The following is a 144,179-nucleotide window of genomic DNA, read 5'->3' as shown; positions in this document are numbered from 1 at the left end:
GGGGCTAAAATAAAGATGACCCTCGGGTTGGCCGACCCTAGGGAAGGGTATAGGTGGTGGTGAGGCAAATGCTAAAACCAAGGTTGGGCCTTGCCGGAGGAGTTTTATTCAAAGCGAACTGTCAAGGGGGTCCCATAAATCACCCAACCACGTTAGGGATGCAAAATCCGGGGACATAACACCGGTATGATGGAAACTAGGGCGGCAAGAGTGGAACAAACACCAGGCATAAGGCCGAGCCTTCCACCCTTTACCAAGTATATAGATGCATTAATTAAATAAGAGATATTGTGATATCCCAACATAATCCTGTCCACCATGGAGCAATCTTCAACTTCACCTACAAGTAACAATGCTATAAGAGGGGCTGAGCAAAGCGGTAACATAGCCAAGCAACGGTTTGCTAGGAAGGGTGAAAAGGTTAGAGGCTGACATGGCAATTTGGGAGGCTTGAAGAGCAAAAGATAGGTAGCGCAGCATAGCGATAGAACGAAGCAACTAGCATGGGAATGATAGTAATGAGATCCAAGGTGAAGGTCATCTTGCCTGAAATCCCGCTAGGAAGAAGACCGAGTCCATGAAGAAGACGAATGGGAGTAGTCGAACGAATCCTCACAATCGCAACATTACCGGGACTAAGAAGCAACACCAGAAAGAAAACAAACAACATGGTAAATGCACAAGCATAAACATGGCATGATGCACAAACGAGTATGATGCATGTCCAGTTTAATGAGGCATGGCATGGCAAAGTGCAACAAACAATACTACAAATTAAGTGGAGCTCAATATGCAACGAGTTGCATATTGACAAAACACCACATCCAAGTATTTAGTTCGCTCTTGTTTATGCTACTCATCAATATTAAATGTTGTTAAACATGGCAAGAGGTGAAGCATAAGAAAACTAACTATCTAGGCAAGTTTAAGGGAGGCCGGAAGCAACAAACAACAATTCCGGAAAACCCTCATGAGCAATATTCGAATTTGGTACTGTTCTGCCCTAAAACATATTTTAATGTTGTTAAACGGCAAAATGAAGTGCACCATGTTAAACTAGGCATTTTTCCACCCCATTTACATATAAAGTTTATTAAAATTGGAGTTACGGTTATTTAGTTATGAAATAAATCATTTTAACATGGCATTCGATGCAAATTTAAACAAACAACATTTTAAACATTTTAAACATGGATAAAAGTGGCATATTATTAATCTACACAAAATTCTAAGCATTTTACATGTATAAATTATTTACATATGATGCATGGTTAATTCGTTATTAGATGCATGAACAAAAGGGGTATTCTGTAAATATGCAGTTTCTGGAATCATTATACAAATTCGCAGGTCAGGAAAAAAAGCTATCGGGCCAAAACTGCAGGCTGGCCCAACTAGAGAAAAAAACAAAGGAGGGGCGCTGGGGGTGGCCTCACCATGGGCCTTGGCCCGATTGGAGGGGAGGCTGCCGGAGGGGCGCGCTGGGCCTGGAGGCCGCAGGAGGGGCGCGCTGCGGTCAACGAGCGGGCGAGCGGGTGCGCAGGCGAGCACCTGCTTGATGCAGAGGATGCAGAGGCCGCGGCGGCTTCAGGCGATGCAGGGAACGGAGGAGGTCGGGGATGGACGGGTTTATGGCGGAGGCGGCGAGATCCAGCGGCCCCCGGGCGAATCTGGCGCGGAACGACGGCGAGGGCCTGCGTCGGAGCTCCATGGAGGGAAGTGGCAACTCCTGTTACCTGAAGAAAAGGAGAGAGAGAGATAAGAACAGGAAGATGGAAGGGGAGGCAGGGAAGAGAGGGGAAGGACGACAGAGAGGGCGCGACGGGTGCCTGCCTGCTGGCTTGCTCCGGTGAGGCAGGAAGGAGGCCGGGGTCCATCGGGAGGCTTCCATGGCGCTGGTGTGGGAATTTGGAGAAGGTGGAGGCTTGGCTGCACTGGGATCCCGAGGAAGATCTTGGAGCGGCGGCGGCGGCTCGATGGGACAAACTCCCTAGAAGTTAGGGTGAGGCAGGTAGGTAGGTGGTCTATTTATAGATAGAGGAGAATGTTTGGATCATCCGATCAAAATCGGACGGTCGAGAAAAACAGACAAGGGAAGATCAAATAAGAAAATGGTGATGTTTTATAGATATTAGGGGATGATCCGGACCCACCGATAACAACAATCCAGGTCGGGTTCGGGGAAGTTTTCGGACGCGCGCAAAAGGGGGTCGGTGGTTGCGCAGAGAGGGGGTCTGAAAGAGGTCGACAAGGCAAATAGGTCTGACAAAGGTCAACGGAGACGAGGAAGAAGCGGCAACTGCGAACGACTACAGGTTTTATGAAAACATGCGGATGCAATGCACATGATTCCATGAGATGAAATGCACGACACGAACAAAATGCAAAACAAACGACAAAAACCCAACCACGAAGGAAATATCATATCGCATCTCCGGAAAAGGCGAGTTGGAGTTACGAATATGAAAAGTTGTATCCGGGGCGTCATAGCCCTACCATGCCAGCCACGTGTCAGGGCGGGGCTGTACACGCCCCGGGGGCTCCTCCCGGAGGGGAGCCCCCTCCCACGCATCAGTGGAAGCACCATGCTCCGCGCTGGCTGACAACACTGCCGAGGAGCTGCTATGCCCGTACACATACGGAAGCGCTATGCTCCGCGCTGGTGATAAACAACTGAGGGTGGCCCCCGGGCCGCATCAACCTCAGGGAGCCCAGAGCTTAGTGTCTAGCCTCATCGCAATGCCTCCCCTCGGGAGTGCCGCGCGAGGGGGCTGGGCACGGGGGCTGCGCCGGGGTCACGCCCAGACGCACGCCACCCAGCCATGCCCCCCGGGCCTGGTTCGTCGCACGTCCCTCCCCGAGTGGAGCCAAGGTACGAAGGCCGTTTGAGCGTCAAGGGGGACTCCTGAGCATCACGACTCAGGAGCCTAACTAGTCACGTAGCCCCTCACTCCTTAGTTCCGAAAGGCTAACAGCGGTTGAGGTATGCACGGGGCCGGGCTCTGCAGACGTAGAACGGTAGATCCCCCACATCTCACCTCCCTACTTGCTGTTCGAGCGCCAAGGGGGACTCCTGAGCATCGCGACTCAGGAGCCTAACTTGTCACGTAGCCCCTCACTGCTTGGTCCCATCCTGGTTTCCGGTCGGGGCTAACGGCGGCTGAGGTATGCGCGGGGCCGGGCTCTGCCGGCGTATAACATAAGCAAGTAGGAAGGAACAGCGCAAATTTCAAGGAATTCAAAAGCAAATATTACAGTCCATACTGTTATCACAATACGAAACGCAAGTTTTAACACCTCCCCGAGGCATGGTACCTGTGCAGGAATTAAAAGCAGAACGGGAGCTGCGACGGAGTCACTTGCAGGCGGTGGAGCTGCGCGGAGCGGGTTTGCCTTGTGGAGCTGCAGGGCCGGCAGTGCCCCGCTTCGGCTTGGTGCTGAAGGCCCGGAACTTCCCCAGCAGAGCCTCCGCACGACCCTTCACGGCCTCAGCAGCGGCAGCGGCAAGCTCACTGCTCGTTGGCTCCAGCAGGCTGTCGAGGTCGACGTTGGGGTCATGAAGATAGATGTGGGTAAGGACCCGCGTCAGCGCTGCAGAAGACAAGACACGCGCCTCGGCCTTAGCCGTAGGGCCAAGGCCAAGGGTGACATCTTCAAGAGCACGAACCAGGAAGGGAAGCAGCTTGGCGGGGCCGTCCTCGTCGCCGGCCAGCGGGCTCTCCAGGCCGCTCTCATAGAGCGTCTTCAGCGAATTTCGAGCCTTCTCCTCCATCTCCGTGAAGACCACGCGATCCTCGGCAAGAACCCGTGCCTTGGCATCCAGTTCGACCTTCCTCGCCTCCAACTCTTGCTCCAGCGCGCCCAGGCGGTCACGGCGCTTCTTGAGCTTGGCGTCCCGGTCCTTGACGGCCGCCTCGCGAGCCTTCATGCTTTCCTCCTGCTCTTGGCGAAGGAGGGTCTCCTCGGCGAGCCGGTCCTGCAGGCCCTGCAGCTTGCTCTCCAACGCCTTGCAGTGACCTTGGACATTAGCCACCTCCCCCAAGGCGGCGTCGCGAGCAGCCTTTGCCCCAAGGACGGCCTATTTCTCCTCGTCGCAAGCCGTCAAGGCCTGGAGCAGCGCCGCCCGAATCGAAGCATCAGAGCGAATCCAGCCAGAAGCCAGCTCCTGACGCCCGGCCACTAAACGAGGGCCGGCGCCCAGAAGATCCTGCCGCAGACGGTCCAGTTCGGCAGCAGCATGATCCAGAGCAATAGGAGGAGTCGGGGAAGCAGCAGCCGGTGGAGTAGGAGGAGAAGACGGCAGCGTGACCACAGTATCCTGAGGTGGAGCCTGTTGTGCCCCAACGGCTGTGGTGGCAGCGTCAGGCAAGGGCACCTCGGGAGTCGCTTGGCCATGGGGGCTGAGCTCCCCCGGGCCGGCTCAGCCAGGCCTCACGAGGACGCCCGGGCAGGAGAGGCTCGTGCCTCACGGTCATCTTCTTTCGCTGGCAAAGGCGCTGCCCCGAAGGAAACCTCAGGAGCTCCCTTCGACTTCTTCGCCGCAGGCGCCAGCCTAGCCGGGAGATACGAACGTCAGGCCTCAGCAACAGAACAAGAAATGAGACAGGAATCATGCACTTATAGGTCGTCGCCCGCGAGCTCGAGCAGCCTCCGGCCGTACTTGAAGCCCGAGAGCCGGCTGCAAGGATCAGCCTCAAGGAGCTCAGGAGCAGGAGGCGCGTCTGTGGATCGCCTCGGGGCCGGGCAGACCCGCGGGGGATCAGCCCTGTCCTATCCTTCTTCGGGATCGGGGGCAGGCTCCTGCCGCCCTACTCGTCATCATCCTCGTCGTCATCACTCAGAGAGAGGCGAAGAGCGCGGGACCTGCACCGAAGGGGGGGACCCCTCGACTCTCCGTCAGTCGCCTCAGAGTCAGGCCCTTTTTCCCGCTCCCCTTCTTCCTTCTCTTCACTGGAGTCGCTGGAGGATACGTCTACCGGGTCCTCGGGGGCCTCCACGGGCACAGGCCCGTCCCCGTTGAAGACAGACATGGACTCCACCACCCGCTCCCAGTCCTCGCGGAGGAACAGAGGCATAGGAGCGCCTCCAACCTTGCCACGTCGCCCCCGACCAAAGACTAGAGGACCGCAGCCAGGTCCTCGTCGGCCAAGACCGCGGGGCTCGGATGGGGCCTCCACATCGGAAGTGGGTACTGATGCGGAGCCAGCTGGTGCTCCAGGAACTCCCTCAGCAGCGATGCGCCAGTCAGTTTCGGCGCGGCCATGCTGGCCGGCCTCAGATCCGCATCCATCTTCTCCAACACCAGCCTCATGCGGGGATCCACAAGCTCCACTCGAGACCAGTCGTCGGAGCTCAAGGGGTGCCCTGTGGGCAAGAACAGCCGAGGGTGGATACGCCCGGCATCTACCAAGACCCACTTGCTCCTGAAGCCCTCAATCCTCTTCCTAGGGTTCGAAATGGCGATGGAGCTACCGTACGCGATGAAGCTCGCGCACGCAAAGACGGGACCTCGAGAGGTTTGGAGGGAGAAGTAGTGGCGCAGCAAGGCCACTGAGGGCTTCACCCCTACGTGAGCCTCGCAATAGTAGGCGAAGATTGCCAGAAGAAGGACAAAGTTGGGGTGGAGATGCAGAGCTTGAAGCTTATAATGGCAGATGACAGAGAAGAAGAACTTAGAAAAGGGAGGCACCAAACCAGCAACAATGGCGCTCACAAAGAGCGAATAGAAGGTGCTCCCTTGGGCCTCAGGGAGGGCAGAGCCGGCCTTGAACACATTCGCCCCGTCGAAGCCCTGCGCCGCGGCCATCTGGCACACCCGGGCAAGGCTTGCCTCCGACACGTGGGGCGAGTCTATGGTGGACGAATACCAAGCTCCGGCCAGGGCCTGGCGAGGCGCCATGTCTAGCTAGGGCGTGCGGAAGGAGTAGATCTGAAGATTTCGGAGGCGGGAAGGAGAGGCGCAAGAAAGGGGATCTGAGCAGCAACCAGAGAAAGGAAAGGAGGCAAAGCCTAGACAGATGCCGCTCCCTTATCAACTCACGCGGTTGCTAAGGCGCCCACGTCCAATCAACCACCAAGCGACGCCCAAGGCCACAGGCTGTTAGGGCCCGCGGCGCTTCGCACTTGCCCTTTCGCCTCTCCGATCGGCCAAGTCCAGGCGCGCCTTGGGCCCGGGGGCTACTGTCGGCATTCTGGGAAGGGGGGTCCCCAGACTTGCCTGCCTGCGGCCCGCGGCATGGCTCAAGGGGGCCTAGCACGGCCCATCTTCATCAACACAAGCTCAAGACCCTCGCGAGGGGCCGAGCCTCACGAGGCGGACGACAAGGAGCTTCCTCAGGCGCGACCTCATCAGGCTGGCTCACGAGGAGGAGGAGAGTTCAAGGCGGGGTACCTCGCGAGGTGCCCATGACGCAAGCCATGACGACCAAGGGTGCCAGTCGGGCGCCATCCCACGCAGTGTCCTCCTTTCCTCTTTGGTGCAAAGGGAGAAAGCGCAGGCGAGAGCATCAAGCAAAGGCATCCATTTCGGTGCAACAAGACCAAGACCAGCCCAATGGAAGGAAGGAAGTCATTGTGGAGCCCAAGCAGGCATCACGACGAGAGCCTTTGACAGGCGAGGACCAACTTTAGTCAGGATAAGTGTACCAGATGTTTCCCTTCAAAATGGCCAATTGTTGGCGCTCTTCCCGCTCAATATTTGGGAAGAGGCCCAGGGCCTTTGCCCATAAATAGGACTAGCCACCCCCAGGGTAGAGGCATCTGGATCCTCACTAAGAAACCAATAGAGAGAGCGGCTGAACTCCTCCTAGCAGTTCATCGCACCAGCCAAGAACAGGCCCTCGCAAGGCTGTTCTTCCTTGTATTGTTCATCATCAGCCCAAGAGGCAATCCACCACACCACACACTGGAGTAGGGTATTACACCACAATGGTGGCCTGAACCAGTATAAACTCCGTGTCTCTTGTGTTGTTCCTTCCATAGTTTAGATCCTAGCGAGTCGGCGAGGAGCAGGTAGGTAGAAGGCAAAATCTCCGCGCGCACCCCAGAGTTTGAACCTCAAGGGTCTGCCGGAACCCTAAATCTGACAACACAAGCCTCCCCGGCAAGGATGCTGCCGGGGGAGGTTCGGCCTGTCCTCTTCTCTTTGTTCACTATGGTGATTGCCTGTCTTGGTAGTCTTATGTTTTGTCTTCTGTTGCCCCGCCAGGCCCTGCTGCAAGCGTGTCTACTACTGCATGTGCACAAGTAAGGGGTACAAAAAGAGCCCATACTTTTGTACACCTACAAGAGCCCCCGGGCCTGGGCCACAAATAAGCACAAGGCGTAGTTGGGCCAGGCCCAAAGCAGTACGTGGGCATGCGTGGCAGAGGCTTATCTTCCACGATCTTCTCGCCAGTTGCACTTCCCCACGATCCGCGTTGTGGGCATGACATGAGGGTCGTGCGTGGGAAGGCTGTCGGTGTCAAAACAGGCAGATCTCGGGTAGGGGGTCCCGAAACGTGCGTCTAAGGATCGAAGGTAACAAGGAGGCAGGGGACACGATGTTTACCCAGGTTCGGGCCCTCTTAATGGAGGTAATACCCTACTTCCTGCTTGATTGACTATGATAAGTATAGGGGTTTACAAGAGTTGATCTACCTCGAGATCGTAATGGCTAAACCAAAGATGTCTAGCTTGTATGATTATGATCGACCCTATGGACAAAACCCTCCGGTTTATATAGACAACGGAGGGATCTAGGGTTGTACAGAGTCGGTTACAGAGAAAGGAAATCATATCCTCCGTATGCCAAGCTTGCTGTTGGGGATATAACTATTAGGTATGACGCGCCCAGGAGGGACCGGGTTATACCTATGGCGATTCATCATATGAAGCCCACGAGGATATTGAAGATGGTGGTTCAAGATAAGGGCCCAAGGCCCAAGGGCGACTTAAGGCCGTAGAGATAAACTTCCTTATGTGTAAGACTTGTATTGTAAGGCATGAATAGATAGTCACCGAGCCGGACACGTTGTTTATGAGCCGGCCGGGACTCCGAGAGCCGCTGGGCGTCAAACTGTGTATATGAAGGGATGACCCGGTGGCGGTTCAGGGCAAGAAACAACAGATCGAAAGCTAGGTCAAGCGGATTCACTCCCTGGTAATCGAGACATAAGCAATACCACCTCAAACTGGATTAGGCCTTTACCTTCACCGCAAGGGGCCGAACAAGTATAAAATCATATGTCCTTTGTCCCGTTTAACCCCTTTAAGCTAACCTAGTTGCGATGGCTCTATGAGTAAGTCCTTTTGCCAGGACATCTGCCGTGACTATTCCACAACAGTAGGCGCCCACCGTGGGGCCAGCGCACAGTGGTTTTGAGTTCTTAAAGGGAGGCTTCAAAGGGCTTAAGGGATACGCTGTGGGCCGGATGACTAAGAGTCATTGCGGTAAGCTCTACATCGACGATGCAGGCTGGGGCCCCGAGGCCGGCTCAATTGAGTACGCGTACGTACGTGTACCGGGTCCCCTTCGGTGGAATCCATGTCTTCATCGGCAAGATCGGCGAGCTGGGCCCTGAGCCGGACATCTGCACTGACATCATCGAGATGGCTCAGCGTGCGAGACCCGCCCGAGCTCAGCCCGCCGTGAAACGTGCCTTAATGGGATGCATCCATGGATCAGAACTTGATGAAGAATCTATGTCTGGCGGCGAGACGGACATCTACTTTGATGGTGAGTCGTCTGCGGGAGAGACTACTTCATTGTATCAGCTGCAAGATGGCAGGCTAGGGGGCTATTCCAATTGTGACAGTATTCCAGACCCCTATGAGCCGCCGAACAGGGTTGGGATCTTCATGGCCGGTACACAGCCTGGTCAGAAACTTCAAGTGCAGCGGCAATGACCTCCAGGTCAGCAGCAGCGACAACAGCCGGAGCAGGAGGCCCCGTACGCCCGCCGGCTCAAGTTTTGATGGCTTTAATGGATAAACTGACAGATCTGTTGACAACCGAGTTCAACCCGGCGAATCAAGCTCAGCATGATGTGGAGGTTGCAAAGTTACGTGATGAGGTAGCACTAGCCAAGGAAGACCTGGCCGTAGAGGACGTCAGGATGACCGCGTAATGGGCTGCTCTGGATGCTCAGGCCCAACGAATTCAGTCAGATACTTTCCGGCTTACGATGGATCAAAATGCTTCAAATGAAATCATGAGGAGGAGGCACCCGTCTCGTCTACCTCCGGTTTATGAGGCGAGAAACCTCTTTCACACGCCTGGAGCGGGGACCAGTAACCCACCGGAGATAAACCAGGCTGCAACACCTGGAGTTGGAACGCCGGTTCAGCCATGCATGACGGAACCCCCTTGTCTGAACAGCGCTCCGCCTCAACATGTCCCAACACCACCAGGTCATTATTCCAATCCTTTGGAAAACATGATTGCTGCGGCAGCACGATTGGTGGCTCTCCCGGTGGATGGCGACTCTCCAGCAGCGGTTCAAACACGAAAGACTAGAGAGCTTCTTTAGACAGCATTGGTGCAGCAGGAGTCATATTCTTATAGTCGAGATAGGATTCACTCGACCCCTCACCCGAGCCGAAGTTATAGCAGGCACATGGACTCACCAGCCGTTTCAAGCAACGCTCGGCGCCGTGACCAGCCACGTGGGCATGACCCAGTGCATGATGGAACTCATAATTTGGTCGATCAAGACATAGTGCGTCAAGAGGTTGAGCAGGCAGCTCAGCAGGCGGCTCACCATCCCCTTCTGGTTTATCCAACGGCTTCGGTTGAGGCAGGCGTGACCTCTAGATCTACAGGTGTACCCTGTTTGGTGCCGGCCTTGCGTAATGAGCATTTGCCCAAGGATTTTAAAGGACCTCCTAAGGTGCCTAACTACACAGCCGACTTACCCCCTGAGGCGTGGATTGTAAGTTATGAGATGGCCATGGAATTGTTGGAGGTCAGTGACACCGCGTGTGCTAAGTACTTCACCATGATGCTGGATGGAACGACCCATACTTGGTTAAAAGGGCTGCCGGCTAATTCCATCGGGTCATGGGTAGAGCTAAAAGCCTGGTTTATTCAAAACTTTAAAGACACATGCAAACAGCCCATGTTGATTGTGGACTTGGCTACTTGCACCCAAGAGGAGGGTGAATCAATGACCCATTGGGTGCGCGGGGTCAAAGCTATCATACATTCATCTGATAACATGAATGCCGACTCTGCAGTCTTAATGTTGGAGAAAAATTGTCATTTTTTACCTCTTAAACAGAAGCTGGGGTGGCTCAAGCGCGATTGCAATGATATGGGGCAGCTGATGGCGGCTCTAATCAAATATGCCGACCCTGATAGTACCAAGGACCCCGAGTCTGATGATGACAAGCCTGGAAAGGGAAAGAAGAATGGCAATGCCAAGGGTCAGCAGCATAACCCGGCGAATCAGGGGGGGGGGGGCAACGGTAAACGCAAGGCTGACGGTAACTCGGAGTTTGTGGAGAACACCATTGCACAGGGCAATAATCAGCGTCGTAAGGGGAGGCCGCCTCCTCGGACCGGTGGATCAGGTCCTACTCTTGAGCAGTTGCTGAACGAGCCCTGTCCAAAGCATGGCATGCAGGAGAAACCAAGTACTCACCTTTGGAAAGATTGTTCCATTATGAGGGCTTTCAAAAATTCTGACACGTTTCATAGCAATCATGGGCCAGGCGGCGGCTCAGGCGGCAGCGGTTCTCATGGTCCGGGTTATGGAGGTGGCAGTTCTAATTCTGGCTTCCAGGGCGACCAAAATAATCAGGGTGGTTACAATCAACAATCCGGTCAGGCGGTCAGCAGCAGCAATCTGGATATCAAAGTAATCCGAAGCAGTTGAATAGTGGGTTGTATCACGTTTTCACCACAGGTTTATGCAAGCGGGACCAGAAGCTTCACAAGCGGGCTGTGAACGCCGTTGAGCCGGCAATTCCCCATTACTTGCAATGGTCTGAGCAGCCCATCATGTGGAGTCAAGCGAATCACCCGCCCCGGGTTGATAACCCGGGTCACTTGGCTTTGGTGGTGGCGCATCAAGTTGGTTGATATAAGTTCACTAAAGTACTCATGGATGGGGGAAGCAGTATTAATATCCTTTATTATGAAACCTTCCGTCACAGGGGGTTAACCGATAAGAATCTCAGGACATCTAATACCGTTTTCCATGGAGTGGTGCCTAGTAAGTCGGCATACCCTGTAGGAAAAATTGAGCTGGAGGTGGCCTTTGGTGATGAGCACGATTCCAGGGCCGAGAAATTAACATTTGAAGTGGTCAAGATCAGAAGCCCATACCACGCTCTGTTTGGACGGCCGGCTTATTATAAGTTCATGGCACGACCTTGTTATGTTTACTTACAGCTCAAGATGTCGGGTTATAAAGGAACCACCACGGTACATGGAAGCAGGAAAATAGCTTTGGAGTGTGAAGAAGGTGATGCTGCTTATGCTTAGTCTGTCTGTGCAATGGAGGAGTTGAAATTTTACAAAGACAATGTTGATCCGGCGGATATGACGTCTTTCAAAAAGCCAACTACAGAGCATGATCCGTTGCTAAAGTTTAAGTCGCCCGAAGACACCAAGCTGGTTGATTTTGTTCCTGGCAAATCATCCAAGCAGTTGAGTATCAGTGCTAACTTGGATCCCAAATAGGAAAGAGCGCTCATCGAGTTCAACCTTGAGAACAGGGACATCTTTGCATGGAAACTGTCTGATATGCTAGGTGTACCGAGGGAACTTGCTGAGCACACTCTCAATATCGATCCGAAATTTAAGCCGGTCAAGCAATTCCTTCGTCGCTTCAACGAGGAAAGGCGTAAGGCCATTGATGAAGAAGTGGCCTGGCTCTTGGTGGCGGGGTTCATTGTTGGAGTTTACCATCTGGAGTGGTTGGCTATTCCGGTGCTGGTGCTTAAAAAGAATGACACTTGGCGTATGTGTGTGGACTACACGGACTTAAACAAGGCTTGTCTGGCTGATCATTTTGCTCTCCCTTGTATTGATCAAATCATTAATGCTATGGCAGGTTGTGAGTGTTTGAGTTTTTTGGATGCTTATTATGGTTATCATCAGATCAAGATGGCAGTTAAGGACCAGGAGAAGACAACTTTCATCACTCCCTTTTGAGCCTTCTACTATGTGTCTGTGCCTTTCGGGCTCAAGAGTGCCCGGGTGACTTATCAGCGATGTGTGCAGAATTGTCTTCACAGTCAGATTGGGCGCAATGTTCATGCTTATGTGGATGATATTGTGGTGAAATCCAGCGAGAAGGAAACTTTGATAGATGATTTGAAGGAAACCTTCGATAATCTCCAGGTCCTTAACCCGGCCAAGTGTGTTTTTGGTGTGCCAGCAGGCAAGCTTTTGGGTTTTCTGGTTTCTAACAGAGGCGTTGAGGCTAACCCGGAGAAGATCAAGGCCATCAGCTCCCTGGCAAAGCCGGCGTGTATCAATGATGTTCAGCGTCTGGCGGGTCGTATTGCTACCTTAAGCCGGTTCATAAGCTGGTTGGGTAAGAAGGCCATACCACTGTACCAAATGATGAAGGAAACAAATAATTTTGTCTGGAGTGATGCTGCTAACGATGCGTTCGAAGCTTTAAAGAAACAGCTGGCTGAGCCGCCAGTCCTTGCTGCTCCCATTGATAAGGAGCCATTTTTGTTATATGTGGCTGCTAACGCCCGGGCTGTCAATGTAGCGGTTGTGGTGGAATGGAAGGAGGCTGGCAAGGAATATCCGGTTCAGCGGCCAGCTTAGTACATCAGTGAGGTGCTTATTGAGTCCAAGCAGAGGTATCCACACTAGCAGAAGCTCGTTTATGGGGTGTTCATGGCCAGCCGGAAGCTTAAACAATATTTTCTGGGTCATCCCATCACCGTGGTCAGTTCTGCTCCCTTAGGGGATATTATTCAAAACAGAGAAGCCACAGAGCAGGTAGCCAAGTGGTCCATTGAGCTTGGGCCTCACGGTTTGAAGTATATGCCTCGCACTGCCATCAAGTATCAAGCACTGGTGGATTTCATCAACGATTGGACAGAACTGCAAATGCCTGAAGAGAAGCCAGATAACACATATTGGACTATTCACTTTGATGGGTCCATGCAATTGGAGGGCTCGGGGGCTGGAGTTGTCTTAGCTTCCCCTCAAGGTGACAAGTTTTGTTATGTTCTAAGGTTGATGTTTCCCTGTACTAACAATGCAGCTGAGTATGAAGCCTTGCTCCATGGTCTTCGGATGGCTAAGGAGATGAACTTAAGCCGGGTGAGATGTTTCGGTGACTCAGACTTGGCAGCTCAACAAGTCTCAGGAACATGGGATAAGGATCCACTCATGGCGGCTTATCACCGCGAAGTTGATGCTATTGCCGGTCACTTCAAGGGTTATCAAGTGGAACACATTGATCGCAGGAAAAATGAGGCGGCTGATGCCTTAAGCCGGTTGGGGTCTCAACGTAAGCCGCTACCACCTACCACTTTCTTGGATATTCTGCATAACCCTTCTGTAAAATTGCCCACAAAGGAAGATCTGGTTGTTCCTGACCCGGAGGCACAATTGGTGGCGGCTCTTCACGCCATCCCAGATTGGACAGTACCATATTTGGCTTATATGACCCGGGGCAAGTTACCTGAGGATGAAACTTTGGTCAGGCAGATAACCCGACGGTCTAAGTCAATGACAATTGCCAATGGCGAGTTACACCATCGCAGTGTCACTGGGGCATTTCAGCATTGCATCTATCCTAAGGAAGGCCCTGAGATTCTTCGTGAGATTCATGAAGGAGATTGTGGTCATCATGCTGGTTCAAAGTCCCTTGTATCCAAAGCTTTTCGTCATGGATTTTATTGGCTGACGACTCATACTGATGCAGAGGATTTGGTCAGTAAATGTGATGGTTGTCAGAAGTTTTCACGGCGAGCTCATGTGCCGGCTCAAGAATTGAGGATGATTCCAATTACTTGGCCGTTTGCAGTCTGGGGGTTTGATATGGTTGGGCCTTTTAAAAGGTGCAAGGATAAAAAGACCCACCTTTTGGTTGCGGTTGAAAATTCACAAAGTGGGTTGAAGCAGAGCCGGTCAGTAAGTGTGACGTGGCAATGACGTTCAATTCATCAAAAAGGTAATCTTTCGCTTTGGTTTTCCCCACAACATTATAACTGATAATGGAACTAATTTGTCCAAGGGTGCTATGGAAGAGTTTTGTCAACCTGAGCATATTCGACTTGACGTTTCGTTAGTGGCTCACCCTCAATCTAATGGTCAAGCTGAAAGAGCTAATCAAGAAATTCTGAGAGGCTCAAGCGCCGGCTTATGGTTCCGTTGCAGAGGACATTGGGTTGTTGGGTGGAAGAGTTACCTTCCATACTATGGAGTATCAATACTACCCCTAATAGATCTACGGGTTATACGCCTTTCTTCATGGTTTACAGCAAAGGCGGTTCTTCCTAGTGACATCCATCATGACTCGCCCCGCGTGGCGGCTTATGTTGAAGCTGATAATAAACAAGCACGTCAGGATGCACTTGACCTATTAGATGAGGAGCTTGACCTTGCGGCGGCTCGCTCGGCGATTTACCAACAAGATATGTGCCTCTACCACAGCCGTCGGGTTAAGTCCAGAACCTTTTAGGAAGGTGATTTGGTCCTCCGACTCATCCAGGATCAAACTGATATGCATAATTTATCCCCACCTTTGGAAGGACCCTTTGTGGTTAGCAAGAACTTGAACAATGGGTCATACTACCTTATCGATATTCGAGAGCACAAGGACTCACGTAAACCAGAGGAGGAGACCCGCCTGCCGTGGAATATTGCTCATCTTCGGCCTTACTACACTTGAGCCACCGGCTCTTATGATGTATATATTTCGACGATGTATATATTATGATGATTATAATAAAGCAGGGCCTCTGTTGTTTCATCTTCAAGAATCATGAGTCTTCATCATCATAATTTCAAGATCAAAGGGGGCTTGATCGTATTCGAATCACAGCTCTTAACCCCTTTGTTCCGGCTTCCTGGTCGTATTCGGACCATAGTCATTAAACATTTTGATCATTTGGGGGCTTGGTCGGATTCAAATCACAGCTATTAACCCCTTTTGGTCCGGCTTATTGATCGTATTCGAATCATAGCCGTTAAACACTCTGATCACTTGGGGGCTTGATCGTAATCGAATCATAGCTATTAACCCCTTTGGTCCGGCTTCCTGGTCGTACTCAAACCATATCCCTTAAACACTTAGATCAGTTGGGGGCTGGATCATATTCGAATCATAGCCGTTAACCCTCTTGGTTCGGCTTATTGATCATATTCGAATCATAGTCGTTAAATACTTTGGTCACTGGGGGGCTTTTGATCATATTCGAATCATAGCTGTCGGTACCCCTTTGATCGGTGCAATGCCAAAAAATGTTCGGGGGCTTCCCGATCGTATTCGAACCATAGCTATTAACCCTTATGGTCCGGCTTCCTGCTCGTATTCGAAGCATAGCCTCGTTTTTTCTCATTTGTCTTGAGTTTTTTGAAGTTTTTTCCGGTTCTTCTTGATATTATCTTGCCTTTTGGTCTAAAGTGATTTTGGCCATGTAGACTTCAATCTCACAGCTCATATTTGAAGCATACCTGTGGTTTCTATTACCTGGGTTAATGAGAGGCGACAAGCCGCCCATACATGATGATATCAAGCACTTGGAAATATTGGCTTCTAAAACTTTGGGTGCTCACCCTTGCTGCACAGGTATCGTAAACCGGCAGTATGATTCAGTATCATGGGTATGATATTGTTATTTTAATTATGTTGAAATTCTGGTTAAACCAGCCTTATCTATAACTATTTTAAACATCAGTAGTTATATGTGAGGTATTATGACCCGCCCTGCGGTCAACCGCCAAGGGCTCTTTTGATCTACTTGTGTGCAGGATAAATCGAAATTTCTGCACCACTCAAACATCATGATAAACCTAAAAGGATAACTATCAAGTGGCGGCTTAACAGTGTTGAACACAACATGAACGTGCATGATGGCACTACAGAGCAAAGTTATTTCTACCATATTACATGACTCCAGGAGTCCAAATGATTAACTGTTTTTCAGAAGGTCACAAAATATGAACCACCCAGCGGATCAATCTTCTTGATTCTGATGGCCCGACACTTCCGGGTCATCCCTCTCTGATTCTTCGTCCTGTTCTACTTCCTGGAAGTTTGGTGACGACTAGTCAATGCCATTCAAAGCTTGGAACTTAGCTTCATCATCAATAAGCTTGGACGGGTCAACTTCAGGAGCAAAAGTGTGCTTACGGATTGTGGGGATAAGGTCTTTCACTTTGCAAGACATCGTTGGCATCTTCTGATTTTCCAAGTCATAATCCGGTTGATACTTGGTGAGGTCTGTCTCATTGGCAGACTGTCCAGTGGGCGTATGTTCTTCACGCAAGCAGCAAAGTCTTTCTTGTCAAACGAGGTGCCGTCCTCCCTAAATCTTGGATACCCGACAGAGATATCGGCCGGGTCTAGCTCTGGTAACCATGCTTTGGCCCGACTTAAAGCAGTCACAGCTCCGGCTCTTGCAGATGATCGCTTCATCTCACTAAACCTCTCAGGCAGAACGGAAAGCTTCCTTAGCACATCAACCAAGAGAGTGGGGGCTTCATTAGATGGAGAAATTGTGGCCAATGCGCGCTGAGCACCAGTGTAAAGCTGCTCCACCAGTGTGTATACCGCCTTCAGCTTCACAAGCATATCTTGGTTGAGATTGGTGCTTCTGGGGCATGAATAATAGTCATCGATGGATTGAAAGCAGTTTATATCATAAAGGAAGATATTCAAATTTGATGGTCATAAGGCGACTTACCAAAGATAGCAGAAACCATCTGAGACACCTGGCATTTTAAGCCGGTGAGTTCCGTGGTCGCTTCCTGGAGAGCCGCCTCCACCTTCTCTGCCCGTTGTGTCAATGCAATTTTCTCTTCAGCCCAGGCGTTTTTCTCAACTTCAAAGTCAGCTTTCAGTTTTTCTGCCTCAGCCACACTGAATTTGAACTTTGAGTTCGCCTTTTGGGTCTCAGCCTCTTGCAACTTCAGACGAATCTTCAAGTCAGACAGCTCTGATTGAAGTTGAGCAGTGGTGGTCTGTACATACACCGGATCAAAATCATAAGTCAGCTTTGGTTCAAAACATTAAGTCCCAAGCCTTTTGCAAGCAACACCACTTGGCACTTGGGGGCTAATGTCTGACGAAAGCTTTATTTATGTGTCGGCTTATGTGAATAAGTCCCAAGCACTTTGCGAGCAAGAGTACTTGGCACTTGGGGGCTAATGCATATTACTCGTTTTTATAACAATGACCCATTTATGCTACAAACAGCCATAGTCGACTCATGAGAACTGCACAAGTAAGTATTGTCTTCTATACAAGAATATAAAGAACCGGCTCATTCATGCTGCTTAAGCCGGCCCTTGGGGGCTATGGATTTAGTGTTAACCATTATAGCTATACTTTAAGCTAGATGCTTTAAGCCGGATTTATAAAGGATTCTATCAAGGGATATTACTTATGCTCCTGGTTAATCAAAGTCTACAACATATTCATCATAAATAATAGACTTGGGGGCTGACAGGGTGTGCATAACTCAATAAAGGAAGAGCTCATACCTCAAACTTTTGGTGCATTTGTTCACCATGTAAACTTCAAGTTCACGGCTACTGTGCACTTGACTGAGATAACCAGAATACACCTCGCCAAGTCTTAATTGGGAGTAGTCAGCAACATCAAATCTTACTTTGCGTCATTCACTATGCTCCTCCTTGGCAGAGTGTTTGGCTAAGACGGTAGGCCTTCCCGGCTCTCTAAAGTCGGTATTGGTGATCACCACGTCATCATCTTGTGTATCATCCGTCTTTACAGGGCTTGAGGCTTCAGATTTAAAGGGTCATTGTTGGCTTGATCAATAGGCGGATCAGGATTCACTGGTGGAATGTCAAGAACCGGTTCAGATGGTTGAGGAACAGAAGCCTGAGGCGCTATAGTTTGTTCTTCCGGTTCACTGACTTTTGGGTCTTCAGCCGACTTATTTACCTTTGCCTTCTTGTTGGGCTTGGCTTTTCCACGCCCGAGTCATGAAAGGTCAGTATAAGTATCAAGAAGCATAATGAGAGAATAAGTAATTATTATTACCCGGGAGCAGTCCTGAAAGCCGACATATGAGATTGAGTTGAGTCGCCAGAAGAGGAGCGAGATGTTTCCTGATAATTTGAGTCAGAAGAATTGAGTGGTTGGCGGATGAGACCCTCCAAAGGATAAAAAGAGTTTAAGTCGGGGGTGACCTCATTTCGACGCTTCCTCGGAGTGTTCGGTAAACTGGAGGATAATTCTTCATCCCTGCTTGTCCGAGTCTGTCGCTGGCTCTCATGCTGCTATTGCTTCAAAAGAAAGTGAGGATCCAGATGAGCTAAGGGGTGTGAAAATCTTACTTTCCGGGTTAATCTTCGGATTTTCTGTCTTGGCAAGGGCTCGGAGTCGGATGAAATGATAGTTACCTCTTCTTCAAGAGCTTGACTGGTCCCCGTGTCATCCTGATGATAGTCAATGTTAATAAGATGGTTGAAAAAGGAGCCAAGAGAATCAAGGGCTACCTCCGACTCAGAGGTGTCATCCAGCTCAAGCAGCTCAGAAGCACTGGGCTTCTTTCCCCTCTGCTTGGTGGTCCTCTTGGCGGCTTTCTTGGCCTTTCTGGCTCTTTTCGTAGCTTCATGGTCATATTCTTTCTTGCAAAAGTCGTCATCAGCCTGTGAAAGTCATCAAAGTGGAATAAACAAAGTATTAAAGATGAAGGCAAAATAACTAAGTTGGGCATCTTACTCCTGGCGCCGGGTTAGATGCGCAGAAAGGGCTCGGGCCCACTTTATTGCAATCCACCAGGCTTCCATGTAGAAGAGACTTTGTCATTTCATTGATGGTGTCCTCAGATAAATCTTCAGGATTGTGGCGTAGTGGATCCTTTTTGGCACCAGTGTAAGTGCACATTAAGCCGGCTCAGTGACTCAGTGGAATGACTTGCCATGAAACCCAGCATCGAACAAAGTCAATGCCAGCTAGGCCGTTTCCCAACAGAGCCTTGACTTTGGCAATGGTAGGGGCGAGTCTCTTGCGTTCAGGAGCTGACAGCTTGTCAGGAAGAGGATGATTTATTTCAAGATGCAGGGCGCAAAAGCCGGGCAGCCGGTTCTCGTCAGCTGGAGAAGTATCCTTGCAATAGAACCATGTCTGGTTCCAGTCCTTGGGGTGACTCGGCAGGCGAGCATAAGGAAAGATAGCATCTCTCCTGTGCTGAATTGAGATTTCACCAAGCTCCGGACCGGGTCCGTTTGAGTACTTGTTCTGGCGGTTTAAATAGAAATACTCTCTCAATAGCTCCACACTGGGCTCCTCTTGAAGGTAAACCTCACAGAACACTTGGAAGTTGCATATATTTGACACAGAATTGGGTCTGATGTCTTGAGGATGAAGGTTGAAAAAGTGCAGAACGTCCCGGAAGAATTTAGAGCCAGGCGCTGAGAAGACCCGGTTCATGTGATCGGTAAAGACAATAACTTCATCATCTTTTGGTTGAGGGTTCTCTTCTTCCGGCTTAGGGGCGCAATAGTGCATGACAGTCTTCTTGGCAAATAGCCGGTTTTCACAAAGTCCTGGAGGGTGTTCTCAGTGAGTATGGAGGGAACCCAGTTACAAGAAGTAGCTGTCTTTGGGGCCATTGCGAAGAAAGAAGCCTAAAAAGGAGAAAAATAAAGTTTGCCGGTTCAAAATTAAGCCGGTGGGAAGGTATTACATCACACATTGAGAATGGCAGCTTAAAATGGGGCCTAATGGTATATGACTAGTTACAGCGGGCTATGTAAGCCGATTGACGTCTATCAAAGGAGAAATCTGTTGAACATTGAATTTAAATACAACCGGTGATATAAGCCGCCATGACTAAGTTGGCTTATCAGGAAGAAAAATTTTACTAAGTCCTAGACAAACAGGTTTCGCAGATTACAATTATAAATTTGGATCCGGCGCTGCGTGGAAAAAGAAAATAAATCAAAACCTAAAAGCAGAACAAGGGAGTTCATAGGTTCTCAGGAGATCTTATATCAAGGAAAAAGTGTCCGCTGGCATTTAAAGCAGGGACAAAAGTACTACCGCGCAAGTTATATGCTATTTCCAGATCAATGGATGGTAGGGTTGAAGATGAACGACGAACTACGAAGAACATGGAAAGCTCAGAAACCCTAATGCAGATCTAGGGTACAGGAGAGTGAGTACTTACAAAGGCAGATGAGCTGCGGAGGAGCACCGCCGTTCTCTGGTCCGTTCAGGTTGATGCAGCGGCCAAGGACGCGGACGACAGTGTGCTTCGTGATGGCGGCGGAGCTCGAGTACAGGAGAAGTCGCGAGAGGAGGAAGATGAAGGAAAGAGGGGAGAATGAGCAGAGGTCATTCGTGACTATTTATAAGGAGAAGGCTAATAAGTGGGCGCGAAAAACGAGGAGGCGAAAATATGGTTATCCAGCTGCTCAGGCGCCTCGATTCTTGGGACAGTTATTAAAGATAAAAGATCCGTTGCGATGTATTGGACATTGTGTAGATTACTGACAGGTGACATCATGGCGGGTTATCGCGATTCCAGGAGATGATGTCATGGCGGGTTATGAATTCTCGCACAGATAAAGAAGGGAGAATTTTTCTAAGTGTTGAAGATTGACATGAACCAGTTCAAATCAACCTGGGGCCTAATGTTGGGAATATAAATATTAGGTATGACCCACCCAGGAGGGGCCCGGTTATACCTATGGCGATTCGTCATATGAAGCCCACGAGTATATTGAAGATGGCGGTTCAAGATAAGGTCCCAAGGCCTAAGGGTGACTTAAGGCCCGTAGAGATAAACTGCCTTATGTGTAAGACTTGTATTGTAAGGCATGAATAGATAGTCACCGAGCCAGACACATTGTTTATGAGTCGGCCGGGACTCCGAGAGCCGCTAGGTGTCAACCTGTGTATATAAAGGTACGACCCGGCGGCGGTTCAGGGCAAGAAATAATAGATCGAAAGCTAGGTCAAGCGGATTCGCTCCCTGGTAATCGAGACATAAGCAATACCGCCTCAAACTAGATTAGGCCTTTACCTTCACCGCAAGGGGCCGAACCAGTATAAACTCCTGTGTCCTTTGTCCCATTTAACCCCTTTAAGATAACCTAGTTGCGATGGCTCTACGACTAAGTCCTTTCGCTAGGACATCTGCCGTGACTATTCTACGACACTTGCCATCTACGCAAAGGAGAGTCCCATCCGGACACGAGAAAAAGTCTTCTATCTTGTATCTTCATGACCCATCAGTCCGGCCCATATCACATAGCCCGGACGCCCGAGGACCCCTTAGTCCAGGATTCCCTCGGTAGCCCCTGAACCAGGCTTCAATGATGATATATCTGGCGCGCAGATTGTCTTCGGCATTGCAAGGTAGGTTCCTTTTCTGAATACACAAAGCAGCATTCCGCACACCAAAGCTGTATCCGGCCCTGTTCCACACGGACAACCCTAAGTTGTAACGATACTTAAAATGCCACGTCCATGGGCTACTTTTTCGGCGAGATGCTATGTTCTGGCCTTATTATTATTCTGAACCGTTTTACAGCCCCGTTTCATATTTTGAGGCACGGCCAATGACACGTCTTGTCAAAGCAGAGATCGTGTCCCCTTATCACGGGATTCTCATCCATAGGGGTTTTGGGTAATCCAACCGTGTCGTTCGCACGTCCCCTTGGGAATAGGCAAGATTTAAGGCTTATGAGGGGGGAGCTTTATATTCGCTGCCTCTATAAGAGGACAAAGACCCCTCTATTCATCCCACACCTTCTTCTTCCTCTTCCTTTCAATCCCCCAAGCTCCAGCGCCCAAGTTCCAAACTTTCCTTTTGCCCTAACCTCTCCAGCCATGGCCGGATCTGGCTTTCAGGGCAAATGGATGGCCTCCTCTATAACGGACAAGAACATGAAGGACCTGCGGGAGGCGAGGTACCTGATGGCGGAGATCCAACACAGGCTCCCAACTCCGGGGCATATCATCCCCACCCAGAGCCCGGTGAAAGGGTGGTCTCTATCCCTCACTTCCTCCGAGGACTCGGATTCGCCCTTCACCCCTTCGCCCAAGGTCTCATGTACTACTACGGGTTGGATTTCCACGATCTGGCCCCTAATTCCTTCCTCCACATCTCGTCGTTTATCATCGTGTGCGAAGCATTTCTCCGCGTCCGTCCACACTTCGGCTCATGGCTCAACGTTTTCAATGTGAAGCCAAAGGTGGTTGAAGGCCAACACGCAGAGTGCGGCGGCGCCATGGTGAGCAAGCTCAACAAAGTTACATGGACCAAAGGAAGATTTGTAGACACCGTCAAGGTGTGGCAGCAGGAGTGGTTCTATATCACTGAACCCCGCGGCACCAAGTGGGCTGCTGCTCCTACCTTCAGATCCGGACCTCCGCTGCGGCTCGCATCCTGGACCAACAAGGGCCTAGATTGGGGGTCCCCGGACGACGTGTCGGCACTACAGAAGCGTATCAAGAGCATGATAAACAAGGACATCACTCTTACTAATGTGATTCAGGTGATGCTCATTCGCCGAATGATCCCTTGCCAATGACGGCGTCTCAAAATGTGGGAGTTCAATCCGGAGGGGACACAGACACTATAGCACTTCTATGGCACGACACACAAAAAGATCTGGAAGCTGCTTTTTAAGAAGCAGAAGACGTGGCCACGGACGTCCGACAATACCGGCCTCGACTGCAACAATCCGGCATCCCCAGTATTTATTATATTTCCGAACACTACTTAGCTTGTAAAACTTAGGGAGGGGTCCTGAAAATCCCATCTTCTGAACAGGACTGGCTAAAGAAGGCAGAGCGGATCAAGTGTCTGGCCCCGCTCCCCGAAAACCCAGCGGATCCTCTCTTAATGAAGAAGCTGGTCGCAGCGCCCTATCAGGCGCCGACAAAGAAAGACAAGAAGAAGAAGAAGACCAAGGAGGTCCAAGGTGACCTCCATCCCGAAGAGGCTTCGGGCGCCATGTCCCGAGGAATCGAAGCTCCTTCCTCTGGCAAGGAAGACGAAGACGAGGACGAGGAGTGATACGTCTCTGTCATATCTACTTTTCCAAACACTTTTGCCCTTGTTTTGGACTCTAACTTGTATGATTTGAACGGAACTAACCCGGACTGACGCTGTTTTCAGCAGAATTGCCATGATGTTGTTTTATGTGCAGAAAACAAAAGTTCTCGGAATGACCTGAAACTCCACGGGATGTCTTATAAAAAATAATAAAAAATCCTCGCCAAAGATGAAGACCAGGGGCCCACACCCTGTCCACGAGAGTGGGGGGCGTGCTCCCTACCTCGTGGGCCCCCTGGAGACCCTCCAACGCCAACTCCAACTCCATATACTGGCTTTCGGGGAGAAAAAAATTAGAGAGAAGAAATCATCGCGTTTTACGATACGGAGCCGCTGCCAAGCCCTAATCTCTCTCGGGAGGGCTCTGGAGAGGGGGATTCGTCGCCGTCGTCATCATCAACCATCCTCCATCACCAATTTCATGATGCTCACCGCCGTGCGTGAGTAATTCCATCGTAGGCTTGCTGGACGGTGATGGGTTGGATGAGATTTATCATGTAATCAAGTTAGTTTTGTTAGGGTTTGATCCCTAATATCCACTATGTTCTGAGATTGATGTTGCTATGACTTTGCTATGCTTAATGCTTGTCACTATGGCCCGAGTGCCATGATTTCAGATCTGAACCTATTATGTTTTCATGAATATATGTGAGTTCTTGATCCTATCTTGCAAGTCTATAGTCACCTACTATGTGTTATGATCCGGCAACCCCGAAGTAACAATAATCGGGACCACTCCCGGTGATGACCATAGTTTGAGGAGTTCATGTATTCACTATGTGCTAATGCTTTGTTCCGGTTCTCTATTAAAAGGAGGCCTTAATATCCCTTAGTTTCCAATAGGACCCCGCTGCCACGGGAGGGTAGGACAAAAGATGTCATGCAAGTTCTTTTCCATAAGCACGTATGACTATATTCGGAATACATGCCTACATTACATTGATGAATTGAAGCTAGTTCTGTGTCACCCTATGTTATGACTGTTACATGACAAACAACATCCAGCATAATTATCCATCACTAATCCGGTGCCTACGAGTTTTCCGTATACTGGTTCTCGCTTATTTACTTTTCCGTTGCTACTGTTACAATCACTACAAAATACCAAAAACATTACTTTTGCTGTCTTTACTTTTGTTACCGTTACCACCACTATCATATTAATTTGCTACTAAACACTTTGCTGCAGATACTAAGTTTCCAGGTGTGGTTGAATTGACAACTCAGCTGCTAATACTTGAGAATATTCTTTGGCTCCCCTTGTGTCGAATCAATAATTTGGGTCGAATACTCTACCCTCGAAAACTGTTGCGATCCCCTATACTTGTGGGTTATCAAGGAGGAGGTCGAAGAGGAGGAGTAGGAGGAGGAGGTAGAGAACCCTCCTCCCAAGGGGAAAAAGAGAGTGGCCTCCATAGATTCGGTGGAACGAGCATCCAAGAGGGGAAGGGTATCCGTCTCCAATGACTCGGATTCGGGCACCGAAGCCGTTCCCAAGTACCGCTCCCGCACCAAGTCCCTTGCCGAATCATGAGTACTTTCAGATGCCTTGTTCACATCTAATCCTCTTTAGAGATTATGAGAATAATATCAAATTTCATATCATAGTTCGTCCCGTGACATTCCTCAAGGATCGTCGTCATCGGGGGATCTTTCGCCGGACAAGATGGAGAGCGAGATGCCTCCACGGGCTTCCTCGCCTCCTAAGGCGGACGATCCCGAGGTGTCATCCCAAAGGGTTTCTATGGGCTCCGGAGAAGTGCGGGGGACGACCAATGCGGCACCGGAGGTTGCCGAGGACGTGAGGGGTGCAACCCCTATGGAGCCCGGCCATGGGGGTCCTGGGTCATCGGACCCTCAGCCGGATACCGTTCCGGAGACCCACACTGTCCCAGAATCAGATCGACAGCCCCCTCTAGAGGAGGGGGACGGCGACCTCTACCAATACAGAGGCATCAAACAAGCTGATGGATGCACTGCAAGGTGCATCCGTCTTGGAGGAGCACCGTATCTTAGTGGGTACAGTGGTTGAGAAAGTTCAGTCTGCTAAGAGCGGACTGGATGAAGCCTTCACGAGCCTACTAACAAACTTCGAGCTATGCAATATAATGTCTTTTAGCCGCTTTCCATAAAAATCCATCTATATATAGATAGTAGCCCCTGAGACTCTGTTTGGCCAATGAAGGAAGGGAGGGTCTATAATTATCCGCAGTCAATAACACATTTAGCCTTTTTGATAAACATCAGGCTTCATTGTTAGCGGTGACCGCTTAGGCCGCCAAAGTTTCCGAACTGAAGCAGAAACTACAGCTTGTCGATGAGGACAATATCCGGATTAACAAGCGGCCCGATGAAGCGCAAGGTATGCTTCGAGTGCTCCATATTCCATTGAATTAGTTTGGGAATTCTTAAGTGAGGCTCACGCGCTATTATTTGCATAATTGTAGATGGCGCTGCTGAGGTCGAGACCCTCAAGAGTGACCTTGCCCGTGCGAAGGAGTAGCCAAGGGTGAGCAATGTGGCCGGTGAGAAAGCGGCTGCCGAGTTGAAGAATGAACGGGCCATACGGCGCCAGTTCTAGGAGCGCGTATCCAATATTGAGCAAGAGCTCAAGACTCAACTCGCAAGTGCGAGCTCCTCGAGGAGGGCAATAAAATGAAGGTAGCCAAACTCTCCAAATCCCTTCAGGACGCCCAAGAGGCAAGGTCCGAATCCCGCGCAGCCCGCGAGGAGCTCCGACAGGTCGGACAGATAGCGGCTGGTAAGCCCTTTCTTTTACAGTCTAAGTTTGGTGATCAGAGGTATGCCTTACTTAATCAGCTATGGAGTTCTCCTGACTCCTTTGTGGATCTACCAAAGAGCACCACTGATGCAGCGCAATTCTACCAGGCCCAGGAGGGGCATGCGACGGAGAAGCTGTTCTGGTCGCAATATGTGATGCAAGAGCGTTCGACGCTACTGAACAACCAGATGGCGCAGTGGACGAGCTGCACAAGATGTTCGGAGCGGCCATGAAGGAGATTATACTCTGGATGTGGCCGGCTAAATCCATTCCGAGCTCTTATTTTGGCCTAGTGCAGCGACTCTTCAATGGCGTGCCCCGTATCGACGCCATCAAACAGTCGGTGTGCATAGAAGGTGCACAGAGGGCTTTCGCCCGTGTCAAGGTGCACTGGGCCAAGATGAAGGCTGCCGTTGTCGCGGTGGAGGGTCCTCCCGAAGGCAAAGACCACCTCACACCGGAACGTTATTTAAAAGACGTCCTAGAGGGTGCTCGTTTGATAGAGGGTCAATGCTCAAAGGACCTCACATTCGAATGAATGTATCTGAACGACCCGATCATGTGTATTATAGATATTGAGGCTTTGTAATATATTTGCGCCATTATCTAAAATTGCTTTCCTCCTGTGCGGCCATTTTTTTGAATGCCTGAGAGTTTTCCAGTCGTCGGCTTTGACCCCACGTAGATGCTACGGGGGTGTTCGGAATGGCACGTTAACACTGTTGACCCAACGTCTTGGTCCTTGACGGAGGTGTCAGTGCGTTGAACCAGGCAATCGGACTATACGGCTTGTTGAACCAGGCAATCGGGCTATATGGCTTTACCGCTCTCACTTAGCCATAGGAGTTTGACGATGGGGCTAAAAATAGCCCCTGGTACGTATGTGACTATTTGAATGCGGATGCCGTACGTGTATGACTGGAAAAAACAATCCTTCATTTAAAACAGGAAAATCGTTAAAGATTTAGTAAGTCACCGAACGGCTGACCAGCTCTCGCCACATCATAACAGTCAATTTTCGGCTTTCTCTACTGAGGTGCTTGACCGGATGAACCAGAAACACAATCGCAGTAGTTCTCCCTTTACTACCCTAGCCGAACAAACAGAACGTAAGGTCGCAAATATAGGAGTCGGGTAACCCAACTATTGACCAAAGACATGATTCGGAGCCGATGCATATACTACCAAGCTCTGGATGCTGAAGTGTGCTACCAAGTTGTTCGGGCTTTCGTTTAACAGCTCATAATGGCCGTATAGAGCCCCTGACAATGGGTATCGATGTATGTGTGACAATTGGAGAGATGGACTATAGTTTGATAAAGAAGGTTTATTCCGGAAAAAATGTCACTACTAGGATCTGATTAAAACGTCAAGACGTGATCTTACATAGGGTACTATAAGCACCAAAATCATTTTACATGTCCGGGACCTAATAACAAGGAGAAAAGCTCAGTACAGGTCCTTTTAAATAAGGTTTTGTCCGAAGAGTCCTTTGGATGTCCCGCCGCACGTCTGCGCTGCTTTTGTCTTGTAGAGAGGGGTTCCTTGAAGGAAACGGTCTTCTGTTTACCGTACAGAACCGGGTTCAGAGTGAGTCCTTGTAAGCTCGTGGGATACATAGGCTCGAATGCACCTGTGGTAAAAAGGTAAGCGAGAAAAGGTGGAAGATCATATAGGGTCGGGCCGTACTATAGACCTTCCCGTATTGTGCCTTCACCGGTGCCCAAGGTATTTTGAGTGCATAATGATGCATGCGCGGTACGAATTCCGCAGGTGTGCGTGGCGATCAATGGAGGTGGAACTGCTAGTCTAGCTCTGGATGTACCGAGCCACTAGCTTGCGGGACTGACCGGACTCTTTTAACAAAGTCCGGCGACTTGATGACCGACGAGGTGTGCAGCTTAAGTGGGCCGCTCTGTACTTTGGTTGCGAGAGCTGTAGTGTGCTCCTCTGTGCGGAGGGAGCGTTCCGTGTTTCCATTGATTGTTATAATGCCAAGTGGACCGGGCATCTTGAGCTTTAAATAAGCATAGTGTGACACCACATTGAATCGAGCAAAAGTGGTCCGTCCGAGCAGTGCGTGATAGCCACTTCGGAAGGGTACGATGTCGAAGATCAAGTCTTCACTGCAGAAGTTGTCAGGCGAGCCGAAGACAACTTCTAACGTTATTGAGCCCGAGCAGCGGGCCTCTACGCCGGGTATTACTCCTTTAAAGGTAGTTTTTGTGGGCTTGATTCTTGACGGATCGATACCCATTTTGCAGATGGTGTCCTGATAGACCAGGTTAAGGCTGCTGCCGCCGTCCATGAGGACTCGTGTGAGATGGAATCCGTCAATGATTGGATTAAGGACCAAATCTGCCGAGCCTCCATGCCAAATACTGGTCGGGTGGTCCCTTCGATCGAAGGTGATCGGGCAAGCCGACCATGGGTTGAATTTTGGGGCGACTGGCTCTACGGAGTAGATGTCCCTTAATGGGCGCTTGCGCTCCTATTTGGGGATGTGTGTGACATAGATCATATTTACCGTTTTGACCTCGAGGGGAAATTGCTTCTGCCCCCTTGTGTTCGGTGGGCGAGGTTCTTGATCATCGTCCTTGCTGGGCGGCCTTTTCCACTTGTGTTTGGCGTTGAGCTTGCCGGCCTGTTTAAACACCCAACAGTTTTTGTTGGTGTGATTGGCAGGTTTATCGGGGGTGCCATGAATCTGGCAAGGCCGATCAAGTATTCTGTCCAAACTAGATGGACGATCTTTGTTTCCTTTGAAAGGCTTCTTCTGCTGACCGGATTTTGAGCCACTGAATCCGGTGTTCACTGCCGTGTCTTATGTATTGTTTCGACGCTTGTTCTTGTCGTGTCGTGGTTTGCCATTACCGTCTCTGACTTCAGAGGTGCCTGGGTCGCTGGTGCTATTGCTTCTATGAGCGAGCCAGCTATCTTCTCCTGCGCAAAAGCAGGTCATAAGTGCGGTAAGGGCTGCCATGGACTTCGGTTTCTCTTGGTCGAGGTGTCAGGCGAGCCACTCATCTCGGATGCTGTGTTTGAAGGCCGCGAGGGCTTCGGCGTCCTGACAATCCACAATCTGGTTCTTTTTAATTAAGAATCTGGTCTAGAGCTTTCGGGCTGATTCACCGGGTTGCAGGATTATGTGACTAAGGTCATCGGTATCTGGGGGCCAAACATAGGTACCTTGGAAGTTGTATCTAAAGGCGTCCTCCAAGTCTTCCCAGCTTCCAATAGAATTTTCTAAGAGGCTATTCAGCCAATGCCGTGCTGTCCCTTAAGTTTTAGGGGGGGGTACTTGATGGCATGAAGGTCATCACCGCGGGCCATGTGGATATGGAGAAGAAAGTCTTCAATCCATACTTCGGATCTGTGGTGCCATCGTATGATTCAATGTTTACGGGTTTAAACCCTTCTGGGAACTGGTGCTCCATTACTTCATCAGTGAAGCATAGAGGGTGTGTGGCTCCTTTGTGTCGGGCGACGTCACGACACAGTTCAGATGAAGTTCATATGCGGTTTTAGGCCCATGTGAGGTTGTGTTTATCGCGCCAGGCTTGATGGCCGTCTTCTCGCGCTGGTGCATGCCCTCGTGATCCATAGATTGATCTGGTATGACCAGCTCTATTATCCAGGTCCTGTTCCAGGTCATGCGTGCATCCTGTGGCCGCTGTTTCTTTGCCACTAGGGCGAGGTGGCGCAGGTTGGTGTTCGGCTTGTGTTGCCGCTCTGTTCCGACCACGAGGTGTCCGGTCAGGTCCGTCAGCTGTGTTACGTGTTGTCGGTATAGGCTCTGGGACCTCCTCATCAAATTGGGAGAGCAACCTGCGCGTTGGGTAACTTTTAGTTGGGCGCTCAAGGCCGTATTCCTTGGTTGCTAGGACATTAGTCCATCTGTCATTGAGTAAATCCTGATCGGCTTGAAGTTGTTGCCGCTTATTTTTTAGGCTTCTTGCTATGGCTATTAGCCGGCGCTTGAAGCGCTCTTGTTCGAGGGGGTCCTCTGGTACGATGAAGTCTTCGTCGCCCGGGCTCTCATCCTCTTCGGAGGTCGGTAGGTAGTTACTATCCTCTGAGCCCTCGTCCCCGATAGGATCATCGGTGTTGACTTGCCCCTCTTCCCAATTATCCTGCTCGGATGTTGACTCGATAGGGGCTTCTTGGTCTTCAGCGTTATCCGGGGTGTTATTGTCTCTGGTGTCGGTATTGTTGTCTTTTTCGCGATGTGATTTTGATAGGCACCACTGACGTTGACGCTTGGTAGGTGCTTCAGCAGGTTCATCTTCCAGAATCTTCCCGTCTTCGGCATCATTCTCTTTGGGTGTGTCCACCATGTATACGTCATACGAAGAAGTGGCCGTCCAGCGTCTGGTAAACGGCGGGTTCTGGCCTTGCTCTTCTTCGGCATCGTCGTCCATGCCGTCGATGTTTTCGCAGGCGTAATCAAGCATGTCGGTTAAATCCTCGACATTGGCTATGATGTGGGTGGGACATAAAATTCCCTGCTCTCAGCCCCTAGTGAGGGTTGGGCATTGTTCGGCAGTGATCCTACTGTAATGGCGAGAGATCGCATTAAGTACAGAGGCTCATTTAAGGGTGAGGTATAGACAGGGGAGCGAGAATCCATGGAGTAGGGCAGGATAGGAGTTCCCTAGACGAGCTCATATAACACAGACCTTGAGAGTTCGGAGTTGATGCATGGAGGTGAATCCGGTCCGACAAGGATAGAGGGAGCCAGGAGTTATTCCGGGCCGGATGGTGAAACGATTCCCTCTGTATCTCCGGTGTTGAGCTCTATGGATGTGAAGAGTCCGGGGGGCTCTGAACTCCCGTCTTCGGACTCGGCGAGGAGTTCCAGTTCTGATGCCGGAGCTGTGGTTGAGGCTGCGAACCCTTGGAAGATCAAGTCTCATCGGATATCGGTGACGTAGTTTAGGTTTCCGAATCTGATCTAATGACGAGGGGCATACCTGTTGATCTGCTCCAGATGGCCAATCGAATTGGCACGCAGTGCGAAGCCGCCGAATACGAAGATTTGGCCGGGCAGAAAAGTCTCCCTCAGGGTGGAATTGTTCTGGATTGTTGATGGAGCCATCGAGCCTTCTGGTGAAGACAAAGTGGAACTCTCAATGAAAGCACCAATGTCGATGTCAAAACCAGCTGATCTCGGGCAGGGGGTCCCGAACTGTGCGTCTAAGGATCGAGGGTAACAAGGAGGCAGGGGATACGATGTTTACCCAGGTTTGGGCCCTCTTAATGGAGGTAATACCCTACTTCTTGCTTGATTGACTATGATAAGTATAGTGGTTTACAAGAGTTGATCTACCTCGAGATCATAATGGCTAAACACTAGATGTCTAGCCTATATGATTATGATCGACCCTATGGACTAAACCCTCCGGTTTATATAGACACCAGAGGGATCTAGGGTTGTACCGAGTCAGTTACAAAGAAAGGAAAGCATATCCTCCGTACGCCAAGCTTGCCATCCACGCAAAGGAGAGTCCCATCCAGACACGGGAAAAAGTCTTCTATCTTGTATCTTCACGGCCCATCAGTCCGGCCCATATCACATAGCCCGGACACCCGAGGACCCCTTAGTCCAGGACTCCCTCAACGGCCGCAGCACGCCTGCATCACTTCGCAGCAAATGGTAAAAGAGGCGGCTTGCGCCTTCCCCATAAAAAGAGGAATTTGTAGGGGCTCCACTCATTTACCCTCTACGCCCTCCCCAATCTAGGAACTATCGTTCCCCTCTTCTTCCTAGAGCGAAAACCAGAGCCCCACGCCTCTGCTTGCCACCTCTGCACCTCCATTACTTCTCTATCCCTCACCTCTTCTAATTCGCCATGGCGCCCAAAGCAAACAAAGGCAAGGAGTGGCCAAGGCTGCCGCGGGGAAGGAGATGCCGGAGAGCGAGCTGGTGAAGCTGCGGGAGAAGTTTGCCCTATTCGTCCTGACGGTTGACACGCTCATCCTTAGGGAAAAATTCATGCCCCTGTGGGGTAGGGAGATGTCTGGGCATCCTGGCACAAAAATCATTCTTGCTCGCTTCGCCAAGCCCGGGTTAGATAGATATCCTTTCTTCGTCGATTACTTCTCATGTGGGCTCTGCCCCCATTTCTCCGACTTCTTTAATGACATCATGCACACCTACGGCTTCCATCTGTTGGATTTTATGCCGAATTTCGTGGCGTGCATGGCTTTCTTCACCCATCTCTGCGAGGGCTTCACCGGGGTGCACCCGAACACGGCACTCTTCCTCCACTACGTCCCCTGCATCCAGACAGGGGGCGCCATCACCGGTTGCGTCACTTGGATCCCAAGGGCCCAGAGCAAAGGCGTGTACTCGGAGAGCTTCACAAAGGACAAGTGGGAGGAATGGCAGGGCCGGTGGTGCTGGATTGAGGAGAAAGATCCGTAGGAGTTCTGCCAGGTTCGTCAGAAGCCGCCGGTCCGCGGTGATGACTAGGGCAAGCTTGATGCCGATGACGGGAAGCTTACAATCGCCACCACCAGGATCCACCGCCTCACTTCAGCCGGGCTCATGCTCGAGATGATCGGGGCCGATTTCATCCACTGCCACATCGCTCCCTTGCACAACAAGGGGAGGCCAGCCTGGAACTAAAAGAATGCGGCCGACATCATGAGGCTTCGCCCTGGCCTGAACTACAATTTCACGGTGATTCAGCATGCGCATCTTTCCCAGTGGCTGTTTCAGCTCAAGGTTGATGAGACCAGTGAGACCGAGAAGTCCGGCAAGGCCGCCAAGACCGGCAAGGTGGACAAACCATTCCAGTTGCTAGCGGGGGTGGTCACATTGCGAAATAACTCTTGTCTGACCGCCATCATTGCCATGATGCCGGTGTTCAACACGCATGGCCTCGACCTGACCTGGGTCGAGCCAGAAGCAGAGATAGTGTAGAAGTTCTTTGACAATCTGTCAGAAGGATACATCCGTGCTGAGCCAGAACTCATCCGCCCCACCACCAAGAAGGAGATGGAGTACATCGCCACCAGGTTGGAGGAGGCGGCACTCATCGAGGAGGCCGACAGCCTTGGTGCCGTGGAGGACGAGGCCACGGAGGCCGAAGAGGAAAAGAGGCTCGCCAACTGGGCAGAGTTTGCTGGGGGGGCCAACGGCACCACTGCCGAGGAGCTCCCCTTGTCGAAGAAACGGCTGAGGAGGCGGCTGAGGGAGCGTCCGAGGAGGCATCGGAGGCAGACGAGCCCTCAACCCCGAGGAAACGTGTCCTGCTGTGGGCTGGCTCCGGCGAGCCCGTCCGCTCCGGTAAGGCCACGCATCAGCAAGGGGCTCAGGCTCAATCCATGCGCCAGACAAGGTGCGCGGTTGCGGAAGCGGTGGAGAAAGTCACGGCGGCAAACAGAGCCGCAGCCGCTGCTTCCTCCTCGACCAAACGCACCAACGCCTCCTCTTCAACCAGGAGTCCAAGGACCTCGTATCCTTCTCCATCCCCTCTGGGCACCATCCCGATGGCCGAATACGACCATGGGTCATTCAGCCCGAGGAGGAAGAGGAGGGCATAGGAGGAGGACGAGTAAGCACTCTGCTTCCCCATCCATTCTCTTATTCTTCATATGGATTACTTCATCTTGATTTGATCTCGTCTTTGCAGGGACACTGAGACGCTGGCTCAGAGGGTGGCGAAGAGAGCCAGGGCCCCGACGAGCGATGAGCCCCCGGCAAGCACTCCATGTGCGTCGGGGATGATTTTCATCAGCCCGGAGACCAGCCCCCACTCCAGCCCCCATCATAAGTCTGTTACTTATTTCTCGCTGGCAGGCGTTGGAGTGTGTATCCTTATTGTTGACCTTGCCGGATTCACAGGAGGAGAGTAGCAGCAGCAGAAGCCACTAAGGGCCACCTCTAACACACTGCCCCCGTCAACCACGCCAACCAGAGGGGCGTCCCCGGCAAGGGCGTCCATCAACGAACCCATGCGCATGGAGGAGGCAGTGGGTACAGGCACTGGAGACCCCGTCCCGGCAACCAATGTTGCCAGGGAGGGAGATGCTTCCTCTCCACTCATCGCAGGTAAGCTGTTTGCCACCGCCCCTTGCTATTTTTGCCATGATTTTCTTTCTTTCATTCGTCTTGATCCTTGGTTTTGGCCGTGCCACACTCTCCTTTTCGGTCTCCAGATCCTCCCCTGGTAGACCAGGCGGACGTCGATGCTGTGATCGAGGATACCGCCAAGGATGCCGAGGCTGAGGCCGCCAACATTGCTGCTGAGGAGGCCACCAAGGGATTTGTTGAGGGGGCCGGCAAGGCCATTGTCGAGGAGGCCGGTAAGGGGCCTCCCGAGGAGTCCGGCAAGCCCGCTGCCGAGGAGGCCACCATGCGGCCTACCGGGAAGGCCGGCGAGGCTACCACTGGGGAGGCCGCCAACGAGCCTGCCATGGAGGAGGTGGTCAATGACCAACCCTCTTCCTCTTCGGCCCCTGCCCCAGCAGGTATTTGAAGGTGGGCGACGATCTATTCGTTAGCCTCCCAGGCATGGCAAGCACCGGAGCACCAGCCGAAGGGGAGGTGTTCGACGATGAGGTCCTCACTGCTACCGGGCTCCAGGTTGTTGATGAACCGAGCACCAGCAGCAGCAGCACCAAGGAAGATCAGCTCCTCCAGGCCATGGGCGCCAACTTCCAGAAGCTCCAGGCACTCTATCACGCCCGCCAAGACCAGGTGGACTCCAGGATGGCAGCCATGGGCAAGGCCGAGGCAGACTTTCAAGAGCGCGTCATTCAGACACTGGTCTAGTTTGCCAAGGCCCGGGAGGATCTGAAGGCCACCCAGGTCCAGCTAGACGAGCACCAATGGGAGCTCCTCTTCAAGCAGGCTGACTTTGACAAGGCCCAAGAGATGGTGAAGGCGAAGGCCGCCAAGGACGAGTCTGACCAAATGCAGCGCTGCATCTTGCTCGACGCCCAGGAGGAGGACTTGGTTGCCCATGAAGCGACGCTCGCCGCCATGCTTCACGCCAAGGACGAAGAGGTTGAAAAGCTCGTCGCGCAGTGGACCCAGGAGCTGAAGCAGGAGCACAAAGAAGCACTCGATGTTCTGGCCCTGGACCATGCCGGCAAGCTAAAGGAGGCAGTCAATGGTGCTGAGGCCACAGAGGCCGCCAAGGTTGAGCTGGCCGGCAAGGTGGAGAAGCTGGAGCTGGAGCTGGAGGAGCTGAGGAAGGAGACCTCAAAGCTGAAGAAAGATAGGGACATGACTGCCCACACCTTGGCGGAGCTACAGGTCACCATCTCTGACAAGACCAAGCTGCTCTCCAAGGCCAACAACTCCATCGCTGATCTAAAGCAGAAGCTGGAGACTTTAGAGGGGACACTTTTGGAGACCAGGCTCGTGAAAAGACCATGGTCAAGGATCTCGCGGATGAGAGGCTGCTACTGCAGGACGCTGCCACCAGCCACAACGAGCTTGTGACTGGCACAAGCTCTGGACCAGCTGCCTTGTGGATGTTGCGGAGAGGCTCACTGTGCAGTTGTCAGCCATGGGCATGCCGAGCTTCAGGTTCTCCCATGAGGTGAACGTGACCGACAGTGCCAGGCTGACCCTATTCTTCGAGCGTGTCCTCGATGCCCTGAAGCTGCTCCACTCCAACAGGGCACCTTATCTAGCCGAGGAGTCCCGGAAGCTTTTCCAGGGCGCTGTGACCAAGGTGCTCACCAAGGTGGCGTACTAGAACCCCGGCGTCGACTTCACGAACGCGCTTGAGAGCTTGCCGGAGGGTGTGGACCTCCAGGCGCTCGAGGAGCGCATCGAGCCCATCATTAGCTACTTCGGTGGATTGAAGAGGATGGAGGGCTAGCACCGGGATTGGCTGCTCCATTCCTTGTTGACGCTGCGAGTTCGCATCCAAGACCATTTTATCTTAAATTAGAACTGCAGAAATCTCTGATGTAATATAACTTTGCTATGCTTTGAACTGAATGCATGCTATTTCCCTGTCCAATTTCTTTTTGTATGTACGATACGCTACGCTTAGTTGGATAGGCTTGTAGGTGCATTAACCCTTGCCATGGGAGCTTCAAAGGACAGATCCTTAGCAGCCTGCTTGGGGGTGTCGCTGTCGGGCAAGCCACCTTGCCGTTCTTGGCGCAGCCACTTGAGCTGTTGAGCGGACTAGAAACAGAACAAGGGTGCAACAAATAGTGGCAGGGTTCCTTCGCGTGCAGGTTTTACATAAAAAAACCGAGACCATTCGAGGGTAATAACCTTACAAAAAAGGGGAATTACTCAAGGTTTAGCGTGACATAGCTTTTTGTTGCCGCGCGGATCATCGTTGCGGCCGCAAACGACACCGCTCACCTAGCTTCCCATATCAGGGTGGCGTTGACGATCTCGATTTCCTCTGCCACCAGTGTCTGGCACGTCACCCGTCCATGCTGGGAAGGGCGGGGCGGCTCCAGAAGAATCAACCGCTGCGATTGTCTTCTTCTTCTGGGCCATGGCGATGAAGAAACGATTGCACTAACTGATAGACCAGATTCTGACAACTTCTACCCCCTGCCTGGCGAGCCAAAGATGTCGGGGGAAACGAACACCTATGGGATTAGGGGATATCCCTTCTACGGTTGGCAGGGAGAGGAGCTGCACGAAGAGCAGGTCTAGCGATCAGTGCAAGGGATTTTTACCCAGGTTCAGGCCACAAAGATGCGTAATACCCTAGTCCTGCTTGTGTGTATATTCTATGTTCTTGAGTTCTTGAAATAGCTGTGGTGCATGCCTACTCAAAAAATTTGAATCCTCTCTCTGTATGCCTCGGGCCTCCTTTTATATGTCAAAGGGGTTGCCACACTGGCACGCAGGAGGTGGAAAGTATCTACAGTGTATGAGCTTATCTCTTGGCACCGTAGGACAAACACATTTAATGCGATGCCTACGTGCCCTCTTACTTTATCGGGGACGAAAATAGAAGTCGTCCAGTTCATCGCCGCCCCTCCTCGCTTTGACGCGCGTCCAAGGTGACGAGGCATGCAGTGCCACGCTGGCTAGCTAGCTGCTGTGTTGGCGCGGTGGTAGAGCCTCCACGAAGATCTGCATGCCGCCACGCAGGCACCTGCTTAGTTGGCACGTTGGTTGTCGCACTGGAGTGGTGGTGAGGTGGCAAAACCTTGTCGGGGGCGGGCCTGGACGCGTCCCAGCAATCGTCCCTGGCAAGGCTTGCCGGGGGCCTCATGGTCGTCCCCGGCAAGATCGTCTTCAGGTCCCACATGGGTCTGCAGGCCATCAGTCTTCACAAATATATGCATGCTACTATGCATGTGTTCCCAAGTCTTGGCCTTGACGTTCTTGTTGGCATCAGAACTCTCAGCCTCAAGGGTGATGGCCTTGCTGGTGCTCCGCAGGTCGCCTCGGCAAGGAGCTTGCCTGGGCTACGCAAGCCGCTCTGGCAAGGATGTTGCCGGGGGAGGTTCGGCATGTCCTCTGCTCTTTGTTCACTGTGTTGGTTGCCTGTCTTGGTAGTCTTCTGTTTTGTCTTCTGCTGCCCCGCCAGGGCCTGCCACGGGCGTGGCTACTACTGCCCGTGCACAAGTAAGGGGTACAAAAAGAGCCATACTTTTGTACACCAACAAAATACGAGGCTATAAGTAATCATGCATATAAGAGATCAAAGAAAACTCAAATAACTTTCGTGGATATAGATCTGATGATAAACTCAAACTTCATCGGATCCCAACAAACACACCGCAAAAAGTCTTTACATCAAATTGATCTCCAAGAGACCATTGTATTGAGAATAAAAAATGAGAGAGAAATCCATCTAGCTACTTCCTACAGGCCCGTAGGTCTATGGTGGACTACTCATGCATCATTGGAGAGGCACCAATGAGGATGATGAACCCCTCCGTGATGGTGTAGATTGGATCTCGTGGTACTGGAACTTGCGGCGACTGTAACTGTGTTTCGTCTGCTCCCCTAGGGTTTCTGGAATATTTGGGAATTTATCGGGAAAAGAGGCGGTGCAGGAGACCTCCATGGGGCCCACAACCCCTTGGTGCTTTCTTGGCCCCGAAGGTGTCTTCTGGTCCAAAAAAATCTCCAAAAAGTTTTGTGGCATTTGGACTTTGTTTGGTACTATTCTGTGAAGTAAAAAACAAGCAAAAAATAGCAACTGACACTGGGCACTATGTCAATAGGTTAGTCCCCAAAAACGATATAAATTTGCTATAAAATTATTGTAAAATATCCAATAACGATAATATAACAACATGGAACAATAAAAAATTATAGATACGTTGGAGACATATTAGCACACAATCATAAAAGGTGTCCAAGATAGTATATTTATATGTGAATATTCTCTTCCCTTATTAATTCTTTCATGAATTGCATCATTGACCGATGCTATGTTTGTTGACTTTCAATAAATCTTACCACTTATGCTTTTCTTTATGTAATGTCATTACTTCCCATAAGATTAGCATATAATCTTTCCATTATTTTCCTTGCTAAGATTCAAACATAAAAGAAAAGAAGCAAAACTCAAACTACTCTTTATTATATAACTCTCAACTCAATGACATAGATAGATAAATCATGAAACTAGCACTCAAAAATAGATCATACTAAACTTTTATTCAACTAAATAACAAAATAGCTAAGGATCAAACCAAAAGTAGGTAAAGATAACAAAAGTGATGGTGATATGATACCGGGGCACCTCCCCCAAGCTTGGCACAAGCCAAGGGGAGTGCCCATACATGCGTACTCAAGTTTCTTTCTTCGGTGATGATGGTGGTGATGAAGTAGTGAGCTTGTCCTTCAGCTTTAGCAGATATTCCAGCTCATGGTTGATGCTCCAAAGGGCGATGTTTTTCTCTTCCAACAAAATAACTTCAAGAGTGAGAGATGTATTCTGAGTGCAAATTGTTTCAAAGACCCTTAGGGTTTCGATTTCATATGGAGAGAGATGGTCATAGAAGGGTTGAAGGATATCTCCCTTCTCTATGGTCTCCTCCATGGGCATGACTTGCCCTTCCTCTTGGGTCTGGATTCCTGCAACTTCTTTGAACTATCCTTCTTTCCCATGTCCTCGTCTCCTGATGACCACTCATAACAAACCTCGTTGTATGGGCATTTTTGGCGAAGGTTGCACAATCCAGTGCTTGGTGCGGAGCCTCCGAGGAGCCATGGCAATCTAGATCTGTTAGAAAAATAGCAAAAAACAAGAACAGAGGATATTTTTGTGATACGGTGGTCAAAAGGTCTGAGAGTATATATAAAGAAATTTTATCTTGCAAAAACAAGTATTCCAAAAGAAAACGGAGTCGGGAAGGCTCACGAGGGGCCCATGAGCCACCAGGGTGCGCCGAGGGGGTGGTGGGGGGGGCATGTCGTGGTGCCTCGTGTGCACCTTGTGGGTCCCCTCGGCTGTTTCTTATTTTATATTTTTCTAACATTCCAGAACTGACAGAAAGTTTTTTTGGAGTCGGTTTACTTACCGTATCAAATACCTATTCCTTTTTAGGGTTCTGGAGTGTTTTGGAAGGCCTCTCTTATGTGTTCCTCCATTGTCATAGTTTGAATAATTTTAGTTTCAACATTAATAGGTGTACCTGAGATATAATGCTTAATTCTTTGTCCATTCACCACTTTCGGATTAGTGCCTTCAGAGTTGTTCATCTTAATAGCTCCAGAACGATAAACTTCTTCGTTGATATACAGTCCTTCCCATTTAGAGAGAAGTTTTCCTGCAAAAAAATCTAAAATGATAATTGTACAATAGAACATACTCACCCACTTTGACTTCCTATTTTTGAATTCTTTTATCATGCCATCTTTTAACTTTTTCTTTAAACAACTTGGCATTTTCATAACCTTGGGTTCTCCATTCATCTAACGAGCTAATATCAAATAGCCTCTTCTCACTGGCAAGTTTAAAATCATATTAAGTTCCTTGATTGCCGAATCTGCTTTATGTTGTAATTCAAGAGGTAAATGACATGTTTTTCCATAAACCATTTTATACGAAGGCATACCGATAGGATTCTTATAAGTTGTTCTTTAAGCCCATAATGCATCATCAAGTTTCTTAGACCAATTCTTTCATGATCTATTGACGGTCTTTTGCAAAATGAACTTTATTTCTCTATTTCTCAATTCAACTTGACCCCTGGATTGAGGATGATAGGGAGATGCAATTATATGGTTAACATCATATTCGACAAGCAGTTTACGGAAAGCACCATGAATAAAATGTGAACCACCATCGGTCATTAAAAATCCAGGGACTCCAAACCTCAGGAAAATAAATTCTTTAAGCATTTTAATAGAAGTGTTAGGATCGGCATTACTAGTTGGAATAGCTTCTACCCACTTAGTAACATAATCAAGAACAACTAGAATATGAGTATACCCATTAGAGGCAGGAAAAGGTCCCATATAATCAAATCCCCAAACATCAAATGGTTCAATAACAAGTGAATAATTCATAGGCATTTCCTATCGTCTACCAATATTACCAATTCTTTGACATTCATCAAAAGATAAGACTAACTTACGAGCATCCTTATAGAGAGTAGGCCAATAAAAACCAGATTGTAATACCTTGTGTGTGATTCTATCTCCAGCATGCATGGTGTCCTCCGTAAGCCTCGGAATGACACTTTCGTAGGATTTGTTCCTATTCATGCTCAGGTATACAACATCTAATAATACCATCTACTCCTTTATAAAGATGTGGGTCATCCCAAAAGTAATGTCTTAAATCAAAGAAGAACCTTTTCTTTTGTTGGTATGTGAAACTAGGTGGTATAAATTTAGCAACGATGTAATTAACATGGTCTGCATACCAAGGAGTATTATGAGAAGCATTTATAAAGCTAGTTGTTCATCAGGAAAAATATCATCAATAGGTAGTGGGTCATCAAGAACATTTTCGAACCTAGACAAGTTATCAGCTATGGGATTCTCAGCTCCCTTCCTATCAGTAATATTCAGTTCAAATTCTTGTAGCAAGAGAACCCACCTAATGAGTCTAGGTTTAGCATCTTTCTTTCCATAACATATTTAATAGCAGCATGGTCGGTATGAACAATTACTTTGGAATCAACTATGTAAGATCTGAAATTGTCACATGCAAACACCATTCCTAAAAATTCTTTCTTAGTAGTAGCATAATTACTTTGAGCATTGTCTAGAGTTTTACTGGCATAATGGATAACATTTAATTTCTTATCAACTCTTTGTCCTAGAACAACACCAACAACATAATCACTAGCATCACACATAATTTCAAAAGGCAAGTTCCAATCAGGTGGTTGAACAATAGGTGCAGACGTTAAGGCTTTCTTAAGGTTTCAAAGGCTTCTACACAATCATCATAAAATATAAATGGAACATACTTTTGCAAGAGATTGGTAAGAGGCCTAGAAATTTTAGAGAAGTCTTTAATAGATCTCCTATAGAAACCGACATGACTAAGGAAACTTCTTATAATTTTAATATCTTTAGGACATGGCATTTTATCAATTGCATCAACTTTAGCTTTGTCTACTCCAATACCTCGTTCAGAAATTTTATGCCCCAAGACAATACATTCATTCACCATAAAGTGACACTTCTCCCAATTTAAGACAAGGTTTCCCATCTCTGTAAAACTCGATGAAGGTTGCTTAAGCAATTATCAAAATAAGTCCCATAAACAGAGAAATCATCCATGAAAACCTCAACAATCTTTACACAAAAATTAGAGAATATAGCAGTCATACATCTTTGAAAGGTAGCAGGTGCATTGCATAAACCAAAAGGCATGCATCTATAAGCATAAGTTCCAAAAGGGCAAGTAAAAGTAGTTTTCTCTTGATCGTCTTGTGATAAGGTATTTGAGAGAAACCAAAATATCCATCAAGAAAGCAAAAGTGTGTGTGCTTAGATAGTCTTTCTAACATTTGATCTATAAAAGGCAAGGGGTAATGATTTTTTCTGTCACCATAGAAGGGAAGGGAAAATGCGTGCGTCACCATAGAACGACGCCGAGAGACCCACCGTCAGTCCGACAGGCGCAATGACCCTGACGCTGATGAACCCGCGCCCAATGATGGCGGGTACTTGCCTTTCGAGGTCGGGTGCCCTACCTACACTCACGAGCTACGGCAAGTCCGTTGGACGTCTTCTCGCGTCTTCAAGCCAAAACTACCAGAGAAGTATGACGGAAAGTTGAACCCGACAGAGTTCTTGAGCATTTACACCATCGATGTCCAAGCCACGGGTGGTAGGGATGAGAAAGTGTTTGCCAACTACTTCCCTTTGGTGCTCAAGTCAAATCTGAGGTCGTGGCTGATGCACCTGCCGAAAAATTTCATTTCATCATGGGCTGACTTGTGCGATGAGTTTGTTGGTGCCTTCACGGCCGGCCATCAAGAACCAGGGTGACCCAGTGACTTGCAAGTTCTTCCACAGAAGGAGGGGGAGAGCTTGCACAAGTATATGCAAAGATTCAGCCGAGTGCACCGCAACATTCCAGAGATACACCCTGTAAGTGCATCTAGTGCCAACCCTAGTTGGTTTTGGAGTATTGACGACAAAGTTGGTTGAGGGACTAATGTGTTTGTGAGAATTGCAGGATAACGCAGGTAGTGTCCCTCATTGATTCGGTTTACCTACCGGAGATGACCCCTAAAAATGTATGAAGATATTGAAGACAATGGTGGTATGAGAAGATATTCATATTGAAGACTATGACATGAGAAGACATTACGTGAAGACTATGGAGCGCGAAGACTGTGTGGTTTCGTTGTTTCCTTTTCTTCTTTGTTGAGTCATAGGAACCACCGTACTGTTAAGTGGGGTCCAAGTGAACTAAGTCAGAGTGACTGAAGTGATGCTCAACCAAATCCTATGTCTTCGAGCGAAGACAATGAGAGCAAATCTTATCCAGAGCTGGATGAGTCAGCTTTGCTTGTAGCCCAAGTAAAGTTGCCGTGTGTGTTTGAAATCTGACCGATGGAACATGTGTCAGTTCCTTAGTGACCCAGGGTCATTTCGGACAAATTAGGTCGGGTTGCCTTGTGGCTATAAATAGCCCACCCCCTACACCATAAATTGGTGGCTGCTCAGAGTTTGTGCACTGCTTTTGTCGTTTGAGAGCAACCCACCTCGAAGCATTTGAGAGGGAGAAATCCTTGGAGGACAAAGCCCAAACACCCAGAGCCAAAGAGTGTTAGGCATCACTGAAGTCTTTCTGTCTGTGTGACCTGAAGACTTATTACACTTGAGGACTGTGAATCCTCCAGTCGGTTAGGCGTCGCGTTCTGAGCATCCAAGAGTCATTGTGGATTGCCGGTGAACGAAGTCTGTGAAGGTTTGGAAGTCTACCTTGAAGACTTACCAGAGTGATTGGGCGAGGACTGGGTGTCCTTAGCTCAAGGGGAATAAGGTGAAGACACGGTCTTCTGAGTTAAATCTCAGCCTTCCTAACCAGACGTACAGTTGTCACAGCAACTGGAACTGGTCCAACAAATTGTGTGTCTTCAACAAGCGACTGGTTCTATCCCTTTCCATCCTTTACTTAAGTTTGTCTTCGTGAAGTCATTGCCTATCTGTGTATCTATTTGACTTCATTGCTTGACTATTACTGTTGATTGGCTTCATACTATCTTCCATCCTGATCCTTACTACTTAGCTGCTATTAGTCATGTACTTTCACATCATTGCATACTTGACTATGGCTTGCTTATGGTAGTTTATCTTCCGCTGCATATCAACTAGGTCATTTCTGTTGTTTGTCTTCGAAACTTCCAAGTTTTGAAGACTTTCACAAAAATCGCCTATTCACCCCCCCTCTAGTCGATACTAGCACTTTCAATTGGTATCAGAGCAAGGTACTCCCTTGTTCTGCGTGATTCGGTTTAACCACCTGGAGTTTAGCTATGTTGACTGCAGGGACAATCAAAGTCTCTACTGCTTGCCCCATTTTCGATGGAACTGAATATCCCTACTGGAAGAATAAGATGCGTTTGCATCTTGAAGCCATTGATGTCGACCTCTGGTATGTCGTCAAGAACGGCGTTCCCAAAACTGGTGAAGGTGTCACCCCTACTGATGTCAAGAAGTTCATTCAACTGGATTCTACTGCAAAGAACATCATCTGTTTTCATCTGACCAAAGGACGGTATGGCCATGTGAGTGCTCTAGAAACGTCGAAGCTAGTCTGGGACTGGCTATCCAAGGTCAACGAAGGCGTCTCAACCCAGAGAAATCAAAGAATCAGTGTTCTTCGCAACCTCTTCAACCGCTTCAAGAGAAACGACAATGAGAATGTCCAGCTCACGTTCGATCGCCTCACAGACATCACAAATGAACTTCAAGCTCTTGGTGCAACTGAGATTACCAAGCATGAAATCGTCAAGACATTGCTGAGATCACTTGACAGCTCCTTTGACACCCTTGCCCTCATGATACAAGAACGTCCTGACTTCAAGACACTCGATCCGTCTGATATACTTGAGAGGCTCAACACACATGAGTCCAGCTATCTGAGAAAAGAGATATCTATGGCCCAAACTATGGCCGAACTCGCGCTTTGAAGGCAAAAGTTGTTTCCTCATCTGAAGAAGAATCTGACTGCAGTTCTGAAGATCCTGAAGACATTGGAAGGGAACTTGCTATGCTTGTGAAGAAGTTCCAGAAATTCACTAAGAAGAAAGGCTTCAGAAAGTCTTCCTGATCCAGCTCAAGGAATGATGAAGCTTCCACCCATGATCACAAGAAGAGAACCTGCCACAAGTGCAAGAAACCTGGTCACTACATATCTGAGTGTCCACAGTGGGACAATGAGAAGAAGAAGAAGAAGAGCAAGGAATATGATTCTGATGACAAGAAGAAGAAGAAATCCTTAAAGTCTTCTTCTAAGTCTTCTTTCAAGTCTTCATCATACAAGAAGAGCTCATCTGGCAAGGCTCGTGCTTTTGTTGGCAAGGAAATGGATTCAGAGGAGGATTCTGCTTCTGAGGAGGCGGAGGTGGAGTCTGGAGAGGAGTCCGACCCTGGCGTTGCAAGTTTGGCTCTAGCCACAGCCTATGTTGCCAAGTCCATCTTCAACACTGAAGATAATGGCTTCCACACCAACGCTGAAGCTGATGTCGAAGACGATCCTACTCCCACCTACTGCTTCATGGCACGTGGTGCCAAGGTAAAATCACGCGATGCTTACTTTCAAACATCAAGTGAAGATGACTCTGATTGTGAATCCAAACCAAGCTAGAAAACACTTGCTAAAATTGCAATTGAACAACAAAAGGCTATGGAACATACTCAAAAACTATTAGACAAAAGCGATGACCCGTTGGACGCGGAAATGACACGTTCACAATCCTTAGTTGATGACATAAAAAAATCTTCATGCTAAGTACCAAGAACTTGAAGGTCTTCATGAAACGCTCTCAAAAGTTTGAAACAGGGATGAAAATGCTATGTTGCTGATGAAAATGCTATGTTGAAGACATTGCTTGAAACAGGGATGTACAAAAGTTTGAAGGGACATCAGACACTCTGCAATGTCCTCAAAAAGCAGATTCTGAACCGAAACCCTAGGAAAGAGGGTGTTGGGTTCGAGAGGAAAATGAACGTTGATGGCTCGTACTGGAAGCCTGAGCAGTACCCCAAAACCACATGGGTGGCTGCACAGGAACCTTCAGTCGATCCATCCACTTTATCTGGCCTTACCTGTGCTAATCCTATTATCATTGATGAATCCTTTGATGCAAACTATAAGCTGTTCAAAAATCAGAATGGTGAAGTGTTTGCCAGGTACATTGGTACTAACTGCAGGAATGGACCACCTATGAAGAAGATCTGGGTACCTAAGCAGCACATTGAGAATCTTCCTGTGAATGTCGTCATGACACCACCAAGGAAGAAGACAAACCCCAGACCTATAGCTTCATGTGGCCCAAAGGCTTCATACAGATACAGGACTCACCTGAGTCACCCTAACGCCAATGTTTTGCAGGGAAATCATGCTCAGACTTATGAATATGAGCGTGTATCTTCAAACCGCTATGTTCATAGGACTAAGAACTTTTCTGCTTATTCATATGAGTATCATTCATCTCCTGCAAGGCTATTTGCTAGGGCTTCAAAGCCAATATTCTCAGATGCTGCACTTAGACTCATTGCTTCTAAGCCACCCCTGAAGATGTGGGTGGCAAAGAAGAACTAACTCTCTTTTACAGAAAACGGTCTCCAGCCAGCAATAAATGGCGTCCGATACTATTGCTGGGAACCTAAAACACATTTAGGACGCATGATAAAATGCCATACTATATACTTCACGTCTGAATCGCTTATTAGTCATACTATATGTCCTAACTTTGATATAAGCTGTGACAGTCCCTATATGTGTCAAATGCTTATGCTTCACAACACTCTTGTGAAGTCTATCCTCCTAACTACACTATAGGGTACATCACCAAAAGATTCAGAATGGATTATGAATAGTGGATGCACAAATCATATGACTGGTGATCGAAGTCTTCTCATGGACTCAACCTTACGTCCATCCGACAAGAGTCACATCACATTTGCTGACACTGGTAAAAGCAAGGTATTGGGTCTAGGTAGAGTTGCAATCTCAAAGGATCAACACATGGATAAAGTGATGCTTGTTGAATCCCTTGGTTTCAACTTAATGTCTGTCTCAATGCTTTGTGACTTGAACATGATTGTGCTATTTGGAAAATATCGTTGCCTTGTACTAATGGAATCTGACAGATCTCTAGTCTTTGAAGGGTATCGAAAAGATGATCTATACATGGTAGATTTCTCAGCAGGTCCACAGCTAGCCGTATGCCTTCTCACAAAAGCTTCAGAATGCTGGCTCTGGCATCGAAGGCTAGGACATGCTGGCATGAGGAACTTACACTCACTCGTCAAGAAGAAGCATGTCATTGGCATCGAGGATGTCAAGTTCAAGAAGGATCATCTGTGTGACTCATTGCTTCAAGAACACAGGACTTGATCTGTATCTGGATACAATGGGAATTACTCATGAGTTCTCTACTCCATATACACCTCAGCAAAATGGCATCGTGGAGCGCAAAAACAGAACCCTCATTGAGATGGCTCGAACAATGCTAGATGAATACAAGACACCAAGAAAGTTCTGGCCTGAAGCTATTGATACAGCCTGTCATATCATCAACCGTGTTTACATCCATAAGCTTCTGAACAAAATATCCTATGAGCTCCTAACTAGCAAGAAGCCAAACGTCAGTTACTTCAGAGTATTTGGAGCTAGATGCTGGATCAAGGATCCCCATCACAAGTCAAAATTTGCACCTAAGGCTCACAAAGGGTTCATTCTTGGCTATGGAAAGGATTCACACTCCTACAGAGTCTTCAACCTCTATCTCTACAAAATCGTCGAAACTGTGGATGTGAAATTTGATGAAACCAATGGTTCACAAAGAGAACTCCTGCCAAGTACACTAGATGAAGCCTCTCCAAGTGAAGCTATCAAGCTGATGGGAACTGGTGAAATCATGCCTTCTGAAGCACAGCCTGAAGAGGAACTTATCATCTCAGCACCAAATCAACCTGAAGATTATGCTCAGACCGAAGACAACCCTCCCAATGATGACAATGATCAGCAAGAGCAAAGTCTTCATCCTGTTCATCCTCGTGTTGCAAATGAAGTTCAAATAGAGAAGATAATTGACAGCATCAATGCACCTGGTCCACTCACTCGATCAAGAGCAACACAGCTAGCAAACTTCTGTGGGCACTTTTCATTTGTGTCAATATCAAAACCCAAGAAAGTTGCTGAAGCTTTTATGGAACCTGAATGGATTCAAGCCATGCAAGAAGAACTTCAATAGTTCAAGCTGAATAATGTTTGGGAACTTGTCAAGCGACCTGACCCTCGCAAGCATAACATTATTGGAACAAAATGGATATATCAAAACAAGCAAGATGAGCATGGTCAAGTCGTCAGAAACAAAGCACGTCTTGTGGCTCAAGGATATACTCAAGTTGAAGGAATTGACTTCGATGAAACATTTGCTCCCGTAGCTAGGCTTGAAGCTATTCGCATACTGCTAGCCTATGCTAATCATCACAACATCCTGCTATATCAAATGGATGTGAAGAGTGCATTTCTAAATGGCAAGATTGAAGAAGAAGTATATGTCGCTCAACCACCTGGCTTTGAAGATCCAAAACATCCTGATATGGTGTACAAGCTAAACAAAGCACTGTATGGACTCAAACAAGCTCCTCGTGCATGGTATGATACGATCAAAGACTTCCTGAAGAGCAAAGGCTTCAAACCAGGATCCCTCGATCCCACACTCTTCATGAAGACATATGATGGTGAACTGTTTGTGTGCCAAATATATGTGGATGACATAATCTTCGGCTGCACCAACCAGAAATATACTGATGAGTTTGGGTACATGATGCAAGAGCAATATCAGATGTCCATGATGGGTGAGCTGAAGTTCTTCCTTGGTCTTCAAATTCGTCAGCAAAGAAATGGCATATTCATATCTGAAGAAAAATACCTCAAAGATTGTCTGAAGAAGTTTGGAATGGAAGACTGCAAAGGCTACACGACGCCAATGCCAGCCAAACACCATCTTGGTCCCGACGACAATGGTAAAGAGTTCTTTCAAAAGGTATACCACTCCATGATTGGTTCTTTACTTTATCTATGTGCATCTAGGCCAGATATTATGCTTAGTGTTTGCATGTGTGCTCGATTCCAAGCGGCACGAAAGGAATCGCATCACTTAGCTGTGAAGCGAATTCTTTGATATTTGGCTTACACCCCAACACTCGGATTATGGTATCCCAAGGGCTCAAAATTTGATTTGGTTGGATTCTCGGATGCTGATTATGCTGGTGACAAGGTGGATCGCAAGTCTACATCAGGCACATGTCATTTTCTTGGTTGATCACTTGTCTGTTGGTCTTCAAAGAAGCAGAACTGTGTATCACTCTCAACTGCTGAATCTGAATACATTGCTGCTGGATCCTGTTGTGCTCAGCTTCTATGGATGAAGCAGACTCTCAAGGACTATGGCATCAACCTGAAACAAGTACCTCTCTTCTGCGACAACGAAAGTGCCATCAAGATAGCCAACAATCCAGTCCAGCACTCGAAGACAAAGCACATTGAAATTCGTCATCACTTTCTCAGAGATCATGTCATGAAGAAAGATATCAATATCATTCACGTCAACACTGAAGAGCAACTGGCAGATATCTTCACAAAGCCCTTGGATGAGAAAAGGTTTTGCAAGTTACGGTGTGAGCTAAATATCTTGGAATCCTCTAATGTCCTATGATCAGGCACACATCCTAACACTTATGCATGTTGATGACTTAGATGTGCAACACACAAAGTAATCTATATCTTCAATCAATGAAGATTTACACTCTGAGTGTGAATACATTAACATGGAATTTGACTTCGGAGCGCCACGATAATTGTGCGCCGTGTCTGGGTCTAATACTTCCTATACGGTGGGTAACGCCACCACCAAATTCCTCTGTTTGAAGTGTTTCACTCATGGCGTTATATTGCAATGACTTCGCATTTGGTTTGTCTTCAGTTTCAATTTATCTTCATGATTTTCTGCACTTTGATGATTTGATTGCTTTCTGATATATATATACTAGTGTTCTGTCCTCTACAGCATTCACTTATAGCTATGTCTTCAAGTTGGATCTTTTGAACTAAGTGAATGTGATCAGACCCTAACCTCTCTATGCTTTCTATCTCAAACTCTATCTGTCCAAATCATATGCATTCTATTGAAACTGTCGAAAGTCTTCTCTGCGTCCTAGTCAGCAGAAGGAAAAGAGACAAACATTAAATCTGTTTTAAATGACTTATCTTTATTGTTGAAATCCGGAGAAGCCGGAACAACTCTCCGACATGCCTGGCGGGCGTGGGAACGTGGGACAACTCTGAGTATGTTGCATGCTTGCCACGTGCCCCTCAGATGTGAACCGCCAGGGGCACCAGCGTAATTGCATTGTGCCGCTCACCTACTTATAAATACTTGTCCCCTGCGGTAAAGAAATCCTTCTTCCACCTCTCCACCTCCGTCAAAACCCTAGCACCACCGCTAGCTCTCGACGACACCAGCGACGAAGCGCTTAGCTGCCGCGACTTCTCCGACGCCGTCCTCACGCCGGCCGCGGACATCGTCCTCTCCGCCGTCGCCGTAGGTGTCCTTCGTCGCCAAGTTAGGGCACAGTGGGCTGAACTGCTCGGTCTCCTATTCGTCCCATCTAGCAGTTCTTCGTGCAGTAATTATAACTCTATTTTTACCACCTTTTTGATCTTCAAAATTCATCCTGTTTACCGAAAGTGGTTTCTGCCTGTTCAATGTTAGATCTAGTCTGTCTGCATCTCATACTGCCTAGTCTATTCACTTAGATTTCCTGTCTAGTTTGATACCTCACTTGTACTTATTCACGGATTGGTACAAATCTGGAACCAACTCACCTATATAAGTGAATGTCTTCGCATCATGAGGTCAATGTCTTCAAACTGATTTATCTTCAAAATCTTCTGAGAATGCATATGACCTCTTCCCCTTCCCTCGCATCTCTAATGCTGTCATAGGTACATGTCCGTGGGAGAATCCCTTGGTTCTCATAGTCTGCATTCGTTTGCAGAATACTTACAGCATCATATCAATTCTCCTGAAGCCAATTCCTGCTTGACCAGCAAGCATAAGTCTCTAAAGCCTTTGAACATATTGAAGCCATTCAGTTTGAAGTTCATGGCTGCAGAAAAATCAGCAAGGAAGCGTGGCAGACAGCGCAGAGAAGGAACATCCAAAGATCTACCTGATGACCTAGCAGAACTCTACAAGACAGACCCCGAAGAGAATTATCATCAGCGCAAGACACGAATCCAATGGATTCGACGCTATTGGGCTGAAGAATGGTTCAAGTACAAGTTTGTGACGAAGGAATATGCAAAGAATAATGCTATCAAGAGACCTTGGGGTGATATTCTCTATCGAGGACTTCAACCCAAGAACAGAGCTGAAGCCATTGCTCAAGGCTTCTATCCTTGCATGGTCCGTGGACCTCAGCCTGAGAACGCCGATCCCACATCACTACTCAGGTGTCGTGACGATGCTCTCTTCAAGCGTAACCTTCAATTCGCTCAAGCTTCGGCCAAGAAGAACAAGAAGTCATTGGGATTAGACTTCAACCCAGGTCCCTCTGCTCCCCGTGCTGACGGCTCCCGTGATGCAGAACCCAATGTCATTGGCCCCTTCTCCAATCTTGACAGCCTCATCACCTACATCTTGGTCCAGGGAGCCAGAGTTGATCATTCTGACAATGATGCTGACTCTGATGAAGCCCCAGCTCCTCCTCCGAAGCCGCAGAAGCAAAAGAAGCCAAAGGCTTCAAGATCAGCTGCACCTCATAAAACTTCTCGTGCAAAGCCACTGGCCACTGCACCTCTTGAAGCCAGTGTGCAGTCTGAAGATCAATCCCGTGTCTCCAAGAGAACGGAGATGAAAAAGCAACTTGTCAGGCCTACTGATCAAGCCTTGACTCCTGCCGCCATTCTGCGCGAAGAACCCATTGATCTGTCAAGTGATGAAGATTTTGCTGATGATGCCCTTGAGCAACTGATAAAGAGCAAGGAAGAAGCAGAAATCTTCAACAACTTGCCTCTCTTTGATGTGGAAATCATCCACAACTTCATTGATGAGTGGTTTGACACCCCCAATCTCAGCTTTGAAGATTTGCAGCTTCCCATTGGCCTCGGTGTCGCCTTCAATGGCGCCATTGCTTCTAAGTTATCGCTCAGTGCATCGTTGAGCTGAAGAACAAGATTGATTATGAGAAGGCTCAATTCAAGAAGCATGTGGCCAACCTAAGTGTTCAAGACGTCAGAAACTTCAAGGTCATGCTACATGAGCTTAAAGAAGCTTTTCTAAAGAAGCGTGAAGAAGCTCAGGGCTCTCGAGAGTGCATGAAGAGTTTGGATGATAAGTGTGTGCTTGCCTACAATGAGGCTGAGAAGCGCAACTCACTTGGCCGTCCTGGCATTGACCCCAGGATGGCTGCAAAGAAGAAGAAGAAGCTTCCTGCTGACCAGCCTGCACCTTCAAGCCAAGAAGCCCCTCGCATTATCTTCCCAAGCAGCATGACTGGCTCGAAGCCAAAGGTCACCACAACCGCTTCAGAACAGAAGAAAACAAGGGTTGCCGAGGCTGAAGCCAGAAAGAGGAAGAATACTGAAGCCTCTGATGCCTCTCCCTCCAAGAAGAAGCGCAAGACTAAGAAGACTAGGGCTGCTTCCACAGAGCCCTTAGTTGTTGAACCCATTTCAGTGGTTCACCCTGCGTCTGAACATCAAGAAAGAAGGATGATAGTCCATGAGCCTGCTCCAATAGAGGCTCATGAAGCTGAAGATATTCCAGCAGCTGAACCCACCGCTACTGAAGACATTGGTCATGATGACAATGTTGAAGATGATGAAGTTCTTTCTCAGATTGAACACAATGTGGTATCATTGCCTGTTCTTACGAATAGCGAACTCCTCAGCATTGGTCGTCCTCTGACACCAATTGCTCAGGATGCATCATGGGCTGATCACCCACAGCAACAAGACTCCCCCAGTACTCCCCAACAACAACAACAAGCTACACCTCCCGTGCAAGAAGAAGACGAAGACTTTGAGGCCCAGCCAACTCCATCTCCTAAGGTGTTGCCAGCATTTCGCAGGCTTCGTAAAGGACAAAGGCCTCAAGTCCCTCTGTCAAGCGTTCCAGAAGGAGAAGTGCAACGTTCACCTATTGCTCGTCAAGTCTTTTCTGAACCTACTCCAACTGTGAATGTCTCCGAGTCTGAAGCACAAGCTACTGAAGACATTCCGGCTGCATCAGCCGAGGAAAATCAAGAAGACGTATGTGTCCCTAATCCCCCAGTGATTGAAGAAGTTGTTCCTGATGTGAACGTGCCAGTGCCCGACCCTCCTGTTCATCAAGAGGAGGTTGAAAATGTTGAAGCTACCACCACCAACGCCAATGAAGTTGATGACGTAGTCATGGCTGACGCTAATGTGGAGCCTGCACCAACCAGTGTGCCTGAAACCAATGAGGCCACTGTGCCTAAAACCAATGAGGCCACTGTGCCTGAAGCCAATGAGGCCACTGCACCTGAAGCTAATGAGACAACTGCTCCCGAAGCACCTGTTGTGTAGCCTGACGCCTCAGATGTTGCCCCTGCTCCTGTTCCGCCACCAAGGCCCCATACAATTGAGCAAGCATACAGTCATGGTCAGCCAACCGCTGTCCAATGGCCCATTCTGGTACCTCCGCCTACTGCCTCTGGACCTCAATTTGATTATCATGTACAGCATAGGCCTCAGGTTCAGAAGCCCAAGCCAAGACTGCCAAGGTTTCCAGGTACTGCAAACTCACCAGGGTCCTTCAATGCAAATGGCTTCAAAAGCCACAATACCTTCTTTGACAGCGCCAAGAACCCCTACTCCAAGCCAAAGATATCATCAGATCGGTTCTGGAGCTATCAGCAGAGAAGCTATTACTCCTGCGTTCTATATGATCAAGGGCGCATTTTCCCTCATATGCGCCTTGACACTGAAGCCATTGCTGGACTGCCATGCTTAGAAGAAGCACTTGATTGCTTTCGTGATGTTGGTCTGCTCAACTTTGTGACAGACAAAGAACACTGGAATGAAGAGCTATTGCTTCAATTCTATGCTACTCTCCACATTCGCGGTTACTACAGAGATATCAAGACATGGGTTCTCGAGTGGATGACTGGAAATGTTCATCATCAAGCCAAAGCTATGGATATCATCGAGCTTACAGGGCTAGCCACTCCTGGAGAGTTATATGAACCTGATTGTCAGCTACACCGCAATGCATTGGAGAGCATCTTCCATAAGCCCGAACCTAATATGAGCCAGATGTTGAGCATGATGAAGCCCTTGCCATCTGACGCTAAATATCCAACAGAGTTCTTTGTTGAAGACCTTGAGTATCTGCCTCGCACCATATATCATATCATCAGGCGAACTCTATGGCCTATCAAAGGACATTCATCAGCGGCCAAGCTTGAAGGAGCTATGAAGACTTTGGTCTTCTACATTCTCAATGGCATCAACTTCAATACTCAAGAATTCTTCATCAGGCAACTTGCTGCTTCTGGATCTGACCTATTTGGTCTAAAGTTTTATGCTCCCTGGGTCATGCGCCTCATCAAGAGACACTCGTCTGTCAACTATCAGCCTTCTACTCACAATCATCTGATCTTTTTGCCAGAGGTTGATATGTCAGTTGAAGCCATATATTCTGACCCTGCCAAGAAGCCTCTTTGTCTTCAAAATGCCGAGCACCAAAGCTTCACTCAACCCATTGAAGGTGTTCAAGCAGCAACACGAATCTATCCATTGGCTGGAAATACTCGTCTGCCTCATCGAGCACCTACTGAAGCCACTGAAAGCACCATTGCACAAAGGCCTCGGAAGCATTCTCGCGTCCTCAATGACCGAGAACTCCTTGTGGCCCTTCATCAGAAACATGATAAGCATAACTATTGGCTCAAGAGACAGATGCAAAGCCTCTTGGTGGATGTCAATCGCATTCGCAACCTTGCCACCAAGAATGCCTTTGTTGCTCATGAGACTTGCCGGCAATCATGGAAGAGTTTGACGCTGCTTAGTGCTGAAGCAGATCTTCAAGACGATGGCTTCAATGAAAGATTCCAGTTTGACTCCACTCCTCCACGGACTATTGTCCTACGTCGCACTCCATCTCTTGAAGACTCTGAATATTCTTCCTCTGCGGCAACGGTAAATGCCAGAGTGATCGATGATGAAGATGATGCTACTTCACCACCTCCTACTACTGCACGCATCGACACTGCACCAAGTTCGTCTGCACCGCCAACCAACAACGACAACCTTGCTGCTTCACCTACTCATGAGGACGAGTAGATGCTCTATGTCTTCAAACCTTTTTGGTCCTTACTGACAAAAGGGGGAGAAGCGTATGAGTTGATAGTCTTCAAGCGGGTTCATATGGGTGGTTGCACTATATTTTGCCTCGTGCTTACAACTCTTGCGTTTGAAACATTTGGTTCTTTGAGTTGTAACACCTAAACTTGATGGTCGTCTGCTACTTATTTGCTTTACTGTGATGAGATGATAAATTCCGCATGTGCGATGATAACTTCCGCACTTAGATCATTCTGCAGACGTCCATTTTTCTTTATGCATGTCATTCTACTTGCTATATCATTTCATGCATGATGAATTATCTTCATAAGTTGAAGAGGATCTCCACAAGTACAACCTGCCATGTGCATTTGCATTCCAAAAGCAAATTACTTATATGCACATCTTCAGGGGAGCCCTTGCTACTTATGAAGACAATTCCCTATCCTTACAATTTCACATACTTTATCCCCGTTGAAAACTTCAACCAGTTTGTCATCAATCACCAAAAAGGGGGAGATTGTAAGTGCATCTAGTGCCACCCCTAGTTGGTTTTGGAGTATTGACGACAAAGTTGGTTGAGGGACTAATGCGTTTGTGAGAATTGCAGGATAACGCAGGTAGTGTCCCTCATTGATTCGGTTTACCTACCGAAGATGACCCCTAAAAATGTATGAAGACATTGAAGACAATGGTGGTATGAGAAGATATTCATATTGAAGACTATGACATGAGAAGACATTACGTGAAGACTATGGAGCGCGAAGACTGTGTGGTTTCGTTGTTTCCTTTTCTTCTTTGTTTAGTCATAGGAACCACCGTATTGTTAAGTGGGGTCCAAGTGAACTAAGTCAGAGTGACTGAAGTGATGCTCAACCCAAATCCTATGTCTTCGAGCGAAGACAATGAGAGCAAATCTTATCCAGAGCTGGATGAGTCAGCTTTGCTTGTAGCCCAAGTAAAGTTGCCGTGTGTGTTTGAAATCTGACCGTTGGAACACGTGTCAGTTCCTTAGTGACCTAGGGTCATTTCGGACAAATCAGGTCGGGTTGCCTTGTGGCTATAAATAGCCCACCCCTACACCATAAATTGGTGGCTGCTCAGAGTTTGTGCACGGCTTTTCTCGTTTGAGAGCAACCCACCTCGAAGCATTTGAGAGAGAGAAATCCTTGCGAGGACAAAGCCCAAACACCCAGAGCCAAAGAGTGTTAGGCATCACTGAAGTCTTTCTGTCTGTGTGACCTGAAGACTTATTACACTTGAGGACTGTGAATCCTCCAGCCGGTTAGGCGTCGCGTTCTGAGCATCCAAGAGTCATTGTGGATTGCCGGTGAACGAAGTCTGTGAAGGTTTGGAAGTCTACCTTGAAGACATACCAGAGTGATTGGGCGAGGACTGGGTGTCCTTAGCTCAAGGGGAATAAGGTGAAGACACAGTCTTCTGAGTTAAATCTTAGCCTCCCTAACCAGACGTACAGTTGTCACAGCAACTGGAACTGGTCCAAAAATCCTGTATCTTCAACAAGCGACTGGTTCTATCCCTTTCCATCCTTTACTTAAGTTTGTCTTCGTGAAGTCATTGCCTATCTGTGTATCTGTTTGACTTCATTGCTTGACTATTACTGTTGATTGGCTTCATACTATCTTCCATCCTGATCCTTACTACTTAGCTGCTATTAGTCCTGTACTTTCACATCATTGCATACTTGACTATGGCTTGCCTATGGTAGTTTATCTTCCGCTGCATATCAACTAGGTCATTTCTGTTGTTTGTCTTCAAAACTTCCAAGTTTTGAAGACTTTCACAAAAATCGCCTATTCACCCCCCCTCTAGTCGATACTAGCACTTTCACACCCGGCAGCCATGATTGCCGCGTTCCATTTGAACATGCTCAATAGAAGGATACGTTCTAAAATGAATGTCCGGCTGCCCAAGACCGTCAAAGGGTTGTGCACCTTGGCGGATAAATGTGCTCGGGCTAAAGAAGGGAGACACCTTCCTGTAGAGGCGGAAGGAGCAAAGGTTGATTCGGACGACGATGATGATTGGGCCACTTGCCCGAAGAAAAAAGGACGGAGGCGCAACAAGAACGCAAAGAGAAGTCAATGTTAGCTGTGGAGGGTTCTGGCGATCTCGGCATCGGCAAGAAGGTCAAAACCGAAGCCCCCGGCAAGGAAGCTATCGCGTGCGATGATTGCCAGGAGGCTGCGTGTCATGACCGGTTTTCCGAGTATTAATTTCCAGAAAATGGCCATTGTGCTCACCAGCCCCAGGATTACTGTTAGCTGATGAGGCACCAAATTGATACAGAAATTCCAAGCAAAATACAAAATATGTAGTACAAGACCATTCTGGCCTATGAGTACAACAAGTGATTTCTAGAGGTTGATGTCGGAAGCGGTTTGTGGATCATTGGTGTCTATGGGACTCCATTTCCCAACAGGAACAGCTGACCAGGTTAACTCCTATCTTCACAAGGCTGCTATCATCGTTGCTTAGGTTCCGTGGCTGTTATCGCGTCGCTCCTCTCCAAGCAAGAAATCTGGCCAAGACAATAGCCAGGGACAAGCCAGTGAGTACTTTGAATGTACTCGCAAACATTATGAATAGGGTATAATATAAATGATAATCGTGCGCTGAAATATTCTATGATCACATCGTCAGTCATAAAATAAAATCTTTGATGCATGCATGCAGGTTATTTATGTGCAACACAAATAAGCAATAATGGAGTGGAAATAAAATGCCGCAGTCGGGCGTCTGTGCGACACTACATAAAGGGCTTATGTCGAAGAGTAAATGACATGCGTGCCACAGTCGGACGTCGGAGCGACATCGCAGAAAGGGCTTATATCAAAATAGATAACAAGCGTGCCACAGTCGGACGTCTGAGCGACATCGCAGAAAGGGCTTATATCAAAATAAATAACAAGCGCGCCACAGTCGGACGTCTGAGCGACATCGCAGAAAGGGCTTATATCAAAATAGATAACAAGCGTGCCACAGTCGGACGTCTGAGCGACATCGCAGAAAGGGCTTATATCAAAATAAATAGCAAGCGCGCCACAGTCGGACGTCTGAGCGACATCGCAGAAAGGGCTTATATCAAAATAAATAACAAGCATGCCACAGTCGGACGTCTGAGCGACATCACAGAAAGGACTTATAAAATAAATAATCACATTGAATATCCAGGAGGTAGAACCGTCCCAGGGATACTCAATAATTCAAATAATATAATGGGTTAGTCCATAATAAACATAACATAATTATGACAAGTCATCAGTCATGTTCCATGTTCTGGTTTAGTAGTTTCTCCTCCGAAGACTGACACTAAGACCGACACTCGACCCAACCCAGACTGTAGTCCTTAACCATGGACACGGCTATTCGAATAGGTTTAATCTCTGTAGAGGGTGTACTCTTTACCCATGAGTAACGGATTCCTTTAGTCCATCAAGACTAATTCCGTCTATGGTCTTTTAAATGAAAACACACCTGACTTGCACACACCAGCTTAACTTACCGGTGTCTGGAATCACCCACGACACTGTTAAGCAAAACTCTAAGTGGGGAGGCTACAACCTCGATTAGCACGGGATGACAAAATTTATACCGCGCGCAAAACTGGGGAAGCTACCCCCTCGGCTACAACCGAAACACCCATGCCCCCTGACCGGATGACTGGCTTTAATCCATGGCCTTGGTACCCTCATCCCGGCCCCTCTGTACGGTGTGTGCTAGAAAGGGGTTGACAAATTACTGAACCGTACCCTACCTGTGGCAGGGACAAGTGGTAGCACGAAACAAGTGTGGGGGTTGCTGGAACAAGACTCGATCTACGGTCGACTCTGGAGGTTTATAATTTCCTGCATGACATGTATAACAAATATATTTCAACCAACAGAATCACCGCTCATTATACCTTACTATGCCATACCGGACATAACCGTCCCAACGGAGACCGGTGACAAGTTCACGCCTACCCAAGGCAGAAGCTTTCCCGGATTCCTTCCGGCATGCATGCATGGCACATGAGGATGATTACCATCACAAGTATATTCATTTCCAACAGCATGGAAATCACTAATATGCATCCATGCAAATGATCATATCACATGAAATAACAAGTCCTCCGAAATGAGGTGGTGTTATAAACGTGTCAACGAACACACCAAAAATATTATGCCGGGGTTCAGAATGCTTGCCTTCAAGGTGTGGAGAGGTGGGGGTGCTCTCCAAAACTTTTTGAAAGCTTTCTCCTTCTCCAAAAATCCTATTTTGAAAATATTGGAATTAACACACAATTTGAAAACAGCACAAAAAAAGTTGTTTGAAATTTTTTCAAATAAATCTTAAAATAAACTAGACAGAATTTGAGAGATGTAGGAAAAAGAATCAATTCATTTGGAGTTATATTTAAAAAGTTATAGTCAGTCAAAGATTTGGTCAAAATCTGTTTTTTTTAATAAAATAGAAAAGAAAACATTTCGGCAGAATATGTTTTCGAAAAGGGGAGACGTACTCGCGGGTTTGCGCTTCCACTTAAAACATGTGGAGGCGGGGATGGGTCGCTGACAGTGGGTCCAGGGGGCCCACTGGTCAGGTTTGACCAGTCCTTCTCTGCCTCCTTTTCCTCTGCCCGAACGGTGGCGAGGCAACGGCGATCAACGCCGGCGAACGGCGGCTCCTCGCGGGCTCCAGAGGGTCGGGATGGATCCGCAAGACCGGGGCGGTCCTCCCGGTGGTCGTTGGGTCGGCCGGGACGGAGTGAGCTACCGGCGGCGAGCTTCGCGGCGAAGGAGGCATTCGGGAGCAGAGTGGTTTTGGGGCTGCGGTGGTTTCCGATCGAAATTGAGCAGGGGGAAGGGTTCAAGGGAGGAAGAGTGAGCTTCTGGTGGAGAGAGTGGAGAGGGGGAGCCTCTGGTGGTGCCGGAGTGGTCGAGATGGCGGCGGCGACTGTGTTTGCCGGAGAAGAGGAAGACGACCCCTCTGGTCTTTCTACTACCACGGGAGGGTTAGTGAGGGCGTGAGGGAAGTTCCTTGAGGGCTTGACGAGCTCGGGGCTTCCTTTTATAGCGCGACAAGGTCGGTTCCGCGGTGGTGGGGATAAGATCACCGGCGACCGACGTTCTGTAGCAGCAGGGGGACGTGGCGGGGCTGAGGATGGCGGCATGAGCTAGCGGACGAGCGAGGCACTGCTCCAGGGTGAGCTGGCGAGCGGGAGTGGCTCGGGCGGCACCAACACGGCCGGGGCCTGCATGCGGCCGTCAGCTAGCCGCCACGGCCGTCCTGGCGGTGGCTCTGTGGGGTGCCAGGGGTGGTCGGGGTGGCGTGGCAGTGCAAGAGGGTACGTGGCGCTAGCTGCTGTTGGCCAAGGGCCGGAACGAGTGCGGGGCGGGACGCGGCGGCTCAGGCGCACGTGTGTGCCAAACGCACACTCTGGGCGCGCCCAGAGCATGCCTGGGACGTGTTCGACGAAATGCCAGGGTAGCCTAGAGTGCTTGAGCGGGGCTGGCAAGAAACAGGGCTAGGTTAGGGTTAGCAAGGGGATCAAGGGACATGGTGGATAGGTTAGGGGCTCAAGTTCACAGTGTAAACTTGAAATCATGCCAAATCTGGCTATGCACTCAGGGTGTTTGTCAAAATGCCAAGGGCATCTAGGCATCATTTGGGGTGGCCAATTTCTCCAGATCAGTGTCTCTTTGGATGGATAAGGGGGTGGTGAAGCTAGTTTGACAAAAGCAAAAACTTGTTAGTGCAATTTGTGCAAAGCTTCAGTTCTGGGCAGAAGGTGAAGGGCACTGTTTCATGAACCAAAAATCTTCCAAAGGGTCCACTCTTCTGGACTTAAGGTTTTGGCAAGGTGCACTACAAGCAGGGGAAAGAATCAAGGGCCAAAGAGCAAGCAAGAATATGGTTGCTATACAAACCATCATGTTGGACCAGAATGATGATGAGGTTGATTTACTCAAAATTTTCAAATAACACCACTGGGTTTTTGCATAAAGTTGAATCATAGGCTACTACTAGCATCCCATAATTTTGGTGGAGGCTAGAAAGAAGTATTTAAATGAGTTGTAGTGCAAAATTGCCCACTCGACCAGAGAAGAAAATTGGATGCAGAGCTCAAAATATTTCATGAATAAAAGATATTTTCGCATAAAAGTGATTTAAAAACATCACCTGACATCTCCAAATTTTGGTTGGAATTTTAAGTGAATTTATCAAATGGTTGTAGTTCAAATATGGCCATATAACCTTGGAAAACCCATTTTCAAGGAAATAAAGATCAAGCAAATTAATTATGTAATTAGTTCTACTAATAAAAGAAAAGTTTTTCTTGAGAGGTTAAAGAAGTCCAATAACATATTTGAAAAGTTTTCACTTTGGGGAAAACTCCATAATAGCAAGGGAGAAAAAGGTTCAAAAATCAAAAGGGAGCCCAGAAAATAAAAGTTTTAATTTCCTGGCAAAATTTTAATTAATAAAACAAGGTCAAAATTTTGGGGTGTCACACTGCGGCAGCAGAGAAAGCTGGAAAGTCCGATGGGCCATACTGCAAAATCCACCGCACTAAAGGTCATGATCTCCAAGAATGCCATCAAGTCGAGCAGCTTGTTAAGAAGCAGAAGGCGGAGTATGAGAAGTGTGACAAAGAGAGAGAGACCAAGAAGGTGCTAGTGGGAAGGGCCGTGGCGCCAGGGGAAGCCGCCGTGGAAAGACCCTGAAAGGATCAAGAAGAGGTGTCTAGAGGGGGGGGTGATTAGACCCTCAACAAGCAAAGATAGCAGTTTTTAAATTTTTCAAGTTGAGGTTGGAAATTAGCACAATTTCAAGCATTCACAATACAATTCAAGCAAGCATGCAAAGAGTATATGAGCAACGGAAAGTACAGCATGCTACTTGCAAGAAAGTAAAGGGACGGGATTGGAGTATGAAAACACAATTGGAGACATGAAGATTTTTGGCGTGGTTCCGATAGGTGGTGCTATCGTACATCCACGTTGGTGGAGACTTCAACCCACGAAGGGTAATGGTTGCCCGAGTCTACGGAGGGCTCCACCCACGAAGGGTCCACGAAGAAGCAACCTTGTCTATCCCACCATGGCCATCGCCCACGAAGGACTTGCCTCACTTGGGTAGATCTTCACGAAGTAGGCAATCTCCTTGCCCTTACAAACTCCTTGGTTCAACTCCACAATATTGACGGAGGCTCCCAAGTGACACCTAACCAATCTAGCAGACACCACTCTCCAAAAGGTAATAGATGGTGTGTTGATGATGAAGTCCTTGCTCTTGTGCTTATAATGATAGTCTCCCCAATACTCAACTCTCTCACATAGATTTGGCTATGGTGGAAAGGTTATTTGAGTGGAAAGCACCTTGGGAAGGCTAGAGATCAAGATTCTTATGGTTGGAATGGAATATCTTGGTCTCAAGACATGAGTAGGTGGTTCTCTCATAAAAAATGAGTAGTGGAAGTGTGGGCAAGTTCTGATGGCTCTCCTCGCGAATGAAGAATGGGTGGAGGGGTATATATAGCCTCCACACAAAATCTAGCCATTACACACAGATTCCCAAACTCGGTGAGACCGAATGGTGAAACTCGGTCAGACCAATTCAGGTCAAAATGTGAACGTTAGAGTTTTCGGTGGGACCGATGTGCAAGGGTTAGGGTAAAACCTCAACTCGGTTTGACCGATTACACAAACTCGGTGAGACCGATTTTGGTAATAACCGAACAGAGGATTGGTCAAGCAAACTTGGTGGGACCGATCACAGAAACACGGTGAGACCGAAATTGTTGCAACAGGTAACATGGAATTTGCAAGCCCATCTCGGTGAGCCCAAGATCCCATCGGTGAGACCGAACTGATTAGGGTTTGGCAGTGGCTATGTCAATGAACTCGGTGGCTGATACGTCTCCAACGTATCTATAATTTTTGATTGTTCCATGCTATTATATTACCCGTTTTGGATGTTTATGGGATTTACTTTACACTTTCATATCATTTTTGGGACTAACCTACTAACCAGAGGCCCAACCTGTATTGCTGTTTTTTTTGCCTATTTCAGTGTTTCGAATTAAAGGAATATCAAACGGAATGAAACCTTCGGGGCGGCCACGAGGGTGGAGGGCGCCCCCCTACTGGGCACTCCCCCCTATCTCGTGGGCCCCTCGGGCGTCCACCAACCTACTTCTTCCTCCTATATATACCCATGTACCCCGAAAACATCAAGGGAGCACACGAAAACCTAATTCCACCGCCGTAACCTTCTGTATCCGCGAGATCCCATCTTGGAGCCTTCGTCGGTGCTCCGTCGGAGGGGGAATCGACCATGGAGGGCCTCTATATCATCTCCAAGGCCTCTTCGATGAGTTGTGAGTAGTTTACCATAGACCTTCAGGTCCATAGTTATTAGCTTGATGGCTTCTTCTCTCTCTTTGGATCTCAATACAAAGTTCTCCTTGATCTTCTTGGAGATCTATTTGATGTAACTCTTTTTGCGGTGTGTTTGTCGAGATCCGATGAATTGTGGATTTATGATCAAGTTTATCTATGAAAAATATTTGAATCTCCTCTGAATTCTTTTATGTGTGATTAAGTTATCTTTGCAAGTCTCTTCAAATTATCAGTTTGGTTTGGCCTACTAGATTGATCTTTCTTGCAATGGGAGAAGTGCTTAGCTTTGGATTCAATCTTGCGGTGTCCTTTTCTAGTGACAGCAGGGGCAGCAAGGCACGTATTGTATTGTTGCCATCTAGGATAAAAAGATGGGGTTTATATCATATTGCATGAGTTTATACCTCTACATCATGTCATCTTTCTTAATGCGTTACTCTGTTCTTTATGAACTTAATACTCTAGATGCATGCTGGATAGTGGTCGATGTGTGGAGTAATAGTAGTAGATGTAGGCAGGAGTTGGTCTACTTGTCACGGACGTGATGCCTATATACATGATCATGCCTAGATAATCTCATAATTATTCGCTTTTCTATCAATTGCTCGACAGTAATTTGTTCACCCGCCGTAATACTTATGCTATCTTGAGAGAAGCCACTAGTGAAACCTATGGCCCCCGGGTCTATCTCTTATCATATAAGCTTTCAATCTACTTTTATTTGCAATTGTTTACTTTCTAATCTATATTATAAAATACCAAAAATATATTTATCTTATCATACTATCTCTATCAGATCTCACTTTCGCAAGTGGCCTTGAAGGGATTGACAACCCCTTTATTGTGTTGGTTGCAAGTTCTTGTTTGTTTGTGTAGGTGTGTGGGACTTCTGAGGAGCCTCCTACTAGATTGATACCTTGGTTCTAAAAAACTGAGGGAAATACTTACGCTAATATTGCTGGATCACCCTTTCCTCTTCAATGAAAACCAACGCAAGCTCAAGACGTAGCAAGAAGGATTTCTGGCGCCGTTGCCGGGGAGGTCTTCGCTCAAGTCAAGACATACCAAGTAGCCATCACAAACTCATCTCCCTCGCACTTACATTATTTTCCATTTGCCTCTCATTTTCCTCTCCCCCACTTCACCCTTGCCGTTTTATTCGCCCTCTCTTTCCCAATCTCCTCTCTCTCTTTGGCTTGCCTTTTTGTTTGCTTGTGTGTTGGATTACTTGTCGCGATGGCGCAAGACAATACCAAATTGTGTGACTTTTCCAATACCAATAATAATGATTTCCTTAGTACCCCTATTGCTCCTCTTAATGATGTTGAGTCTTGTCAAATCAACACTGCTTTGCTGAATCTTGTTATGAAAGATCAATTCTCTGGCCTTCCTAGTGAAGATTCCGCTACCCATCTAAACAACTTTGTTGATTTGTGTGAGATGCAAAAGAAGAAATATATGGATAATGATATTTTTAAATTGAAGGTATTTCCATTTTCGCTTAGAGATCGTGCTAAAGTTTGGTTTTCGTCTTTGCCTAAGAATAGTATTGATTCATGGAATAAGTGCAAAGATGCTTTTATCTCTAAGTATTTTCCTCCCACTAGATCATCTCTCTTAGGAACGATATTATGAACTTTAAACAACCTGATCATGAGCATGTTTCCCAATCTTGGGAAAGAATGAAATTGATGATTCGCAATTGCCCTACTCATGGTTTGAATTTATGGATGAACATACAAAAAATTTATGCCGGATTGAATTTTGCTTCTAGAAATCTTTTAGATTCGGCCGCGGGAGGCACATTTATGGAAATCACCTTATGATAAGCTACCAAACTTCTTGATAATATTATGGCTAATTATTCTCAATGGCACACCGAAAGATCTACTAGTAAAAAAGTGCATGCTATAGAAGAAATTAATGTTTTGAGTGGAAAGATGGATGAACTTATGAAATTGTTTGCTACTAAGAGTGCTTCTATTGATCCCAATGATATGCCTTTGTCTACTTTGATTGAGAATAATAATGAATCTATGGATGTGAATTTTGTTGGTAGGAATAATTTTGGTAACAATGCTTATAGAGGAAACTTTAATCCTAGACCGTTCCCTAGTAATTCCTCTAATAATTATGGAAATTTCTACAATAATTCTTATGGTAATTTTAATAAGATGTCCTCTGATTTTGAGAATAGTGTGAAAGAATTTATGGTCTCTCAAAAGAATTTTAATGCCATGCTTGAAGAAAAATTGCTTAAAGTTGATGATTTGGCTAGGAACGTTGATAGACTTTCGCTTGATGTTGATTCTTTGAAACTTAGATCTACTCCTCCTAAGCATGATATCAATGAGTCTCTCAAAGCTATGAGAATTTTCATTGATGAGTGCAAGGAAAGAACCGCTAGATTGCATGCTAAAAAAGATTGCTTTGTAAAGGCATGTTCTTCTAGTTTCCATGAAAATAATGATGAAGGTCTAAAAGTTATTGATGTGTCCCCTATTAAATCTTTGTTTTACAATATGAATCTTAATAATGATGGGACTGGAGATGAGTCAACTTTTATTTAAAAGGCGTCCCAATGATTCGGAGTTCTTAGATCTTGATGCTAAATTTGGTAAAAGTGGGACTGGAGAGGTCAAGACTTTAAATAGCATTGATCCCACTATCTTGGATTTCAAGGAATTTAATTATGATAATTGTTCTTTAGAAGGTTGTATTTCCTTGTTGCAATCCGTTGTGAATTCTCCTCATGCTTATAGTCAAAATAAAGCTTTTACCAAACATATTGTTGATGCCTTGATGCAATCCTATGATGAAAAACTTAATTTGGAAGTTTCTATACCTAGAAAACTTTATGATGAGTGGAAACCTACTATAAAGATTAAAATTAAAGATCATGAGTGTTATGCTTTATGTGATTTGGGTGCTAGTGTTTCCACAATTCCGAAAACTTTATGTGATATTCTAGGTTTCCATGATCTTGATGATTGCTCTTTAAATTTGCACCTTGCGGATTCCACCATTAAAAATCCAATGGGAAGGATCAACGATGTTCTCATTTTTGCAAATAGGAATTTGGTGCCCGTAGATTTTATCGTTCTTGATATAGATTGCAATCTTTCATGTCTTATTATTCTTGGTAGACCTTTCCTTAGAACGATTGGTGCGGTTATTGATATGAAGGAAGGTAATATTAGATTACAATTTCCATTAAGGAAAGGCATGGAGCACTTTTCCAAGAAAGAAATTCAAATTACCTTATGAATCTATCATGCGAGCTACTTATGAATTGAGTGCCAAAGATGGCACTAGTTAGATCTATCCTCGCTTTTATGCCTAGCTAGGGGCGCTAAACGATAGCGCTAGTTGGGAGGCAACCCAATTTTATTTGTGTTTTTCTTTCTTCTGTTTAGTAATAAATTTTGCATCTAACTTCTGTTTAGATGTGTTTTTATGTTTTATTTAGTGTTTGTGCCAAGTAGAACCTATAGGATAACCTATGGTGATAGTTAATTTGATTCTGCTGAAAAACAGAAACTTTGCACGCACGAAAATAATTTTAGTAATTCACAGAAACGTGATTTTGCATTGATTCTTTTTTCTGTAGATCAATAGACAAATTTCCCAGGACTTCCAATTTTGGTAGGAATTTTAGAGTTCCAGAAGTATTCGAGAGTTACAGATTACTACAGACTGTTCTGTTTTTGACAGATTCTCTTTTTCGTGTGTTGTTTTCTTATTTTGATGCATCTATGGATAGTATGTAAGGGTATGAACCATAGAGAACTTGGAATACGGTAGGTTTAACACCAATATAAATAAATAATGAGTTCATTACAGTACCTTATGTGGTGGTTTTTCTTTGTTTCACTAACAGAGCTTATGAGATTTCCTGTTGAGTTTTGTGTTGTGAAGTTTTCAAGTTTTGGGTAAGGATTTGATGGATTATGGAATAAGGAGTGGCAAGAGCCTAAGCTTGGGGATGCCCATGGCACCCCAAGATATTCAAGAATAGCCAAAAGCCTAAGCTTGGGGATACCCAGAAGGCATCCCCTCTTTCGTCTTCGTTCATCGGTAACTTTACTTGGAGCTATATTTTTATTCGCCACATGATATGTGTTTTGCTTGGAGCGTCTTGTATGATATTAGTATTTGCTTTTTAGTTTACCACAATAATCCTTGCTGTACACACCTTTTGGGAAGAAGCCCACTTGATTGAAATTTTTTATAATACTCTATGTGTTTCACTTATATCTTTTGAGCTTGATAGTTTTTTCTCTAGTGCTTCACTTATATCTTTTAGAGCACAGCGGTAGCTTAATTTTGAAGAAATTGTTGATCTCTCATGCTTCACTTAAATTATTTTGAGAGTCTCTTAGAACAGCATGGTATTTGCTATGGTTATAAAATTGGTCCTAGAGTGATGGGCATCCAAGTTGGGTATAATAAAAACTATCATAGAAAGTGAATTGGATGCTATGATCAATTTGATGCTTGATAATTGTTTTGAGATCTAGAAGTGGTGATATTAAAGTCATGCTAGTTGGGTGATTATGAATTTAAATAATGCTTGTGTTGAAGTTTGTGATTCCCGTAGCATGCACGTATGGTGCACCACTTTGTGATGAAGTTGGAGCACAATTTTATTTATTGGTTGTCTTCCTTATGAGTGGCGGTCGGGGATGAGCGATGGTCTTTTCCTACCAATCTATCCCCCTAGGAGCATGCGCGTAATACTTTGTTTTCAATGACTTTTAGATTTTTGCAATAAGTACATGAGTTCTTTAGGACGAATATTGAGTCCATGGATTATACGCACTCTCACCCTTCCACCATTGCTAGCCTCTCTTGTGCCGCGCAACTTTCGCCGATACCATACACCCACCATATACCTTCCTCAAAACAGCCACCATACCTACCTATTGTGGCATTACCGTATCCATTCCGAGATATATTGCCATGCAACTTTCCACCGTTCCGTTTATATGACACGCATCATCATTGTCATATTTCTCTTTGCATGATCATGTAGTTGACATTGTATTTGTGGCAAGGCCACCTTCATAATTTTCATACATGTCACTCTTGATTCATTGCATATCCCGGTACACCGCGGGAGGCATTCATATAGAGTCATATCTTGTTCTAAGTATTGAGTTGTAATCTTGAGTTGTAAGTAACTAAAAGTGTGATGATCTTCATTATTAGAGCATTGTCCCAGTGAGGAAAGGATGATGGAGACTATGATTCCCCCACAAGTCGGGATGAGACTTCGTACTTTTATAAAAAAGATAAAGGCCAAATAAAAAAAGAGAAAGGCCAAAAAAATGAGAGAAAAAGAGAGAAGGGACAATGCTACTATCCTTTTTACCACACTTGTGCTTCAAAGTAGCACCATGATCTTCATGATAGAGAGTCTCCTATGTTGTCACTTTCATATACTAGTGGGAATTTTCATTATAGAACTTGGCTTGTATATTCCAATGATGGGTTCTCTCAAAATGCCCTGGGTCTTCATGAGCAAGCGAGTTGGATGCACACCCACTTAGTTTCTTTTGTTGAGCTTTCATACATTTATAGCTCTAGTGCATTCGTTGCATGGCAATCCCTACTCAACACATTGATATCTATTAATGGGCATCTCCATAGCCCGTTGATACGCCTAGTCGATGTGAGACTATCTTCCTCCTTTTTGTCTTCTCCACAACCACCATTCTATTCCACATATAGTGCTATGTCCATGGCTCATGCTCATGTATTGCGTGAAAGTTGAAAAAGTTTGAGATTACTAAAGTGTGAAACAATTGCTTGGCTTGTCATCGGGGTTGTGCATGATTAAATACTTTGTGTGATGAAGATAAAGCAATAGCCAGACTATATGATTTTGTAGGGATAACTTTCTTTAGCCATGTTATCTTGAGAAGACATGATTGCTTGATTAGTATGCTTGAAGTATTACTATTCCTTATGTCAATATGAACTTTTATTTTGAATCATTTGGATCTGAACATTCATGCCACAATAAAGAAAATTACATTGAGAATTATGCTAGGTAGCATTCCACATCAAAAATTCTGTTTTTATCATTTACCTACTCGAGGACGAGCAGGAATTAAGCTTGGGGATGCTTGATACGTCTCCAACGTATCTATAATTTTTGATTGTTCCATGCTATTATATTACCCGTTTTGGATGTTTATGGGCTTTACTTTACACTTTTATATCATTTTTGGGACTAACCTACTAACCGGAGGCCCAGCCCGTATTGCTATTTTTTTGCCTATTTCAGTGTTTCGAAGAAAAGGAATATCAAGCGGAGTCCAAACGGAATGAAACCTTCGGGAGCGTGATTTTTGGAACGAACGTGATCCAGAGGACTTGGAGTGGAGGTCAAGCAACAGTCGAGGTGGCCACGAGGGTGGAGGGCGCCCCCCTACTGGGCGCGCCCCCCTATCTTGTGGGCCCCTCGGGCGTCCACCGACCTACTTCTTCCTCCTATATATACCCATGTACTCTGAAAACATCAAGGGAGCACACGAAAACCTAATTCCACCACCGTAACCTTCTGTATCCGCGAGATCCCATCTTGGAGCCTTCGCCGGCGCTCCGCCGGAGGGGGAATCGACCACAGAGGGCCTCTACATCATCTCCAAGGCCTCTCCAATGAGTTGTGAGTAGTTTACCATAGACCTTCGGGTCCATAGTTATTAGCTTGATGGCTTCTTCTCTCTCTTTGGATCTCAATACAAAGTTCTCCTTGATCTTCTTGGAGATCTATTTGATGTAACTCTTTTTGTGGTGTGTTTGTCGAGATCCGATGAATTGTGGATTTATGATCAAGTTTATCTATGAGAAATATTTGAATCTCCTCTGAATTCTTTTATGTGTGATTAAGTTATCTTTGCAAGTCTCTTCGAATTATCAGTTTGGTTTGGCCTACTAGATTGACCTTTCTTGCAATGGGAGAAGTGCTTGGCTTTGGGTTCAATATTGCGGTGTCCTTTCCTAGTGACAGCAGGGGCAGCAAGGCACATATTGTATTGTTGCCATCGAGGATAAAAAGATGGGTTTATATCATATTGCATGAGTTTATCCCTCTACATCATGTCATCTTTCTTAATGCGTTACTCTGTTCTTTATGAACTTAATACTCTAGATGCATGCTGGATAGCGGTCGATGTGTGGAGTAATAGTAGTAGATGCAGGCAGGAGTCGGTCTACTTGTCACGGACGTGATGCCTATATACATGATCATGCCTAGATAATCTCATAATTATTCGCTTTTCTATCAATTGCTCGAAAGTAATTTGTTCACCCACCGTAATACTTATGCTATCTTGAGAGAATCCACTAGTGGAACCTATGGCCCCCGGGTCTATCTCTTATCATATAAGCTTTCAATCTACTTTTATTTGCAATCTTTACTTTCTAATCTATATTATAAAATACCAAAAATATATTTATGTTATCATACTATCTCTATCAGATCTCACTTTCACCAGTGGCCTTGAAGGGATTGACAACCCCTTTATTGCGTTGGTTGCGAGTTCTTGTTTGTTTGTGTAGGTGCGTGGGACTTCTGAGGAGCCTCCTACTGGATTGATACCTTGGTTCTCAAAAACTGAGGGAAATACTTACGCTACTATTGCTGCATCACCCTTTCCTCTTCAAGGAAAACCAACACAAGCTCAAGACATAGTAGTGGCGCCGGATAGATCAAATCGGTGGGGCTGAGTTTGACTTTTAGGTTTAGGAGATATGTGGATGTGAGAAAGTAGTTGAGGGTTTTGGAGCATATCACTAAGCACTTTGAGGAAGCAAACCATTAAGCAACACCTCATCCCCTTGAAGGGGTTCACTAAAAATGAAAATGTAGAGTGTTGAGCTTTTGCCAATGTTTGTCCTTAGCATCTTGAAGGGGTTCCACATCCTCTTGTCCATGCCACTCCAATGTTGAACTTATCTGAAATATACTAGGTAAAAGTATTAGTCCAACAAGAGATATGTTGACATTAATTACCAAAATCACCCAGGGAGCACTTGTGCTTTCAATCTCCCCCTTTTTGGTAATTGATGACAACATACATCAAAGCTTTAGATAAAGATATAAAGAAATTAGCAAGTAAAGCTTTGGAATGACATGCAACATTCATTGGCTCCCCTACATGTATGCAATCATGTGAAGATAGATCATAAGAGTATGAGAATGCATAAACATGACAGAGCAAGCAAAGAGTTACATGTGTCTTGGCTATATGCATTAGAGCAAATGGTGTAGATACTGGAAATATACCTTCATGTTCATGAATCTCTCTTGCAAACAATATATACCATAGCAAGAGATCTTCATGCACATGAGTGTGATGCATATACTTACCTTGTGGTCTTGAACTGGCTTTGGAAGAGATAAACCTGAGTAAACAAGGTTAGATAACATAAGAACATCTACTAGACAGAGCAAGAACAGGAGAACACAAGAATACCAAGACTAGGATGACATGTTGAGAGTGAGTACTAGGTACTCTAGTTGGTGATAGACATGTCCCCAAGAATAAATATATGCAATTAATTCGAAGGATTTTTCTTCCCTTAGGACTGAGCTTTCTCCCCCTGAATCTGATATTGGATAATGGGAGAAGATAGGGAAAGAAAATCAGAGCAAACAAGACCATTAGAACAAAAATAGTCACAACACATACTATCATGTCTTTCCCCTCTTGAAGACATGAGACATCTTTCCTCTTGAGAATAAGAAGCATCGGGAGAAGCTTTAGGAGTGCATTCTTTCTTATGTGATAAGCTTTGATGTGCTCTCTCTCCCCCTTTGACATCAATTTCTAGGAAGGGTCTTCTGGAGCATGAGTCAAGTAGGTTTGGTCCTTGAGTCACAGTACAAAGCAACATGTAATATAGGAGGATGCTGGTAGAGGACAAGTTTCATTGAGTGGAGCTGGATCAGATATGCAGGATGCAAATGACATAGCTTTTATCTTAGTATTGAAATTGGTAGCACCGAGTTGTGACTTTCGGTGACACCAAGATGGTTAGGTTAAGCCAAAGTAAACAAACCGGTGAGGCCGAGTTCAATCCAGAGAGAAAACACTTGTCACCTCAGCTCACTTAGGCAATTTTGATCTCACAAGGATATGCATGGAATTAACTGAAGGATTTGCAATGAATTGGATGCAGGGAAATGCAGAAGATGACAGAGAAAAGAAAAAGAAAGAAATCTAGATGAAGTTTTTTTGAAAGGGGAACAAGCATGCAAGGGACAAATGCAAGAACACAGAGAAACAATAGAGAACTTCATCTAGAATTGGTCGGCGACAAAGTCACCTATGTTAGAGTATATTGACTTAGGAGTCAAGTGAAGACACTTGATCATATGTCATACTCATCGTTTAAGCTCAAAATGGGGTCGCCACATTTTGTTTAAGCATTTTGATGTATTCACATCTTGTTGATATGTTTTGACCCATGTCTTGGGGTAAAGCTCCTCTAAGATGGAACGGCATACCTTTGGTGTGGTGTTGATCTTGGTCATGTAGTTGAACTTGTGTAGGGTGCACAAGGTTGATGTAGTTCATCAAGAGTTGGGAGCACCACTTGTAGTTGAAGTTCATCTTCCTACATGGGTTAGTCTTGCAAGGAAGAGCACTTCTGTATCCAAAATGACAATCATGAAATTTGATACCAAATGAAATTTGATATAAGGAATTTGTCAAAGGATATATTGAATGGATTCGTGCTTCCTTGTCTTCAACCACCATTTTGTACAGACTTGGAGATGTAGAGATTGCTTAGGATGTGATTGAGTTGCAGTCTCATATAGTTGGGCTTATCCAGGTACCTACAAGGGTTAGGTAGCATGCAAGAGTACAAGTATATCCAAGACATATGATCATCATCATAAGAGAAATATCAAGGATTAGTCAAAGTAAGGCTCATGCCTTGCATGCATCCACATGGAGTTTCTACTCCAAGTTTGAGGCATCAATGATGTTCAATTCACCTCTCAACCTGCAAAACACTTTCTCATCAAGTGGTTTGGTGAATATATCCGCCAATTGCTTATCGGTACGAACATTCTTAAGTTTGATATCTCCCTTAGCAACATGATCTCGAATGAAATGATGATGAACTTCAATATGCTTAGTTCAAGAATGTTGCCCGGGATTATGAGCAATCTTAATAAGACTCTCATTGTCACAAAGCAATGGAACATGTTTCACATATATCCCATAATCTTTAAGAGTTTTGGTCATCCAAAGTAATTGAGCACAACATGAACCGGTGGCAATGTATTCCGCTTCGGCGATGGATAAGGATACCGAGTTTTGTTCCTTGGAGGAACAAGACACAAGAGATCTACCAAGAAATTGACAAGTACCCGAGGTGGACTTTCTATCAACCTTGTCTCCGGCATAGTCCGAATCAGAGTATCCAACAAGATTAAAAGAAGACCTCTTAGGATACCAAATGCCAAAATTTGGTGTATTATCTCACTATCCTTTTCACAACCTTAAGATGACATTCTTTGGGGCCGCTTGATATCGTGCACACATGCACACACTTAGCATAATATCAGGCCGGGAGGCACATAGATATAACAATGAACCAATCATAGAGCGGTAAACCTTTTGGTCAACCGGTTCGCCATCCTTTATCAAGTCAAGATTTCCACTAGTAGGCATGGGGGTATTCATACCTTTGCATTCTTGCATGTTGAACTTCTTGAATAAGTCCTTGGTGTACTTTGTTTGAGAGATAAAGGTTCCCTCCTTAGTTTGCTTGATTTCCAAACAAAGAAACAACTTGAGTTCACTCATCATAGACATCTCAAACTTCTTCGATATTAGCTTTCCAAACTTTTCACTAAAATGAGGGTTAGTTGATCCAAATATGATATTATCAACATAAATTTGGCACACAAATAATTCTCCATTAACCCTTTTAGTAAAGAGTGTAGAATCAATTTTACCAATTTCAAACCCTTTTTCAAGAAGAAACTTAGTCAAGAATTTATACCAAGCTCTAGGAGCTTGCTTAAGACCATAAAGAGCTTTGTGGAGTTTGTAAACATGGTCGGGTTTGTTAGGATTAACAAAGCCGGGAGGTTGTTTAACATAAACTTCCTCCTCAATTTCACCATTAAGAAAAGCACTTTTGATGCCCATTTGATATAAGGTAATATCATGATGATTGGCATAAGCAAGTAAGATGCGAAAGGACTCAAGTCTAGCAACGGGGGCATAAGTCTCACCATAGTCCATACCTTTGACTTGAGTGTAGCCTTGAGCAACGAGACGAGCCTTGTTGCATACAACTTGTGCATCTTCATCTTGCTTGTTCCAAAACACCCATTTGGTTCAAATGACATTGTGTTTCTCATCGGGCTTTTCGACCAACGTCCACACTTGGTTCCTCTCAAAGTTGTGTAGCTCTTCATGCATAGCATTTATCCAATCCGGATCTTCCAATGCTTCTTCAACCTTCATAGGTTCAATCCTAGAAATGAATGAGTAATGTTCACAAAAGTTAGCCAAATGAGTTTTAGAGCAAGTAATTCTCCTGGTTTGGATGCCATCAAAGATTTGTTCGACGGGATGATCTCTTGAGACTCTTGCTCGAACTCGTGAGAGCTTTTGTTTGGGTCGGGGTGAACATCCTCTTCATTGTTTTGTTCTTCCTCTTGTCCTTCTTCGTTGTTGTTGGCATTGTTGTTCTCCCATGGAGGTTGAGAAGGAGGTCGCCAAGGTTCATCTTGTTGTACATCCTCGTTCCCATCGTCTTGATGTGTCCCACTCGTGGATGCCTCCAAGTCAACTTGTGGTTCACCTTGGCATGAAGTTGAGGCTTCCACTTGGATGGACGAGGTACTCTCCTTTACCTCCACTGGGCGAATCTTGCCAATAGACAAGTCTTTGATTGCTTCCGAAGGATCTTTGTCACCTACATCAATTGGCAATTGCTCTACTTGCGAGCCATTAGATTCATCAAACTTCACATCTACTGTCTCTTCAACATTTCAGGTGAAATTGTTGTAGACACGGTAAGTGTGAGAGTTTGAGCCATAACCGAGTAGGAAACCTTCATGAGATTTAGGAGCAAATTTTGAACGACGATGCTTATAAAGAATGTAGCACTTTGAGCCGAATACTCGAAAGTATCCAACTTGGGATTTGTTACCGGTGAGAAGCTCGTATGCCGTCTTGCCGAGTAGCTTGTGAAGATATAGTCAATTCGTTGCATGACAAGCTGTCTCAACCGCTTCCGCCAAAAAGTGTTTTGGCGTCTTGTACTCATCAAGCATCGTTCTCGCCATTTTGATGAGCGTCCAGTTCTTCCTCTCAACAACTCCATTTTGTTGAGGCGTGTACGTAGCCGAGAACTCATGTGAAATTCCTTCTTCATCAAGAAAGGTGTCCACATTGGTGTTCTTGAACTCCGTTCCGTTGTCGTTGTGAACCTTCTTGATCTTCACTTCACATTGGTTTTGGGCCTTCCTAGCGAAGTTTTTGAAGACCTTTTGGACCTGCGATCTATCATCAAGAAAGAACACCCACGTAAATCTTGAAAAATCATCAACAATGACTAGTCCAAATGAGTTACCACCGAGACTCTTGTAGGCATTGGGACCGAAAAGATCCATGTGAAGTAGCTCGAGCGGTCTTCTCATGGTCATGATGTTCTTCATGGGGTGGCTTCCTCCAACCTGTTTTCCTTCTTGGCAAGCATTGCAAAGTCTATCCTTGTCAAATATGACATCTTTAACACCAAGGATATGATAACCTTTAATCAGCTTGTCAAGGTTTCGCCTGCCCACATGACCTAATCGTTTATGCCACAACCAGCCTTTAGAGGATTTAGCAATTAAGCAAGTTCTAGGTTGAGCCTTTTTAGTGAAGTCAACAATGTATAGATCACCTCTACATATGCCGGTAAAAACCATTTTATGATTATCACTTCGAAACACTTGGCAATCTACTTTAGTAAATAGGACATTGAATCCAAAGTCAGCTAGTCTAGACACAGAAAGTAGATTATAGCCAAGATACTCAACGAGCATAACATTTTGTATGGAGCTGTCATGTGAGATGGCCACCTTACTGAGGCCAACCACCTTACCCTTTGAGTTATCACCGAAAGTGACATACTTTTGAGGGCTGTCATTTTCAGCAAGCTCATGAAACATATCATTGTCTCCGGTCATGTGATCGGTACATCCACTATCAAGAACCCATTCCTTTCCTCCATCCATGTAGCCGCGAAGGTTAGCCATAAGACCAAAGTGTCTCATAGACTCTTCAAGATCAAGATCACTATCATCATCCTCATCATAGTATCCATGTTCAACATCGTCCTGCAACTGATCATTTCCTAGAGAGAGTGATTCATTAGATATTTGATTTTGACAGTGTTCATCTCTATGAATTCTAATAGCTTCGGAAATGATATTGCTAATAATTCCAACATCTCCTTTGGCACGCATAAGGTCACGAAGCTCAAACAAACAATCTCCAAACTTAGGATCATTGGGATTCATCTTACTCAAAGCAATAGACTTATGAAGAATCGCATCTAAGTTTTTCAAGGAATAGTCCGGAAATCGTTCTTCAAGAAATCTCCATATAGTATAAGCACAATCAAGAGTTGGCAAGCGACCAATCAAATTTCTAGGCAAACCTTTAGCTATAAGATTGATAGTTCTAAGATTGTGAATCATGTCAAGACACTCATCATGGGTAGGATGCAAGGGGTCAACAAGGGGTTCACAAGGAGTAGTAATGTACTTGTTCAAGTGATATTCATGAAAAATTCCAAGCATCTCATTTTTCCACTCACTAAAGAACTCTCCATCAAGCATAGGCACTCTATGTCCAAGACTCCCCAATTGAGACTCATCCATATTCCTCCAATGGTGATTAAACCAAAGCAATCGAGACCAAAGCTCTGATACCAATTGAAAGGATCGAGAAGAGGTGTCTAGAGGGGGTGATTAGACCCTCAACAAGCAAAGATAGCAATTTTTAAGTTTTTCAAGTTGAGGTTGGAAATTAGCACAATTTCAAGCATTCACAATACAATTCAAGCAATCATGCAAAGAGTATATGAGCAGCGGAAAGTAAAGCATGCAACTTGCAAGAAAGTAAAGGGATGGGATTGGAGTATGCAAACACAATTGGAGACACGGAGATTTTTGGCGTGGTTCCAATAGGTGGTGCTATCGCACATCCACGTTGGTGGAGACTTCAACCCACGAAGGGTAACGGTTGCGCGAGTCCACGGAGGGCTCCACCCATGAAGGGTCCACAAAGAAGCAGCCTTGTCTATCCCACCTTGGCCATCGCCCACGAAGGACTTGCCTCACTTGGGTAGATCTTCACGAAGTAGGTGATCTCCTTGCCCTTACAAACTCCTTGGTTCGACTCCACAATCTTGACGGAGGCTCCCATGTGTCAATGTACAAAAGTAGGGGCTCTCTTTTCGTACCCCTTTACTTGTGCACGGGTAGTCAGAGCCGCGCCCGCGGCCACACTAAGTAGGGCAGAGGAGGGAAGCCAAAGGCACAAGACAAGCAAAACCACTAGACAGAGACAAAAAGGAGCAAGAGGGCAAGGTGGACTCCCCTGGAAAGACCCTTGCCGGGGCAGCGTCCACGGCCCCGGCAAGAGCCTTGCCGGGGCAACTTGCCCAATGCCAACAGAGTGCACCACCCTTGAGCCCAAGGTTTTCCAACGCCATCGAGCACATAGGAACCAAGGCTTGGGAGGCGCCTCCATGGTGGCATGCAGATCTTCGTAAAGGTCATAAACACAAAAGATCAGATGAGGACCAGAAGACGACGATCCTCGGCAAGATCCCTTCCGAGGAAATCCACGAGACCCCATTGACCACATTGTACGCCTTGTTGGCCTGGACGCGTGTCGAAGCAAGGTGAGGCGGCGATGGACGGGACGAGCCTCGTTACCGTCCCCAGGAAAGCAAGGGGACACCTAAGGAGCACATTTAATGTGTTTTGTCCCGTAATGACTGGCGATAAGCTCAGCCAGTGTACACCTTTCCACCTTCTGTGTGCGGCTGTGGTGTCTCCTTTTTCTATAAAAGGAGGCCCAAGGCATACTAGAGGGGGATTCAGCTCTTTTGAACAATGCACACGCTGTAGCTAGTTCAAGAACACTCAAACATACACCAAAGCAGGACTAGGATATATTACGCATCCTCACGGCTCGAACCTGGGTAAACAATCTTTGTGTTGGCTCCTAGACCCGCTCTTTCCACAACCTCGCGCCCACCGACTGTAGTAGGGATTCCAGTGACCCCATAGGTGTCGTTTTCCAGGTAGGGGGCGCAGTTGTGAAAATCCGCTCTGGCAGCTAGTCTAGTAGTTCTTCATCGCCATGGCTCCCAAGAAGAAGACGACGACGGCGATCGGTTCATCCGGAGCTGGATGGTCCATACCAGTGCGGGCGAGTAGTAGGGCGGTCGCGGACAGAACCCGAGGTGTGGCCCACGAACACCCACATCGATCTAGCAGTCGAAGCCTGGCGAGCGGTGTCGTTTGTGCGCAAGACGACAGGCCGCACGCCGCCAAATCCAAAGACGGTGCTAGGCCCCCCAAAGGTGGTGCGTGGCCCTCCAAGGGTGGTGCCGTGCCATCTACCAGCAGCGCGGCGACCTCCAAGACACCTACGCCGGCGCCCACGACGCGCTCCTCCCAAGTAGTGCGCGATGAGCAGTGTCACCATGCTTGTGACCAGGGGCGCCGCCGTGGGAAGAGTCCTGCGCATCCTTCACGGGACGAAGAAGGCCAGCATGCACGCCGAAGTGCTGGCGAAAATGGCGTATAGCCGCAAGGCCGTGATAGAGCTCCTTCAAACGTGGTTAGAAGTCGGAGCACGTCACGGTCCATGCAGCTTTCGCAGCCGCCCATGCCAGCAGAAGCTTTGGTGCGCGCGCAGCTGTCGGTGTGCAAAAGTAGGGGCACTCCTTTTGTACCCCTTTACTTGTGCATGGGCAGTTAGAGCCATGCCCGTGGACACACTTAGCAGGGCAGAGGAGGGAAGCCAAATCCACAAGACAATCAAGGCAATGCCAAGACCGGAGACACAAGAAGCAAGAGGGTTAGGTAGACTCCCCCGGCAAGACCCTTGCCGGGGCAGCCTCCGCAGCCCCGGCAAGAGCCTTGTCGAGGCAACTTGCCCAACGCCAGCAGAGCACGCCACCCTTGAGCCCAAGGGTTCCAACGCCATCAACCACATTGGAACCAAGGCTCGGGAGGCACCTCCATGGTGGCATGATCTTCGTGAAGATCACAAGCACGCAAGATCAGATGAGGACCATAAGACGATGATCTCTTGCCGAGGAAATCCACAAGACCTCCGGCAAGGTCCTTGCCGGGGACGACCGCGATGTCACGAGAAGACCCTTGCCAGGCATCCCCAGCAAGACCCTTGCCGAGGACATCAGCGGCGCCGCGGCCAGGCCCGCACCTGCCAAAACTCCACCGCCGTTCCCATGCAGCTGCCAGCCCAGCCAGCTAGGCGAGCACCTGCGTGGTGACGTGCGGCCTATAGACCAGCTTAGCAAGCATCTATGTGGTGGCATGCAGCTCTTCGTGAAGACACTGCCACCGCACCAGCTCAGCAGCCTGCCAGCCTACATGGTGCCGCATGCCTCGTTGGCCTGGACACGTGTCGAAGCAAGGCGAGGCAGCGACGGACGGGACGGGCCTCGTTACCGTCCCCAATAAAGAAAGGGGAGACCAAAGGGGTGCATTTAATGCATTTTGTCCCGTAATGATAGGCGATAAGCTCAGCCACTGTACACCTTTCCACCTCCCGTGTGCCACTGTGGCGTCCCCTTTTTCTATAAAAGAAGGCCCGAGGCATACTGAAGGGGGATTTGGCTCTTTTGAACAAGTCTCGTATCGTGGCTAGCTCAAGAACACTCAAATATACATCAAAGCAGGACTAGGGTATTACGCATCCTCGCGGCCCGAACCTGGGTAGACGATCTTTGTGCTGGCTCCTAGAACCGCTCTTTCCACAACCTCACGCCCGCCATAGGTGTCATTTCCACCAACATCTTTGGCGCGCTAGGCAGGGGGCGCAGTTGTGAAAATCCGATCTAGCAGCTAGTCTAGCAGTTCTTCGTCGCCATGGCTCCCAAGAGGAAGACGATGATGACGATTAGTTCTTCCAGAGCCGGACTGCCCGTACTAGTGCGGGCAAGTAGCGGGGAGGTCGTGGATAGAACCCGGGGCGCGGCCCGCGAACACCCACATCGCTCTGGCAGTCAAAGCCTAGAGAGCGGCGTCATTCATGCGCAAGACAACGGGCCGCACGCCGCCAAATCCAAAGATGGAGCTGGGCCCCCCGTAGGCGGCGCGAGGCCCTCCAAGGGCGGCACCGTGCCACCTACCGGCGGCGCGGCGACCTCCAAGACACCTACGCGACGCCCACGACACGCTCTCCCAAGTTGTGCATGATGAGCAGCGTCACCATGCTGGTGACCCTGGGCGCCGCTATGGGAAGAGTCATGCGCATCTTTCGGAGGACGAAAGAGGCCAGCATGCACACCGAGGTGCTGGCGAAAATGGCGTACAGCCGCAAGGCCGTGATAGAGCTCCTTCTAACGTGGTTAGAAGTCAAAGCGCGTCACGGTCCACGCAACTTTCACCGCCGCCCACGCCAGCAGAAGCATTGGCACGCGTGCAACTACTCCTCGACATTCCTCCTGCTGCGGAGAAGCTCGACGAGTGGAGAGCCACCGTCCAGAGCCTCGTCGGCATCGCCAACAAAGATGAGCCGCGACCAGCAGGGCCCGTAGGCCGACGCTCAGTCCAGCCACCACATGCCAGTGGTGGAAGGGCCGGAGGTGATGCATCCACGATGCACTCTCCTCCCCCACGCCAGTTACCGCAGGTGTCGACCTTCGTGACGACCCTTGTGATAACATTTCCATAGCGTCGTCCGATCCACGGACTGTGACGCCCCCGATTCAATCGTACACTAATCATGCACGCAAATGTGTACGATCAAGATCAGGGACTCACGGGAAGATATCACAACACAACTCTACAAATAAAATAAGTCATACAAGCATCATAATACAAGCCAGGGGCCTCGAGGGCTCGAATACAAGTGCTCGATCATAGACGAGTCAGCGGAAGGAACAATATCTGAGTACAGACATAAGTTAAACAAGTGGCCATAAGATGGCTAGCACAAACTGGGATACAGATCGAAAGAGGCGCAGGCCTCCTGCCTGGGATCCTCCTAACTACTCCTGGACGTCGTCAACCGGCTGCACGTAGTAGTAGGCACCTCCGGTGTAGTAGGGGTCGTCGTCGACGGTGGCGTCTGGCTCCTGGACTCCAACATCTGGTTGCGACAACCAGAAAGAAAGGAAAGGGGGAAAAAAGGGGGGGAGAAAGCAACCGTGAGTACTCATCCAAAGTACTCGCAAGCAAGGAACTACACTACATATGCATGGGTATATGTGTAAGGAGGCCATATCGGTGGACTGAACTGCAGAATGCCAGAATAAAAGGGGGATAGCTAATCCTGTCGAAGACTACGCTTCTGGCAGCCTCCGCCTTACAGCATGTAGAAGAGGGTAGATTGAAGTCCTCCAAGTAGCATCTCCAAATAGCATCTCCAAATAGCAACTCCAAGTAGCATCTCCAGTCGCATCGCATAGCATAATCCTACCCGGCGATCCTCTCTCGTCGCCCTGCGGAAAAGCGATCACCGGGTTGTCTGTGGAACTTGGAAGGGTGTGTTTTATTAAGTATCCGGTTCTAGTTGTCATAAGGTCAAGGTACAACTCCAAGTCGTCCTGTTACCAAAGATCACGGCTATTCGAATAGATTAACTTCCCTGCAGGGGTGCACCACATAACCCAACACGCTCGATCCCATTTGGCCGGACACACTTTCCTGGGTCATGCCCGGCCGCGGAAGATCAACACGTCGCAGCCCCACCTAGGCAAAACAGAGAGGCCAGCATGCCGGTCTAAACCTAAGCGCGCAGGGGTCTGGGCCCATCGCCCTGAGCACACCTGCACGTTGCGTGGGCGGCCGAAAGCAGACCTAGCCTAGTGGCGTTCCAGTCCAATTCGGCGCGCGCCGCTCCGTCGCTGACGTCTGAAGTGCTTCGGCTGATACCACGACGTCGGGATACCCATAACTACTCCCACGTAGATGGTTAGTGCGTATAGGCTCGTAGCCAGACTCAGATCAAATACCAAGATCTCGTTAAGCGTGTTAAGTGTCCGCGAACGCCGAACAGGGCCAGGCCCACCTGTCTCCTAGGTGGTCTCAACCTGCCCTGCCGCTCCGCCACAAAGTAACCGTCGGGGGCCGTCGGGAACCCAGGCCCACCTCTACCGGGATGGAGCCACCTGTCCTTTCATCCCCCAACTCCGAACAGTATCACAGGTAATGTAACAGTGTAAAGTATATAGTATATGCCCGTGATCACCTCCCGAAGTGATCACAGCCCAGTAGTATAGCATGGCAGACGGACAAGAGTGTAGGGCCACTGATGGAACACTAGCATCCTATACTAAGCATTTAGGATTGCGGGTAAGGTATCAATGACTGTAGCAGCAATGACAGGCTATGCATCAGAATAGGATTAACGGAAAGCAGTAACATGCTACACTACTCTAATGCAAGCAGTATAGAGAAGAGTAGGCGATATCTGGTGATCAAAGGGGGGGCTTGCCTGGTTGCTCTGGCAAGAGAGAGGGGTCGTCAACTCCGCAGCCGAACTGGTCAGCAGCAGCGTCGGTCTCGTAGTCTACCGGAGAGAAGAGGGGGAAGAAATAATGAATACAGAGCAAACAAAGCATCACAAAATATAACAAGGCAATACGCGGTGTTCGGTGTGCCCTAACGCGGTAGTAGGTGATACCGGTGAAGGGGGAAAACATCCGGGAAAGTATTCCCGGGGTTCCGTGTTTTCGGGCAGAGGAGCCAGAGGGGGAAAGTTGCGAGTTCGATAGGTTAGGGGGGTGTGGCGGACGAACGGGTTGCGTATCCGGATTCGTCTCGTCGTTCTGAGCAACTTTCATGTTGAAAATATTTTAATCCGAGTTACTGATTAAAAGATATGATTTTCTAAAGATTTTATTAATTTCTGAAATTTAATTAATTATTTAATTTAATTCGAAAAATGGATTAATGACATCAGCATGATGTCATGCTGATGTCAGCAGTCAACAGGGTTGACTGGTCAACCTGACCAGTGGGTCCAGGGGGACCCACCTGTCATTCACTATGATTAACTAAAACAGATTAATTAGTTTAATTAGTGATTAGATTAATCTAATCAGGATTAATTAACTTAATTAATTAATTAATTAATTAATTAATATTTTAATTATTATTATCCATTTATTTTATTATTATTATTATTATTCTTTTCTTTTTTTTATCGTCCTGGGGGCGGGCCCCTCTGGTCAGTGGCACAGGGGGTTAGTGGGTTTGGGCATTCGGGTGCGGGCGTGCACCCGAGGGGCGTAGCGGGCAACGGGCGCCGTGTGCAGGGGGGCAGGCGCCACTCGGGCGGGCGTATGCCCGAGGGCACTGGGCGCGCGTGGCGCACGCCGGCGCCGGCGATCAGGCAAAGGGAGGCGGTGGAGGGCCGACTGCGGTGGCGGCGGGTGCGCGCCTGGGCACGTCCAGGGAGCGGCGTGCATGACCGGGGTGCATCCGATGCGCGAGCATGGCCGCCGGGCGCGTGCGGGGCGGTGACCGCAAGAGGTGGCCGGAGCGGGGGGGTGCGGGAAGCGACCTACGTCGACCGGATCACAGGGGAACGGAGCAAAGACGGACGAGGCCTCACCGGGGCCTGTAGTTGTGCAAAAGTCGGCTCGGGGAGGGGCCGGGGATGTGTTTCCGGCGACGAGGACGTTGGTCGGCGACGGGGAGGCAGAGGCCTCAGGCGGGCGTCGCGCGACGGAGAAGAAGGGGCAAGGAGGCGACGCAGATGGGCACCAGCGTCGGGGGCGCGACGGTGACGAGGCACTCGAGTGGCAGCGTCATGGCGAGGGCGACGGGAGGTGTTGGGGCCGAGCCCCAGTTCAGATCGGGGGGGCGTGTCAGCGAGCGAGAGAGGTGGGGGGGTCGCGCGCGGGGCTCTCCCCTGACGGCGCTGGAGGAGAGGGTGGAGATCGTGGGGAGTGGGGGGGTGAAGTGGGGAATGGGTTAGGGTTTGGGGGAGTGGGGGGTTAAGCAGGGGTAGGGTGGGCCGGTCGGGTAGCCTGGTTCGGCGGCCAGTTGGGCCGTTCGGCCCAGTTGGCCAGGGGGGTTTCCTCCTTCTTTTGTTATTTTTTTTTCTGTTTTGTTCCTTTTCCTTTTATTTATTTCCTTTTATTGTTTTAATTCAACTTAGGGCACATAAGTATTTTATAAATTTGTGTTTTCTTTATTATAATTACCTATGTAATATTTGGCACTAACCGAACATTTTTGTTTCAATATTTGAAATCTTTTATTGTTTGCTTGATTTTGAATTTGAACGCGAATCGGTTTCGAACTATCGCGAGATTAGCAACTATAATCGAGGTGACGTGGCATCACTAGCAGAGGATCACTGTAGCTTAATTACCCGGGCGTCACAATTCTCCTCCACTACAAGAAATCTCGTCCCGAGATTTAAGAGGGGGTATAAGGGGGAAGGTCTGGTTACGAAATCCTAACGAATCTTCTCAGTCTTGGTTGCTCTTCTTGAAGAGGTCGATCCATTACATTGACATCTTCATTTCTCTGCTTCAGGTCATCTTGGTGATGTCGTCCTTTGCTTCCTTTGCTTCAGGATCTCCAACGTACTTACGAATAGGTAAGGGGCAGCTTGACTATGACAGAATGCTTGTGAGGGATACAACCTGGGGGTTAACCCATGAATGAGCATAAGATTATCTCTCGAGTTGAACATATAAAATACCCCGAGAGTAAGGTACGAAGGTACAATAAGAGGTTCCAAGCGGATAAATAGTTGCTCGAAGTCTGAACCAGAGTGAGAAAGGGGTTCAGAGTAGCGAGAGTAAGTATGGCGGGTGATACCAGAATAGAGCATTAGGAAGGTGGCTCATGAATTTCATATGAGTCCACGCGCGAGGAATAACTTTGGAAACATGAGGGTGTACAGGAGAGTCAGGTTTCGATCCAGTGGACCTGTGGGTTATGGGCCCACCATGTGGGTTAGAAGTAGGAAGGGCGGAGACGTCTTGCGTGATCATGCAAGCAAGGCATGTCAGGGGGGTTAGCCTGTCGATTATGTCAGCGACAACGTCGAAACCAAGGGCGAGGGACGAAGAGAACTATTTTCCTGCTCGTTGAACGAGGCGGACCAATAGGCAAAGTTCTCGTCCATCGATGACTACCGGAATGTCATCAACAATAGTAACAGGGTTACACCAGGCAAGATGGTACACCGAGGTGTTTACATAAGCAGGGATATTACTGCTTATATTATATAGATCACAAGAAGGTTTAAACAAACCAATGGAAAGGAAAAGTGATTATTATGTTTAAACAGAACAATGGAAAGGAAAATGTGTTTAAACACATCTTTCAAGGGTAAATCCTTCCCAAGGACAAGCAGAGCAAGATATCCATGACAGGATATAAAGTAGAAAACCATTTAGGTAAGGGGGGAGGAATCTCATGATATTACTCATACAACGGTGTTAGGATAATTGATAATTAAAATATAGCATCGTGCTTCAAACGTGCCTGTTGAAAATCGGAGTACCATTGACATGCTTCGAGATAGCAGTGACATGGTCTTCAGGTGAAGATCAGACTTTGGAAACCCGAAGGATCCATCAAGAATAACTTGTAGAATAAGTCTTACAGTTTCCTCATGGATGAATGGATAACCTTGCTGAAAAGGAATCTATAATGATAGGTCCTCCAGCCGGGGGGGGGGGGGGGGTGCTAGGCATGACATCATGTTACCGGGTCATCAAAGGATCAACATCATAACTCTTGGAAAGTTGTCCCAACCATCATATCTGACCGAGATTCAGATCCGATTGGTGTCAGGATACCTGAGACTCAGGATGTCCGAGAAGAAAAGGCGCAACACAAATCGTTGAAATGGCATTGCAAGCTTCTCGGGAAATGAACTATGGGAGGGGGTTTTTGAAGCAATAGTTCACCATTAAACCAAGGAGAGGACAAGGAGGTGTCTGGTGAACTCAACGGCAATTCACCGAGATTCCCAAAAGATGTATTTCCACCATTAAGTGAACAAGGAGATAACATTGGTCAGATCAAATGATATAAGGAAGTATGCTCGAGGAAAACATACACAATTAAACATTGGTTGAAAGGTGCGCCCGAAATATGGGTTGGGTTGCACGACCAATGTCAGAATGGTGATTCAATAGTCAATAGCCTAAGAATGAACTTTCGACCATTAAATTCAAAAAAAATAGGGTTGCTAGAAGGAAAGAATCCAAACAACACCGTTCACTTGTTGGAATTAACACGGGGACCAATAAAGAATGGTGATGGTGAGAAGTATTTCTATGCCAAGAATTCTCAAGAGGTGGAACAAATCTCAGAACATTCTTGACATAAAGGATGGTAATACTCCAAGGTAAAGAAGAACAATTGCTGGATAGCAAGGAACTCAAGGTATAACACCAAACATGAACAAGCTTGTGTTGGTGTGAAGGCAATAAAGTGGTCGATGATAATACAAATCATCGAGGGCAAGGATGGTATTTCTCATCATGAATTCAATTGATATCCTGAATGAGCTCAGAATGTTGATGATCACGACACCTTTGTCGCGAGAGTTCATGAAGATGTAATCGATCGGTGACGACATCAAGTCAAGTAATGATGAAGTGAAAGGTTATTGGAACCAAGGGTACGACACAAACTCGAAACCAAGCTTGTTGTTCAAGGCGACATGATATAACGATGATGATCGACGTAAGGTTAGTTCATCGTCGAAAATTGTGCTCCGGGAAGAAGGACCAGGTAGCACAGTTAAGATCAGCACGATACTGCTAGAGCTGAGCAGGCTAGGAATGACAGATCGAGTACAAACTCATAAGCAAAGAAGAATACTAAGAGCTGTTTAGTCGTGGTGTGGACTCGATTCAGTTATCGGTGTCCTTGAGGGTTTAATAACTCAGAGCCCGCGAAAAATTTGAATCAGTGAGAAGGAAGTACTTGATGAACTCATAAAAATTTAGGCAGTTCCATAATAATCTGGAGATACCAGGTGGTAATACTCGACGACGGATCAAACTAGATGTTGAACTGGGGTATTGCTCTATAGAAGACAAGTGCTTAAACTTGCACAGGACATGATATTTAAAGGAGAACATGGTCAGAACCACGATTGCAAAAAGGGCCAGATCTCAGATATAAGATGAACTTATACCAAGGGAATAATTGATTTTAAAAGAAGCTTCGATGAGAAGATGTACATCGTGTCCATGGGCATGAACGCAAAGTTCAAGGTCGACTCCCACTTCTCCAATGCATAACCTTTCATTCACTTCTCACGTTCGAGGAAGTTGCAGTGTTGAAATTTTATCATGGTGAAGCACCAGAAGAGTATGACTCGTGAAAACTTTCGGGTTCACACGGTTTAGAGAAGGCATATGTTCAACCCATAGGGGCTTCTTAGAAACATATACCACAAGTTTCAAGAGTAAATAACACAAGCCCGAAAGCAGAGCATGGTTGGCCAAGCAGAGGATACAACTTAACAAAGGCATTATGTATCAGGGGAAGAACTCACAAAGTGATCAAATGTGAAGTACACTGTCGGATAACAATCCAACAAAGGACTTGATGGTCCACAAAGGATCTGATATGAGTATCGGTACTCAACTAGAGGAAGAAGAATGCAAGGAGATTAGATTATAGAAACAACTGACTAACTCAATTGTCAAATGCAAAGGAATTATGATTTCCAAATCAAGGGATCAGAAGCAATGCTCTGATTAGGGGTGGATAAGTTGAATAGCCTTAGGGTACAATCAAAGACAATTCGATTGGTCGAGAACCAATTCCAGTTAAAGGAATGGAAATTCACTCGGAAAGTTAATTTATAAGGATCAATGATGATTGCATGTATTCGCAAACACATTGAGCCAACAGACTCAAAATGATAATGACAAGGAATGTCAATATGACTACGAGACTTATGGGATTAACCATAATGCAAGCAAGCAAGAATTTCAAGAGCCAAAGGTTGCTGAGGATTTTCGGAATATCGAATGGTATTTCGAAGACTTTTGTGAAACACAAGAACAACTGGGGATGAGCGGATACTCGGCAAGCGCGAGTAATTATCCGTAGGGGTATTCATGCAGCAAGGAACTGCAGGGCAGTAAGCGTAAAGAATTCTCGGAATACCGAAGAGTATTTCAGGACATTTTGTAATAACAAGAGCAACTGGGGATGACAATATGAACGATAGGTGTAAGTAGTTATCCAGAGGGATTTATCGATGGTAGGGAATTGCAAAAGCAACGGACACAAAGTCTCAAAAGAGTTTCGGCGAGTAACTTCGAAATCTTCTGGTGCAGTCGGCGATCACCTGGACTGAAGGGGCTCTCCGGGAGTAAGTATTTTCGATAGCCTAAAGTCAGATTTTAGTAGAAATCGTTTAACCCGAGTAGAAGAGAGTTCAAAGTCCCAGAGTAAAGGTCGAGGAGCAAAAGATCCTACTACCACCCAATGGCGACGTGGGCCCATGGGCCGCACAGCCATGTTAGTAAAAGTTTTGTAAAGTCTAGACTCGACTTCGGCCAAGGAGTTGGAAGGGGGATTCCTACAGGCAGTCGGCTCTGATACCAACTTGTGACGCCCCCGATTCAATCGTACACTAATCATGCACGCAAATGTGTACGATCAAGATCAGGGACTCACGGGAAGATATCACAACACAACTCTACAAATAAAATAAGTCATACAAGCATCATAATACAAGCCAGGGGCCTCGAGGGCTCGAATACAAGTGCTCGATCATAGACGAGTCAGCGGAAGCAACAATATCTGAGTACAGACATAAGTTAAACAAGTGGCCATAAGATGGCTAGCACAAACTGGGATACAGATCGAAAGAGGCGCAGGCCTCCTGCCTGGGATCCTCCTAACTACTCCTGGACGTCGTCAACCGGCTGCACGTAGTAGTAGGCACCTCCGGTGTAGTAGGGGTCGTCGTCGACGATGGCGTCTGGCTCCTGGACTCCAACATCTGGTTGCGACAACCAGAAAGAAAGGAAAGGGGGGAAAAAGGGGGGGAGAAAGCAACCGTGAGTACTCATCCAAAGTACTCGCAAGCAAGGAACTACACTACATATGCATGGGTATATGTGTAAGGAGGCCATATCGGTGGACTGAACTGCAAAATGCCAGAATAAAAGGGGGATAGCTAATCCTGTCGAAGACTACGCTTCTGGCAGCCTCCGCCTTACAGCATGTAGAAGAGGGTAGATTGAAGTCCTCCAAGTAGCATCTCCAAATAGCATCTCCAAATAGCAACTCCAAGTAGCATCTCCAGTCGCATCGCATAGCATAATCCTACCCGGCGATCCTCTCCTCGTCGCCCTGCGGAAAAGCGATCACCGGGTTGTCTGTGGAACTTGGAAGGGTGTGTTTTATTAAGTATCCGGTTCTAGTTGTCATAAGGTCAAGGTACAACTCCAAGTCGTCCTGTTACCGAAGATCACGGATATTCGAATAGATTAACTTCCCTGCAGGGGTGCACCACATAACCCAACACGCTCGATCCCATTTGGCCGGACACACTTTCCTGGGTCATGCCCGGCCGCGGAAGATCAACACGTCGCAGCCCCACCTAGGCAAAACAGAGAGGCCAGCACGCCGGTCTAAACCTAAGCGCGCAGGGGTCTGGGCCCATCGCCCTGAGCACACCTGCACGTTGCGTGGGCGGCCGAAAGCAGACCTAGCCTAGTGGCGTTCCAGTCCAATTCGGCGCGCGCCGCTCCGTCGCTGACGTCTGAAGTGCTTCGGCTGATACCACGACGTCGGGATACCCATAACTACTCCCACGTAGATGGTTAGTGCGTATAGGCTCGTAGCCAGACTCAGATCAAATACCAAGATCTCGTTAAGCGTGTTAAGTGTCCGCGAACGCCGAACAGGGCCAGGCCCACCTATCTCCTAGGTGGTCTCAACCTGCCCAGCCGCTCCGCCACAAAGTAACCGTCGGGGGCCGTCGGGAACCCAGGCCCACCTCTACCGGGATGGAGCCACCTGTCCTTTCAGCCCCCAACTCCGAACAGTATCACAGGTAATGTAACAGTGTAAAGTATATAGTATATGCCCGTGATCACCTCCCGAAGTGATCACAGCCCAGTAGTATAGCATGGCAGACGGACAAGAGTGTAGGGCCACTGATGGAACACTAGCATCCTATACTAAGCATTTAGGATTGCGGGTAAGGTATCAATGACTGTAGCAGCAATGACAGGCTATGCATCAGAATAGGATTAACGGAAAGCAGTAACATGCTACACTACTCTAATGCAAGCAGTATAGAGAAGAGTAGGCGATATCTGGTGATCAAAGGGGGGGCTTGCCTGGTTGCTCTGGCAAGAGAGAGGGGTCGTCAACTCCGCAGCCGAACTGGTCAGCAGCAGCGTCGGTCTCGTAGTCTACCGGAGAGAAGAGGGGGAAGAAATAATGAATACAGAGCAAACAAAGCATCACAAAATATAACAAGGCAATACACGGTGTTCGGTGTGCCCTAACGCGGTAGTAGGTGATACCGGTGAAGGGGGAAAAACATCCGGGAAAGTATTCCCGGGGTTCCGTGTTTTCGGGCAGAGGAGCCGGAGGGGGAAAGTTGCGAGTTTGATAGGTTAGGGGGGTGTGGCGGACGAACGGGTTGCGTATCCGGATTCGTCTCGTCGTTCTGAGCAACTTTCATGTTGAAAATATTTTAATCCGAGTTACTGATTAAAAGATATGATTTTCTAAAGATTTTATTAATTTCTGAAATTTAATTAATTATTTAATTTAATTCGAAAAATGGATTAATGACATCAGCATGATGTCATGCTGATGTCAGCAGTCAACAGGGTTGACTGGTCAACCTGACCAGTGGGTCCAGGGGGACCCACCTGTCATTCACTATGATTAACTAAAACAGATTAATTAGTTTAATTAGTGATTAGATTAATCTAATCAGGATTAATTAACTTAATTAATTAATTAATTAATTAATTAATATTTTAATTATTATTATCTATTTATTTTATTATTATTATTATTTTTCTTTTCTTTTCTTTTTATCATCCTGGGGGCGGGCCCCTCTGGTCAGTGGCACAGGGGGTTAGCGGGTTTGGGCATTCGGGTGCGGGCGTGCGCCCGAGGGGCGTAGCGGGCAACGGGCGCCGTGTGCAGGGGGGCAGGCGCCACTCGGGCGGGCGTATGCCCGAGGGCACTGGGCGCGCGTGGCGCACGCCGGCGCCGGCGATCAGGCAAAGGGAGGCGGTGGAGGGCCGACTGCGGTGGCGGCGGGTGCGCGCCTGGGCACGTCCAGGGAGCGGCGTGCATGACCGGGGTGCATCCGATGCGCGAGCATGGCCGCCGGGCGCGTGCGGGGCGGTGACCGCAAGAGGTGGCCGGAGCGGGGGGGGTGCGGGAAGCGACCTACGTCGACCGAATCACAGGGGAACGGAGCAAAGACGGACGAGGCCTCACCGGGGCCTGTAGTTGTGCAAAAGTCGGCTCGGGGAGGGGCCGGGGATGCGTTTCCGGCGACGAGGACGTTGGTCGGCGACGGCGAGGCAGAGGCCTCAGGCGGGCGTCGCGCGACGGAGAAGAAGGGGCAAGGAGGCGACGCAGATGGGCACCAGCGTCGGGGGCGCGACGGTGACGAGGCACTCGAGTGGCAGCGTCATGGCGAGGGCGACGGGAGGTGTTGGGGCCGAGCCCTAGTTCAGATCGGGGGGGCGTGTCAGCGAGCGAGAGAGGTGGGGGGGGGTCGCGCGCGGGGCTCTCCCCTGGCGGCGCTGGAGGAGAGGGTGGAGATCGTGGGGAGTGGGGGGGTGAAGTGGGGAATGGGTTAGGGTTTGGGGGAGTGGGGGGGTTAAGCAGGGGTAGGGTGGGCCGGTCGGGTAGCCTGGTTCGGCGGCCAGTTGGGCCGTTCGGCCCAGTTGGCCAGGGGGGTTTCCTCCTTCTTTTGTTATTTTTTTTTCTGTTTTGTTCCTTTTCCTTTTATTTATTTCCTTTTATTGTTTTAATTCAACTTAGGGCACATAAGTATTTTATAAATTTGTGTTTTCTTTATTATAATTACCTATGTAATATTTGGCACTAACCGAACATTTTTGTTTCAATATTTGAAATCTTTTATTGTTTGCTTGATTTTGAATTTGAACGCGAATCGGTTTCGAACTATCGCGAGATTAGCAACTATAATCGAGGTGATGTGGCATCGCTAGCAGAGGATCACTGTAGCTTAATTACCCGGGCGTCACAATTCTCCTCCACTACAAGAAATCTCGTCCCGAGATTTAAGAGGGGGTATAAGGGGGAAGGTCTGGTTACGAAATCCTAACGAATCTTCTCAGTCTTGGTTGCTCTTCTTGAAGAGGTCGATCCATTACATTGACATCTTCATTTCTCTGCTTCAGGTCATCATGGTGATGTCGTCCTTTGCTTCCTTTGCTTCAGGATCTCCAACGTACTTACGAATAGGTAAGGGGCAGCTTGACTACGACAGAATGCTTGTGAGGGATACAACCTGGGGGTTAACCCATGAATGAGCATAAGATTATCTCTCGAGTTGAACATATAAAATACCCCGAGAGTAAGGTACGAAGGTACAATAAGAGGTTCCAAGCGGATAAATAGTTGCTCGAAGTCTGAACCAGAGTGAGAAAGGTGTTCAAAGTAGCGAGAGTAAGTATGGCGGGTGATACCAGAATAGAGCATTAGGAAGGTGGCTCATGAATTTCATACGAGTCCACGCGCGAGGAATAACTTTGGAAACATGAGGGTGTACAGGAGAGTCAGGTTTCGATCCAGTGGACCTGTGGGTTATGGGCCCACCATGTGGGTTAGAAGTAGGAAGGGCGGAGACGTCTTGCGTGATCATGCAAGCAAGGCATGTCAGGGGGGTTAGCCTGTCGATTATGTCGGCGACAACGTCGAAACCAAGGGCGAGGGACGAAGAGAACTATTTTCCTGCTCGTTGAACGAGGCGGACCAATAGGCAAAGTTCTCGTCCATCGATGACTACCGGAATGTCATCAACAATAGTAACAGGGTTACACCAGGCAAGATGGTACACCGAGGTGTTTACATAAGCAGGGATATTACTGCTTATATTATATAGATCACAAGAAGGTTTAAACAAACCAATGGAAAGGAAAAGTGATTATTATGTTTAAACAGAACAATGGAAAGGAAAATGTGTTTAAACACATCTTTCAAGGGTAAATCCTTCCCAAGGACAAGCAGAGCAAGATATCCATGACAGGATATAAAGTAGAAAACCATTTAGGTAAGGGGGAGGAATCTCATGATATTACTCATACAACGGTGTTAGGATAATTGATAATTAAAATATAGCATCGTGCTTCAAACGTGCCTGTTGAAAATCGGAGTACCATTGACATGCTTCGAGATAGCAGTGACATGGTCTTCAGGTGAAGATCAGACTTTGGAAACACGAAGGATCCATCAAGAATAACTTGTAGAATAAGTCTTACAGTTTCCTCATGGATGAATGGATAACCTTGCTGAAAAGGAATCTATAATGATAGGTCCTCCAGCCGGGGGGGGTGCTAGGCATGACATCATGTTACCGGGTCATCAAAGGATCAACGTCATAACTCTTGGAAAGTTGTCCCAAACATCATATCTGACCGAGATTCAGATCCGATTGGTGTCAGGATACGTGAGACTCAGGATGTCCGAGAAGAAAAGGCGCAACACAAATCGTTGAAATGGCATTGCAAGCTTCTCGGGAAATGAACTATGGGAGCGGGTTTCTGAAGCAATAGTTCACCATTAAACCAAGGAGAGGACAAGGAGGTGTCTGGTGAACTCAACGGCAATTCACCGAGATTCCCAAAAGATGGATTTCCACCATTAAGTGAACAAGGAGATAACATTGGTCAGATCAAATGATATAAGGAAGTATGCTCGAGGAAAACATACACAATTAACCATTGGTTGAAAGGTGCACCCGAAATATGGGTTGGGTTGCACGACCAATGTCAGAATGGTGATTCAATAGTCAATAGCCTAAGAATGAACTTTCGACCATTAACTTCAAAAAAAATAGGGTTGCTAGAAGGAAAGAATCCAAACAACACCGTTCACTTGTTGGAATTAACACGGGGACCAATAAAGAATGGTGATGGTGAGAAGTATTTCTATGCCAAGAATTCTCAAGAGGTGGAACAAATCTCAGAACATTCTTGACATAAAGGATGGTAATACTCCAAGGTAAAGAAGAACAATTGCTGGATAGCAAGGAACTCAAGGTATAACACCAAACATGAACAAGCTTGTGTTGGTGGGAAGGCAATAAAGTGGTCGATGATAATACAAATCATCAAGGGCAAGGATGGTATTTCTCATCATGAATTCAATTGATATCCTGAATGAGCTCAGAATGTTGATGATCACGACACCTTTGTCGCGAGAGTTCATGAAGATGTAATCGATCGGTGACGACATCAAGTCAAGTAATGATGAAGTGAAAGGTTATTGGAACCAAGGGTACGACACAAACTCGAAACCAAGCTTGTTGTTCAAGGCGACATGATATAACGATGATGTTCAACGTAAGGTTAGTTCATCGTCGAAAATTGTGCTCCGGGAAGTAGGACCAGGTAGCACAGTTAAGATCAGCACGATACTGCTAGAGCCGAGCAGGCTAGGAATGACAGATCGAGTACAAACTCGTAAGCAAAGAAGAATACTAAGAGCTGTTTAGTCGTGGTGTGGACTCAATTCAGTTATCGGTGTCCTTGAGGGTTTAATAACTCAGAGCCCGCGAAAAATTGATTTTAAAAGAAGCTTCGATGAGAAGATGTACATCGTGTCCATGGGCATGAACGCAAAGTTCAAGGTCGACTCCCACTTCTCCAATGCATAACCTTTAGTTCACTTCTCACGTTCGAGGAAGTTGCAGTGTTGAAATTTTATCATGGTGAAGCACCAGAAGAGTATGACTCGTGAAAACTTTCGGGTTCACACGGTTTAGAGAAGGCATATGTTCAACCCATAGGGGCTTCTTAGAAACATATACCACAAGTTTCAAGAGTAAATAACACAAGCCCGAAAGCAGAGCATGGTTGGCCAAGCAGAGGATACAACTTAACAAAGGCATTATGTATCAGGGGAAGAACTCACAAAGTGATCAAATGTGAAGTACACTGTCGGATAACAATCCAACAAAGGACTTGATGGTCCACAAAGGATCTGATACGAGTATCGGTACTCAACTAGAGGAAGAAGATTGCAAGGAGATCAGATTATAGAAACAACTGACTAACTCAATTGTCAAATGCAAAGGAATTATGATTTCCAAATCAAGGGATCAGAAGCAATGCTCTGATTAGGGGTGGATAAGTTGAATAGCCTTAGGGTACAATCAAAGACAATTCGATTGGTCGAGAACCAATTCCAGTTAAAGGAATGGCAATTCACTCGGAAAGTTAATTTATAAGGATCAATGATGATTGCATGTATTCGCAAACACATTGAGTCAACAGACTCAAAATGATAATGACAAGGAATGTTAATATGACTACGAGACTTATGGGATTAACCATAATGCAAGCAAGCAAGAATTTCAAGAGCCAAAGGTTGCTGAGGATTTTCGGAATATCGAAAGGTATTTCGAAGACTTTTGTGAAACACAAGAACAACTGGGGATGAGCGGATACTCGGCAAGCGCGAGTAATTATCCGTAGGGGTATTCATGCAGCAAGGAACTGCAGGGCAGTAAGCGTAAAGAATTCTCGGAATACCGAAGAGTATTTCAGGACATTTTGTAATAACAAGAGCAACTGGGGATGACAATATGAACGATAGGTGTAAGTAGTTATCCAGAGGGATTTATCGATGGTAGGGAATTGCAAAAGCAATGGACACAAAGTCTCAAAAGAGTTTCGGCGAGTAACTTCGAAATCTTCTGGTGCAGTCGGCGATCACCTGGACTGAAGGGGCTCTCCGGGAGTAAGTATTTTCGATAGCCTAAAGTCAGATTTTAGTAGAAATCGTTTAACCCGAGTAGAAGAGAGTTCAGAGTCCTAGAGTAAAGGTCGAGGAGTAAAAGATCCTACTACCACCCAATGGCGACGTGGGCCCATGGGCCGCACAGCCATGTTAGTAAAAGTTTTGTAAAGTCTAGACTCGACTTCGGCCAAGGAGTTGGAAGGGGGATTCGTACAGGCAGTCGGCTCTGATACCAACTTGTGACGCCCCCGATTCAATCGTACACTAATCATGCACGCAAATGTGTACGATCAAGATCAGGGACTCACGGGAAGATATCACAACACAACTCTACAAATAAAATAAGTCATACAAGCATCATAATACAAGCCAGGGGCCTCGAGGGCTCGAATACAAGTGCTCGATCATAGACGAGTCAGCGGAAGCAACAATATCTGAGTACAGACATAAGTTAAACAAGTGGCCATAAGATGGCTAGCACAAACTGGGATACAGATCGAAAGAGGCGCAGGCCTCCTGCCTGGGATCCTCCTAACTACTCATGGACGTCGTCAACCGGCTGCATGTAGTAGTAGGCACCTCCGGTGTAGTAGGGGTCGTCGTCGACGGTGGCGTCTGGCTCCTGGACTCCAACATCTGGTTGCGACAACCAGAAAGAAAGGAAAGGGGGAAAAAAGGGGGGGAGAAAGCAACCGTGAGTACTCATCCAAAGTACTCGCAAGCAAGGAACTACACTACATATGCATGGGTATATGTGTAAGGAGGCCATATCGGTGGACTGAACTGCAGAATGCCAGAATAAAAGGGGGATAGCTAATCCTGTCGAAGACTACGCTTCTGGCAGCCTCCGCCTTACAGCATGTAGAAGAGGGTAGATTGAAGTCCTCCAAGTAGCATCTCCAAATAGCATCTCCAAATAGCAACTCCAAGTAGCATCTCCAGTCGCATCGCATAGCATAATCCTACCCGGCAATCCTCTCCTCGTCGCCCTGCGGAAAAGCGATCACCGGGTTGTCTGTGGAACTTGGAAGGGTGTGTTTTATTAAGTATCCGGTTCTAGTTGTCATAAGGTCAAGGTACAACTCCAAGTCGTCCTGTTACCGAAGATCACGGATATTCGAATAGATTAACTTCCCTGCAGGGGTGCACCACATAACCCAACACGCTCGATCCCATTTGGCCGGACACACTTTCCTGGGTCATGCCCGGCCGCGGAAGATCAACACGTCGCAGCCCCACCTAGGCAAAACAGAGAGGCCAGCACGCCGGTCTAAACCTAAGCGCGCAGGGGTCTGGGCCCATCGCCCTGAGCACACCTGCACGTTGCGTGGGCGGCCGAAAGCAGACCTAGCCTAGTGGCGTTCCAGTCCAATTCGGCGCGCGCCGCTCCGTCGCTGACGTCTGAAGTGCTTCGGCTGATACCACGACGTCGGGATACCCATAACTACTCCCACGTAGATGGTTAGTGCGTATAGGCTCGTAGCCAGACTCAGATCAAATACCAAGATCTCGTTAAGCGTGTTAAGTGTCCGCGAACGCCGAACAGGGCCAGGCCCACCTGTCTCCTAGGTGGTCTCAACCTGCCCAGCCGCTCCGCCACAAAGTAACCGTCGGGGGCCGTCGGGAACCCAGGCCCACCTCTACCGGGATGGAGCCACCTGTCCTTTCAGCCCCCAACTCCGAACAGTATCACAGGTAATGTAACAGTGTAAAGTATATAGTATATGCCCGTGATCACCTCCCGAAGTGATCACAGCCCAGTAGTATAGCATGGCAGACGGACAAGAGTGTAGGGCCACTGATGGAACACTAGCATCCTATACTAAGCATTTAGGATTGCGGGTAAGGTATCAATGACTGTAGCAGCAATAAAAGGCTATGCATCAGAATAGGATTAACGGAAAGCAGTAACATGCTACACTACTCTAATGCAAGCAGTATAGAGAAGAGTAGGCGATATCTGGTGATCAAAGGGGGGCTTGCCTGGTTGCTCTGGCAAGAGAGAGGGGTCGTCAACTCCGCAGCCGAACTGGTCAGCAGCAGCGTCGGTCTCGTAGTCTACCGGAGAGAAGAGGGGGAAGAAATAATGAATACAGAGCAAACAAAGCATCACAAAATATAACAAGGCAATACGCGGTGTTCGGTGTGCCCTAACGCGGTAGTAGGTGATACCGGTGAAGGGGGAAAAACATCCGGGAAAGTATTCCCGGGGTTCCGTGTTTTCGGGCAGAGGAGCCGGAGGGGGAAAGTTGCGAGTTTGATAGGTTAGGGGGGTGTGGCGGACGAACGGGTTGCGTATCCGGATTCGTCTCGTCGTTCTGAGCAACTTTCATGTTGAAAATATTTTAATCCGAGTTACTGATTAAAAGATATGATTTTCTAAAGATTTTATTAATTTCTGAAATTTAATTAATTATTTAATTTAATTCGAAAAATGGATTAATGACATCAGCATGATGTCATGCTGATGTCAGCAGTCAACAGGGTTGACTGGTCAACCTGACCAGTGGGTCCAGGGGGACCCACCTGTCATTCACTATGATTAACTAAAACAGATTAATTAGTTTAATTAGTGATTAGATTAATCTAATCAGGATTAATTAACTTAATTAATTACTTAATTAATTAATTAATATTTTAATTATTATTATCTATTTATTTTATTATTATTATTATTTTTCTTTTCTTTTTTTTATCGTCCTGGGGGCGGGCCCCTCTGGTCAGTGGCACAGGGGGTTAGTGGGTTTGGGCATTCGGGTGCGCGCGTGCGCCCGAGGGGCATAGCGGGCAACGGGCGCCGTGTGCAGGGGGGCAGGCGCCACTCGGGCGGGCGTATGCCCGAGGGCACTGGGCGCGCGTGGCGCACGCCGGCGCCGGCGATCAGGCAAAGGGAGGCGGTGGAGGGCCGACTGCGGTGGCGGCGGGTGCGCGCCTGGGCACGTCCAGGGAGCGGCGTGCACGACCGGGGTGCGTCCGATGCGCGAGCATGGCCGCCGGGCGCATGCGGGGCGGTGACCGCAAGAGGTGGCCGGAGCGGGGGGGGGGGGTGCGGGAAGCGACCTACGTCGACCGGATCACAGGGGAACGGAGCAAAGACGGACGAGGCCTCACCGGGGCCTGTAGTTGTGCAAAAGTCGGCTCGGGGAGGGGCCGGGGATGCGTTTCCGGCGACGAGGACGTTGGTCGGCGACGGCGAGGCAGAGGCCTCAGGCGGGCGTCGCGCGACGGAGAAGAAGGGGCAAGGAGGCGACGCAGATGGGCACCAGCGTCGGGGGCGCGACGGTGACGAGGCACTCGAGTGGCAGCGTCATGGCGAGGGCGACGGGAGGTGTTGGGGCCGAGCCCCAGTTCAGATCGGGGGGGGGGGGGGGGCGTGTCAGCGAGCGAGAGAGGTGGGGGGGGGGGTTGCGCGCGGGGCTCTCCCCTGGCGGCGCTGGAGGAGAGGGTGGAGATCGTGGGGAGTGGGGGGGTGAAGTGGGGAATGGGTTAGGGTTTGGGGGAGTGGGGGGTTAAGCAGGGGTAGGGTGGGCCGGTCGGGTAGCCTGGTTCGGCGGCCAGTTGGGCCGTTTGGCCCAGTTGGCCAGGGGGGTTTCCTCCTTCTTTTGTTATTTTTTTTTCTGTTTTGTTCCTTTTCCTTTTATTTATTTCCTTTTATTGTTTTAATTCAACTTAGGGCACATAAGTATTTTATAAATTTGTGTTTTCTTTATTATAATTACCTATGTAATATTTGGCACTAACCGAACATTTTTGTTTCAATATTTGAAATCTTTTATTGTTTGCTTGATTTTGAATTTGAACGTGAATCGGTTTCGAACTATCGCGAGATTAGCAACTATAATCGAGGTGACGTGGCATCACTAGCAGAGGATCACTGTAGCTTAATTACCCGGGCGTCACACGGACCCACCGCGATCAACACCAAGTTCTTCGGGAGCGAGACCTTGAAGACACTCGAACCACCATCAAACATCAACGTGATGCGTGCCACTGGTCAGATAGGCAGGCAGGACCCACTATGGACCACCCGGCATCGGGAGGCTACGGTGGCCTACCCTATGAGGTGGGTTGCCCAACCTTTACCCGTGAGCTGTGGCAGTTCCCGTGGCCCTCCCACCGCATGTTCAAGCCCGACGTTGGCTATAAGTACAATGGCAAGACTCACCCGTCAGAGTTCCTCAACATCTACACCATCACAATGCAAGCTGCCGGAACCCGCGACGATAAGGTGCTTGCCAATTACTTCCCGTTGGCACTTAAGCCCAATGTCATGTCATGGTTGATGCACTTGCCGACAGATTCCATTTCTTCTTTGTTGGGTTTGTGTCATGAGTTCGTTGGAGCCTTCACTCGGGGCCATCAAGCTCATGGCCAGGCAAGCGATTTGCATATCATCCCCCAGAAGGAAGGTGAAAACCTGCGCAAGTACATACAGAAGTTCAGCCGACTGCAGTACAACATCCCAGACGTTCACCCCGCCATCGTGATTAGCGTATTCCATCAGAATGTGCGCAACCGCAAGATGCGTGAAGAGCTGGCAATGAACAAGGTCAAAGATGTGGCCAAACTTTATGTTCTGGCCGATAGGTGCACTCGAGCAGAAGAGGGGAGGAAGTACCCCGGCAAGGACGCCAGTGCGGAAACCGACTCCACAGACGACGACACCGCCCCCCCAATGAAGAAGGGCCGGCGCCGTAACAGAAAGCGCAAGGGCAAGGGTGTGCTTGCCGTTGAGGGATCCGACGACACCAGCGCTGCCAAGAAGGCCAAGGCAAGCGACCCTGGCAAGGAAATTGCTGGGTGTGTCGCTTGCCAGGCCTTAGCAGCTGCCGACAAGCCAGGAAGCTCTCACAAGCAGTATTGCAAGATCCACCGCACCAAGGGCCACGACCTCCAGAACTGCCGACAAGTTGAGCTGCTTGCTGAGAAGCAAAAACTGAGTATGAGAGGCGGGACAAGGAGAAGGGTCAGGATGGTGCCGAAGGATCCGGCAAGAAGCGTGGCGGCCAAGGAGGCCGCCGCGGCAAGGATAACCAACAAGAGAGGCCCGCCCGGGCCCGCGGCAAGAAGCAGGAAGACGATGATCATGACGAGGATGACGAGTCCGATGACCACGAGTTTCAGAAAGCTACGGAGGCCATGTGCGTTGATGGTGGCACCTCGCTCCACACCTCTCACCGCCAGCTCAAGGAGTGGGCGAGTGAGATCACATCGATAGAGCCATCATTCGACGCACAGAAGCTACTGAAGTGGTCCAGCACACCTATCGTCTTTGACACCAAGGACCACCCTGATCGCACGACTGCGATCGGATGTTTGCCGTTGTTGGTTTCAAAATGATACGCAACCTCAAGGTGACGAAGGTGCTAGTTGACGGCGGGGCTGGTCTGAACTTGATCTTGCCTGTTGTTATCAAAAGGCTGTAGATTCCTGATGGAGACCTCAAAGAGACAGGCACGTTTCAAGGGGTCAACCCGGGAAGGAGTTAGCTGAAGGGTAAGGTCACGCTGCCCGTGACGTTTGGAGGAGAGTTGAACTACATGACAAAGAGGATTGTCTTCGATGTAGCCGAGAGACCCTTGCCTTACAACGGGATCCTCGGTGGCCCGACACTAGCCAAGTTCATGGTGGCATCACATTATGCCTACAACAGGCTGAAGATGCCTGGGCCAATGACCATTATCACCATCCCCTCCGACAAGAAGGACACGTTGATCTGGGCTGACCAACTCTACCGAGAAGCAGTTGCAGCAACTGCCGCCAAGGCACTTGCTCCTGCCACGGAAGCCCCGAGAGGGAAGAAGACCGGCAAGACCCCTCGCACCCACTCCGGCAAGCGCACCTCTTCGGAGTGCTGTGCTCCCATCGAGGACATGCCAGAGAGCTCCCGGCAAGAGCAAGAAATCTAGAGCTGCACCACAAGAGACCAAGAAGGTGTCCATGAAGGAGGACGGCACGGGAGGGGTTTTCAGCATAAGCTCCACCCTCGATAGCAAATAGGAAGGCACGCTCATCACTTTCCTGCGGCGAATGTCGATGTGTTTGCATGGAAAGCATCCGACATCCCCGGCGTTCCCAGGGAGGTGATTGAGGACCATCTTGTTGTCTGTCCTCATGCGCGACCCGTTAAGCAGAAGGTCGGGGAGCAGGCTTTGGAAAGGCAGGAGTTCATCACAGAAGAGATCAGGAAGCTGGAAGCGCTAGGATTGGTGAGAGGAGTACTCCATCCGACGTGGTTGGCCAATCCGATGGTGGTGCGCAAGGCAAATGGGAAGTGGAGGCTGTGTATCGATTACACAAATATCAATAAGGCCTGTCCAAAAGATCCTTTCCCATTGCCACGCATCGACCAGATTGTTGACTCCACGGCCGGGTGTGACTTGTTGTCATTCCTTGATGCCTACTGAGGATACCACCAGATTTTCATGACGAGAGAAGATGAAGAGAAGATAACATTCATTACCCCGTGTGGTACGTATTGCTTTTTATGGATGCCTTTTGGGTTGAAGAGGGCTGGCTCAATGTTTGCAAGAGCAGTCCAAATTGGTTTTGAGCCCCAGCTACATAGAAATATGGAAGCTTATATGGATGACATAGTGGTCAAAACCAAGGACAAGGAACCACTTGTGCATGATTTGGAAGAGACATTTGCAAATTTGCGCAAGATCAACCTCAAGCTGAACCCTGAGAAGTGTGTCTTCGGTGTTCCGTCCGGCAAACTTCTCGGGTTCTTTGTGTCACAACGTGGGATCAAGGAGAATCCTGAAAAGATCAAGGCCATCGAGCAGATTGAGGCGCCTAGGCGGATCAAGGATGTGCGTCGGCTCACTGGCTGTGTTGCCACCATGAGCAGATTCATCTCCAAGTCTGCTGAGTGTGCCCTTCCCTTTTTCAAAATCTTGAAAAAGGCGGGCCCGATGGAGTGGACTCCAGAGGCCGAAGCAGCACTGCAGGATTTGAAGAAATACCTCTCCTCCATGCTGATACTAGTTGCGCCTAGACCACAAGAGCCGTTGTTGCTGTATCTGGCGGCAACGAATCAAGTGGTCAGCGCCGCGCTAGTGGCACAAAGGGAGGTCAATGAAGGGGTAGTGGCAATGGCAGGATTGGCGGGTGGCGAACTAGAGCTCCCCCCGGCAAGGCCTGGCACCGGCAAGGCGAGGCCTCCGGCAGGGTCTGACACCGGCAGGACAGGGCCTGTGCAACCAATTGAAGTGGTGCATAAGAAGAAGATGATGCAACACCCGGTTTCCTTTGTCAGCTCCCTCTTGCAGGGGGCTGGGTCAAGGTACTCCGATGTGCAGAAATTGCTCTTCGGCCTCCTTATGGCCTCGAGGAAGCTGCATCATTACTTCCAAGCGCACGAGATCACCATCGTCACCCGCCTCTCGTTGCAATAGATACTGCATAACCCGGACGCAATGGGGAGGATTGTGGAATGGGCCTTGGAGCTGTCGAGCTTTGGTTTGAAGTTTGAAAGTACCTCGATGATCCAGAGAAGAGTCTTGGCAGAGTTCATTGCAGAGTGGACCTCGACACCCAACGAAGTGATCCAGGAGAGCACTCTTCCCGGCAAGGAAGCAAGTCACAACTGGATTATGTACTTTGACAGGGCTTTCTTGCTGCAAGGCGCCGGTGCTGGTGTGTTGCTCATCGCACTCACCGGAGATCACCTCAAGTATGTAATCCAGATGCACTTTCCCAGGGAGATGTCGAGGAACAACACTGCTGAATACAAGGGGTTGCTTGCTGGTCTCAGGATCGCGGTAGACCTCAGGATCAAGAAGCTAATCGTTAGGGGTGATTCACAACTTGTCGTCAGGCAGGTTAAAAAGGATTATCAAAGCCCGTTGATGGAATCCTATGTAGATGAGGTGAGGAAGCTGGAGAAGCGTTTTGACGGGATACAGGCGGAGCATGTTCCCCGAGTGGAGAACGACATCGCCGACTACCTGTCGAAGCGCGCTGCCTTGAAACTGTAACGCCCCGGATCCGATGCGCCAGGTGTCTGCCAGTTGTTTTCCGTCGTTGCCATGTCATTTGCTTGTGTGTTGCATTTTATCATGTCATCATGTGCATTTCATTTTGCATACGTGTTCGTCTCATGCATCCGAGCATTTTCCCCGTTGTCCGTTTTGCAATACGGCGCTCCTATGCCCTCCGGCGTTCCCCTTTTGCCTCCTATTGTGAGTGGGTATTAAACTTTCTCGGAATGGACCGAGTCTTGCCAAGCGGCCTTGGTACATCACCGGTAGACCGCCTGTCAAGTTTCGTGCCATTTGGAGGTCGTTTGATACTCCAACGGTTAACCGGGTAACCGTAAAGCCCCTCTCTCTTTGCAGCCCAACACCTCTTCCCACAGCCCACCAAACCCATCTAACTCCCCTCCATGCTCTCGGTCGTTCGATCACAATCGCGTGGCCGAAAACCGCTCCTCATTTGGACTCTCCTAGCTCCCTCCACCTATAAAAACGCCTCCCCCGTCCCGGATCTCCTCGTCCCGGGTTGACCCCGTCCAGCTTTTCCCCGAGGTGATTTTTTTTGCCTAAGTCCCGAAATAGTTACATTCTGGTGCCATTTTCGACATGTCATAACTCCACGCACACTGCTCCATTTTGTGCGTGTAATATGTCAAATGGTTCGTCTCAACGAGTACATCATTTCATTCCATTGCATCATATTCATTTGAGGTCATCTAGATATCCGAATCATTGTTGTAAGAGTGCTTCATGATGTTATCTGCTGTCTGTTAACAGAACGAGCTCTTTTGTCATTTTTGCCATGATTGATGTGTGCATCCTATGAGGTTGATGTCTACATGTGTTTTGAACTATGCCATGTCGTCTTTACAGTGGTGCTTACTATGTATTTTTGTGATCAATGTGGTGAGTAGCACAAGCATGCAAACTAGGCATCGTGATGTTGCTGATTTTAGTCCCTGTTCTGTTGTTATTTTGATGCCATGTAAACTTGTTGCTACAGAGAGATCCATGCATAATTTGAGATACTTCAGTAAGGGTGTTTTGAACAATAGGTTATTGTCTATCCATTCATGCCCTTTTTTGTAATTATGGAGTAGTCTAGCATGTCATTTTTGTGCTCTACTTTTTCTTCAAAATGTTTCCTGGCAGATTGTTTACATGTTATTCAATTTAGTCAAGGATGCTATAGTTGATCCTTGCATGCTATGAACTTGTTCTTGACTTGGTTTGTTTCACAAACATGTCTTCTTGATGATGCAATGCTTATCTTGTCATGCAATGACTTGTGGTGAGTGATTCAAGCTTGTTAAGTAGTGTACTTGATGTTGCTGTTTTGCTAGGCTGAATCTGTTATTTCGTGATGCTATATAAACATGTTGCTACTAATCATTCTATGCATAATCTGGAGATGTTCTATAAATATGTCTTTATATACATGTCATGCTATATCCATTCATACCCCTGGTTGCATTTATAGGTTGCTGTAGCTTGTTGTTATCTTGCTCCAAAGTTGCTTCATAATGTTGCTGTCAGCCTGTTAACATTAAGTTCAGTTGTTACCATGTGTTTTGCTAGTGTTCCATGCACCCTATGACCTTGCTCTTGCCATGCTTAGCTTCACAAATATGTCTTCTTACTGTTGGTTGCCTTGCCATGCCATGTATTGCTTTGTAGTGAGTTGCACAAGCTCATCTACATGCCTTCATAATTCTGTTTCTGCCATGTTTGAATCTATAATATAACTTGCCATGTTTACGTGGGTGCCATCATATTTTCTGATCCTTTTAGGCTTATGGTCAGTAAGGGACTTTTGATCTATGCTTTGAGTAGATTCATGCCATACCTTTGTTTGCCATTATAAGTTCCTGTAACATGTTGTTTGATAGCTCTAAACATTGCATCGTGATGTTATTTTCTGCAAAGTCTGAAATAGTTATTACTTGCAATCTTACCATGTGTGTTTGAGCATGTTCTAGTGATTTCTGGAGATAGCTCAGTGTTCATGTTTTGTTGTGCTTTACCTGTACATCATGAGCATGTCTTTTGTTATTATGTTGTGGTGCTGTAGCATGTTGTTTTGATGCTTGCAATATGCCTAGTTGCTGTTTTGGACAGCTTGTCTTAAACTTGTTTCATGTGTGTGTGTTGAACTGTTGCTCCGTTTTGAGTGTGCTCTATACGAAACTTGCTTGATTTTGCATGTAGTTTCATATTATCATGTTGCATCCATGTTTTGAGGTGTTTGCTTGATGTTTGTATGCATTTTGCATCAATGCCATGTTTAACTTGTTTTGCTCATATCTTCTAGGCCGTAGCTCCGAACTAAATGAACTTTATATGTAACTTGACTAGAATCTCGTGTAGATCATTTTGGTGCATCTTAACTTGATGTTTAACAACTTGAACATAAGGTTTATTCAGATCTGGACCAATTTCGAAATATGCATATGAGGACTTACCGGAATGGTTATATGTTGTTCCCGGCCTCATTTAAACTTGCCTTGATGTGTTGCTCTTGTTTGCATCATCTCTTGCCATGAGTAGCTTTATGTAGTCTTGTCTTACATCATGCTTGTGTGTGCATCATGCCTTGTTCATGTGTGGTGTGTTTACCTTGTTGTGTGCTTCTTTTCGATAGTTCCTGTTTCGTTGCGATCGTGAGGATTCGTTCGCTTGGTTCGGCTTCATCCGTTCGCCATCTTCATGGACTCGTTCTTCTTCCTTACGGGATCTCAGGCAAGATGACCGCTACCCTGGATCTCACTACTATCATTGTTATGCTAGTTGCTTCGTTCTATCGCTATGCTGCGCTACCTATCACCTATTTATCAAGCCATCCCAAATTGCCATGAACCTCTAACCTTTGACACCTTTCCTATGCAAACCGTTGTTTGGCTATGTTACCGCTTTGCTCAGCCCCTCTTATAGTGTTGCTAGTTGCAGGTGAAGTTGAAGATTTCTCCATGGTGGACAGGATTTTGGTTGGGATATCACAATATCTCTTATATTATTAATGCATCTATATATTTGGTAAAGGGTGGAAAGCTCGGCCTTTTGCCTGGTGTTTTGTTCCACTCTTGCCGCCCTAGTTTCCATCATACCGGTGTTATGTTCCTGGATTTTGCGTTCCTTACGCGGTCGGGTGATTTATGGGACCCCCTTGACAGTTCGCTTTGAATAAAACTCCTCCAGCAAGGCCCAACCTTGGTTTTACCATTTGCCTCACCACCACCTACTTTTCCCTTGGGAGTCGCTCTCTCGAGGGTCATCTTTATTATAGCCCCCCCGGGCCAGTGCTTGTCTAAGTGTTGGTCCGAACTAGAGCCCTTTGCAGCGCCCCCTTAGGGAAACTTGAGGTTTGGTTTTAGTTGTACGGATTGCTCATCCGGTGTTGCCCTGAGAACGAGATATGTGCAGCTCCTATCGGGATTGTCGGCGCATCGGGCGGTCTTGCTGGTCTTGTTTTACCATTGTCGAAATGTCTTGTAAACCGGGATTCCGAGTCTGATCGGGTCTTCCTGGGAGAAGGTCTATTCCTTCGTTGATCGCGAGAGCTTGTCATGGGCTAAGTTGGGACACCCCTGCAGGGTATAATCTTTCGAAAGCCGTGCCTGCGGTTATAGGCAGATGGGAATTTGTTAATGTCCGGTTGTAGATAACTTGACACCAGATCCGAATTAAAACGCATCAACCGTGTGTGTAGCCGTGATGGTCTCTTTTCCGTGGAGTCCGGGAAGTGAACACGGTTTCTGTGTTATGTTTGACGTAAGTAGGAGTTCAGGATCACTTCTTGATCATTGCTAGCTTCACGACCGTTCCGCTTGTTCTCTTCTCGCTCTTATTTGCGTATGTTAGCCACCATATATGCTTAGTCGCTGCTGCAGCCTCACCACTTTACCCCTTCCTTTCCCTTTAAGCTTTGCTAGTCTTGATACCCATGGTAATGGGATTGCTGAGTCCTCGTGGCTCACAGATTAATACAACAATAGTTGCAGGTACAGGTTATACGATGATCATGACACGAGAGTGATGCTTGCTTGCGTTGAGTTCTTCTTCTGCTTCTTCGATCAGGGGATAGGTTCCAGGTCGGCAGCCTGGGCTAGCAGGGTGGATGTCGTTTGAGTTTCTGTTTGTGATTCATCCGTAGACGGATGATGCTTTCATGTATTGTAATGTTGTATTCGTGTGGCATTGTATGCCTTATGTATGTATCCCCTTCTATTATGTAATGTTGATGTAATGATATCCACCTTGCAAAAGCGTTCCAATATGCGGGTCTATCCTTGGTGGGACCTTCGAGTTCCTTTTGGATAGGGTCGCATATTGGGCGTGACACAAACTACCTGTGGAACCAGGTACTTTTGTGCTTCGGTTAACTCAACCATCCATTGAACCATCGACAGAGCAGAACAAGCGGAGGAAATCAGGCCCCGGCAAGTACTTTCCCACCGAGCTCCCAGGGGCCGTTGGCAAAGATGTTACCGTGGACATTGAGCCTGCCGTGGGGCAACCGACTCCGACAGGGCGTTAAGCCCTGGCCGTAGAGACAGCCGCTCCCATGGCAGAGGAAATGCCTTTAGTCCTTGTCGTCGAGCCCCAGGCTCTGGCGTGGGCATAGCATACCGTTCGATTCCTCCAAACAGGGGAGCTTCCTAAGGAACTAGAATAAGCGGAGAAAGTAGCCCGTCGGTCTGTCATGTACCAGTTCGTTGACAACGTTCTGTACAGAAAAAGACCAAACAGTGTGAAATTGAAGTGCATTCCCCGGGAGGAAGGACTGGAGCTGGTGGCAGAGGTACATGGAGGCATATGTGGCTCCCACATAGGGTTGAGGGCCCTTGCCGACAAGGCCTTCCGGCAAGGTTTCTTCTGGCCCACTGCCCTCCAGGATGCAACAACACTAGTAACCAAGTGTGAAGCGTGTCAGTTCCATTCGAAGAAGCTTCATCACCTAGCTCAAGCCCTTCAAACAATGCCTCTCTCCTGACCATTCTCGGTCTGGGGGCTCGACATACTGGGCCCTTTCCCCCGCGCTGTCGGGGGCTTTGAGTACTTGTACATTGCAATTGACAAGTTCACAAAGTGGTCGGAGGTGGAAGCAGTGAGGAAGGTGAGAGCGCAGTCAGCCGTCAAATTCTTCAAGGGTTGGTCTGCCATTTTGGTGTGCCAAACAGAGTCATCACCGACAATGACACGCAGTTCACAAGCCACACCTTCATGCAATACATCCAAGACCTTGGAAACAAGGTCTGTTTCGCTTCCGTGGCACACCCACGGAGCAACAGCCAGGCGGAGAGGGCAAATGCTGAAGTACTGCGAGGCCTAAGGACAAAGACTTTTGACAGGCTGCACAAGAGCGGAAGGTGCTGGATTGATGAGTTGCCGACGGTCTTTGGTCGATCAGAATGATGCCAAATTGAGCCACCGGCTAGACGACCTTTGCCCTGGTATACGGGGCAGAGGCAGTTCTCCCCACGGAACTCACATACGGGTCACCTCGAGTGCTCGCTTATGACGAGCTTGTGCAAGAGCGATTGTGGCAAGATGACGCGATGTTCCTCGAGGAAGATCGTCTTCGGGCGGCTGTGAGAGCAGCATGCTACCAGAAAGCCTTGGGCCGCTACCACAGCCGCAAGGTTTATGCCCGAAGTTGTGAGCAAGGCGACCTTGTTCTTCGGTGTGTTCAATCGGCCAAGAATTCCAACAAGTTGACGCCGAAGTGGGAAGGCCCTGTCGGATATCGGGTTCCGGCAAAACTCTTAAGGTTTGAACTCTGGGGTGCGCACGAAGATCTCCTCCTACCGAATCTCCCTCTCAGCCTCACCGCGATCCCTAAGCAAGATCGATGAACAACACAAGAGACACAAGATTTATATAGGTTCGGGCCACCGTTGTGGTGTAATACCCTACTCCTGTGTGTGGTGGTGGATTTCCTCTTGGGCTGATGATGAACAATACAGAGGAAGAACAGCCTCGCGAGGAGACGTGTTCTTGTGCTTGGTGGTGTGCTTGAGGAGGAATCGATCCATCCTCTCTATGGTGGTGGCTAGACCTATTTATAGAGGCCCTGGTCCTCTTCCCAAATATTGAGCGGGAAGGGATCCAACAACAACCATTTTGAAAGGGGACAACTAGTACAAGCTATCCTGACTAAAGGTGGTCTTCGCCTGCCAAAGGTGCTGGTGATTACACCGTCTTGGGCTCCACGACAACCTCCGTCCTGCCGCTCTGCTGGTCTTGGTCTCGTTGCACCGATATGGAAACCTTTGCCTAATGCCTTGGTACTCCGCGCCTGAGCTTGCCTCCTTTGCACCAAAGAGGAAACAAGGACACTGCACAGGCTGGCGCCCGCCTGGTCTTGATCGTCATGGCTTGCGTCATGGGAACCTCGCGAGGTACCCCTTGCCTTGATCTCTCCGCCTCCTCACGAGCCTGCCTGGCGAGGCCACTCCTGAAGAGGCATTGTGTCATCCGCCCCGCGAGGCTTGGCCCCTCGCGAGGGTCTTGAGCATTGGTTGATGAAAACGGGCCGTACTTGTCCACTAGTTGAGCCATGCAGCAGGCCGCAGGCAGGCAAGTATGGGGACCCCCTGATGACCCACAAGTGTAGGGGATCTATCATAGTCCTTTCGATAAGTAAGAGTGTCGAACCCAACGAGGAGCAGAAGGAAATGATAAGCGGTTTTCAGTAAGGTTTCCTCTGCAAGCAATGAAATTGTAGGTGATAGATAGTTTTGTGATAAGATAAATAGTAACGACTAACAAGTAAATAAAGTAAATAAAGTGCAGCAAGGTGGCCCAATCCTTTATGTAGCAAAGGATAAGCCTGGACAATTTCTAATAATGAGAAAGGAGCTCCCGAGGACACATTGGGAATTATCGTCAAGCTAGTTTTCATCACGTTCATATGATTCGCGTTCGGTACTTTGATAATTTGATATGTGGGTGGACCGGTACTTGGGTACTGCCCTAACTTAGACAAGCATCCCACTTATGATTAACCCCTATTGCAAGCATCCGCAACTACAAAAGAAGTATTAAGGTAAACCTAACCACAGCATTAAACATATGGATCCATATCAGCCCCTAACGAAGCAACGCATAAACTAGGGTTTAAGCTTCTGTCACTCTAGCAACCCATCATCTACTTATTACTTCCCCATGCCTTCCTCTAGGCCCAAATAATGGTGAAGTGTCATGTAGTCGACGTTCACATAACACCACTAGAGGAAAAGACAACATACATCTCATCAAAATATCGAACGAATACCAAATTCACATGACTACTAATAGCAAGACTTCACCCATGTCCTCAGGAACAAACGTAACTACTCACAAAGCATATTCATGTTCATAATCAGAGGAGTAATAATATGCATAAAGGATCTGAACATATGATCTTCCACCAAGTAAACCAATTAGCATCAACTACAAGGAGTAATCAACACTACTAGCAACCCACAGGTACCAATTTGTGGTTTTGATACAAGATTGGATACAAGAGATGAACTAGGGTTTTGAGAGGAGATGGTGCTGGTGAAGATGTTGATGGAGATTGACCCCCTCCCGATGAGAGGATCGTTGGTGATGACGTTGGTGATGATTTCCCCCTCCCGGAGGGAAGTGTCCCCGGCAGAACAGCTCCGCCAGAGCCCTAGATTGATTCCGCCAAGGTTCCGCCTCGTGGCGGCGGAGTTTCGTCCCGTAAGCTTGCCCACGATTTTTTCCAGGGTAAAAGTGATGATATAGCAGAAGATGGACGCCGGAGGCCCACCAGGGGGCCCAGGAGATAGGGGGCGCGCCCTATAGGGGGGGCGCCCCCTGTCTCCTGGACAGGGTGTGGGCCCCCTGGCCTATTTCTTTCGCTCAGAAATTCTTATTAAATCCAAAAAGTTGTTTCGTGGAGTTTCAGGACTTTTGGAGCTGTGCAGAATAGGTTTCCAACGTTTGCTCCTTTTCCAGCCAGAATTCCAGCTGCCGGCATTCCCCCTCTTCATGGTAAACCTTGTAAAATAAGAGAGAATAGCCATAAGTATTGAGATATAATGTGTAATAACAGCCCATAATGCAATAAATATTGATATAAAAGCATGATGCAAAATGGACGTATCAACTCCCCCAAGCTTAGACCTCGCTTGTCCTCAAGCGGAAGCCGAAATCGAAAAATATGTCCACATGTTTAGAGATAGAGGTGTCGATAAAAATAAAATACGGACATGAGGGCATCATGATCATTCTAATAACAACAACATATATAGATTTTGTCATATGATTTCCTATGCTCAAGTAACAAGCAATTCACAATGTCAAGTATGGTTCAAAAACTTCATTGGGAACTAACAAACTATAATCTCAGTCATTGAAGCAATTGCAATTTATCGTAACATCAGAAAGAGTCAATAATAGAGCTTTTCAGCAAGCTCACATACTCAACTATCTCGTAGTCTCCTACAATTGCTAACACTCACGCAGTACTTGTGGTTATAGAGTTTCAGCCGGACACTGAGAAAGATAGGGGCTTATTGTGTTGCCTCCCAACGTATTCACCTTTAGGTGATGTCAACAATAATAGCCCATGCTAACTTACATCCAATTGGATATATATATCATGATCTTTCAAACACGAGGAGCTTGCCAAAGGATAAAATGAAAAAGGGAAAGGTGAGGATCACCTTGACTCAAGCATAAAGTAAAAACATAAAGTAAAAGATAGGCCCTTCGCAGAGGGAAGCAGAGGTTGTCATGCGCGTTTAGGGTTGATGCACAAAATCTTAATGCAAAAGAACGTCACTTTATATTGCCCCTTGTATGTGGACCTTTATTATGCAGTCCGTCGCTTTTATTACTTCCACAACAAGTTCGTACAAAGCTTATTTTCTCTGCACTAATAAGTCATACATATTTAGAGAGCAATTTTTATTGCTTGCACCGATGACAACTTACTTGAAGGATCTTACTCAATCCATAGGTAGGTATGGTGGACTCTCATGGCAAAACTGGGTTTAAGGATATTTGGAAGCACAAGTAGTATCTCTACTTGGTGCAAGGAATTTGGCTAGCATGAGGGGGAAAGGCAAGCTCAACATGTTTGGAAGGTCAATGACAATATACTTTAACTGAGATGTCGGAAAACATAAACCATTACGTTGTCTTCCTTGTCCAACATCAACTCTTTTAGCATGTCATACTTAATGAGTGCTTCCCAATCATAAAAGGTGTCCAAGATAATATATTTATATGTGAACCCCTCTTTCCTTATCACTTCCTATTAATTGCAACGATGACCAAGGCTACGTTCATCAACTCTCAACAATTTTTATGCCTCATACTTTCTATGTGTGAAGTTATCACTATCCATAAGATCAATATGAACTCTTTTATTCTTTCTACTTTCTCAAGATCATAGCAACATAGCAAAGCCCTTGACTCAACACTAATCTTTATTATAGATAGCACACGGACTCGATTACAAAAGAGATCACAAAGCAAAACTCAAACTACTTGATATCAAACTTCAATCTACTAGATCAAGATACTACTAAAAGGATCGAACTAAATAAAGCGGTAAAGATAGGAGTGTGATGGTGATACGATACCGGGGCACTTTCCCCCAAGCTTGGCAGTTGCCAAGGGGAGTGCCCATACCCATGTGATTATGTCTCCTTCTTCATGGTTGGTGTTATGATCTTCTTGGCGATGATGCCCTTCAGGATACGGTTCTCCTCCTCGAGCTTATTGACTTGTTGTTTGAGGTCCATAATTTCTTTACGGAGCTTGCCCGTAACGGCCAAAGCTCCTTTTACCCAAGGATGCTGCATAGCTTCTGGAGAACAAGTGAAACTCTTTTTCATATTTTCATAAGAAAGAAATCTAGAGTTGGAAGGGATGACCGAAGTAGGGATAGCCAGGCTAGGTAGTTCCCCCATAGTGAATTCTGCTTGGAGACGAGAGGTAACTTCTTGATCTTCCTCCATGGCATCTATCCTTTTCAAATCAGCCTCCATCTCATCCTCCGTTGATGGTCCAAAGTGATAGGCATCGCTATTTGCTCCTGGACCTGGCGTTGGGTGAGATACCCGGCTCTCCCCAACTGACTCCTGAGAAGACATCTTGTCTTAATCTACAATAGGAATAGCTCGAAACGAAAACAGAGGATATTTGCGTGATACGGTGGTCAAAACCTTCGGGAGTATATATAATGAATTTTTACCGACCAAAATACGTAACGTGCAAGAAAACGGAGTCCGGGAGGCACACGAGGTGCCCACGAGACAGGGGGCGCGCCCTACAGGGGGGGGCGCCCTCCACTCTCGTGGGGGCCTCCTGTCCTTTTCGGACTACTTCTTTCTTCCTAAAATTCTTAAATAATCCAAAACTGATAAAAAATGCCATTAGAGTTGTTTTGGAGTCGGTTTACTTACTGTACCACATACCTATACCTTTTCGGAGTCTGGAACATTCTGGAAAGTGTCCCTTATGTATTCCTCAGGGGTTACGGTTTCAATAATATTAGTTTCAACATTGATAGGGTTACCTGAAATATAATGTTTAATTCTTTGACTGTTTACCACCCTCAGATTTGTGCCTTCGAAGTTGTTGATTTTTATAGCACCAGAACGATAGACCTCCTCGATAACGTAGGGACCTTCCCATTTTGAGAGAAGTTTTCCTGCAAAAAATCTTAAACGAGAGTTGAATAATAACACATAATCTCCTACGTTAAACTCACGCTTTTGTATCCTCTTATCATGCCAGCGTTTGACTTTTTCTTTGAAAAGCTTGGCATTCTCATAGGCTTGGGTTCTCCATTCATCAAGTGAGCTAATATCAAACAACCTCTTCTCACCGGCAAGTTTGAAGTCATAATTGAGCTCTTTAATAGCCCAATATGCTTATGTTCAAGTTCAAGAGGTAAATGACACGCTTTTCCATAAACCATCTTATATGGAGACATACCCATAGGATTTTTGTATGCAGTTCTATAGGCCCATAATGCATCATCAAGTTTTTTGGACCAATTCTTTCTAGATCTATTCACAGTCTTTTGCAAAATTAATTTGAGCTCTCTATTGCTCAACTCTACTTGACCACTAGACTGCGGATGATAAGGAGATGCTATTCTATGATTGACATCATACTTAGCAAGCATCTTACGGAAAGCACCATGAATAAAATGTGAACCACCATCAGTCATAAGATATCTAGGGACTCCAAACCTCGGAAAAATAACTTCTTTAAGCATTTTAATAGAAGTGTTATGATCAGCACTACTAGTTGGAATAGCTTCTACCCACTTAGTAACGTAATCAACAGCAACTAAAATATGTGTATAACCATTAGAGGCAGGAAAAGGTCCCATATAATCAAAGCCCCAAACATCAAACGGTTCAATAACAAGAGAATAATTCATAGGCATTTCTTGACGTCTACTAATGTTACCTATTCTTTGACATTCATCACAAGATAAGACAAACTTACGAGCATCTTTGAAGAGAGTAGGCCAATAAAAACCAGATTGTAGTACCTTGTGTGCAGTTCTATCTCCAGCGTGGTGTCCTCCATAAGATTCAGAGTGACACTTACGTAGAATCTGTTCCTGTTCATGCTCAGGCACACAACGTCTAATAACACCATCTACTCCTTCTTTATAAAGGTGTGGATCATCCCAGAAGTAATGTCTTAAATCATAAAAGAACTTTTTCTTTTGCTGGTATGTGAAACTAGGCGGTATATATTTAGCAACAATGTAATTAGCATAATCAGCATACCAAGGAGCAGTACGAGAAGCATTGACGACCGCTAATTGTTCATCAGGAAAGCTATCATTAATAGGCAGTGGGTCATCAAGAACATTCTCTAACCTAGACAAGTTATCTGCAACGGGGTTCTCAGCTCCCTTTCTATCAATAATATGCAAGTCAAATTCTTGGAGCAAGAGAACCCATCTAATGAGTCTAGGCTTAGCATCTTTCTTTTCCATAAGATATTTAATAGCAGCATGATCAGTGTGAATAGTAACTTTGGAATCAACAATATAAGGTCTAAACTTATCACATGCAAACACAACTGCTAAGAACTCTTTTTCAGTAGTAGCATAATTTCTCTGGGCAGTATCAAGAGTCTTACTAGCATACTGGATAACATTCAATTTCTTATCGACTCTTTGCCCTAAAACAGCACCTACAGCATAATCACTAGCATCGCACATAATTTCAAAAGGTAAATTCCAATCAGGTGGCTGAACAATAGGTGCAGTGATCAAAGCTTTCTTAAGTGTTTCAAATGCTTCTACACAATCATCATCAAAGACAAAAGGAATATCTTTTTGCAATAAATTAGTCAGAGGCCTAGAGATTTTAGAAAAGTCCTTAATGAACCTCCTATAAAAACCGGCGTGACCAAGGAAACTTCTTATACCTTTTATGTCCTTGGGACATGGCATCTTTTCAATAGCATCAACTTTGGCTTTATCAACTTCAATACCTCTCTCGGAGATCTTGTGCCCCAAGACAATGCCTTCATTAACCATAAAGTGACACTTTTCCCAATTCAGGACGAGACTAGTGTCTTCGCATCTCTGCAAAACTCGATCAAGGTTGCTCAAACAATCATCAAAAGAGGATCCATAGACGGAGAAGTCATCCATGAATACCTCACAAATCTTTTCACAAAAATCAGAGAATATAGCCATCATGCATCTTTGAAAGGTAGCAGGTGCATTACATAAACCAAAAGGCATACGTCTATAAGCAAAAGTACCAAAAGGGCAAGTAAAAGTAGTTTTAGATTGATCCTTCGCTGACACAGGTATCTGAGAGAAACCAGAATAACCATCTAGAAAGCAAAAATGTGTGTGTTTGGATAGCCTTTCTAGCATTTGATCAATAAAAGGTAAAGGGTAATGATCTTTCTTAGTAGCTTTATTTAACTTACGGAAATCAATTACCATCCTATAACCTGTAATAATTCTTTGCGGGATCAATTCATCTTTATCATTAGGAACAACAGTAATACCTCCCTTTTTAGGAACACAATGGACAAGGCTTACCCATTCACTATCAGCAACGGGATAAATAATACCTGCCTCAAGGAGCTTTAGTATCTCCTTTCTTACCACTTCCTTCATCTTGGGATTTAATCGTCTTTGAGGATCTCTAACTGGTTTGGCATCTTTCTCCACTGAAATTTTGTGTTGACATAATGTGGGACTAATGCCCTTAAGATCATCCAGAGTATATCCAATAGCAGCCCGGTGCTTCTTCAGAGTTTTCAATAATCTTTATTCTTCTTTCTCTGAAAGGTTAGCACTAATAATAACAGGATATATTTCTTTTTCATCAAGATAAGCATACTTAAGATTATCAGGTAATGGTTTGAGTTCAAACACGGGATCACCCTTGGGTGGAGGGGGATCCCCAAGAATTTCAACGGGAAGGTTATGTTTCAGCATAGGTTCCTGTTTAAGGAACACTTCATCTATTTCTTCCCTTTCCTTCATAAACATATCGTTTTCATGGTCTAGCAAATATTGTTCTAACGGATCAGTTGGAGGAACAACAATGGAAGCAAGACCAATAATTTCATCCTTACTAGGTGGTTCCCTTTCACGAGGTTGTCTACTAAACTTAGCAAAATTAAACTCATGAGACATACCATCTATGCCAACAGTGACAATATTCTTTTCACAATTAATCTTAGCACTAGCAGTATTCAAGAAGGGTCTACCAAAAATAATGGGACAAAAATCATCTTGTGGGGAACCAAGAACAAGAAAATCAGCAGGGTATTTAACCTTCCCACACAAAACTTCAACATCTCTAACAATCCCAATAGGTTTAATGGTATCCCTATTAGCAAGCTTAATAGTAACATCAATGTCTTCTAATTCAACGGGTGCAATGTCGTGCATAATTTCTTTATAAAGATCATAAGGTATCGCACTAGCACTAGCACCCATATCACATAAGCCATGATAACAATGATCTCCTATTTTAACAGAAATAACAGGCATGCCTACGACAGGTCTACGTGTCTTAGTATCAGGTCTAGCAATATTAGCAGTCTCACCCAAGAAAGAAATAACATGCCCATCTAAGTCCTCATCCAAGAGATCTTTAACCATAGCAATACTAGGTTCAACATTAATTTGCTCAGGAGGTGTATAAGTCCTAGTATTACTCTTACGAACAACAGTCGAAGCTTTAGCATGATCCTTTATCCTAACAGGAAAAGGAGGTTTTTCAACATAAGCAGTAGGAACAATAGGATCACTATAGGTAATAGTCTTTTCTTCGACTGTAATAGGTGCAACTACTTTCACTTCAACAGGAGGATTATATTTAAACCACTTCTCTTTAGGGAGATCAACGTGAGTAGCAAAAGATTCACAGAAAGTAGCTACTATCTCAGAGTCAAGTCCATACTTAGCGCTAAATCCATGGAAAGCATCAGTATCCATAAAAGATTTAACACAATTGAACTTAGGTGTCATACCTGACTCCTTACCATCGTCGGAACCCCAATCTTTAGAGTTGCGTTTAATTCTTTCCAATAAGTCCCATTTGTAATCAATAGTCTTCAGCATATAAGAACCATCACAGGAAGTATCGAGCAGATTGCGATTATCAAGAGAAAGCCGAGCATAAAAATTCTGAATAATCATTTCCCGAGAGAGCTCATGATTGGGGCATGAATATAACATCGACTTAAGCCTCCCCCAAGCTTGAGCGATGCTTTCTCCTTTGTGAGGCCAGAAATTATATATGTAATTACGATCACGATGAACAAGATGCATAGGATAGAACTTCTGGTGAAATTCCAACTTCAATCGCTTATAATTCCAAGATCTCGTATCATCACATAGCCTATACCATGTCAATGCATCTCCATTCGAAGATAAAGGGAAGACCTTCCTTTTGACAACATCATCAGGAATACCTGCAAGCTTACATAATCCACAAACTTCATCCACAAAGATAAGGTGTAAATCGGGATGCAATGTTCCATCTCCTACAAATGGATTAGCTAGCAGATTCTCTATCATACCCGAAGGAATCTCAAAGTAAACATTTTCATAAAGTTCAGTAGGTTGAGGAGCAACTCTTTGCTCTTCTGGTTGGGGTGATGATACCACAAACAAGCCCCTCAAAGGATTAGTTTCCATAGTGACAAGTAACAGAAAATTTCAGCACACTATATCAATGTTTCCTTACCAAGTTCCACTCACGAAAAGCGCTACACTCCCCGGCAACGGCGCCAGAAAAGAGTCTTGATGGCCCACAAGTGTAGGGGATCTATCATAGTCCTTTCGATAAGTAAGAGTGTCGAACCCAACGAGGAGCAGAAGGAAATGATAAGCGGTTTTCAGTAAGGTTTTCTCAGCAAGCACTGAAATTGTAGGTAATAGATAGTTTTGTGATAAGATGAATAGTAACGAGTAACAAGTAAATAAAGTAAATAAAGTGCAGCAAGGTGGCCCAATCCATTATGTAGCAAAGTATAAGCCTGGACAATTTCTAATAATGAGAAAGGAGCTCCCGAGGACACATTGGGAATTATCGTCAAGCTAGTTTTCATCACGTTCATATGATTCGCGTTCGGTACTTTGATAATTTGATATGTGGGTGGACCGACACTTGGGTACTGTCCTAACTTGGACAAGCATCCCACTTATGATTAACCCCTATTGCAAGCATCCGTAACTACAAAAAGAAGTATTAAGGTAAACCTAACCACGACATTAAACATATGGATCCATATCAGCCCCTAACGAAGCAACACATAAACTAGGGTTTAAGCTTCTGTCAATCTAGCAACCCATCATCTACTTATTACTTCCCCATGACTTCCTCTAGGCCCAAATAATGGTGAAGTGTCATGTAGTCGACGTTCACATAACACCACTAGAGGAAAAGACAACATACATCTCATCAAAATATCGAACGAATACCAAATTCACATGACTACTAATAGCAAGACTTCACCCATGTCCTCAGGAACAAATGTAACTACTCACAAAGCATATTCATGTTCATAATCCGAGGAGTAATAATATGCATAAAGGATCTGAACATATGATCTTCCACCAAGTAAAACAATTAGCATCAACTACAAGGAGTAATCAACACTACTAGCAACCCACAGGTACCAATTTGTGGTTTTGATACAAGATTGGATACAAGAGACGAACTAGGGTTTTGAGAGGAGATGGTGCTGGTGAAGATGTTGAAGGAGACTGACCCCCTCCCAATGAGAGGATCATTGGTGATGACGTTGGTGATGATTTCCCCCTCCCGGAGGGAAGTGTCCCCGGTAGAACAGCTCTGCCGGAGCCCTAGATTGATTCCGCCAAGGTTCCGCCTCGTGGCGCCGGAGTTTCGTCCCGTAAGCTTCCCATGATTTTTTCCAGGGTAAAAGTGATGATATAGTAGAAGATGGACACCGGAGGCCCACCAGGGGGCCCAAGAGATAGGAGGGCGCGCCCTATAGGGGGGCGCCCCCTGTCTCCTGGATAGGGTGTGGGCCCCCTGGCCTATTTCTTTTGCTCAGAAATTCTTATTAAATCCAAAAAGTTGTTTCGTTTAGTTTCAGGACTTTTGGAGCTGTGCAGAATAGGTTTCCAACGTTTTCTCCTTTTCCAGCCAGAATTCCAGCTGTCGGCATTCCCCCTCTTCATGGTTAACCTTGTAAAATAAGAGAGAATAGCCATAAGTATTGCGATATAATGTGTAATAACAGCCCATAATGCAATAAATATTGATATAAAAGCATGATGCAAAATGGACGTATCACCCTCGTTCCCAGAATGCCGACAGTAGCCCCCGGGCCCAAGGCGTGCTCAGACTAAGCTTAGCAGCGAAGCCAAAGGGCAAGTGCGGAGCATCGCGGGCCCCAAAAGCCTGCGGCTTTGGTCGTCGTCTGGCGACTGATTGGACGTGGGCGTCTCCGCTTCCCCACGCCGCCTCAGCAACTGCCCGATTGGACGAGTCCCTGGTGCATGTAAAAAGAGTCATCATTACCTGTGATCGTGGAGGTCGACGGTTGTCCTCCCTGGGGCTATAAATGAGGAGGGGCGATTGCCCCCGTTGCCCATCTCTTCTTGCTCCGCCTGCTTCTTCTCCCTCCTCGCTCATGTTGCTTGCAGCGCCCCCATGGCGCCCGTGAAGAGGTTCCCGGTTGCGGAGAAGGGGAAGGCTCGCCAGGAAGGGCCTGTCTCTCCTCCACCCAAGCGCGACCGTGGTCGTCCTCGCAAGCATGCCGCGACCCCTGCCGTGGCTTCCCGTGGTCGCGGCAGTGGCCCTTCACGCGGCGGTGGCCGCCCATGTCAAGGCAGCCCGGTTGGTGGGGGAAAGCGTGTTGTGGCTGCGCGGCCTCCTCGGCCGTGCTTCCTCTCAGCGGAGGTGCTGACGGAGTTTGTTGTGTGGTCGGATAACCCGGCTAGCAACTGGCTCCAGCTCCCTCGCTTCTTCGCCGGCGAACTATCGGCCGCTGGCTCCGACGGGCTCTAGTTGCAGGCGGACGACTGCTGTAGCAGGGCCTCCTGGGTTGTGGTGGAGATCTCCGTCGCCGGCAATGTAGCCTTGACCCATGGCTGGCAGACGTTTGCCCGTGCGCCTGGTCTGGGTAGGCGATGCACCCTCCACTTTAAGTATGACGGCGACGCGACCCACTATGTGAGGGTGTTCGGAGAAGATGGCCGCCGCGTTGGGTGCTGCCTTGAGGACAACGATGGCGATGAGGTGCTCGGCCTTGGCGACGGTCATGACGAGGGCGAAGGCGAACCCGCTCCCGGTGGCGACCGCAGCTCGTCAAGCTTCAGCGCTCCTCCTCCAGTGACAGCTCCTTTAGCGGTGGCCGCGATCAGCCACCACGCTGTCGCGCCCGCTTCGAGGGCGGTAGCGGGTCGTACCATCGTTGTGCTCCGGTGAAGCGCGAGGCGGAGTTTGATTGAGCTCAGGGGGACAACGCAGATCCCTCCTCGCGAGCTGTTGCCAGGCACGTGCCGCTTTTATTTTGTCTTCCTCCTTTTCCTGCATCGAGAGAGAGAAGTATGGGGCCCCCGTGGGGGGCATGCAACAAACTATGATCCCTAATTACCGTACTGCATTTATTGTTCCTGTGCTGTGTTATTGTGTCGTCGTTATGCGTCTGCATTGGAACAACTTAGCTTGGGACGTTTGAAGTACTCGCGAGGTGCCTTAAGAGCTGCAAAAACTCTGTTGGGAGAATCATTTCCGAACCTTGGTCGCGAGGGTTGCCGGGCATGGCCCGGTGTTTTGTGTCGCGATACCCGAGGGGCATGGATTGGGAGGGGTGCTCCCGCTGCAAACTCGAACGAGAGAGTCTCACAAAAATCAGGAGAGGAAGGACTCACGAGGGCACCCGCGCAGCCCCCTCGTGAGGTTTGCAAGAGAGAGAATGAGTCAGACAAAGAGTCGAAAACAGAAAATAGGGGCAGAAGACGCCGGGCAAAACCGGCAAAGAACACCAGAGGCAACTTTTAATAAAGGTTCAAACAAGGGAGAACAAGCCAACTGCGGAAAGCAAATGAAAAGCCGCGTCCGGCACCTAGTCTAGTCTTCGATGTCTTCTCACCAGGGCGGAGCAAAGTGCTGCCACTTGGCATGGGCGGGAGCCCCCGAGGCCCAAGGGCGGCACTCCGGAGACTCCGGGGCGTGTACAACCCCACTCATTATTACGTGAGAGTGTCACGGGCGGCGAGCTTCATAGGCACTGGGCCTTCTTCATAGGCACCGGGCCTTTCTTCGGGCAGCGAGCTTCACGGGCACCGGGCCTTCTTCATAGGCACTGGGCCTTTCTTCAGGGGTAAACCTTCCGGAGGTGCTGGATGTTCCAGGCGTTCGGGATGGGCACCCCTTCCTGGGTCTCCAGGCACACTGCGCCAGGCCTGGAAACATGGACAACCTTGAATGAGCCCACCCACATGGGCGAGAGCTTATGCAACCCTTTCCTGGAGAGCACCCGCCTGATACGAGGTCACCTACCTTGAGAGTCCTAGGGCGGATGTTGCGACAGTGATACCGCTGCAGCGCCTGCTGGTATCTTGCTGCCCATAGCATAGCATCGCGGCGGCGTTCCTTCCCCAGCACGAGGTCCATCCCCCGCATGGCGTCCTGCTGCGCCTTATCAAATTCTAGGACCTGCGTGGAGCGACGCCTAACCTCGTGGGGGAGAATCGCTTCTGCTCCGTAGACGAGGAAGAATGGGGTCTCGCCAGTTGGCTTGGTGGCAGTAGTGCGGATGGACCACAGCACGGACTGGAGCTCGTTCCAGCCCCTGCCATAGGCCTCCAGCTTCTTCTTGAAGGTCCTAGTCTTGAGGCCCCTCAGGACCTCCGTGTTGGCGCGTTCGGCCTGACCGTTACTCCGGGGGTGTGCCACCGAAGCGTACCATATCTGCGTTCCAAGGTTAGCACAATAAGTTTTGAAGAGATTGCTGGTGAACTGTGAACCGTTGTCAGTGATGATGCGGTTGGGGACCCCAAACCGGCTCACGAGGCCCTTGATGAACTTGACCACAGAACCGGCTGGGATGGTGCGAACGACTTCCACCTCTGCCCACTTGGTGAACTTGTCGATAGTGACGTAGAGGTAGCGGTAGCCCCCAGGCACTCGAGGGAACAGGCCCAAGATATCCAACCCCCAGACCGCGAACAGCCATGAGAGCGGAATGGTCTGCAGGCCCTGAGCTGGCTGATGGATCTGCTTGGCATGAAATTCACAGGCTTCACAGGACTTCACCAGCTCGGTCGCGTCGTTGAGTGCCGTAGGCCAGTAGAACCCACTGTGGAATGCCTTGCCGACGAGGGTCCGTGATGATGAGTGGTGTCCGCAGTCTCCACCGTGTATGTCGGCCAGTAGCTCCTTCCCCTGTTCCCTGGAGATGCGATGTAGGGTAACGTCATTTGGTCGCTTCTGGTATAACTCGCCGTCTTGGATGCAGTAGGCCGTGGCCTGCCGGGCCACGCATTTCGCGTCCTCCTCTTTCTCTGGCAGCGTCCCTTGCATCAGGTAGTCCTTGAATTCTAGGGTCCAGCATCCTTCCTGAGGCTCCAGCGCCAAGAGTAGGCGTGCTCCCGAGGTCGGGCCACAGGCCGGGGCTCCTGCGGCAGGTGGTTGGGGGAGCTCTTCCAGAGGCTGCACCGTGCTTGAAAGTGGTGGTACTGCCGAGGGCTTGAAGAGTTGCTCCTCGAAAATGCTAGGTTCCTGAGGCAGTCGCCTGGACGCCCTCTTGGCGATGTCATCAGCCTCTTGGTTCGTGCCGCGGGGCACATGCTACAGCTTCAGCCCCCAGAACTGCTTCTCCATCTTGCGTACTTCTGCAAGATATGCCTCCATGTGCTCATCCTTCGGCTCATACACCTTGTTGGAGAAGTTGACGAGGAGTTGTGAATCACCCTTGATGATGAGGCGCTTCACTCTCAGTGCTGCTGCAGCTTTCAGGCCTGCTATGAGGCCCTCATATTCTGCTATGTTGTTGGAGACCTTCTCGCCCTGCTGGAAACAGAGTTGTACGGCGTAGAAGAGCTTATCCTGAGTGGGGGATATAAGCACTGCACCAGCCCCCGTGTCACATCCCTAGCCTTGCTATACACTTGGACTAGCTTGGTTGTTGCATCATGTCTAAATTTATTTGAAACTTGAAATGGGGGGTGTTGAACCCTAGCACCAAATGAATTCAACTAGGGTAAAAATTAAATCTTTTCAATGAACCCAAAATGCCTTCATAAATGTCCATCATTTTTGAATTGGTCTAGAACCTCTGCCAAAAATGATGCACATATTTTTAGGCCATTCTGGATTTTTGAATTAACCCATATTGTATTTGAATTGGGGCATTTAAATACTATAAATATTTTTTAAATGCTCCAACAATCTTGGAATTAGTTGAGGGCCTCTGGAATAATTCATTTAGTGCCCATAACTATTTCCAGAATTTTTAATAGTGGTTTGGTTTGAAAACCAAATTAAAACAAATTTGCATAAATAGAAAACAATAAATAAAAGCAGAGAGCAGAAACTTACCTGAGCTTACGTGGCAGCCCACCCGCAGCCCAACACTGTGCAGCCCAGCTGCGGCCCAGCCCACCAGGCGCCCCCCTGTCGCCTTCCTCCTCGTGCCAGTAGGCAGAGGAGGGACACCGCGACGCCGCCGAGCTCGCCACGCCACCTCCCTCCTTGCCTGCCTCACCGAGGTGCCTCGAAGCCCTCCTCGGCATCGCTCTGGACCCCTGACTCCCCTCACTCTCCCGTGCACCTCTCCCCTCTCTCCATGCCTCTCTCCCTCGCCATTCCCCATCTCACCGAGCGCAGCCGTCACCGCCGACTAGAACCACCGCGGCCACAGGCCCTCCCTCGCCTTGCCGACGTGTCCATGGCCTCCACCTCGACCTACTCTTCCTCCTCACCGCGCCAAGCGACGCTGGGCCTGCAGTGGCGCCGACACCGTCGTCTTCAACCTTCGGCTCCGAGATCGCCGGAGATGCTTTGACGCCGTCCGTGCCTCCCCGAGCTCAACGACCGCACCAGAAGACTCGCCGTGAGCCCCGCCATCTCCCCCCCTCTCCCGCGTTCATTTGCATGCTCTAGCCGTGCTAGCCACCAGACCCGAGAGCTCACCGCCGCTGTGCTCATCATCGTCGGCGAATAGGCTAGCCACCTCGCGTACGAGCACTGCTACGTGCTCAGCACGTTCCCAAAAACCCAACACCACCATCCTCTAGTCCTCCCGCGCACCGCAGCATCGTTGCCGAGCTTGTCCGAGCTCCGGCCGCCGCACTTGCCATCGCCGCCGTCGCTACGGTCCACTCCAGCGCGAGCTGATGGCTCCGCTGGATGCGGACGAGCACCAGCTTCTCGCTAAGCCAAACCGCCGCTCGTTTCGTCGCCCGTGCTGCGTTCCCGAACTGCGCCGCTGTCTCGGGCCTCGCCGGCGTCATGTCACCGGTGGGTTTGACCCTCGCTGACCGTTGACCGGTGGGCCCAGTTTGACCCGTGGGTCCATGACAGGTGGGGCCCGCCCTGCTAACTAACCCAGGATTAGTGCTAACTAAATTTAGTTAGTTTAACTAACTACTGACATACGGGACCCACTGGCCAGTTTGACACGGACCGTGCCTCGTTGACCAGCTGATGTCATGATGATGTCAGGCTGATGCAGTAAGTCATTTTCTGGATTTAAGTTAATTCAAGAAATTCCAGAAAATAGTATAAACTTCTAAAATTCATACAAATTCAACCGTAACTCCAAATTAAATAATTTATATATGAAAAATGATCAGAAAAATCCAATCTATCCATCTGCACTAGTTTCATGCATGTTTAAACAACTTAACCTTGCTGTTTAGTGCAAAACATGATAAGGCACCATTTGAATTCATAGTTTGAATTTGGGGTTGAACCTTTGGCTCAATATGACCCAAATCCATCTGGTTGTAGTTGCATTAGGCCAACACACTCATATTGCCATGTCATGAGCATGCATCATATTGTGAATTGCATTGATTGTATTTCCTCTCTGTTGCCGGTATCTGTCCCCTCTCGGTAGACGATGTTCCGACGTTGTGATCGTTGACACTGATGAAGACTCAATGCTATCTTCAGAAGTGCCAGGCAAGCAAAACCCCCTTGTTCATTCTGATACAATCCCACTCTCTCGCTCCTGCTCTCTTTTACTGCATTAGGACAACAACGATTCAATTGTTACTTGCTGCGGTAGCTGAACCCCTTTATCCTTTGCATCTCCCGTCATTGCCATAGTAAATAGATGAAACCCACTAGCATGAGTAGGAGTTGTTTGAGCCCTATTGTGCCTACTCAATCATGCTTGTTTGTCATGCCTGCTATTGCTTAGAGTTGTGTCGGGTCTGATTCATCCGGGATGAATCATAGGTGTGTGTGAACATGTCCTACGGTGTGTGAGCTAAGTGTGTGAACACGATTTGGTAAAGGTAGCAGTGAGAGGCCATGTAGGAGTACATGGTGGGTTGTCTCATTGCAGCCGTCCTCAGGAACCGAGTTCTATGTTTGTGATCCATGATTCAGCTACTACCACGCATTGGGCCCGAAACCAATGGACCCTCTCGGATTCTTGATCACCCTTGTCCTCTGTCCAGGAGTTGCAAGTAGTTTCTGGTGTTTGTAGTATGCTCGAGGCCGTGGGCAGCGCTGACCGGAGGGGTGGGCTGTGATGCGGTAGGCACGTGGCCGGGTATTACCGGGCGCCCATTTGGTGTCTCGGAACCCTGTTCACATCGTTTGGGGCTGTGAGCGAAACCCCGGCCGGATCTCCTCATGGATGGAACCCGAATAGGCGATAAACCTGGACTAGAGACTTGAGTGTTTAGGTAGGCGGTGGCCGACACCCACGTTGGGCTTCCGCTTGAAGGTTGCCGAGTACATGTCGTGTAAACGGCGGTAAGTGGTGAGAGCATGTGTGAAGAAGTACACCCCTGCAGGGTTAACATCATCTATTCGAATAGCCGTATCCGCGGTAAAGGACTTCTGGGTTGCCTGTACAGTTCATAGACAAGTGAAAGTGGATAATCTAAAATACGCAAGATAAGCGTGAGTGCTATGGATGGTGTTCTCGTAGGGAGACGGGAGCGGATCCATAGTAGTGTATTGATATGGTGAATATGTGGACTTGTGTGCGCCACCTCAAGAGTCGCTTGCAGTCGTAGTTCAAGATAGCCACCGTGTCAAAGCTGGCTTGCTGCAGTTAAACCCCACCATCCCCTTGTTGATAATGATGCATATGTAGTTAGATCTGATGTAAGTCTTGCTGGGTACATTTGTACTCACGTTGCTTAATTTATGTTTTTGCAGAGGAACGTCAGTCTCGCTAGTAGTACCGCGTGGACTTTGATGTTTAGCTTGTTACCTCAGCTACGATCTTGTGCCCTCGGCAGGATCTGATAGACAGTCAGGCTTCTCAGCCTTTTTCATTTATAGATGTCTGTACTCAGACATGATAGCTTCCGCTTGTGTTTTGACTTGTATGCTCCGAATGTTGGGTCATGAGACCCATGTTTGTAATATCTCGCTCCTCGGAGCCTATTGATTAAATACTTGAGTCGTAGAATCATGTTGTGATGCCATGTTGTATTTGCACATATTGAGCATATTGTGTGTATGTTATTCAAATGCTTGGTATGTGTGGGATCTGACTATCTAGTTGTTTATCTTTAGTAGCCTCTCTTACCGGGAAATGTCTCCTAGTGTTTCCACTGTGCCATGGTAGCTTGCTACTGCTCCGGAACACTTAGGCTGGCCGGCATGTGTCCTTCTTCTTTCCTGTGTCTGTCCCTTCTGGGAAATGTCACACATTGAGTACCGGAGTCCTGTTAGCCCGCTACAGCCCGGTTCGCCGGAGTCCTGCTAGCCCAATGCTACAGCCTGGATTCACTCGTTGATGACCGACACGTTCGATGCTGGGTCATGGATGCCTGTCCCTGTAAGTTTGTGCCACTTTGGGTTTACGACTAGCCATGTCAGCCCGGGCTCCTTATCATATGGATGCTAACGACACTATCATATACGTGTGCCAAAAGGCGCAAACGGTCCCGGGAAAAGGTAAGGTGACACCCGTGGGAATACCGTGCGTGAGGCCGCAAAGTGATATGAGGTGTTACATGCTAGATCAATGTGGCATTGAGTCGGGGTCCTGGCAGCTTTGGTATCAGAGCTTGACTGCCTGTAGGATTACCAAGCCGAAGCGGTCGAAGTTGAGTCTAGAAATGCTTTAGTTATATGTAGGGGAATTGATTGTGGGATGGGAACGTAAGGCTCTTTTTACTCCTTATACCTCATGGCCTTCTGATCTGAGTCAACCTCTTCTCTTCTACGGGGATTAAGAACTAGGCTTCTCATCTATCTACTAGGATGACGAGTTACTATGTTAGAGACTTATAGGATTGATAGTTTCAAGCCTCAATTCAGTTTCTACTACTTTTGATATGTTCTCAGTTGAACCAGAACCTTGATATGATGTTGTTAAGTGACTATGCAAATCCTTGTGAATGTCTCAAATCTTTTCTGAGCATTTACAGCCGTTATGCTGTCCGAGTCATCCCAGGTTTCTAAATAGTCTGATGCGTTTGCAAAATTATTTCTTCCCATTTCGATGTCTCTTTGGGCCAGATTAACCACACTAATCGGTGAGTTGAGGTACTCTGTTGCCTTGACATATATGTTGGAGTTATTATTATGACCCTAGGTGTCCTAGAGTGTCACTAGTAATCTTAACCATGCTTTGTTCCCCCAGTGTGATGATTCTGGCCACCATTCTCGAAAGCATCTCGTGATGCTACTTAGGAGTAGGTATTCTATTCCTGGGTTCTTGAACCCGAGATTCACTCTACTTACTTCATGTTGATAGTGTTTGCTAGTTCCTTCAGGTTATTAGTAACCTTGCGATAGTCCTCGAGGTCCGTGGTATTTCCTTCTTCCAAATACCATGAACCATTCAAGCAGAAGTTATTTGAACCAAAAGATCACAATCAGATTACTCTTGAGGAGTTCTCTATTCATAAATCATGACTCTGCCAGTCCTACCTCTCTGCATGGGTTATCCGGAAGAAACATGTTGAACTTGGTTCGACATACTAATCTGTGCATCCACAACTCAGAAAATCGTATGTTCTTTTGGGTTGTCCCTCTTTAGTTGTATTCTGACCCCCGTCTATCATTTGATAGTCAAGAGTATGCGTGCATTCGTTCATCGATGCTTATTACTCTTGTGGTCCGTCAAGCCATTCTATTCTGGAATGACTAGGAGAAACAAACTCCAGTACCTTGTCCATTTCTAGGATTGGGTCAAAGCAGTCGTACTCCGCAGATCAAATTGCTAATCTTGCTTTTGCTCTGTTCTACCTTGGAGTATTACCATCTTTATATCAAGAATGTCATGGGAATTGCACACCATCCTATGAACTCTTGACACAGTGATACTTCTCTCCATCATTATTCATTTCTCGGTTCCCGTGTTGTTGCAACCGAAATGTCGACAAGTGAATCGTGATGTGTGAAATCAATACTCCTAGCAACCTTGTTGCTTGGTAGTTGAAGGACAATAATTTCATTCTTAGCGTGTTAGTTCTTGAATCATCATTCTAAGACTGTTCGTGCTACCTAGTCCTTATTTCTAGTGTACTCTTCGATCAATGAGTTAGGATTTCAATCCCTTGCTTAATTGATCACATCATCTTGCCTCGGAAACAAGATTGTTCTCGAGCTTAATAACATATTGGTGGTTCGTAATTTTCCAAATATCTTCTCGGAAGTATTACCAGGTTGTCACCTGACCGCTATGTTGGGTTCGTGATCAAGTTGGTTTTTCATAAACCACCCCCTTCTCCAAATATCTGTGTTGGATACCCCTGAGCTAGTTGGTTGAGCTAGACAACAACTTGGAGAGTTGGAAGATGAAAGCTTGTCCCGCTTAGTTCATTTCCATAGGGATATCCTTGCATTTGTGTGTTTGTTGAAGAAAGATGATATCTTCATCGATTGATCCTCGTGATCAGTTGTCGGTGCTATGTCTTATCCAATCCTTAACTTGATTATGGGCTATCGTCAAATCAAATCAGAACCAACAATGTTCTTAATGTTGTCTTACTCGTGGTTGATCCCTCGAGCATACACCATTATATCTTTTGGGTCTGACCAATGCTATCACTTGTTCACATAATTATGGAATTCCATCTTGATGGAAACCTGAATGAATTGTTGTTGACCCCATCAGCAACATTGTTATCTTCTCCATGATTTATGTTGAACATCCAGCTAGTATTGGAAACTTTATAAGCATTATCTTCATGTTCCGTTCATGAAGAATATGCTTGGACGGAAGAAGTGAGTCCCTCTAATTCATGTGCACTTGATGCAAGTTGCCGCCATGAATTTGAGAAGGCTTGTTTTACCTCCTCTAGAATCATCCCAAGTCAGTCATGCATGTGCGAAGTATTCTATGGTCTGATAGACTGATCATCTTCGTTCCATATGAACTCCGTATCACACTAAGCCACTGATTGATTTGTTCAAGGAAAAGAAGTCTAGCGCGCGTAAAGACTTCGAAATCCTTGATGATGGTTCCCCACCTGAACTCGGTAGTGTTTTATTATAAGACTACTACGTGGTCATGCTTGTCTCGGACAACGTGTTCATATGTTTGTAGCAGAACCAACTCATGTTTTGGAGCTTACTACTGTAGTCCATTTCCCGAGAATCTTGCAACACCGTCGCGTCGATTTGTGTTGCAAACTTTCATTTTTCTTTCTAGACTTGATAAGTCTGGAATATTCTGACACCAACCAGATCTGACTCTCAGGCAGATGTGATGGTTGGAACATTTCCCAAGAACTATAATATTGGTCTTGCGGTAACCCGGTAAAATGGATGTCGTGGCCAACACATCTAGCTGGAAGACCCATTATTGTAGGCTCTTGATTGAGAAAGTTGGCCACCTCCCCATGAGGATTTCGTAGGATTTACTCCATAGTTATTCCTTATGGATTCTTGTGCTCCCGAAGTTCGACCTTTTACTTGATGTTCTAGATATCAAACCATAATTATCTATGGATTGCGCTAGCACATCAAGGAGAACATTAGAAGCGGAGTGCTAAATGTCTCTCGGTCGATCATCCAGATTTTGTTTCCTTGGCCTCGCTAAGGTGAAATCTGAGAAGTTGTTATCTTCCTATGCATCTGCATCGTCCATCACTATCCATCCTGGTAGTATGTTGTGTTGCCAGGATCCTTGACATGGATGTTGGTAAAACCTTGATGAATATGGAAATGCTCAAGTTCTTGAGAGCACACGCAAGCGCTAGGTGTTATCATCGACACTAACTGGGTTTGCTCTCAGCTTCCTCGATTATGCTATAACTTCTCAAACAGTGGACTCACTCTCTACTATTGAGCTTCTTCCCAGTTACTAAAATCATTCATTGTGTTGTTTTCAACAAGGTAATCCACATCATCCATTCTAATCCGGGTATTCCATTCTATCGAACCCCTCCAAATGATCGCTCGAGAATTGCTTTGGCCTGGTATAAAGAGTTTCAATGATCTCTATTTCAAAGATAATTCTTTTTGCCACTTAAGGGATTATTCCACGAGTCACCATCCCTAAGATGTCTCGTTGTGGTATCATGGCAACTCAACTCCTCGCTACGTTGACAACCGTTCACCACCCTCTTAGGTGTGGAATTGTTGCCTACCAAATTGAACCCCCCGTCATCTGTTCTTCCATCCCTCCTGAAGTATATTTGAACATCTCAGCTCAAGAGGTGTTCTATGCCTCATTTCGTGAGTTGATCATCAGTTGCTCGATCCTCGAGAAGATCGATTCTTCTAGAGTTTTCATTTCTTCTCGTGGTCATGTTGAATGGAGTTCTCAAAGCAAGATGTCAAGATCAAGATGATTCAATGAATCAACATTTTTTAGAAGAGCAATAGGATCATGAAGATTGTGTTAGTTTGTGTCCCCTTTGTCCTCTTACCTCACGTCTTGAATCTCGGGACGAGATTCTTGTTAGTGGGAGTGAGTTGTCACATCCCTAGCCTTGCTATACACTTGGACTAGCTTGGTTGTTGCATCATGTCTAAATTTATTTGAAACTTGAAATGGGGGGTGTTGAACCCTAGCACCAAATGAATTCAACTAGGGTAAAAATTAAATCTTTTCAATGAACCCAAAATGCCTTCATAAATGTCCATCATTTTTGAATTGGTCTAGAACCTCTGCCAAAAATGATGCACATATTTTTAGGCCATTCTGGATTTTTGAATTAACACATATTGTATTTGAATTGGGGAATTTAAATACTATAAATATTTTTTAAATGCTCCAACAATCTTGGAATTAGTTGAGGGCCTCTGGAATAATTCATTTAGTGCCCATAACTATTTCCAGAATTTTTAATAGTGGTTTGGTTTGAAAACCAAATTAAAACAAATTTGCATAAATAGAAAACAATAAATAAAAGCAGAGAGCAGAAACTTACCTGAGCTTACGTGGCAGCCCACCCGCAGCCCAACACTGTGCAGCCCAGCAGCGACCCAGCCCACCAGGCGCCCCCCTGTCGCCTTCCTCCTCGTGCCAGTAGGCAGAGGAGGGACACCTTGACGCCGCCGAGCTCGCCACGCCACCTCCCTCCTTGCCTGCCTCACCGAGGCACCTCGAAGCCCTCCTCGGCATCGCTCTGGACCCCTGACCCCCCTCACTCTCCCGTGCACCTCTCCCCTCTCTCCCTGCCTCTCTCCCTTGCCATTCCCCATCTCACCAAGCGCAGTCGTCGCCGCCGACTAGAACCACCGCGGCCACGGGCCCTCCCTCGCCTCGCCGACCTGTCCATGGCCTCCGCCTCGACCTACTCTTCCTCCTCACCGCGCCAAGCGACGCCGGGAGCCCTGCAGTGGCGCCGACACCGTCGTCTTCAACCTTCGGCTCCGAGATCGCCGGAGATGCTTTGACGCCGTCCGTGCCTCCCCGAGCTCAACGACCGCACCAGAAGACTCGCCGTGAGCCCCGCCATCTTCCCCCCCTCTCCCGTGTTTGTTTGCATGCTCTAGCTGTGCTAGCCACCGGACCCGAGAGCTCATCGCCGTTGCGCTCGTCGTCGCCGGCGAATAGGCTAGCCACCGTCGCATACGAGCACTGCTACGTGCTCAGCACGTTCCCAAAAACCCAACACCACCGTCCTCTAGTCCTCCCGCGCACCGCAGCGTCGTTGCCGAGCTTATCCGAGCTCCGGCCGCCGCACTTGCCATCACCGCCATCGCTACGGTCCACTCCAGCGCGAGCTGATGGCTCCGCTGGATGCGGACGAGCACCAGCTGCTCGCTAAGCCAAACCGCCGCTCGTTTCGTCGCCCGTGCTGCGTTCCCGAACCGCGCCACTGTCTCGGGCCTCGCCGGCGTCATGTCGCCGGTGGGTTTGACCCCCGCTGACTGTTGACCGGTGGGCCCAGTTTGACCCGTGGGTCCATGACAGGTGGGGCCCGCCCTGCTAACTAACCCAGGATTAGCGCTAACTAAATTTAGTTAGTTTAACTAACTACTGACAGACGGGACCCACTGGCCAGTTTGACACGGACCGTGCCTCGTTGACCTGCTGACGTCATGATGATGTCAGGCTGACGCAGTAAGTCATTTTCTGGATTTAAGTTAATTCAGGAAATTCCAGAAAATAGTATAAACTTCTAAAATTCATAGAAATTCAATCGTAACTCCAAATTAAATAATTTATATATATGAAAAATGATCAGAAAAATCCAATCTATCCATCTGCACTAGTTTCATGCATGTTTAAACAACTTAACCTTGCTGTTTAGTGCAAAACATGATAAGGCACCATTTGAATTCATAGTTTGAATTTGGGGTTGAACCTTTGGCTAAATATGACCCAAATCCATCTGGTTGTAGTTGCATTAGGCCAACACACTCATATTGCCATGTCATGAGCATGCATCATATTGTGCATTGCATTGATTGTATTTCTTCTCTGTTGCCGGTATCTGTCCCCTCTCGGTAGACGATGTTCCGACGTTGTGATCATTGACACTGATGAAGACTCAATGCTATCTTCAGAAGTGCCAGGCAAGCAAAACCCCCTTGTTCATTCCGATACAATCCCACTCTCTCGCTCCTGCTCTCTTTTACTGCATTAGGACAACAACGATTCAACTGTTACTTGCTGCGGTAGCTGAACCCCTTTATCCTTTGCATGACCTGTCATTGCCACAGTAAATAGATGAAACCCACTAGCATGAGTAGGAGTTGTTTGAGCCCTGTTGTGCCTACTCATTCATGCTTGTTTGTCATGCCTGCTATTGCTTAGAGTTGTGTCAGATCTGATTCATCCGGGATGAATCAGAGGCGTGTGAACATGTCCTACGGTGTGTGAGCTAAGCGTGTGAACACGATTTGGTAAAGGTAGCGGTGAGAGGCCATGTAGGAGTACATGGTGGGTTGTCTCATTGCAGCCGTCCTCAGGAACTGAGTTCTGTGTTTGTGATCCATGATTCAGCTACTACCACGCATTGGGCCCGAAACCAATGGACCCTCTCGACTTCTTGATCACCCTTGTCCTCTGTCCAGGAGTTGCAAGTAGTTTCTGGTGTTTGTAGTATGCTGGAGGCCGTGGGCAGCGCTGACCGGAGGGGTGGGCTGTGATGCGGTAGGCACGTGGCCGGGTATACCGGGCGCCCGTTTGGTGTCTCGGAACCCTGTTCACATTGTTTGGGGCTGTGAGCGAAACCCCGGCCGGATCTCCTCATGGATGGAACCCGAATAGTCGATAAACCTGGACTAGAGACTTGAGTGTTTAGGTAGGCCGTGGCCGACACCCACGTTGGGCTTCCGCTTGAAGGTTGTCGAGTACATGTCGTGTAAACGGCGGTAAGTGGTGAGAGCGTGTGTGAAGAAGTACACCCCTGCAGGGTTAACATCATCTATTCGAATAGCCGTGTCCGCGGTAAAGGACTTCTGGGTTGTCTGTACAGTTCATAGACAAGTGAAAGTGGATACTCTAAAATACGCAAGATAAGCGTGAGTGCTATGGATGGCGTTCTTGTAGGGAGACGGGAGCGGATCCATAGTAGTGTATTGATATGGTGAATATGTGGACTCGTGTGCGCCACCTCAAGAGTCGCTTGCAGTCATAGTTCAGGATAGCCACCGTGTCAAAGCTGGCTTGCTACAGTTAAACCCCACCATCCCCTTGTTGATAATGATGCATATGTAGTTAGATCTGATGTAAGTCTTGCTGGGTACATTTGTACTCACGTTGCTTAATTTATGTTTTTTACAGAGGAACGTCAATCTTGCTAGTAGTACCGCGTGGACTTCGACGTTTAGCTTGTTACCTCAGCTACGGTCTTGTGCCCTCGGCAGGATCTGATAGACAGTCAGGCTTCTCAGCCTTTTTCATTTATAGATGTTTGTACTCAGACATGATAGCTTCCACTTGTGTTTTGACTTGTATGCTCTGAATGTTGGGTCATGAGACCCATGTTTGTAATATCTCACTCCTCGGAGCCTATTGAATAAATACTTGAGTCATAGAGTCATGTTGTGATGCCATGTTGTATTTGCACATATCGAGCATATTGTGTGTATGTTATTGAAATGCTTGGTATGTGTGGGATCTGACTATCTAGTTGTTTATCTTTAGTAGCCTCTCTTACCGGGAAATGTCTCCTAGTGTTTCCACTGAGCCATGGTAGCTTGCTACTGCTCCGGAACACTTAGGCTGGCCGGCATGTGTCCTTCTTCGTTCCTGTGTCTGTCCCTTCGGGGAAATGTCACGCATTGAGTACCGGAGTCCTGTTAGCCCGCTACAGCCCGGTTCGCCGGAGTCCTGCTAGCCCAATGCTACAGCCTGGATTCACTCGCTGATGACCGACACGTTCGATGCTGGGTCATGGATGCCTGTCCCTGTAAGTTTGTGCCACTTTGGGTTTACGACTAGCCATGTCAGCCCGGGCTCCTTATCATATGGATGCTAGCGACACTATCATATACGTGTGCCAAAAGGCGCAAACGGTCCCGGGAAAAGGTAAGGCGGCACCCGTGGGAATACCGTGCGTGAGGCCGCAAAGTGATATGAGGTGTTACATGCTAGATCGATGTGGCATTGAGTCGGGGTCCTGGCACCCCGCGCTCTGCCGCGAGAATGCTCCATCGAAGTACATGACCAAGCCATCTGGTGCCTCACTTCCTGGGGAGAGAGACCGATCCTCGCCCGCCTTGAGCCCTGGCGCCTGTGTCCATTCTGCCACAAAATCAGCAAGTGCGGCTCCCTTGACGACCCTGGTTGTGCTGAACTCCAACTGAAATGCTTGCAGCTCGATGTTCCATTTGGCGACCCATCCAGCAGAGTTGGGGCTCCTGAGTACCCTTTCCAATGGGTAGACTGAGACGACCTTGATGGGGTGACCTTGAAAGTAATGTTGCAGCTTACGCGAGGCCACCAAGAGCGCGAGTAAGAGCTTCTGAGGCATGGGGTATCGTGCCATTGCATCCCGCAACACCGTGTTGACGAAGTACACCGGATGATCGATGAGGGTGGGTGTGCTGACGAAGCTTGTGTCCTCCGGAGGTTGAGGCGCCTCCTGAGACGATGGATCCCCCAGCGCCCGGTCGCTTGGTATGGCCTCTTCTGCCCTGGGGGCGTCTGCCTGCTGAGGCTGGTCTCTGGCTGCCGAGGTCGTGGTCCTCGCGAGGCCTTCTTGGTCTTGTGTCGCCACTGCTGAGGCCGTGGCTGGGCGTGATGCGGCCTTAGCCTGGCATTCCTCCCGAACCGCCACCAGGGCTGTGCTGGCGGAGTAGGGAGTGGCGGCGAGGTAGAGCACCAAGGACTCGAGAGGGCCCGGTGCCACCATCACCGGAGGGCTAGTCAGATATTTCTTGAGGTCTTGAAACGCTTGGTCGGCCTCCTATGTCCACTCAAATGGGTCCTTATTCTTCATCAGCTTGAAGAATGGCAGGGCATGCTCCCGCAGCTTGGAGATGAAGCGTCCTAACACAGTCATGCGATCGGCGAGATTCTTTCTTCGATTGCCTTGACCTTCTCCGAGTTGGCCTCGATCCCCCTGTGGGACACGAGGAAGCACAATAGCTTGCCAGAAGGGACGCCAAACATGCACTTCTCCGGGTTAAGTCGCAGGTCCACCTGGCGGAGGCTCGCGAAGGTTTCCTCCAAATCCTGGATCAAGGTCCTTTCCTCCCGAGATTTCACCACAATGTCGGCGACGTAAGCCTCGGTGTTTTCCCCGAGCTGCCGGCCTAAGGCGATGTGCATCAGCCACTGGAAGGTCGCGCCCGCGTTGCGCAACCCGAATGGCATGCAAGTGTAGCAGTACACTCCACATGGGGTCAGGAAGGTTGTATTCTCCACGTCTTCTAACGCCATCTTGATTTGGTGATAACCTGAAAACGGATCCAGGAAACATAACAGGTCGCACTCGGCAGTGGAGTCGACAATCTGGTCGATGCGGGGGAGTGGGAACGGATCTTGAGGGCAGGCCTTGTCGAGGTTGGTGAAGTCGATGCACATGCGCTCCTTTCCTCCTTTTTTGTCACGACAACGAGGTTCGCGAGCCATTCGGGGTAGCGAACCTCGTGAATAACACCTGCTACCTCTAGCTTGCAGGTCTGGATGATGAAGGCCTGCTTCTCGGTGGACGGCCGCCTCGCCTTCTGATTCACGGGGCGTACATTGGGGCACACATTTAGGTGATGCTCAATCACCTCCCTTGGGACCCCCGCTAGCTGCTTGGGTTCCCATGCAAACACCTCCTTGTTCGAGCGAAAAACCTTCACTAGCGCCTCCTCCTGGTCAGGGTCGAGGTTGGCACCTATGGTGAAGGTGGCTCCCGAGGACCCGTCTTCCTCAACTGGCACCTGCTTGGTCTCCGCCTTGTCCTGAGTGAACATCTGCTTCTTCTTGGTCAGTGCAGCCCCCTTGACATTGGAGGTGTCCGCGTCGGCAGGCTGCGCCGCCGCGACGGTCTTGAGGGAGAGCTTGAGTGCCAGTAGTGCCTCCTTGGTATCTCCAGCCACGGTGAGGACGCCGATGCTCCCGGGCATCTTCATGAGGTTGTAGGTCGGATGGGTCATTGCCATGAACTGAGCCAAGGCAGGGTATCCGAGGATGGCATTGTACGGGAGGCCGATGTGGGCGATGTCGAAGTTGACCAGCTATGTGAAGTAGTTGTCGTGGGTGCCGAAGGTCACAGGAAGGCAGATTTGCCCCAGGGAGCTGGAGGAACCTCCTTCGACGCCCGAGAAGGGCTTGCTGGGTCGGAGCCGTTCCAGCGGTCCATGGAGGAGGCTGAAGGCCTCCACCGAGAGCATGTTGAGGCCAGCATCACCGTCAATGAGGGTTTTGGTGACGGCCACTCGGCAGATGGTAGGCGTGCAGAGCATCGGGAGCGCTCCCGAGCTGGCGGTGTTGACGAGGAGATCGTCCGAGCTGAAGGTCAGGTCGGCCTTGGGTGCCACCCAACCCGGGGGAGCTCCTTGCCGTGCGAGGGCGACGCCGATCTGGGGAAAGAATGGCCTGGCATGGCAGTCTGAGGGTGGCGCCTGCGAGCCGCCCAGGAGAGCTGCGATGACCGGGGGCGCCGGCACAGTGTAGTGGGTGAGGAAGAGGTCGCGCAGTTCCTCCCAGAAGGCCACAGAAGATGCCAACAGGTTGAGCAGCCAAGTGCGCGGGACGCTAGTGAAGGCCATGGGAAACCAGTTGGCCATGACCTTGTCATCGCCTTCAGCCTTGAGGACGGCCTCCTCGTATGCCAGCAGGAAAACCAGCGGGTCCACCGCGCCGTCATAGCGTGGTGGCATCTCTGGCTTGAACTTGCACGGCCATTGCACCTGCCACAAGGCGGGGGCCAAGGCTCGGAGCCCCCTGGTGCCGGTCATCGAAGCCAGAGGCGTGATGCCCGCCATGAGGGCGTAGCGCAGTGTTGATGGAGAGCGTGTCAACGGAAGGAAGAGCTCCGGCGCACCCCTACCTGGCGCGCCAAATGTCGGATATCGGGTTCTGGCAAAACCCTTAAGGTTTGAAATCTAGGGTGCGCACGAAGATCTCCTCCTACCGAATCTCGCTCTCAGCCTCGCCGCGATCCCTAAGCAAGATCGACGAACAACACAAGAGACACAAGATTTATATCGTTTCGGGCCACCGTTGTGGTGTAATGCCCTACTCCTGTGTGTGGTGGTGGATTGCCTCTTAGGCTGATGATGAACAGTGCAGAGGAAGAACAGCCTCACGAGGAGAGGTGTTTTTGTGCTTGGTGGTGTGCTTGAGGAGGAATCGATTCGTCCTCTCTATGGTGGTGGCTAGCCCTATTTATAGAGGCCCTGGTCCTCTTCCCAAATATTGAGCGAGAAGGGATCCAACAACGGCCATTTTGAAAGGGGACAACAAGTACAAGCTATCCTGACTAAAGGTGGTCTTCGCCTGCCAAAGGTGCTGGTGATGACGCCGTCTTGGGCTCCACGGTGACCTTCGTCCTGCCGCTCTGCTGGTCTTGGTCTCGTTGCACCGATATGGAAACCTTTGCCTGATGCCTCGGTACTCCGCGCCTGCGCTTGCCTCCTTTGCACCAAAGAGTAAACGAGGACACTGCGCAGGCTGGTGCCCACCTGGCGCCCGCCTGGTCTTGATTGTCATGGCTTGCGTCTCGTGAGGTACCCCTTGCCTTGATCTCTCTGCCTCCTTGCGAGCCTACCTGGCGAGGCCACTCCTGAAGAGGCTTTGTGTCGTCGGCCTCGCGAGGCTTGGCCCCTCACGAGGGTCTTGAGCATTGGTTGATGAAGACGGGCCATACTGGGCCACTGGTTGAGCCACGCAGCAGGCCGCAGGCAGGCAAGTCTAGGGACCCCCATTCCCAAAACGCCGACAGGCCCTTATTGGGTATTACGAGTAACCAGGCCCGGTGCAGTCCGCCTGGAGACCGAAGATGCCATTCTAGTGAGCAAGTCCTAGAATATCGAGCATCTTCACAAGTTTAACCCATAAGGCGCGGTTGCCGCCCCCCCCCCCCCCCCGGCAGACCACCTTTTGTACAAGCCTTGCCGGCAAGTCATGTAACCCTTGGTACAAAGCCAGGCTCAGACCCTGAGCATAAATAAATGAAGCACTGGCGCCCTAAGTTAGAGCATGCATGCTAGGTTGAGTCTCTCCCTCGGTTAGGATTGATAGTGCTTAGCGGCGACTAACACCTAGCATAGAGGTCGAGTGTGCGTCTCTCTGTTCCTTTCCGTCCTCTATGGTTCACAGGGTACATGGACACTTCTGATGACCTATTTGGAAGAAAGAGAACAAGCTGGCGCTCCGGTCCCGACAAACCAAGGTTGCCGGGGGTTGCAGACACAAGGGTCCTACCACGGCAAGCCAAGGTTGCTGGGGGGCTGCTGAAAGCACAAGTGCTCCCTGGGTGGTTTTGGTAATTAATGTCAATATATCTCTTGTTGAACTAACACTTTTACCTAGTATGTTTCAGACGAGTTCCACAATGGAGTGGCATGGACTAAAAGGATGTGGAACCCCTTCAAGATGCTAAGGACAAAGGATTGGCTCAAGCTCTAAGACCAAGACTCTACATTTTCTATTTTAGTGATCCAAGATCACATTGAGTCTATAGGAAAAGCCAATACTATCAAGAGGGGATGAGGTGTTGCTTAATGGCTTGCTTGCTCAAAGTGCTTAGTGATATGCTCCAAAGCCCTCAACTACTTTCCCACATCCACATATGTCCTAAACCAAAAAGTCTAAACTCGGCCCCACCGATTCTTTCTATCCGGCGCCACCGAGTTCAGATGTCATAGCCACTGCCACAAACCCTAGGGAAATCGGTCTCACCGATAGGGATCTCGGTCTCACCGAGATGGTATTGTAATCTCTCTGTGTATGTCCATTACCAAAATCGGTCCCACCAAGTTTGAGCAATCGGTACTACAAAGATTACAATGCAAACTCTCTGGTTGGCTTATTACCAAAATCGGTCCTACCGAGTTTGTGTAATCGGTCAAACCGAGTTTGCCTGACCAACTCTTTGGTTAGCTTATTACCAAAATCGGTCCCATCGAGTTTGTGTAATCGGTCTCACCGAGATTACGTTATGCCCTAACCCTAACCATATCGGTCCTACCGAGTTGCATGTCGGTCCCACCAAAAATCCTAATGGTCACTAGATTGCTGAATCGGTCCGGCCGAGTTTATCAGTTCGGTCCCACCGAGTTTGGCAAGTTGTGTGTAACGGTTAGATTTTGTGTGGAGGCTATATATAACCCTCCACCTCCTGTTCATTCATGGAGAGAGCCATCAGAACAAACTTACACTTCCAGCATCCATTTTCTGAGAGAGAACCTCCTACTCATGTGTTGAGGCCAAGATATTCCATTCCTACCATATGAATCTTGATCTCTAGCCTTCCCCAAGTTGCTTTCCACCCAAATCTTCTTTCCACCAAATCCAAATCCTGTGAGAGAGAGTTGAGTGTTGGGGAGACTATCATTTGAAGCACAAGAGCAAGAAGTTCATCATCAACACACCATTTGTTACTTATTGGAGAGTGGTGTCTCCTAGATTGGCTAGGAGTCACTTGGGAGCCTCCGACAAGATTGTGGAGTTGAACCAAGGAGTTTGTAAAGGCAAGGAGATCGCCTACTTCGTGAAGATCTACTGCTAGTGAGGCAAGTCCCTTGTGGGCGACGGCCATGGTGGGATAGATAAGGTTGCTTCTTCGTGGACCCTTCGTGGGTGGAGCCCTCCGTGGACTCGCGCAATTGTTACCCTTCGTGGGTTGAAGTCTCCATCAACGTGGACGTACGATAGCACCACCTATCAGAACCACGGCTCAAAAATCACCGTGTCTCCAAATTGCATTTGAATCCTCCAATCCCTTCCCTTTACATTCTTGCAAGTTGCATGCTTTACTTTCTGCTGCTCATATACTCTTTGCATGCTTGCTTGATATGTGTTGTGATTGCTAAACTTGTGCCTAAACTCCACTTGAACTTAAAGAAGTTAAAAACTGCAACTTTTGGTACTTAGTGTCTGATCACCCCCCCCCCCTCTAGACACCTCTTCTCGATCCCTTTCAATTGGTACCAGAGCTTTGGTCTCCATTGCTTTGGTTTAAACACCATTGGAGGAAGATGGATGAGTCTACTATTGGGAGTCTTAGACATAGAGTACCTATTCTTGATGGAGAGTACTTTGATGAGTGGAAAAATGAGATGCTTGTGATTTTCAATCAATATCATTTGAACAAGTACATTGCTAGTCCTTGTGCACCTCATGTTGATCCTATGCATCCTATTCTTGATGAGTCAATTGACATGATTCACAATCTTGGAACTGTTGAACTTATCACTAGAGGCTTGCCTAGAAACTTGATAGGATGTTTGCCTACTCTTAAGTGTGCCTACACTATATGGAAATTTCTTGAGGAACGCTTTCCAAATTATTCCTTGAAAAACCTAGATGAAATTCTCCATAAGTCTATTGCCTTGAGTAAGATGAATTCTAGTGATCCTATGTTTGGTGATTGTCTATTTGAGCTTACAAACCTTATGCATGCCAAAGGAGATGTTGGAATTATTAGTGATATTATTTCTGAAGCTATAAAAATTCATAAACAAGATCATTGTCAAAATCACTCTAACGAATTACCCTCTCTAGGATTTGATCCACCACATAAAGATGTTGAACATGGATACTATGATGAGGATGATGATAGTGACTTCGATCTTGATGATGCAATGAGACACTTTGGTCTTATGGCAAATCTTCGGGGATATATGGCAGGAGGAAAGGAATGGGTTCTTGATAGTGGATGTACTGATCACATGACCGGAGATAAAGACATGTTTCATGAGCTTGCTGAAAATGATGGTCCTCGAAAGTATGTCACTTTCCATGACAACTCAAAGGGTAAGGTGGTTGGCCTCGGTAAGGTGGCCATATCACATGATAGCTCCATACAAAATGTCATGCTCGTTGAATCTCTTGGCTACAACTTACTTTCAGTATCTAGACTTGCTGATTTTGGTTTCA

Source organism: Triticum aestivum, chromosome 2B (assembly GCF_018294505.1).
Source record: "Triticum aestivum cultivar Chinese Spring chromosome 2B, IWGSC CS RefSeq v2.1, whole genome shotgun sequence".
Classification (NCBI taxonomy): Eukaryota; Viridiplantae; Streptophyta; class Magnoliopsida; order Poales; family Poaceae; genus Triticum; species Triticum aestivum.
This window is presented reverse-complemented; position numbering follows the sequence as displayed.